This window comes from Apostichopus japonicus, chromosome 2, assembly GCF_037975245.1.
Source record: "Apostichopus japonicus isolate 1M-3 chromosome 2, ASM3797524v1, whole genome shotgun sequence".
NCBI lineage: Eukaryota > Metazoa > Echinodermata > Holothuroidea > Aspidochirotida > Stichopodidae > Apostichopus > Apostichopus japonicus.
In genome coordinates this window covers 20,837,888-20,968,058 of record NC_092562.1, presented here as the reverse complement: position 1 = coordinate 20,968,058, position 130,171 = coordinate 20,837,888, and the positions used below count along the sequence as shown (strand labels likewise).

The following is a 130,171-nucleotide window of genomic DNA, read 5'->3' as shown; positions in this document are numbered from 1 at the left end:
ATCATTCATCCATCCTCTCCATCCGCAAGCCGGCATCCGAGTTAAAGGTTATCCGAGTTAGGCTATTATAAAAAAAATATAAAAACAGTCAAATGGTGACTGATGTGGTCTGTTTAGTGCGCATCCAATGCCATTTGAAGAGTTTGTAAACACCCCAGAGCTTCCGAGGGCTCGCGCCCCCTGGCCCCACCAGATGCGGCGTTGCCCTGGCCCCATCGTCCAGGGCCCTAAGGTGTGGCCCTGGATCACACGCCCTATGGGAGTGCTTGGCACTCCCGTGGCGCCCCACATATGAAGTCCCCCATGGATATGCTTGGGCCCCCAGAAATGAAAGTCTATAGCAATACATCCCTGGCAAGTGGGGAGTTCGGCGACGGTCGTGTACATAAGCGTACGGGACCATTTCAGTTTGGGGGGGCAGAACTTTTTGTGCCCGAAAGTTCCCATGACACTATCTAAGCGGAGCGCCACCATCGGTTGGCGCGTAGCGTACAAGAAAATTTTTGGCAAACAATGCCTCTCAGATTGCCGGAAACGGCACTTCTGAGGCCTTGCAAGTTGCATCTAAACATTCTTTATTTTATAATCTCATGTTTTAGAAATTTACACTTCCCCAAAAATTTGGTAAATTAGAAGAAGAAAAAATGGTAACATCACTTTGAAGGGGAAAAATGGGACAGTATATTTTTTAAGCTCCTATTTAGTTACCTTATTTATTATTTTAACACAGTACTCAGCTACCTCCAGAAAAACATATATTGTTCAACGACACGTAGGCGGGATAATGTCGCTGTGTCGGGTGAGACTGCAATTTGTCTCACAAAAAATTATAAAATATAACAAAGAATATGATAAACCTGTACTTCTAGGCTTGTAGGCACCCCCCCCCCCCACCATCCACGAAAAAGAAAATATTTCTAATATACACTCATGTTGGGGATGTCCAGGTCAAGGGCGGCGGAAGCACTTTAATTTGGGGGGGGGGCACCGACATCAAAGGGCACTTTGCAGAAATTCGATTGGACTGATGCAGCCTTATATTTAGTACCCTTTATAACTCTTATTGTATTATCTTATTTGTGTATACACATCACTCCATCAACCCCCCCCCCCCCCAAGGAAAATATGCATAAGCACTGCAATATCCAATGCGCAAATTGGGAAACAAGGAACAAGTTTTCTATTGAGACAAAATGAGGTGAAACCATGCTAGTTGCTAATGTAGGAATCTTCCGAATTAGAGTCTTTTTCTTGTTAATATCTTAACAAAAAATTTTCCATTTGAAATAGCTTTGAGTTTGACCCACAGAAATTCATTCAAAGTCACGGGCTTAGTCAGGGTTTGCAAAGTTGTATGCACGACTATCTGAGCGAAGCGCCACTATCGGTTGGCGCGGAGCGTACTATAAAATTTTTGGTTTTACAAACCCCTCTGATGGCCGGAAAAGGGCCTTCCCGAGTGTTCATTCTGGTTCCCTGGCCTCTTGCTAACTTCAGGCACCTCAATTTTTATGTAGAAAAAAGGCATATTTTTAACCTAAGGAAAAGTGGGGGCACGTTCCCCCTGTGCCCCCCAGGTTCCGCCGCCCTGGGTCCAGGTATACAATTGACTAGTTAGAAAAAAATTGATCATGCAAAAAGCGTGGTAGCCCAGATGAACTTCACTTACGGTGGTGTTACACGGAAATATTCGGGCATCATGATGCTAAATAAAGAAAATCATGGAATTGTCGGGCAAAAATTTGAAAAAGATTCGGGCAAGCTACTGCATATTTTATATATATATAAAATATATATAAATATATATATATATATATATATATATATATATATATATATATATATATTTATATATATATATATATATATTTATATATAAATATATAAATATATATATATATATATACATATATATATTTTTTTTCTCCTCTTAGGCTGCCCGAATTTTTCAGGACTTTTGCCCGAATTTCTTGTCCTCTGGAAATTTGGGGGGGCAGTCTGCCCCCCTGCCCCCCCCCCCCGCCTCGTACGCCTATGGTCGTGTACAACCCCTTTCTACCAGAAACACACATTAACAGTAGTTTATTAGCACAGCCTTGCTGTTTCCCAGCTGGGGATGACTCACAGACCGCTGTCCTACATGCATGGGGAGTAATATTACTTCGGTGGCTTCAACAGTTCCAGGACCACACCCCTTCTTACATCATGGATCCCGATCCTTTGCTATTACATTCTTGAAGAAAATATGCCTACTCATGTTCCTCACCTCACCTAGGAAACACGAACAGTGCTATAGGCCTACTCTTTATCTATACATCAAATGTAGGTTAACAATAATTTAAAAACCTGGCATATTCAAAGGAATCACTTTGACAAATATTAGTAAGTCTGGGGGTTACGTAACTAAAGGAGTGGCTTTGACGTCTGAAGCAAACCATAACCAATAGTTATAAATGCGAACACGCCCCTTTGCTCACCCCACTCCGCAAGAAGTCAATCCCCTTCTGAGAAAAAGTGGAGACTATACTAGCACTACGGTCAATTCAATTTTGGTAAAATTTTCCTTAAGTTTTCTTCAAATTTTCTTTTCTTTTTCTTCTGAATACTATACATAATTTTCAGTAATTCTTTTTCTGATATAGTTATTATCGCGGACTTCAACATAAATCTACTAGGTGGTGGTAACAAAAGACGGACGCAGGACATGGAGATGTACAACTTGAAGCAAATAATAAAGGTACCAACTAGAGTAACTAATTTATCGTGCACATTAATTGATCATATTTATACGACTAAAGAAAGTCAAATTGTCAATACTGAAGTTCCAACAATTAAGTTGAGTGACCATTACCCGATATATTTCACTTGGAAACACGCTGTCTCATGCCAACCATCATCAAAAAAGAGTTCAAGCAAGACCTAAGGTATTGTTCTTAGCAATCTGTGTTGCAGGTAGCAGATACAAATCGTTCGTTAGAAAATTGGGAAAATATTTTTATTAATATTGTTAATAAGCATGCTCCCCAAAAAGAATAAAGGGTCAAAATAAAAAAAATCAGCCCAAGTGGTTCAATGGTGAGATAAGTTATGCCATTAAAATGAGGAATTCGTCAAAATTAAAAGATCCAGAGACATATCGATTCTGGAGAAACAAAGTTGTAAGTTTAATTCGATCGGCTAAACAAAGTTATTTTCAGAGATTCTATTGTTAAGGGCAAAGGCGATTCCAAAGCTATTTGGCAAATCCTTAGAAATATTCAGTCCAATGATACTAATATGAAAAGTCAGCAGAAAATAAGCACGATAAGCAACAATGGTAACCTAGAAACAGATCCAATCGATATCGCTAAGTCATTTCACGAATTCTTTACGTCTGTATCGTCTAAGTATCTTATTGGTATTAACAACAATGTGGATAATGATTATTTAGCAAGTGTTAAAGAGTTTGTTTCTTCCAAATTACGCAATGGTGTTGCCATTCCAAATTCCACAGGTGACTGATGAATTTGTCTACAAAGCGCTTATTTCAATGGATGCTACTAAAGCCACCGGTCTGGACGGGATTAGCTCCTATCTTCTTAAGTTATCATGCTATTGAAATAACAAACAGTATCACCGCACCAGAAACTCAGTCTTTCCTACGAAGTGGAAGAAAGCCAAAGTTGTTCCCATTTACAAGAGTGATTCAAATCTAGAAGTATCCAATTATCGACCCATTTCAATCTTGCCAGTATTATCTAAGATATTAGAAAAACACGTTCATGGTGCTTTATCCAAGTTTTTAAATGCATTTGGTCTAATACGATCGTCCCAGTCAGGTTTCAGAAAAGGGCACTCTTGTGAAACTGCATTACTAAAGACAATCGACGACTGGAATAAATCTATTGATAGTGGATATCTTATAGGATCTGTATTTCTAGAACTGAGAAAAGCATTTGACCTAGTAAACCATTCTATCCTAATAAATAAGTTATCTATATAATGGTCTTTCCGAAAGCTCTGTTGCATGGTTTAAGTCGGATTTATGTAATAGACAACAATCTACATGAGTAAATGATGTTTTTCCCCCTTACTGCCAGTAACATGTGGGGTGCCACAGGGGTCAATTCTGGGCCCGTTGCTCTTTGTTTTGTTTATTAATGACATGGGTCAAAGTATTAATTATTGCAATGCGGACATGTATGCAGACGATACAACATTTCGTATGAAGGGCAAAGTCTATGGATGATTTAAATACCAAACTTAATGAGGATATAGCTAATGTTTGCAAATAGTGCAAGAAAGATGAAATTGTTATAAATAGTAATAAAACTAAAAGCATGTTGATTGGTTCAAGACAAAGCTTGAAATCTATTCAAAATAAAAAATTAAATATCGCCGTCGAAGATTCTATAATTGAAAGTGTATGCTGTGAAAAGATTTTGGGAGTAAAAATCGACAATGTATTATCTTGGAATGAACAAGTCGATTCTGTTTGCAAGCTCGTTTCCAGTAGATTGGCTCTTCTTAGACGCATAAAACCATTCATTGATACCAATACTTGTATTCTATTTTATAATGGATATATTTTACCGATGGTTGAGTACTGTAGTTTAGTATGGGGAAATAGTAATGCCAGAAATGTTCTCAGACTTAGTCGTTTACAAAAAGCTGCAGCAAGAATTATTCTCAATGCAACATTTGATGATAGATCTGAAGACCTTTTTAAAACTTTAAACTGGTCCTCACTCGAAAAACGTTTCAAATGTAAAAGATTGATAATGGTGTATAGGTCTTTAAATGGTCTGGCTCCACAGTATGTTGTGGAAATGTTCCGCCACACAAATGTACATAACCACTCTCTAAGGTCCACCACACGAAATAATTTATTTTTAGAGTGTGGTAATACCCAGTATCACCAGAAAACATTTTCAAATGTTGCTGCTAAGGAATGGAACGAATTATCAAAGGAGTGTAAGAATGCCAAGTCTTTAAATACTTTTCAACGTTTTATGCAGGACTTTAACTAATTTATTATGCTCTTAATTTCTTTCATTGATTGTTCCATGTTGTATTTTATGCCATAGTCAAATTTCATTATTATTTTCATTTTCGTCTTATTTTTTTCTTTATTTTATTAGTATTATTATATTAAATGATTGTATTTTTTCTTTTAACTATTAGTTATTTTTTAGGGCCTCGGGGGAGATTAGCTTTACGCTAACCGAGTATACCCTTTAATGTTAAATAAATAAATAAAAAATACATAATCGAGGAGTTGGAATGTCACAGGAACAGCTCGAGCGGGTTTGGTTTCGGGAAAAGACACCGTAGCATTACCGTCGAAGCTTTCAAGGTCATATGCTCCCTGTCCCCCGTCCCCTGCCCTTCCAAATAGCCTGCTAAAACATTCTAAAAAGTCTTAGAGGGTGACAGTAATGCTTATCGAAATTTTCGTGCCATTGACCATTATTTGACTTTCTAGCATATTTTGGTGCATAAAACCCTCCGCCCTCCACTTCCCTCGCCATAAACTCCGGCTGCTGGAATAGTAAGCCACAGCTAAGTGAATATAATCTACCTGTAACCATGTTTTTGGCCGAGCGTGTACTCATTGCCACGCCAAGTCATTAACGGCATCGATTAATAAACAAAATGGATTGATCATTATAACAGAAGGCTGTGTGACTTCCATCAAAGTTTGAAGATAGTGATCTGACCTCAGCTCACATTCAAGTGGTAGTAATTGTAGCCTACTCACGCATATATATTTAAAGGTTTAGCGTATAGGCACAGATTCATTTTAATAGTTAATTAAAACCATTAACAGCTGCTACTATCAGTCCAAGTTGCCGATTACTAAAAACTCATTAATTTAAGTTTTAATGTTTTGATATCTTTCATGAGAAAGGAGAAATATGGAGGCACAAACCCAACCCATCATCTTAAGCTTATCATTTTTACAGAGACAGAGCTCTTTATGAAGATAAACTCCCCCAAACAGCTAATTAGAGGTATTTTGTTCCGTTTGGGAGCCTTTTGTTTATCAGTCCTAGTTTAAAAGTCATATATGTGGGAACTCTCGGTTTGGAAATCTGTGATGTCGTAATGTCACGAGCATCTGAAACCTTTTACTTCAGTCTCCTTGTTTTTTTCCCACTCCATATTTTCAAGGTAAAGTGTTATCAGCGATGACACTAAAACCAATGCCAGGGTAAGAACTTCAATATTTTAGATTCAAGATTTGCAAAACCTACATCCATTACTAAAAAAGACATTGTAATAAATAAAGAAAACACTAAAAATGTAACATCTGTGACTAAATGATGTCAGTTTTTCAATTTCAATTTCAAATTATTTATCATATGTTTGTACAAGATTAATACAAAACTAGATTTACAGTATGAAGGACACTAAAAAACAGCGAGGCTGTTATCTCAGCTACTGACCTAGTCAAAATAATTTTTGGCTTGATCAAGTCTCCAGGTTTGTGTCTGAAGCAATTATTTATTAAATACGTGATATCTTCCAAATGGAATAAGGTTGTTGTTATAGCTTTTGGGGGAAGTTAAGTTTAAGACAGTTATCTCTATCACAGACCAGCAACGGTCATTGGATCTACACCCCCCCCCCCCTCCTTTAAATATACAGAGTCTCATCAACTTATATTAGGTGGCTGGACTATACCTAGCCTAATGCGAGGAGACCATTTTGTCAGTCCAGATATAACAGAAAATTCAATACTAAAGCATGAGACTTTCACGATGACCTAAAAGTGATAAGGGGCTATACTTGACGAATTTGTCAATGGCAAATTGTGTTGAGTATCAAGCCTATACTTTGGTTATGGAAAGAGGTACCTCTTATGTATGCAATCAAATCGGAATATTGTATTTTTTAAATATTAAACATTGTTTTGAAATCGCGTAACGGTCTATAAACAATTTCTCTCACAGTATCCCGGCAGAACTTGGGTTTTGTTATGCCATAGTTCACCATATTAGATAAATGTGATTGTAGATAATTAGGCCCCTATTAATAATTCATTTTTCAATATATTGACTTTAATTTGTTTTAGATATATGGAATGCTCCTTGAGCAACGATCGATGATTGTATTAGTTAATTAGACCGGGCATAACTTAATCCTTCTGTGTTTTCTTCTTTTTATAAATTCTAATGAAGTCGAAATATTGATTTCATTTCGTATGCAAATGATGTGACAATCAAGGATGAATATAAACACATTGTGAAATTTAAATGCATCCTTAACTTGTTAATGAATTACTTCAGACCCGTGTATAGTCAGGAATTCTGAGTTGGAGGGCCCACCCACAATCCATGGAGTAGCACCAACAGTATAAAGAGGGGCACCATACTCGTGTCCGGTAACTTGTGAAACGTTTGTTCAACGTGATGATTGCACAAATCGAACGGTGGTGGAGGTGGGCCAGCAGTAGTCTTCAAGGAGTTACTTGAGGTCATAGACGTACGTTCTACTAAATTTCCTTTTTTGGGGGTTCTGTTTTCAGTTTGCCCACCGGTGTGCCCGGGCATGGATAAGGGCCTGACTATAATGCTATAGGATATAGCTTGACTATATAGTCAAGTAACATTTCAAATTAATGAAGTAAAAGTCAAAAATTTCCAGTCGTCTGTTACGGTCCACCATAATATGAAACATAAAGAAATTTTTAAACAGTTATGTCATGAAAAGTATCCCAAAAAGCTCACCCCCCCCCCCAAACACCACAAAAAAAAATCATCAAAAATATAATAAACAGCAAGTATCCCAGTCACTTTCATCGTCGAATTTAACATGTTTTAAGTTCACAAGGGTACCGTAATTTCTCCAAAGATAGCACCTTAAATTTTCCGTATCATGACCATATGTTATTTCTTAGTTATGAGGACCCAAAGCTTTTATCATTTGTAAACAAATCTCTCTACTTCGTAATTGTACTTTCATTTGTGTACTCTAACAACCTCCCCCCCCCCCCCAAAAAAAAATAGAGAGAAAAAAACCCAGACCATATGCGCTCAAATCTTGTATCAGAAAAGCGCAATATTGGGAAATGAAAGAGCGCCACTACAATTGGGTCTTTGTCATTTTGTCATTTTTAATGAGAAAATTGTCTACAATGATAGAAGCGACAATGACTGCTGTCCATTTCTGACAAAAGTTCTGTATAGTCATCAACTACAAATATAGTTTGTTTCATTAAGACGTTATTCATCATTATTATACGGAATGCATTTCAACAGTTTGGGGGCCTATAATACATTGGGTCTCTCAAAGTTTTGATAGTCCTACTGCTTGATACTAATATTGTAAAGTTCATTGGCCTAAACTTATTAATTAAATTTCACTAAATATCTTAAGTGAAAGGTCGAAAACGCTGCCACAATTTCAAATGTGCTTCTTGCATGTCCACATTATGCATACGTACATGTTCACCGCCATTGCGCCAAAATGTTCGGAATCCAGTGGTTTTGCCCCATTCTATTCCACTTCATTTTCATGTCATCCATATCCAGCTCGACCCCCCCCCCCCCCCGGTGATCTTGACGGTCCGGTTACAATATCTCCCATCCTATATCGACTATAATTGTTCCTTTACTTTCACAGAGTCAGTTTGTATATCTTGTATCCTTTTCATCTTCCGATTACCTTTCCTTCATAGTGATGTCAATTGTCCATCTTTCATGATATAGTTTCTATCCTCTCTTAGTTCATTGACAGAGACGAATCAAGGAGGAGATCCTAGGGTCCGTCCCGCCTCCTCTTGCATCTTCTGAAGTTTTGGATACCGACATTTAACCCTGCAAGTATAACTTTTAATAAAAAACAAGTTAAAGAAGAGTGGTAAGCATTCTTTCCTTTCACAGAATATTTATATGCACCGCTCTTTTGGTAGTATTTTCAGTATGCATGGCAGGGTGATATTTAACCCCCATTCCCATCCTCCACCCTCTTTAGAAATCCTGGACCTGTTGCTAAGTGTTTATTTTGTAAACTTTCTAGTTGAAACGTCTGTTCCATCTGTCTGATAAAGTTGTGTACGTTTCAGTCTTCATTTGAAGATAGATCCTACATGTGGGATCAAACTATCAGGCCCTTTTACCTAAAACAAAGTAACACAAAAACAACAAGTAAAACGCCAGTAAATGACTAAATAAACAAATAAATAAATAAGGACCCCCCCCCCAAAAAAACGACGTGTATTAGCTTGATCAATTCTGATCGTATTTTGAGCATTGCTCGGGTAATTCATGCAAATTACCAGAAACTGACGACAAACGTAAGGTCCGGTCATTTTAAGGGAGATTCGCTTCATTACTGGAACAAGGGGACCTGTATAAGGGATAATGGTACCGCATCGGTTCTGTTTGAAATCGTCTGGTGAGAGAATTCTCCACGTTTAAAGGTTCACACACGGTGCGTCGCCAAAGCATGTATGTCAGGGCGGATCAGGCCTTTTAAAAAGATGGGTGTGGCCCTGCGGTCGGTGAACCCCGGGCCGATTCCCTTGTAGGGTCTGGGGTCCTCCCACAGAGAAGAACAAATAGCAGTGAAATGGTACATTCTGAGGCACATGTATAAGTTATAAGTTAGGTCTATAATTGGGTCTATAAGCTTGCAAGGATGTGTTAATAATATACTTTTGAAATGTTGGCTTTGGGGCTCAAAAAAAGGGGTATATCCCATCAGGCCCGGATCCCCGTCTGTTTGTTTTATTTGTCGTTAGCTGCAGTTTTGCTATGTCATGCGTAATTTCATTACTTAACCGTATTAAAACATGCGATCTTCAGATACTAGAGACGAGTACAACCATTTCCTCGTGCTTCTTTATCACATAGGCCTGTAAAAATCTTTTATAAAACACTTCAAACGACTGCAATCAATGACTACAAAACTTAAACATTTTCGATAAACTGTGATAAAAATATACAGTAAATTCAACGCCGCCAAGCGAAATCGCTGAGCTTAACACGAACAACGTACATCAACTCACCATGGAAACAAAAGCATTTGTCGAACATTTGCCTGCATGATGACATCACAGACGAAAAACTTCAACATTTCTACCCGGATAGAATTGCCGCGTTTCATTATTTGGCAATTTTAGTTCATCTTTTACTGTTATAGGCCTAATCACCCAAATATGGGAGTTTCGTCTTACCACATCATAAATCCCTGCAGGCTTTGCACATTGTTACATCAAATTCATAAACAGTAACAACTTTGTAATCTGATTTGGTGCAATGAAGTGAAAGCGAGTTTTACGAGTCTCATTCACTTTGTCTCTCCTCTTTGTAGTTTCAAAATCATATTTGCAAAATCATTAAACATTTTTGACGAAAACCTCTGTCAAAACTAGGTCACAATGACGTTATTAAACCCTCTGAAAATCGTGCAATTTGTGCAGGCGCGTAGCGAGGAATTTGCCAAGGGAGTGGCGAAGCTTGTAGGCAAACTATCTAAGCGCAGCGCCACCGTGAGTTGGTGCGAAGCGTACAAGAAAATGTTGGCCGAAAATGTCTCCCAGATTGCTGGAATGGCACTTCCCAGGACCATGGGTTGGCGCGAAAGTTTTAGCCGAAAATGTCTCCCAGACAAGGGCGGCGGAACCGGGGGGGCACAGGGGGCACGTGCCCCCCCCCACTTTTCCTCAGGTTAAAAATGTGCCCTTTTTCTACATAAAAATTGAGGTGTCTCAAGTTAGCAAGAGGCCAGGGAACCAGAATGAACACTCGGGAAGGGCCGTTTCCAGCCATCTGAGGGGTCTGTAAAACCCAAAATTTTCTTGTACGCTCCGCGCCAACCGATGGTGGCGCTCCGCTCAGATAGTCGTGCATACAACTTTGCAAATCCTGTTTTCGCCCCTGACTTTTAATGAATTTCTGTGGGTCAAACTCAATGCTATTTCGAATGGAAAAAAATTGTTAAGATATTGACAAGAAATAAACTTTAATTCGGAAGATTCCTACATTAGCAACTAGCATGATTTCACCTCATTTTGTCTCAAAAGAAAACTTTTTCCTTGTTTCCCAATTTGCACATTGGATATTGCAGTGCTAGTATTTTCCTGTAAGGGGGGGGGGGGGTGAGGGCGTTGATGGAGTGATGTGTATACGCAAATAAGATAATACAATAAGAGTTATAAAGGCTACTAAATATAAGGCTGCATCAGTCCAAGCGAATTTCTGCAAAGTGCCCTTTGATGTCGGTGCCCCCCCCAGATTAAAAGTGCTTCCGCCGCCCTTGCTCCCAGATCGCTGGTAATTACACTTCCCAGGCCTTGTTGTAGGTTGCATCTAAGCATTTTCGATTTTGAAAGTACTAGCGATATTATTTAAAAAAATATGCTCAACGGGGGGGGGGGGGGGGGGGAGGCGGTTGCCCCCTTGGCTACTCGCCTGGATTTATGTCAGGTACAACAGTGGCGCAGTATTTAAATTTTTAATCACTGTGCTTTTATACCGTCGCAAAGCAAACAAACAAATACAACAGAAGAAGAAAAAGATGAATAAGAAAAAAAAAGCTTTCCCACGTACTTGTCTACGAAGATGTTATGAAAGTCAGATCCCTGGAATTATGTGTAAATTGTTCTGTAAATATGTCAGTTACAGTATATATGAAGGTTATTGAACACATATTTTTGCCAATACTTATTGGCTGAACGGATTGGTTAAATTGATAGTGAGAAGTTATCGTTTGTAGCTCTAATGGTGCACAAAATGTTAGCATGATTCGAAATGGTTACAGAAACACAGTACAAGGAAAACGAAGATGTATAGTCTACTATGATATAGTTTTATGATCGGGGAAGCCATTCATTTTCTTGTAATTATGCACTAAAAACCAAAGGTAATATTTGTACGCTGTTTCACCTTTTAGTTACCTGATAACGACAAACAGGCCTATACACTCTTGAAATCTCTTGATGAAGCCACACAAGGAAAGCACATACTGTTACTATGCAGTAAGTTGATTGACATATCCTTGGATGTCCTACCTAGTATGGAATCGATATTTTGATTGGTTTACGTTTTGAATGCTGGCTAAACATAGTACTTCAGAAATGTCAGATTTTACAAAGCTCCGTTGGGGGTATGTACGGGCGAACGTTATACATACAGTTAAAAAAGGTCTTTGATGCTGAAGCTCTTGGATTAGTGATTCTTCTGATAATATACTAAACTAAAATCTGTGTTTCTTTTCAGAGCTATTCACGTTATGCCGTCTTATTTGTCTTCATATCAGCTATGCTCAAGTTTGTTATTAGCACGCCCTCTTAAATATAGCCTACCGCCCTCTTTCAATATAGCCTACCGATCGTTATCAGCTTTCTTCTTGATACGATGGTGGAGGTGATGTATTTTATTTAACGGTTCGCGACAACGGAAGTGTCAAGTTTATGGATAGTGTAGTAAACCCGTAATAAATGTTTAAATTGCTGATCAGTTCACACACTAGTCCTTCGAGATTCTACAAAGATACATGCTATATGATATTCATTTATGGCTTTCTCAAGGGTTGAGAAAGATTCAAGTTGAAAAGTAAAATGCAAAAAGAAAGAAAAAAGAAGTCCTTAGAGTCCGGCTTCCTTCTGCTTTACACCTTGTTTAATTATAGAGATACCCTAAAAGGATCGAATCACTTCCGTTAGACCAGGGAGTTGTTCCATAACAACTCCCTGGTTAGACAAAACCAGTCATACCGCTGAGGAAGTACAGCTCGGGTTATATTGTGTTAAGGCACCGTCTCCAATGAAATCAAGAAATTTCAATATTTTGAATCACAGCAACAAGGGAAAACTGTAGGATGTTGACTCAATTAAATTCCTATCCATTGTCCCATGGTTCAGACCGATCCCTCTTCTCCCCCTCCCCCCCCCCCCCTCATCATCGCCTCCTCTTGTTGGTATAAAACAACTTGAAAAAGACAAAAGATCGAAGACAAACATTCTAATATCTTCCATTCTCTTTATATTTTTAGAATAAGATAAAATTTCATATTATGATAAACTGTACATATTCAGATCATAGCTACAAGTAATAGATACTATTGTTTTCAGTCCTGCAAAGATAGATATGTTTTGGCAGCGTCACAACATGGTTAATATACTCTGCACACACACACGCACACATGACTTAGAGACCAGACGGTTCCCAATCATGGACTCTTTTTTTTATGCTATCAAAAGTTACTTTAAAACGCCATCGAAAGTCACTTAATAAATGATTCAGGTTATTAAATAATCATTCTGTGACAATTGTACAAAAAAGTTCATTTTCAATAATAAAGTTTTCTAGTATTCAGAGAATTTATCCGTGGCCTAATTCTCAGTAAAACTCCATATTCGAGCATTTGACTTTAAGTCATAATAAAAGGTCCTTTGTATTCTTATCAAGTCATTTAACGAAACGCTAAATATTTAAAATCTTATAATAAAGTCACTTGAATTCACATTTGAATATAAATAAAGTCATTAAAAAAATATGCACTAAATTTGTTAACTCTTATGAATGTCATTTGAATTAATGTTTGCATTGATATCAAGTCATTTAAAGAAACACTGAATTCGTGAACTCTTTTGATGTCATTTGAATTAACATTTGAATTGATATCAAGTCACATATCAGGTCTGATATCAAGTCACATATCAGGTCATTTTGACTTAATATTCAGTCACTTCCAAAAAAACACTTAAACAATTAAGATCTTATGAAGCCACTTTAAGTAACATACAAATTGATATTAATTCACCATCAAGTGAATAATAGGAACAAATTAGAAGAGGGTTTTAATCAGGTAACTCCATTTCAATGTTGTTTGAATTCATTTCAGTGAGGGTCACATTTGAATATGATATCAGGCAATGTCATTAATATTTTGTGTATTTCTGTTACAAAAAGAAAAAAAAGAAGAAAGAAGCCATAAGCAATAGCTCAAGTGATCTGTTTTACTTACATGCAACACTTTTCAATATTTCAGGCTGGAAGAAATGCTATGCATTGGAAACAGATTATAACAGGACAAAAACACCCTCGGCATTATTTAAAAAAAAAAAAAAAAAGTGTTTTTTTGTGACGATGTTTGTAAAAGAAAGAAAGGACACACTTCCCACAAACCAGCAGGCAAAGAAACTTAACAAGTCCTACTAGAGAATATTAATACAATAAGGCTGCATTAAGAACAAACAATTTGTTAAATAATTGCCCCACTCCCCCCCCCCCTCTCACGGTAACTACCTTAACTGATGATCATGTACATTGTTACATATTGTGCAGCCGTGCCATGGACCACAAATCACTTTCGGGAGATCTTATCATAAGAAACAAAGCTGTATATTTCAAAAACAGAGAACCTATCTACAAGTCTGTATTCATCCTGAGCTATAAACCGTTCATCAAACGGAGCGCCCTAAGTTGTCAAGAGGGTCCACGAAGGGGTTTCGCCGATGGTGCACTGTGTTTCATTGATATTGATACTGAGGTACTATGTTAAAAAACTCAAGGCTTACGATGTAACAAGGTGTAAAACAAACGACCGAATAGTATACTTTTGTATCGATCCACTTTGCACCGAAATAAACATACAATCTGCCTCAGATATAACGGATATAAATATACTGTACCTCCTTTCCTTACATCTGTATGTCACATTTTATGCTTAAAAACATCAATTATAAGTTACCTGTGAGACAACAAAAAAAAGAAGAAAAAAGCGGGAGGGAATTCTGCATTCATATTAGATTAAACGCAAGGTGTGTCTATTTTTTCCTTTTTTTTCCGTGCAAAGTGAAAATAGTTCAACCACAGGTAATGTCCCTGAAGCCACACAGCATTAAACCCGAAGCTTAACCCCCCCCCCCCCCCCAAAAAAAAAATAATAATCAAAGGAAAGAAAGAGAGAAACAGAAAAAGAGAAGGAAACACAAGATAGCTAGTCTGGAGGCTGCTCAGATGCACAGGGATCTGTGCATTGCATACATTTGCTATATCCAACCACTGTGCAACATACAACAAAGTTATCCTTACCTCAAAATGGTTAAAATGTACAACACATGGGTAGAACTAAAATCTCAATATTACGGCTGAACCCACAAAGTTTTTTGCTGGGGTAGAGAATCCTTGCGGCTTTCAAAAATGATGGGTATTTTCTTACTGGAGTCCATTCACAGACTACTCACTCCAGTGTATTTGTTGAGACTGGTACATAGAAAGCACCATTAGTACCATGATAAGTACATATATATGGTACATAATCCATATACTAATTATATTGTTTATACCAGATCACCTTATAGGTCATTTATATTCATATCTTGATGATTTCTTAATATTACATAATTCCATCTGAAATAGCACAGTAACTGATACATGCATGCTGTATGCAGCAATTTTTTTGTCATAGTTTAATAGATTTGGTTTCAGTCAGTTTTCTTCAACAAAATTCAAACCCTGTTTTATATTTAAATTTTCAATGTTTCCTAGGTCATCTTTCTATTGATGCTTTGCTAGAACATATACATTTAAATGGTCATATATATTGCAATCATTGCCATCTCCCCCCTTCCCCATCCTCAGCTATAAGATTGTGCAAATATAATGCAACATACCACATAGAAGGGATTCTCCTGTGTAGCTGATAAACAAAGGGCAAATATGCAATTCCTCACTTTCTGTAGGCTTTTTACACATTTGATGAATATGTGATGAATATATCAAATGTCTATTACAGGGGACAAATGCCATTCCAAAGGCTATCTTCTGTGGCAAGATTTTCAAGGGAGATATGAACAGAAAGCTAAACAGGTTATCTATGAAGGATTTCTAATCTTAAAAGAAGACTAGATGGTTTTTAATCATCAAAGGTCAATGATGCATTTATTAAGTCAAAGCAGCGGTGAAAGCTACTAACCGTACGCAAGGAGCACCTGCTATGTTAGGGTACTTTTAACAAGTCAAAACCCAACTTTTAACAAAGGCAATCCAAGTTTACCAGTTTTATACAGTTACTTGTATTTTTGTTCCCAAACTGAACTTTATGCATAACCTTATTCAAATTTTCTATCAGATCCACTCAGGTGTGTTTAATGTGATGTCATGTACATATGCTATGATTTTCTGTGGCTTGCAAAGCTGTATATACTTGCCTAGGTGTAGACTAGCCAATATCAACTAAATACATTTTAGAGATAAATAAATATTCTACACCCAATGCCCTAATTCTTTGAAGCAAGTTTAAGGTTAGGCCTGTAGTAACAAAAACCTGTATGGCATGATAGCATGCCTAGGGTGAAGGATCCAGTGTTGCCGATCTTAGTCTTAGGCATAAAAAGGTGGCAGAATTCACAAGGTTTTTTGCAGTTAACGTCCAAAACTGATAGCATGACCCATTGTTACATGTTAGTCCAACCAAAGGCTTCTAACATTTTTCTAAAACTTTTCCAGAATATTGAAACCAGCTTGCAGGTCATTTAGACACAGTCACATGGATTAATAAAGGCTTGAAAGATACCACAACTTCAGAACTCTCCACTAAGAACAGGATACCAGTTTTAAACCTCCCCTCCCCTCCCACCTCACCCCACCCCTCCAAAAGAACTGAAAAGAAGACAGTTCATTGTTTCACTGTAAATATTTTGATATGAATTTAATACGTTTACTTAGATCTTAAGGCAAGTGAAGACCAATACACTGCTTTGTTATTTTCCAAGGGAGATGTCTTCATCACTTTTGGTAGACAAAAGATTTTTCCGGTTGAATATCAAATGGATTTCAACGGTATGGTCTGAGTGTAACAGTGCTGCTACATATAACTGGTATCAAATGCTGATAATATAGTAATTTTTTTTGTATCCATCCATATAAGCTGGCTTTTAATAGATCTATATCTGTTGTGAAATTAAAAAAAAAAAATCCATTTGAATTTATCAAGATCAAACCAAGGTTATACAGCGATATGTTTAACCATGCAACAATTGCTACCAGTATCGACCCTAATTGGATGAACGATTGCACCATTTTTAACCATTTTTTTTTGGCCGTAAATATATATATATATCAGACCTCACGAAAAGAAGAGACTACGATTCGCAATACAGATTCTTTGAATGTGGAACAACTTTTTGAAATAAATATTATAAAACTCAAGGTTTAGTGATACAATTATTTTAAAGAAATTAAAGTAGAAAACCAGAAATGATATGAAAAAACCCCCCCAAAAAACAGGTTTTAAACCTTGGATTAAAAGTTCAAAAATCTTGAAAGTAACCATTTATTGCACAAAACAAAATATGCTTCCTCCAATTAATAAACAATGTAACATTTCAAAATCACCTTCAATCAAAGACCGACCTGTGCTTAACAATCGATGACAAAATCAACTGAAATACAAAAGCTTTTGTTTTACCAAAGGAAATTTCAGCTGGCTTCATTTACTACTTGATGCAAAAATATATCTTTTTTCCCCTCAGAAATGCAATATGCAAGTGTTACATACAAGTATATGTATTTTCAGGAAAAACTAAAAGCTTCAACATTAACATTACTCCATTTATAGGATGATCAGGATAGGGGTGGATGGGATGGGAAGGGAGGGTAGTGGGGCATTTTAAATTTGTTACCTGATACAAACCCATTTATGTCTTTCCCTGCCCATAAAATTATTCAAATAGCATGATATTGTTTTTTCCTTTACATAAAGCATTTCTTACTCTTTATAAAACAGCAGTTTCTTTTTCTTTTTGCAATGAACTTGATGGGGTCATCTTAGGGGTTATTTTAGGGTAAGGGGGTAAGGCAGATGCTGGTAATAATTCTCAATACCAAGGTCATGCAGGGTAGCTTCAATTTTTCTTTATATATATTGACATGAGGGATTTATACGATATAAAGTAACTTCAAAATAACTCAAAGTAAAATGAAAAACCACGATGATGCAGATTCAAACATAATTCATATCAATGTTTTGCAGACATTTCTTTTCTTTTCTTTTATTGCTCGGAGAGAAATGATGTATTCTGGATTTTGTCATAGTCTCAACAAAAAGAGTACAGTGCTGAAAGGTTACCAGGTGGGTCTAGATACAGGTGAGGGAGGGTGCATTTTTTGTGAGGAGACAGGTAAGTAGACCATGAGTGTCTTTCACTGATTTCAAAAGTAATTATTAGCACAAGTTTAATTTGTGTCTGGGGGGAGTATTGCTCCTAGACCCTCCTCTATGAAGTGTTGGCTTATCAACCTGATGGCTGCACCCCTCCTTTATAAAATCCTGAAGCTCCCCCACCAAGAAGACAAAGACTAGCATATTCAGTACATCAGTGTAACCTTGACAACTGTTTCCAAATCTTTCTCATCTTACAGGTTATTGTTGCTTGTTGTTTTATGTTCATCTAATGCATAGGCGTAGGAGGCGGGGGGGCTGGGGGGGCTGCAGCCCCCCCAACCAAAATTTTTGGTGAAAATTCGGGCAATATGGTGATATTTTTTTCGGGCACCTACTGAAAGAAGAAAAATTTGGAGTTGTGTATTTCAATTTTTTTTAGTGAAAATTCGGGCAATATGGTGATAAATTTTCGGGCACCTACTGAAAGAAGAATAATTTGCAATGGTTAATTTGCAATGGTTTTTCAATGGTTAAACTGATATTATTATTATTATCGTTATGATCGTAACGACTTCCCCAATAATTATAACCAATATGAAAGGGTGATAACATGGAAAATATAACCAAAATTTTCGCGCGCTTCGCGCGCATTCAACATCTTAGTGTGCATATCATATAAGCATTCATTGGGTAAAGGCATGTGATGTAATAACCGATGAATGCCTATATGATATGCACATTGAAATGTTGAACGCGCGCGGAGCGCGCGAAAAATTTTGGCTATATTTTACGGGCAAGTCGTTACAGCCCCCCCAAATCAAATTAGGCTCCTACGCCTATGATCTAATGCCAATTATTTTGCCATCTGCATTCACAGCAGTTCTGGTTTTATTGCTAAGCATTATGATCTGCTGTTTTATTAGCAACAGATTCCCACAAACAAAGTACCCTCCCTCCACACCCCTACCTCCCAGGAAGATAATCCAAATGGTTTCACATGATATAGTGATATTATTCTTGCTGTTTTCCTTATATATACAGATATTTAGATGTTTATTTAGGTACGAGACAAGGTCGTCTGTACAAGAGCTACTCATCTCCTGCTGGCTGTCGAAAAGTGATAAAAATTATGTTTCTTGCAAGAGAGAATCCCTAAATGACAATTGTCCGATCGGGTAGTAACTACTTCATGGAATTATCCATAGAAATATACATCTGTTTGAATACCGCTATCAGTGCAACACACTTCATCACATGAGGTCAATGAGGCACACATAATAAGCTTGCATACAGTTAAATGAGGATTATACCTCATCAAGACAACAAATAGGCAAATTGCAATTTTTTATTTTTACGTTAAACATAAAAGTAAAAACATGAGAAAGTCTTGTGTAAAATAAATATATTGCAAGATGTGATGTTGCCTCGCCATATTACTCAAAGAAACAATTTTTGAGAAAGAACTTAGGTTACACACCATGTAAGGACTAATAAAAGCTCAACAGAAAGAAAAATGCTGTCCATTCCAAAACGACAGAGACAGCGAAGGATTTCATTACGGTATCAACTTCCAATTTTGCATATTTCTCAGCAAATCTAACGTGAAGGACAAAAATCTCTGCTTTTAGTCGAAAGTTTAATCATCTTGGCAAAAGAGGGTATCTTTGTTTTAAGATGTCAGCAACGTTCTTTCAATCAGTTTTCCCTGAAGATGAATGTAATTGAAAGGTTAAATCTGACCTCTAACGGACAATCATCACCCGGTCATCAAAGTTAAAAGGAAGTCTTAATCATAGCATTTAGAGAGGAATCTTTAAGACGCCAAGAAACGGACTCCCGGAATTAACAACGGCTGCATCCTCTTCTCTCGGAAATAAGAAAGAATGATCGACGTTATTTCTAAAATTACTACCAACGGCCGATGGCCTTCCCATCCTTCTGACAGCAAAGTCAATGCCTTCTCTATCCAGTTCCCCCATGTCTCTAACCATACAACAATTTCACAATAAAAAATCAGTTTAATCTGGTATGTTAACACCAAAGACTTGGGTTTAAAATGAGATAAATTGAACTAAAGAGGAAGCACAATTGATAGTCAGTCAGTTTAACACGAAACTGTCCCCAATGAAACCAGACTTTTTATTGTTGCTCCCAATCAGGCAAATGTACATTAAAAAAAAACAAAAAAACAAGAGACGACACTGTGGGTTCTCTCTATATGTTATCGACTAAAGACTAATATTGCCTCGTGAAACAGCATCGCTCCGGGCGGCGAATCTATTTCATCTCGCGATGAAGCCTGTGACAGACACCTGACAAGTCTTTGGGGGTAAAAATCGGCTACATTTAGAAATTGATTGGAAACCAGAAGATGAAAGAACATATCTATACATCGCTTCTAAAACAGCGAGAAAATCAGGAGCAAAAGCAGGCATTGGTAGCCTTGATCTTTGCAAATTTCTCTTTCGGGTTTTTTTTCCATTCTTTTTTTATTTTTGTTTCTTTTGAAGACCGAGGGGCTGCTACAAGTTTCTTTCGCACGGCTGGCTCTTAGGGTAATGAATCCTTTACGGATAAGCTGCACACACACACACCAGCGAAACAAGACAGTGTGACACTTCCCTGAGAGAAAAATGAAGCATACAGTGTGGATGTTATTGAAACTGACACTGCCTTCTAGAAAATGAAAGAAAGAGAAAGTGAGAAAAAGATTGATCTCCGGGAGAGGTGGGGGTGGGGGGTGGGGGGGGGTGTGGGCATCTTCTCAATGAGCAATATTGTCGAGAGATGCGTTACTAACAAAAATTCAAATGTGTGCACTTTGCTGTGCATTGACTACTTCTGGGAAAGCAATGGCATGTTGAAAATTATGAGATATACAATAAAGTGTTTCGTGTTTTAAAAGGAAAGTTTAAATTTTGTTATCACAAAATTTTGATTGTCTTTAATAAAAATTTTCACATGGAATGAAATTCTGTGCACCCATTAGACAGATGTATCCGTCTTCTTTTTCTCTCTGACATTTATTTTGAAAAAAATAAATGATATCAATGGCTAGGTATGATGAACATTGACATTGGAATATCTGCATTCATGCCAGCCTTACATTCCCTATCCTTTCAACACTGCATGATAATTAGATCGAACCATACATAATCTAATTCTCAAATCTAGCTATATTGCACGCTATTTCGAATCTTGTAGAATGAAAGAAAGCCAGTCTTGACCGAAGTTTCAACCTATCAAATTTAAATTGCTGTTGAAAAGCATGTCATCAAGGTTTTGCAAAATTTGTGGCCATCTTGGATATTTAAATTTTTACTTGACCACTGCATACAGTATACAAAACGCCAGGTAAACGTATAAATGTCTTTATTTATCCCTTACGAAGCTGACAAGAAAGATTGGACAACTGGACAATTTGATAAAAAAAATTGATCACGTTTTCACAAGTGACAAGGATTGTTACAGTGAATAATACTTGTCATATTGTTACACACTAATACAAATGCATATTGACTGGAAATAATTTTGTTCCCTAAAATTTAATTTGCTTCGATGGGTAGGTGCAGTGAAAGGTCGGTGCGGGTAATTTGTCTAATGGGCATCGCTGGAAAGGTCTCATAAATATACATATGGTGTTATTTCACAGTAGGGTCTAAAGTAGCTACTTGTTACATACATACCTTCAGACATAATAAAAGACACTCATTTATATTCCCATGCAGCTCATTACCTCACAGTTAGTATTTAACTAGTCTGGATACAAGCTTCATTGAAGGTGGAAATTTTGGGCACATTTTCTAACAATTAAACAAAAATAAATCAGGACACCAGCATTCCAGTGATAAATTAAAAGATAGCTTGAAAAGCTAATAGATGTGGAGTTGCAGGTCGGTAACACAGTTTACTTTGTTTATTTTTGAAAATTTTTGTCCAGTACAGGATTATTCCATTACAAAAATAGGGGAGTAGATCTACCACTGCTCACTCAAGAGGGGATTTATTTCAAGTCTGTAATAGCAACAAAGATTCATCCAAAATTGTTATTTTACATAAGTTAAACAAACCATGGAAAACTGATTGGGAAATTTAAGACAATAGCAAAGAGCAAAAAATTTTTTGTATTTTTTATTTCTTTGTAACCCAGAGGGTCAACTGGTTCGAAATACAGTCCTAGCCATTAATTTCTTTGTAACCCAGAGGGTCACTGGTTCGAAATACACTCCTAGCCATTAATTTCTTTGTAACCCAGAGGGTCACTGGTTCAAAATACAGTCCTAGCCATTAATTTCTTTACTCTTTTCCAAGCTTTAATATTGTCTCCAATCTATCGACGCTGGTGTTCTGCTCCGTTCATTCACTTTAAACATCCCCGGAAGGAAGTAGCACACCCATAAATGCAGAGTGACCTCTAGCTACCCTTGTACCATGTACGGAAGAAAATATGAATCCTGACTTAAACCTTCTGAAAACCTCAAGAAATAACCTAGTTTTACTACATAGATGGTCTCATAACATGCCATAAATCAGCCAACTGAAATGATCTGCTGATCTCGTGGCACTTTGTTATTTGTAGTTTGTTGTTCGGACTCTGCTACAGATAAACCCAACTGTGGATATTACTAGACTAAACGATGGTTTGGTTTATCAACACTGTAACGAACATGAACATATACATGAACATCTGAACATGAACAATGTTTTAGTGAAGCAGACGTGAAGCAGACGTTTACATGGAACAACAGCTCTGTCCATTGCACTGCTATAGGAAGTCCACATATATTCCAGCCTCCGGCAATAGAGTTGCCGACATTCTTGCCAGTTTGGTAAAATCTAACATGAATTCTTTCTCTCAAAAGGATGAATGGAACGGAGTGGCAGACTTTTACCGACATACGACGAACAGATTATGAACGACTTCGCCCTTCTACTCCTCCGCATTGTCTATATCCTCTGAAGAAGTCTTATGACGTCATCATTCTATAAATAGATGATGACCCTAAATACATCTTAATATTGCTCTCGCTAACTAGTTTATTACATTTATAGAAGGGTGCATAGCTTAGATGGTTTGTTCGAGTCCGAGACACTCTTTGATTTGCTCTTTTTCCCCTTTTTCTTGGTGGGTGTGGCCTGGCTTGCCGTCTGCTGGGCCTCTATGGCGGCTCGTATCGAGTCCTCGATCTCCTTCTTCTGACACCGGTGTAATATGATCCGGTACGTGCCGGTGATACTGTCCCTTGAATCTTTGTCCTTCGTCGCTGCGAGCTGTTCCTCCTGGATGCCCAGCTTGGTTAGCTGGTCCAGGACGGTCAGCTCCTCCTCGGTCGCGCTGTCCCTGCTGAAAGACGGCGTCAGGTGGTACGACCTGTGGGCCGGCGGGAACTCCTGCCCCGTCAGCCACGTCGCCTGCGTGAGCTGTTCGGCGAGCAATCTATCTGTGGGACTCAGCTGCAACATACCTGTAACCAGTTCCTGACAGGGACCCGACACGTGGTTCGGTATGGTGAACTGTCCGTCAATAATGCACTTTTTTAACTTGGCGACTGTATCTGCCCGGAAGGGCATTACACCCGTCACCATAAAATATAACATGATGCCCATGGCCCAAATATCCACGGGCATGCCCAGATAGTGCTCGTCCTTGAAGAGTTCCGGGGCGGCGTAAGGCGGCGAACCGCAAAAGGTGTTTAGATGTTCGTCGGTTTTACAGTAGGTGCTAAAACCAAAGTCACCCACTTTGACCAGTCCAGATGCGGTGTAAAATATGTTCTCAGCCTTGAGGTCGCGATGAATAATGTGGTTGGAATGCTGGCAAGAGAACAGGAAGGAGAAGGGAAAAAGAAAAGAAAAAAGTAGATAGTGATGGATACGAAAACTGATGAAAAAAGCGCAAAACTCTCCTTGTTAGATAATCGGTAGGAGAATTGCAGCCGTGCTAGGCTGATAAAAGTAAGGCAAAGGTTTCGGGATATATACCAAAACAAATATTTGCAGTTAATTGCGTAATAGATGAAATATTTTGATATTGATTTGACATGTCAAGAGGTTGTGTCTTAGTGGCAGTCCAAAACTGTTGCAGGCCACACACACTGCAGATTTCAAAGCTATTTACAGGGGTATCCATATTACAAGTGGCGTTTTAATTATTTTTTAAAACTGCTTTGACAGCCTTTCCAACTCTTTACCCTTTCAATAAATTTCACATATCTCCTTGTATCATACACTGTCTTTGTACTTGTTGTGTTTATCTCAGTGTGGACCAGCATACAGCAGTCTTCTTGAATTAATACATACATTAAAAGAATAGTCCAGGTCAAAATTTCTTTTTGATATGTTAAAGAGGAACATAATCTAAGCATTCTGGTGAAATTTGCATTCAATTCCTATGTACCATTTTTGAGATATTGACAGTTGAAGTTGCCACCTTTCGTACCAAAAGTGAACTTGGAGCAAACATAAACATATTAACGGCTACATTCTTGGTACAAATCAACATAGAAGTACCCTACTGTAAGCTCTGCATTCGTTCCTCTACTGTCCACAATGGCAGGGAATCCTATACCGACCATTAATTCGCAGTACTGTACTTAGTCCTTTATTCTTAAAACCACATCTGTCACTCTCATGATTCTTTGTATTAAATTCAACTTGGAAGTAGCAATAGTTATAATGTATGTTTGTGAATGGAAAACAGATGTCTCCCCCCTAATCTGTTTTCCCTTGTGTACTTAAAAAGAGTTTTTTTCTTCGAAATCTGGCATCGATCCAAATCAAATATTCTTTCACGAGTGAAGAATCGCGCATAAATTTGTTACAGTGAAAGTGAAATTTATGGAGAAATGTGATCGCAGATGTGGATGTATTAAATCATTACAATTTGATTGGACATTTAATTCCGCCGTACGTCATTTAGGCGATTCATGATTACGACTCCACATTGGCAAATTAAAATTAAGGGCGAGTTCATTTGAGAATTGATGACGAGACTTGCCACAGAACTTCTGTCGTTCATAAAATGCGCAAGAACTTTCTTTTTAAGTAGCTACACATCCTTTTTTGATATATGAGGGTAAAGCAAATTTCCAGAACCAAAGTAAAAGACTTCTCAGCACATCCTTTAGATTGTTCTTGGCACTTTGTGTATATATATATGTGATAAGTATGCGTGTGTGCTTGGACCGTCCCCCCATCTGACCCAGACCATACTCAGTTTGAAATTTAGAATTTTTAGGGCGAGAGGTAAGAAGTTAATAGTCACAATAACCATGAAAACCATATTTTAAAAGAACTGCTTAGAGTTATTTGGGGTTTTTTCTCTCTTTTTTTGGCTTGGGGGTGGGGGGGGGGGAATAGGGTGTACAATGTCCTGACAATACAATGCAACAGTACAGACACATTAAGTTTATCTGCGTTTCGATAGAATGATTAAATTCTGGAACAAATACTCCAACTACCGACTGAGATTTAATCTAGATGTAAGAATAACAATTTTAGTCAAATGTTATATTCTTAAAATTCTTAATTGCTAAGACCAGAATTTCATTGAGATGGAAAATACAGGAAACAATTTGATTTTTCCACAAATGAGAAAATGTGACAATCTGGAACGGAAAAGGTTAAGACTTGAATAAATTGAGCAAGCCCGGATGATTTCGCGCCGGAAAGTTTTGCCATCGCCATGGTGACCAAAATCCATGCACGTGTACAAGTTGGTGTTTTTGTGTTTGCCATTGATTGGTCTCTCTGGTGGATAGTTTAAAACTTGTTAAGGCCAGAACAATTGAACTGATATAATCGTGAGTGTTTACAGAGCCGGTTGCCCCCAGAGATTCTAAGATCCCCCACAAATTTACGAAGCAGAAAAGTCAACCATTCTAACCATCTTTTCGAGCCGTATTCACCACCGAGAACCGACGGAAACAATGCCCTTTGACGTCATGCGAGTGACGTCATCGGCTTTAATGTGGAAGCGACGCAGCAAACTTCTACACGAAAATGAAATCAATTGTGTTCGCGGCGATCGTCAGACCGTAAATTTTTTGCTTCTTATTTTTCTCGTTCGCCCGCACAATTGGTTTATAACCAGGTCTTCTTCGAAAGGCAGAGCAATGTAACCAGCTGGGTTTATTGAATAACGGGCAGCTGCCGTGTAGGGAAAAGTCCCTAAGAAGATATAGATGTAATTTAGCTTTCCACTTCGCGTGATCTACACAACTAGGTCAACAAGATCTGGTAAATAAAAATGTTTCTCCAATTTAAAAGATTTATACTGTACAATGCCGTTTGCTCTTAATATCTTGGCAGAGCATTAATGGTATTCCAATCCTCGGCAAATATAATGAACGGCAAACAAGTTGCGTTACGTACGGCTACATATATAGGTCATGATCTCCTTTTCTCTCTTTCATTCTCTTTTGTTTTTTAACTAGTGATAGTTAATTATACCCAAGGGGTTTATACATGTGGGATATGTACCCCGGGGGCACAAGATGGCGACAGAATACAAACACATGTCCGAAACAAATCCCTCATTAGAAACATATTTGAATACATTTATAGATAAGGCCGTCAGGGAATATAAATTTATCAAGACTTATCCCCTTCCCAAAGTGCTTTGCTAACCTAGCAGCAGTGTTCTATTAGCTGCATAGCTGAATTCAGACAGTTACATATATATATATATATATATATGGATCCTTACCATGTGGTTCACTGCTGAAACTATCTGGGTAAAGATCATCTTGCTCTCTGGTTCGGGTATCTTGCCCTCGTTGGTTATTTTGGTGAACAGTTCGCCACCGCCTGCGTATTCCATCACGAGGTGTAACTTGGCCAGGGTCTCAATGACCTCGTATAGTCTTATAATGTTAGGATGATGGAGCCTCTCCATACAGCTGATCTCCCGGGACAAAAGGCGTTGGGTTTTCTGATCTAGTTTCGTCTTATCCAGCATTTTAATTGCAACTTTTTCTACGGAGTAAAAAAAAATAAAAAAATAAAGGAACAATGTTCTACGGAATAAAAAAAATAAGGGAACATAAAGACCAATGAAATTATGTTTAAAGGGATGAAGCCAAAATATTTACTAAATTTTAATTTGTAATCAAACTTTTGAAAGAATAACAAACACATGGAGCGATGATATTGAACTTCTTGTTTTTGTTTGTATAAACTGGATTTAGCTTCCAACCCTTGAAACTTGTTGTGACATTAGTGATACCCAATGTCCTGCTAAATATCCTGCTAAAAGTTACCTCTCACTTGATATATCCTCCCTCAACCCCCTCCCCTTCCACTACCATTCCACTTCTTGATGTGAATTGCTTGGAATGTTCAAAGTAACATATGATACACATCAAGGAACTTTATTTTTAATTTTTTTTTTACAATAAGATCAGAATAGTGCTAGCCATTTTAATTAAATAATAAATTAAATAATCAGCCAGCTAAAAATATGTCTCCGCTCATATTTTGCCAAAAAACTACAGAGGAAAAATTTTGACTTCTGTAAGGCAAATTTTAGCGAAAATTAGTAATATTTTGTTACCTAAATTATTTGAGATAGCGAGGCAATGTATCGATATTTCGAGGAGAAATGGTTGGCAATTGGTGATAAAAAATTGAAATTTCGAATTATCAATGACTTAACTTCAGTTTATATTTCCACTGCCATTTCTTGACAACCATAGAATCTTAAACTTATAAAAGTCCATTATTAACAGATCTATTATGTAACAAAATCTTAAAATGCCACAAAGTTACTATATTTTGTTGGATTTACAACAAGACAAATTCTGATTTTTTTTGTTTTCGGTCAGCACGATTACCAGACCTACAGAGTATTAATTAATCAAATAAAGATTAACCTTTTCGAAACTATAAGACATCCTTCAAGATTTTTTTTTACAAAAGGAAGGCAGTAATGAGTTGATTAATGAATTTGCTTCCATCCATTCTCAACATTTCATCACCCCAGAGGCTTATTTTATAATATATTTATGCTCTCATCTAAAATTTAAAAATAACTCTGACTATTTCCTCACTTTTTCCCTGAAAAACAGTAAATTTGGCTATATATATAGTCTAAATTAGCTATCAGCTATGTAATGTGGGAATTTTATAAAAGCAACCACATTCTCAACGTAATCTATGATTAGACCTCTACGCGTCAACGCCTTCATATTTTTCCTCCATTTCTTAACCTAATTCACACATAATCAGTGAAAACAAACCCACCCAAGGTACCTTTTAACAGGATTAGTGAAAAATTTAAAACTAGGTTTGTAATAATCCCCTTTTAGGCTTAATAATATTACATCACCCAAAAAAAAAGCACAAAAAAATGAAGGCAAAAAATAAACCAAGGCCATTTGTACTTGTCAGACATCAAACAATAGAATTTACCCTTTCAAAATTTACGTAACCAAGGAAAACAAACTATCTGACATTTCATAGAGTCCTTGACGACCATCAGAGATTATTGATGTATCAATCATATGCTAACTAATGGCAATGACAACCTCTTGTAGTACTCTCCATCGTGTTCTTAGTAACAGTGTGACGTCATTCATTAAACTGATTATATCTCACAGGAACGTGACGACGAAGACTTTCATGATGATGCCTAACTGTCGGTCTTGTCACGGTGGTCGCTTATGAAACCCCGACCAGACATTTGCCAGTGAACCGAGGACCTGATTAAATCATGCGTCGCGTAGTCTTGCCTTTATATACATATATACTCGATGCATGATTTTCAGATATAAACAATGACCACAAATACCAGCTGGGGGCTGTATTACAATCACAGACAATTTTGGCTAACAAAGTAAGATGGAAAAATGAACTCTGGGTTCTGACATTATTACATAGTGTCATACTTTAATCTTTAAGTTTTTTTGATTGAATATCAACAAATTCTACAAAGTAAAATGGGTGGCACGGCACTGGAGGTGGGAGGAGGGACTTTTTAATTATTTTCCTCCACTACAAAGACTCCCTGAGATGATCGATATTTAGTACGATGCAAAAAAAAACTTTTTCGCTCATCGTTGAAATGTGGTCCTGCTTTAAAACAATCTAAGAGATGACCTGATGAAACGTGAGACAGCAAGGACAAATTGAAAGTCAGAATTTGATTCCATCAAATTACCCAACCTTCTCTCTCTGAATGTAGCTGGTCAAATGGAAAATTACATCAGAGGTAATCTTTAGGTTACAAAACCTTATATTTTATAAAGGTTTGATGATTGCAACAGTGTAGACACCACTATATATTATATATATATGGATATATATGTAACAGCATTATATAAAGGCTACATATATATATGTAACGACTATATATATAGGCTCTATAAATAAATTTATATATATATATATATATATATACATATATATGTTGTGTTATGTTCAAACGTTTATATACAAAACCGACAAATTTAAACACACAGGACATTTTTTCCACTAAATGTCAACTTTCAAATTCTCATAGACTAAAAGTTATATCAGTAGTAGCGAACATGAATTTGGTCGATAGCGCAAAAACCTCACGATCCTCACGATATTCTCTTAAAATAGTCGGCTCATTATCAGAGAGAGTGAAAATATTTATAGTAAGCCGTCAGGAGTTGTTTTTTTCTTTTTTTTTGGGTCAGGAATATGCTTTATAGCAGTGTGTGTGAGTCTGAGAGACGATCTTGTTACAAATAAATGAGATGAAACTCCAATCAAATACACATAACATATCAAATCTCCCATATCACATTATAATACAAAAAGAAAAAAGAAAAAGGAAAAAAGGGAAAAAACACAAAGGAAAAGATAAACTAATGTATTTTTTTTGGCCGAGCGACAAAAGTAAACAGATCTATTTATCACATTTCGGATACATACATGGATAGCATATATATTTAAAACTGTCAGCACTCAGGCCCGAGGGTGATTTTAACATGATGATAGATGTTCCTGCAAACTTAGGCATAGCTTCCTATATCTGCAATAGACGCACCACATTAATCAAATCAAGAAGAGCCATCAACAGGGGGTGGAAAAGAAAGGTGCAAATTAGGAGGCTGCATCAAATATTTTCATCTCCACACCTATATACATATCTATGTACAATGCATTTAATTATTAATGACAAGTATTATCAAGTGGGGGAGAGAGGGAGGGGGGAATCAATAGTTTTGTCAGAAAAGAAACTATAGGTAATTCAACCTGACTATAGAATGCGAGTGTTTCATTTACTAATACCTCTGTATTTTTATATTTCAATTTTTGAGTTTGTTTGTTGTATCTTTTGCATATCTTTTGCATATCTGAGAAAGAAATCTATCGTGGGCATGGCTTTACAGAATGATGGGAAAATACAATACACTCCCCTGTTGTACATGAGACTTGTACCAAACAATGCAGCCCTTGTTTGTACATGAGTTAAAATATTGTATGTTAAATATAACCCACTCAGGATCCTAATAGCCATAGGGACATAATTTACGAATTAAGGTTTCGGTTGTAGTAAACTGTTGTTGTTGGCAATGGTCAAACTTATACGTGAACACCAATTGTCAAGTGCCCAACTGTTGGACTGCCCAGGATGGTACTGTAGGTCAAAGGTCATGTGATGTCAGTAGCATTCAAACAGTGAATACCATGGGAGAGTGAGGTATAAAACTCTCAAAGAGAACATACTCTCAGGTACGGTAACAGTTATCCCCATTGTAATTCGTGGTATAGGTCAAACATTGCTTAAAATTTTAATGACTACTTTGGTCAAATTCGATTATTTTTCATCATCTGCAAGGGAACTTTAACACATCTGTCGACATTTGACATAAGGGTGTCCCACCATAGGTACAAGAACAGAAACCCTTGTACAGAGATAATTACTCCTGAAGGAATTCAGTGCATGATATTTTTTGGTTTAACAGATTTCAGAGTATAAACAGTAGCAGGCGAGTAAAGTTTATCAAGCATGAATATTCAATTATGCAAATCAACTCTGGAACAAGATAATAATCCCAAAAACTTACCTGGTTTTAGGGTCTACGAGCGACGATACCTATCTCATACTTACACAGCGCCCCCCCTTATCTAGCCTACTAGTCCCATTCTGGCAAATTCTACCATACCTCATCTGGCCACCCACCCTGCTCTTCCTCTTATTCTCCAGAATTCACATCGTAAGGTCTTGGCAATCCGCCTCGACCGGTGCCCTGGAGTGGGGAAGGAGGGAGGGAAACCAGTATGAGATAGGTATCGTCGCTCGTAGACCCTAAAACCAGGTAAGTTTTTGGGAGTCTACTTCACTCCTCTACCTATCTCATACTTACACAGCGCCCCAGAGTGACACAGCCGTCATTGGTGGTGGGCCCAGGTGCCGCGTCTCGGCGGATTGACAATTGCCCTGGCGAGGTCTCCATCAGGTGACCTGGTGTTCCGCAGGTAGCAGGGAGACGAAGGTCGTGTTAGATTTCCATGCCGCCGCCTTCATGATGGCCTCGAGTGGGACGCCGCCGAACCATGCTCGTGAGGCCGCGACTCCCCAGACATCGTGGGCTCGCACTGGTAATGGGTTCCTTATATGGCTCGAGATCTTGGTTCGGAGCCAACGAGCCAAGGTGTCCTTCAAGCTGGCGAATGTGGTGCCCGTGGTAGTATGAACAGACGGTCGAACGTACGGATTTGTTTGGTTCTGTCCAGATATATTCGTAATGCCCGTAGTAGGCACCAACGTTGGTCCTCTTTGATGGTTGAGATCGATCCGATCGATGGCAGGAAAATTTCCTCCGGTGAAAGGTCATAGATTAGTTCTTTGCGAGGAAGGCTGGGTCAGGAAGCAGCCTCACCCCGTCGTTGTCGAATCTCATGTAGTCCCTTTTTATGGTTAGGGCGTGAATGCCGCTCTGACGCCGGGCCGATGCTGCCGCCAGTAGGAACAGGGTTTTCCTAGTCAGGTCCTCTAGTGAGGACTCCCTGATCGGCTCGTATGATGGTTAGCTAAAGCTGACAGAACCTTGTCGAGTGACCACGTCGGGGGTAGTGTCCTCGTCGAGCCACTGGTGTGAAAGAATCCTCTGATGATTTTTGTGAGGTCCAGTTTGTCGCCTACTGTTGAACCGTCTGGGAGGCCCTTGTGTATGGCACCGATGGCTGAGCGGTAATTGCGGATGGTTGAGGCCGCTTTGCCCTCTTCAAAGGGTAGAGTGAAGAAGGCGGCTATCTCCCCGAGAGAGGCCTCCACGGGGTTGCAAGCATTGTCTGTTGCCCATTGGTTGAACCTGGCGAGTCTGGAATCGTAAGTCCTGACTGTGGACTCGCGCCAGGCTCTCGTTGCATACTCCGCACCTTCTGACGTAGGTCCCTGCGGAGAGTTTCCACGCACAGAGCTGGATGTTTGGGATCCCTCTGTCGGCCTCTGTCTGGCCTCACAGGACGATTGCCCTGGGTGGAAGTCTGAGAGGGTAGTCGACGAGCAGCTCCGTTATCAGAGGAAACCCCGTTTGGTTCGGCCAATACTGTGTGAGTAGGAGCATGGTTGCGTCTGAGTCTCTGAGTGTTGCCAGCACCTTGCGAAGTAGGGTGAACGGTGGAAACGCGTACAGGTACAGGTCCGCCCACGGGAATGAGAATGTATCCACTTTCCACGCTTTCGCGTGAAATGTCCTCCTGCAGAATTTCGGGATCTTTGAAATTCGTTGCTGATGCGAAGAGGTCGATGCTCGGGATATTGAAGATCTGGAACGTCCAGTTCGCCCAGTGTTGGGTTATCTCCCACTCGTTCGGGCTCGTGGTTCGCAAGAGGATATCCGCTGGCTGATTGTCTACTCCCACTAGGTGTGACGCCGTGAGGGAGATGTTTAGGCTGTCGCATAGATGGAGCAGCTCCCAAATTATCTCGTTGAGTGCTCGTGAGCGGGTCCCGCCTTCCTTGTTGACATAGGCCACTGTCGTTGAGTTGTCTGTCCTCACGTAGACTGCGTGACCCCTCAACTCCTTTTGCCATGCTCTCACAGCGTTGAGGATGGCCTTGGCCTCCAGTGCCTTGAAGTGATCACGTCGGCCAGTGGAGTGGGACCGTGAAGATGGTGAGAGGGTGGGTTTGTAGATAATCCACCTCACTAATCCCTGGCTGCTTAACGGAGTCCAAGGAGTTACTCAGCAAACACCAAAGCGTTATTAAACGTTTCAAATTCTGTCATGATCATGATATTGTGGCGTAAGAAATATGTCACCGAAACGTTTTCAGGCTATTATTCCCAACAATTTTCGTTAGGATATTAATATAACCTTGATATAACATTAATATCTCATAGACACATTATGTCGACGTTCTTACACAACACATTTAACGTAATAACACGTATTAAATGTTAAGATAACGTACCCGTTACTTCAAATCTCTTCATGTAGAGATGTGTCCATTTCGTAGTTCAGTAAAGGTTTCCAACTTCCTATCGAAACCACCTAGCGCATAGTCACGACTAGGCCATCAGGTGCTACGAAATGCAATTCTGCTTAAAATGTCGGAACATCAAACATTATTCATGAAGCGCCTACTATATGTTTGGGGCGTGTTATTGTTTGTAACTTTGCTGGGGTTCTATCCTACCCCTTTTCCAACTTACTAACGTGTTTGTCTTGGTAATTCACCAAAGAAATAGAGAGGCTACTACATGGGATCGCTCACGTATTCGACAGCTCGTTGCAGCAAACGTTGAGCTCACACGTGGCAAGACAGGTGCCTGCTTGGCGCCTTCTCTCTTAACAAATGTGCAGCGTGTACACTTTCCTGGCAGTTTGCCAAGGTTCTTAAGTTTTCGTTTTTCCCTAGCACTTTGCCAGGTTTGCTAGGTGGCTTAACAAATGTACAGTGTTGAACATTGCGAGGAATTATAATTGGAGAGGAGTATAATTAGCGAGGAGAATATGTCCCATGAATGCCCAGGAAATCTATGTCATGTCCTGGTTTCCGCTGGTACCAGTTAAACGCACATTTGGGATGTGTGGCGATTAATGGTATAGTGATTGCGGTGTTTCTCCGCAATTGATTTGAACCTGTCGTCGCAGCTCAAGCTGCTAGTTCCGGGGCAACACTCCCCGATGTAGGAGGGCTTTCGCTCCTCTGTAACCCCGAAATCTAGGGGTCGACCTCGTCGTCTAGGCCGGACAGGCTGAACGGCATTCTGCAAACCAGAACGTCCTCACCGGGGAACAAATCAGGTTCCATTCTTTGGTCTGGGATTGATCGTGGTGTCGCGGCCGGGCTGGCCGTGGGTTGCGATCGCTCCTCAGCCCCGATGTCTGTGTTCAGTGCCCGTCTTTGTCCTTCCCCCTCTGGGGCTGGGGATGAGTATATCTCCCTTCGCCATGGGGACCTGGCTCGGGGCTGGCCCAGCAGATGTTACTCTCATCCGCACCAAGCACCAAGCACCAAGCACCAAGCGCGGCTCCGGTTAGGAGATCTGCGGGCCGGGCTTCTGCCCCTGCTACCCCGTTCTGGGGGCCCAGCAGTTGTTATTCTCATCGGCTCCCGGCTCCGGGACCGGCTCTGGGTTCGGAGTGGGACTTCGGTTCCGGGCTCCCTCTGGAGTCTCGTCGGACCCGGGCCCTCCGGAACCCATCTCTGGGGCCCCAGCAGTCGATTGTATCTCCGGTTCCCGGCTTCGGGGCCGGTCTCGGATCCGACGTGGAACCTCGCTTCCGCACTCCCTCTGGGATCTCGCCGGACCAGTGGTCTCGCCGGACCCGGGGTCTCGCCGGACCCGGGGTCTCACTGCACCTGGGCTCCCGGAGCCCATCTCTGTGTGTGTACCACACCGGGTACCACTCTCCTCCACCCGGACATTTTGTCTGTTCCGGTCGGACCAGACATCGCTGGTTCGGTCTTCCCGGTCTTCCGTGGGATCGTCCCCGGATAGAGCCGCATCCTGCCCAGGTCATCCTGGCTCCCGGGTCTCTGGGAGTCTCTCCATGCTCTGGTTCTGGCTCCGGGGGGCCAGACCTTCTGGCCTACCCAGGTCCTGGATTGGGCCAGCCTCCTGGCTGGCTCCTCGAGTTGGGCTTGAAGGCCTACTCTGTGCAAGCACGGCTACATCGGCCACCCACTCGTGATCCAGGGACGGCTCAGCCTCCTGGCTGGCCTCCCGAGTCAGGCTTAAAGGCTTACTCCGTGCATGCACGGCTACTTCAGCCACCCGCTCTGGATCATGTTGCGACCCTCCTGGGTTCCGGCAGGCTTCCTGCCTACCCAGCTCCTGGGTCGAGCCAGCCTCCTGGCTGGCTCCTCGAGTTGGGCTTGAAGGCCTACTCCGTGCAAGCACGGCTACATCGGCCACCCACTCGTGATCCAGGGACGGCTCAGCCTCCTGGCTGGCCTCCCGAGTCAGGCTTAAAGGCTTACTCCGTGCATGCACGGCTACTTCAGCCACCTGCTCTGGATCATGTTGCGACCCTCCTGGGTTCTGGCAGGTTTCCTGGCTCCTGGCTTCCTGCCTACCCAGGTCCTGGGTCGAGCCAGCCTCCTGGCTGGCTCCTCGAGTTGGGCTTGAAGGCCTACTCCGTGCAAGCACGGCTACTTCGGCCACCCACTCGTGATCCTGGGCCGGCTCAGCCTCCTGGCTGGCCTCCCGAGTCGGGCTTAAAGGCCTACTCCGTGCAAGCACGGCTACTTCGGCCACCCGCTCTGGATCAGGTTGCGACCCTCCTGGGTTCCGGCAGGCTTCCTGGCTTCCTGCCTACCCAGGTCCTGGGTCGAGCCAGCCTCCTGGCTGGCTCCTCGAGTTGGGCTTGAAGGCCTACTCCGTGCAAGCACGGCTACTTCGGCCACCCACTCGTGATCCAGGGACGGCTCAGCCTCCTGGCTGGCCTCCCGAGTCAGGCTTAAAGGCTTACTCCGTGCATGCACGGCTACTTCAGCCACCTGCTCTGGATCATGTTGCGACCCTCCTGGGTTCTGGCAGGCTTCCTGGCTCCTGGCTTCCTGCCTACCCAGGTCCTGGGTCGAGCCAGCCTCCTGGCTGGCTCCTCGAGTTGGGCTTGAAGGCCTACTCCGTGCAAGCACGGCTACTTCGGCCACCCACTCGTGATCCAGGGACGGCTCAGCCTCCTGGCTGGCCTCCCGAGTCAGGCTTAAAGGCTTACTCCGTGCATGCACGGCTACTTCAGCCACCCGCTCTGGATCATATTGGGACCCTCCTGGGTCCCGACTGGAGGCGGATACTCTGGGCCTCTTAGGCTCCTTCGCCGGTGCCTTCCCTGGCTTTCCTGGCTCCCTGGAGCCGAGTTGTCCCGGTCTTTCTTCCGGGCTTTGTCGGCCAACCAGTCCTCCACTTCCTTTCTTCCATATCTGGGAACGTGGTTCCTGGGAACATGTGGTAAAGGAAAACATGCACACATGTAGGTAGACAGACTGCCTATCAGAGCCGGGAACACCGGACAACTGTAAGTCCTAATTGTTCCACAACTTTCCCGCCAAAACGATGGAAGGTGGCGGGAATGAGCGAGCACCTCTGTGTACCGGAACTAAGCTTAGGGCCGGGGATACCGGACTACCTAAGTGCTAACTCAATTCCCAGTTGCAAAGTCCGCAATTTTCCGCTGAGGGAGAAATGGCGAGAAACATACATGTATACATATAATACGCATATAGTCAATGAACCCCTGACACTAGGGCCGGGAATACCGGACAACCTGTGGACAATTGGACATCGAATCTAAAGCGACAACCGCAACCAAAGTTGTAGCAAGTAGCAAGGCCCCGCGGCCTAAATGCTACTAAGCTAGGCTATCCTAATGAACAAGAAGTAGCTAAGGCCTCAACAGCCCACCCGCTACAGTGTGTTAGGCTCTGCCGCCTAAGCTGACAAAACTGACAAAATTTTCAGTGCAAAATTTTACTTATGAAAAACGAAGGATACCCGACAGAATCAGCTTGATTCTGTTGCTGGCCGCTTGTTGATGCTGTTTCTTCAATTTCAGTTGATATGGTAGATGTTATCGTTAGAAAATACGAATTAGAAAATTCATGAGCCAAAATAAGACCAAACTCTTTGAATTCTGGCAAATAAGAGGAAGAGCAGGGTGGGTGGCCAGATGAGGTATGGTAGAATTTGCCAGAATGGGACTAGTAGGCTAGATAAGGGGGGGCGCTGTGTAAGTATGAGATAGGTAGAGGAGTGAAGTAGACTCAAAGTATATATATTTTCATGTAATAGTTACATGTAACATGATACATACACTCAATTATGTGGTTATAGCACAACCATCTAATACTAACGAGTCTAGTATTATTCTTAATGTGAATCACCAGACTCCAGCCACACCTTAAATCAATAGAGGGCGCTGTCATATCATTCCTATCTAGTTCCACAAAACTTGAAAAGCTTCGTAGAGTACTTGACTGCAGATCGCAATGATACCGTGGGTTGATCACTAATGGCACAGTATATATCTACAAATTATGACATTCATGTTTATTTAAAGAAACGTTAGTTTGAAAGAGTTTTTTCCACTTTGCAAGTCAAACTAATTAAATTTAATAAGCACCTTAAAAGGTGTTTTCTAAAATCACCTTTTTGTTCAGCCGAGTGGAACTAGTCGCCCCCCCTCCATCCCCCAGCGTGTCTGTATACAAGTTCATCAGGAGTGTTTGCATGCTTGTGAGCCCTTTCATGCGATCATGTTACTTTGATTCAGAGATATTTCGGCAGTCGTAGATCATGCGCATTAGAAGAGATGTGACAAAGGTGCCCTCTGTAGAAAACCCAGAAGAGCCCCATAATTAACATTTGTCTCAATAATCCAATGTTCGAACATTTTGCGTCCAGAAAGAGCTAATGCATATTTTTTTATTCAATGTGTACTTGCGCTAACCTGGTTCACAAATATCTCAAGTTTTGGTATTTGTTTTGTAGTTTCAAATAATATTATTCATATATGCATGGTGTACTAAAAGTAATAGAGATTGTTTTGAGCAGAGGGTAAATTTCACATTCTTTTACTATAGCCTTTAAATACCGACGTCAACACCGAATACGGCCTAACTGTTTAGCAAGATAAGCCCTGCAACTGTATTGAACAGATGTGATTTGATCTAATCCACATACACTTGATGCAAAAAACAATTAATACAGTGTGTGGGAATGCCGAGATGCAGAGATTAAAACCATGCATCCCTATAGGTAGGTAAGTACTGTAGGTAGATGTCATATGTTATGTACAGTGTAACTGCATAGCATGCTCTGGTTACACTGCCGGCATGGCATATCTGAAACGTTATGGTGTTTGCCTCCAACTGAATATTTGATTGAATATGAGAGATATGAATGGCAGATGTGCACTGTACTAGATACTGACTTTGTAACAGGATAGCTTAATGGAATGCATATGGCTGGCTTATAATGATGGAGTCCACCTTAAAATGGTTGATGCTGCGGTAATTATCACATGGAAATCAGTTTTACTGCATGGACATTCTAAATGAAGCTGTTTTATTTAGGTAACTGGGTAGAATCTTTAAACTACATGATCTTCATAATTTCTTTACATAAGATGTCAAAATTTATTTGCTCTGACAATCATGTCATGTACCTCCCCACCCCTCTCCCTACCCCTCATCCTCCCCTAAAAGAAAACGAGCAATCGTGAAATCTAATTCCACTGGAATTGACACAAAGTTACGTACCGTCACAAAATACAGCTTTGTAGTCTTTGCTGAGACATGTATAAGACATGTATATCTTCACAAGATGAATCTACCTAACATAAAACAACACTGTAATATGATTACAACATAGAATTAAGTATGTATGCATGCTACTCATTATTGCACCGAATCTGAAAGCAAACTATAAACTTTTCAAATGAGAATAGTTGAGCTATACTTGAAAACTTGTCCAGCAGGACTCGATTCTAACATTGAACAATGTTGTGACATTACCATACAAATGCTACGTACACAGTATATGGATATATATATATATATATGTGTGTGTGTGTATGTATGGCAGTAAAAGAAAGGTCCTCTGAAGTGAACATTTCTAAACTTGCCAGTATATATCTGAAGGTAGAAAGAAGAAGCATAACAAAGTACAATGTTCAGGATATATGAAGAATGAAACAACCTATCCTTTAGGTCTCCCATAGGGTGTATATATCTTGCTATCATATCCCGCGGCGATTCCATAAAAAGTGGCACATTGCTCTCTCAGGCAATGTAATGCAAGTATACTGTACGTTTAAGTATTCATAAAATTGAGATCAGACACCATAAACACTTCCAGCTATATACAGTTACTTTATCACAGTTCAGCAGGCAAAAAGATCGCTGGAAACACATGTAAATTGAATTATCATATGTATTAGCTAGATAAATATTGTGCATACTTTACTGTATATATACATCTGCCAGCAACATATATAGAGAGTTTGATACCATGTATGTAATGTGTGATGTAATCCCTTGTTTGTAAAGAGTGTGTGTTTTGGTACAAGTTTGTAATATAATGTAATATTCTAAGCAGCATAAACTTTATCTATGGGTGAGCATGCAGCATACACAGTGTCTATGGGTAAAGCATGCAGCATATAATATATCTATGGGTAAGCATACAGCATATACTGTATCTATGGGTAAGCATGCAGCATATACTGTATCTATGGGTAAGCATGCAGCATATACTCTATCTATGGGTAAGCATGCAGCATATACTGTATCTATGGGTATAAGCATACAGCATATACTGTATCTATGGGTATAAGCATACAGCATATACTGTATCCATGGGTAAGCATGCAGCATATACTGTATCTATGGGTATAAGCATACAGCATATACTGTATCTATGGGTATAAGCATACAGCATATACTGTATCCATGGGTAAGCATGCAGCATATACTGTATCTATGGGTATAAGCATACAGCATATACTGTATCTATGGGTAAGCATGCAACATAAACTGTATCTATGGGTAAGCATGCAGCATATACTGTATCTATGGGTAAGCATGCAACATAAACTGTATCTATGGGTAAGCATGCAGCATATACTGTATCTATGGGTAAGCTATATAAGCTATAAGACTATTACAAGCCATTCAAGGAGGCATTTGATAGTCGGTTATTTACAGCAAGCGACTGGGATGCTGAATCTAAGGCATTGACAATTTCCATTGACATTGTGCAATACAATTCAGTGATTGTCGTTGCCACCACAAAACTATACAGTGCCGTAAGTGTGCGTAAGTCAACCAACATCAAACAAGCTAAATGCCTGGATATATGCAGAATCGAATTAGATTAACAAGTCAACCAGTACCCTAACAATGTTTTTGACCTGTGTCATTTTGTAAAGCTGAAATTTGAGTTTCTCTGTTCTTAGAGCTGCCATGTTAGATATTTATATATAAACAGAAACCACACACAGCCATAATTAAAACAAAACAAATGTGTGAAAATAAAGTCAAACAAATGTAAGTTCACCAGAGGAGCCTTGAAATGCAACCAGCGAGGATAAATGTTATGGCTGGGCTTGTTTGTTTGTGACATACCCCCTGGTCAGTTAATTTATGGATATCACCTATCAGATGCCCATGAATAATTATTAGAGTGAACTGATTCCATGTGATAGAGTAAATGTCTCTGCCTCTCTTACATTTATCCTTGATCGACCAAATCTGCTTCACACTGAATATAAAAAAATAAAAATCCAAGCTGAATCTAAAACTATGTCTGTTATCTCACTGATCGCAACTTGTTTCGCAAACAACTTTACACTTCGGTTGAAAGGAAAATAAGATTTAAAACTGTTTAAACTTGCAAATACTCGGAAGGTTCTTATATAATTGGAAATGGAATGCAATTCATGTGAGAGCAAATTGATGAACCATTCTCTCCCCCCCCCCCTTTAAAACTAGTTCAAGCGGGTGCATCATCTAAGAATGGCCGGTCTGTCGTATAATGAAATCACAAGGCACAAATTGCTGACCAAGTCACCTGCGATGGAATAATTTCATTTTGTATCTCAAACAAAATGATAGGGTAACAGTGATATTAACTGCGATATGCTCAACTTACTAGGTCAAGGAGCCATTTTTCGTGACAAAATCAATAAAAGGCAAATGAAAGCTTAGTCAACCGTAAACTCTGTTGGGGATAGAGAAGAGGAAAAGAGAGAGAGAGGTGGAGATGGAGATTGCTAGAGTATAACTACATAATCTTCCACACTGATAGAATTGATACCATACTGACATCTGAGAAGGTCAGAAGGAAAGGAAATAGAAAACAGAGGATTGCAGGCTACGATATGTAAAAATGCTAAGTTAATTTGATCTTGATTTGGTTATATGATGCCAGGGGTTTGCTTTGTACTCAGGTGTATAGCTTAGAAAGAGTGTGATGTCAGGAGGGGAGGGAGGGAGGGGGGGGGGGTTGAGCTAAATTTGAGGATAAAAACCATAAAAGATACAGGATAGCTCTGCTCACAATATGTACATAGGTATGCAAAGGATCAGTTATGATGATGGGTGGATCATTGCTAAAGATATTTTTGACAATTGATGGCAGATTTAATGATAAAAGGTACTTGTTGTTCCATCTCAGGAAGACCCATCACTTGGTGGATCCTTTGCAGCTGATCCATTGTAAATGATGGTGGATCAATGCAGAGATCATACAGAAACATGATTAGAAAGCACTCTTTCCCAGATGATCCAATATGATGGATCACCTCACATATATACAGTAATAATTAATGGATCAAGGATTAGAGGCAATCTTTTTCAAGATGATCCATTATAAGTGAAGGTGGATCACCTCACATATATACAGTAATAATTAATGGATCAAAGATAGGAGGCAATCTTTTCAAGATGATCCATTATAAGTGAAGGTGGATCACCTCACATATATACAGTAATAATTAATGGATCAAAGATAGGAGGCAATCTTTTCAAGATGATCCATTATAAGTGAAGGTGGATCACCTCACATATATACAGTAATAATTAATGGATCAAAGATAGGAGGCAATCTTTTCAAGATGATCCATTATAAGTGAAGGTGGATCACCTCACATATATACAGTAATAATTAATGGATCAAGGATTAGAGGCAATCTTTTTCAAGATGATCCCTTATAAGTGAAGGTGGATCACCTCACATATATACAGTAATAATTAATGGATCAAAGATAGGAGGCAATCTTTTCAAGATGATCCATTATAAGTGAAGGTGGATCACCTCACATATATACAGTAATAATTAATGGATCAAAGATAGGAGGCAATCTTTTCAAGATGATCCATTATAAGTGAAGGTGGATCACCTCACATATATACAGTAATAATTAATGGATCAAAGATAGGAGGCAATCTTTTCAAGATGATCCATTATAAGTGAAGGTGGATCACCTCACATATATACAGTAATAATTAATGGATCAAAGATAGGAGGCAATCTTTTCAAGATGATCCATTATAAGTGAAGGTGGATCACCTCACATATATACAGTAATAATTAATGGATCAAAGATAGGAGGCAATCTTTTCAAGATGATCCATTATAAGTGAAGGTGGATCACCTCACATATATACAGTAATAATTAATGGATCAAAGATAGGAGGCAATCTTTTCAAGATGATCCATTATAAGTGAAGGTGGATCACCTCACATATATACAGTAATAATTAATGGATCAAGGATTAGAGGCAATCTTTTTCAAGATGATCCATTATAAGTGAAGGTGGATCACCTCACACATATACAGTAATAATTAATGGATCAAGGATAGGAGGCAATCTTCTCAAGATGATCGATTATAAGTGAAGGTGGATCACCTCACATATATACAGTAATAATTAATGGATCAAGGATAGGAGGCAATCTTCTCAAGATGATCCATTATAAGTGAAGGTGGATCACCTCTCATATATACAGTAATAATTAATGGATCAAAGATAGGAGGCAATCTTTTCAAGATGATCCATTATAAGTGAAGGTGGATCACCTCACATATATACAGTAATAATTAATGGATCAAAGATAGGAGGCAATCTTTTCAAGATGATCCATTATAAGTGAAGGTGGATCACCTCACATATAATTAATGGATCAAGGATAGGAGGCACTCCTTTCCAGATGATCCATTGTAAATGACGGTGTATCAACTACATACATATCCAGAAACAATAAACGGATCAAGGAGAGGAGGGATTCTTGTAGAAGATCCACCATGCTGAACGTGATGGTGAATACTTAATCCAGACTTCATCAAGAAAAATCTTGTCCTTGGAACATATGCGGGCCAAAGTTTGAAGGATTTTTCTTAAGTTGTCCTTAAGACAACCAGGCCTTACATTTCGGTTGTCCAAACAGCAAATTTGTATGCAGCAAAATATTTAAACAATGACCAGTATGGTATGTGCATGTGAATACAACACAAGCTTTGGGAGGTGATACCAATTTATTATTTTACCTATTTGGTGATGATTCAATTTCATATTTGATGTAAACAACCTGCCTCCGCTGGATCACCTTCACAGCTTTTTTGTTGTTTTCGAACAGAAATTTGGTCGCCTCAGGCCACCGGGCAGCAGCTACCATTAAATATTTGCCCGGATATGTCCTAAATTTAGACAGTTCTAACAGGAAGAGTGGACAACGACCAAAACAAAATTTGATGATCAGACTAGAAAGATATGGGAGTATTAAACACAATACACCTCTGTGAGAAAACAAATGTATTTCTAAGACTACCAATCTCGACAGAAGAAGAGATCTTTTGGATCCTACGAGTAAAACAGAGTTACGATCTATTTCTAGAAATTAATGTGCAGTACTTAGCTATTAATGAGAAACAAGAGCTGAGCTCAATTAATCAAATACCCCGGAAAACATTTCACCATAAAAGTCACAGAAAATATTATAAAATTTGGCTTAGAACCAGTCCTTTAAACATATTTGTACCAGAAAAATTAGAAATTAATATTTATTTCAAATGTAAATGAAAGTTTAGAAAATTCTTTTCTGAAAATTTCTGATATTTTTGATAAGTTTGTTCAGTAAAAAAAGCTAACTATAATCGTCCATTCATACGCTGCTTTCACGTTGGAATCCAAAATTGCATAAAGTAATATCGAACCAAGAAACATAAAAACAAAAAAAATTGCAATTTTTCAATATACTGCAATTCACTTCCTTTCATTTGTTAAATGCTTCGATGGTTCCAAATTGCCATGGCAACATGAATCTGTATATATCCATAATTATAGTGCAACCTACTGAAGCCTTGTTAACCTATAACACTTTTATTGATTAATGGTTGCCAAACATGATTTATTACTTAGCAGTCCAGCAGCCGAGCATGGGGAATTCAAAATTAAAGATGCTTGCGGTTTACAAGTGTTGCAATAAGTCTCCTGCATAATTTTCATTTTGTCTTTCTACGATGTGCACAAAACTAAGCAATTTTTTTTTTTTTCAAGCCCTTATTTTTTTCTCTTTATTAAATCTACAGTCTCTTAACTTCCTGAAGATTCGGTTGGTAAATTCTGATTACAAAGCCCAAAATTTTGAAGAAAAAAAAAACAGCAGGAAGATCTAAGGACAAATTTTAACTGAAGAACTTACATCGATTTTGTAATTATCTATAGAAACCAAGATTGTAACCTCTTTTCATCTATGTATTAAAAAAATTTCGCCCTTGTATCACAATATATGCAGACTCTGTTTATCACTCTGAGACTATATACAGTGGATAGGCAGAACACAAGGTCTGCTCCGAGACCTGTGTAACGTTAGGCAACGTTGTACACATTACTGTGTGGTAGAGCTGGTGTTTGGAAATACATAGATGGATCCTGTGATACTATAACACCTGATGATGAAGGAAAAGCAACAGGGTATTGGAGTTAAGATTGTGCATGGGCAGAGATACCGTAGAAACTGGTGTGTGGGGGGGGGGGGGAGACAGGGGCGGAGTAGGGATTGGGGGATTGGGGCAGCTGACCTCTATATAGAATTGGCCATATTTTCCTACAATACAGATATTAATAAGAGTTAGTATTTAATAACTATTTCTCTTTATCTGCTACTCTTTCCACCTGACTTGTTTGATTTCAAAATTGAAATCTGTAACTAAATTTGCATAATAATAGTTTTTCAATTTTAGCTACTGAGTTACCATTATATTTCTATAGCATGTCAAAATGCATAACCTGAAATGTAGGGGTCCTCCGTAGGGTCTAGCACATGTGTTGAATTAAGTTGGAAATTGCATGAGTGGTAAGGGGGAGGGGTAATGTGTAATGGGAAGGGGGGCAGACTATAAAAGTCTTAATTAAATGAGCATGATTGACTCACTCCAGTCTCCCACTAAACTCCTATCAATACTATGTACACACAAAGGCCTTCATACATAACCAAAAGCACTGTTCTAAGGGGGTGTGTGCTATCTGGTTGTGGACATGTACTGTATGCAAATCAGCGCATTTCTTGACTTATTATTGTCTCAACAAGCAAACTCTGTAACAAACAAACAAATTCAAATGAACTTTACAACAAACAAAAACTCTCAATTTTTCTCTACAGTACGATACAAACTCTCAACTCTGGAACCAACTCTCAAATTTGAATCTACAAAAGTATATCACAAAACTATATTATATAATAGATATAAAATAATTCAAATGACACCAACTTTTCAAATTTTCAAAATGCCTCTCTATTCAATATGATATTTTGTATGAATTAACGGTGCCATACCAGCTCTAACACTGTCCCTGCTATTGATCCGTGCTTTCTACCAGAGATAGAGTAAAAAAAACTTTAAAAAAACTATTTATCGGTTGATGGCTCAAATCGAGTGACAAAATTTATGTATTACCAGATATAGAAGAAACTTCAAAAAAAAAATAATTACATGATGTACGATCTCAGCTGAAAGATGTTGTTGGCTAAGACTCAACATTCATGCTTCTGTTTTTGTTTTTTAGAAGTTGGGGCAGGATTTATTTGACGGGATGCTGTTACGAGTGATTAGACATATCAAACACAGGAATAAATTAAGAGCTATACTTTCAGTATAGTGAATGCATTTGCCAAGGGGAGAGAGATGTGTTATCGTTTGGACCATTTATCAAAGTTTTTAATGGTACTATTAAACATTGTCACAGAATGGTACTCATGGAGATATGATGATGATGAAGTAATGTTAGGCAATTTAATAATATGAGATGGAGTGTGGACTGGATTGGATATGATAAGATGTATAGAGCTGAATTTAAACAGCTGGAACTTGCATTTGGAGTCTATAAAGATCCATTGTAAACTTCACAGATGTTAACTTAGAAACTTTGATTCGAGTTGTGATGACAAAACCTTGAGAAGACATCGCATCGGGAGCTTCATTATGGTAAGAATAGGGAGGAAGAGTACATTGACCCGGAGAGGTCATCGGGGGTGCATGCAGGGCAAAATTGTGACCGCTTGTTCTAAGGTAGGTACTGTAGGTAGGAGGTGGTATTTACAGGAGCCCGGAGTGAAGTTAATAAACTCACTGTACACATCAAACTCCACTGCTATGTTGAATCATGGAGCTATAAACCTGGGTTTATAGCTCCTTGGTTGAATTCATGTCAGGATAGGTCAGTGAGCCCTCAAATCTTAACCCCTCAGACACAGTCCAACTAACTTTAAATATATATACATCCAGGGTATAATTTATCCTGTATGGCAACGCAAAATGCTATCGTGCGAAATGGTCAAATTGCTATAAAAGTGCAAACACGTATAGCAGCTTTTGTACAAAGGAGACATACTATTTTATCAAAGACAAAAGTTGAGAGCCTATCAACATTGATGACAATTTCATAGCAGATGTCCCTAGTCTACCTTGAAACAACTTTAACTTAAGGCTAAGTGTACTAACCAACAGTTACAATACACCTTCTTTGAAGACAGATTAAAATCCCATCCATATAAAACATTGAGTTTTTGCTACCATTCGATCTACTAGTAAACTGTGGTGAAACCACTAGTTAGTGAACTTATCATGACTGGTAACTACAAAGTGCCCCAGGACATCTAGCTATAAATATACAGAAGGTGTAACATAAACTGACTGTCTCTTGAACAAATAGCAAGGGTTGTTTTATTAGACTGATAAATATTTAATCAACCATCGAGGAGGAGGAGGAGGAGGAAGAGGAGAAGGAGGAGGAGAAGGAGGAGGAGGAGGAGAAGGTGGAGGAAGAGGATGAGGCAGATCAAAGGTCTAATTGGACCTGAGAGGTAGAATATTTGTCCATCACATATCAAGACAGACTGTCCTCTTCAAATGGTACAACTGCTGTTGGTGCTCCATTATACTGCTACTATGGTGGTTTATTTGCTATACCAGTCCATTTTGTCTTTTTCTTCTCTCACGATATAAGGTATTTTCAATGGTTGTTTGTCAGTAAATCAGTACTTAGATGTTACTGCAGCTAAAAAAAATAGTACTTACAGAACAATTTATTTTGCACTATGCTGTAACTGTACAGCTTCTCTGCAGTATATATATATATAAACTCAATCCTTGTTAATGTTCATCTTCATCGGATGTAAACACATCGATCTTCATGTGTCCGCCATGCATCGATGCTTGGGGCATACAGACGTATGTTTACAGAATTGAATGTGACATATATGCGATTGTACCCATGTATGACAATTAAAGGTTTACAGCATAGATAATTGTATAAGGAATAAGTATACATACATACAGTAGGCCTGTATACATGAAAGCTAGCACATTTGAATTGGCCTCAAAGTTGATTAAATTTGATGAAAGTGTACAATAGCACTATCTACCTACTGTATCTTGATCGACCTTCCAATACTGCCAAATCAAATGTCTCTGTGAGTAAACTAGCCATTAGGTGACAGTAAAAAAAAGTGAGAGACAAAAATTGTAAAAATTCAATTGGTTTTGGGAGGTTCTTTGGGCATTCATAGCTGCACAAAAACAACTCTTATTCAATTTTTGTATTCTTTTCTTGGTGACTGGAAAGGTATCTGATTATGTTGCTAGTTCACTAACACTTTGATGAAATAGAAATTAATTAAAATTTATTTTACACAAAGTAAGATCGATTGCAAAAATCTTGAGAACATTGCAAAACTGAGACAAAATATGTTTTTAGATTTTTCTTCATGCAAGGAACAACTCGGGGAATTTTATGTGAAAACAGATGAAATAACTTTGACAGTAAATCTCTGTTAACTATACTGAGTTCATTCAAGCTGGCTATATACTGCTAACATATAATTTATTTTCTTGTTGACTATTCATTTCAATGGACACTTCTTCTTCCAGATTTTGTAGAATACATGATGATACTTGTGCGGCCGTCCAGCGACAGTCCATGATCTGTTTTCGTATCAAACATCTGCTCATGTGACGCATTTTCGAGAAATTAGATCTCGACTGGAAAGCAATTGTCCTCAGAAAGGCTTGCACAGTTGAAAGGCATGCTGATGGATTATATTGTCATCACAACTATGCACACATATGAAGTTACTATATTACAAGTGATGTTGTATAGCTATGTGCACATATGCAGTTACTAAAATACAAGTGATGTTGTACAAGCTATAACACAAAGTTCCTATATAACACAAGTGATGTTGTATAGCTATGCCCACATATGAATCTAGTATAATACAAGTGATGTTACATAGCTTTGCACACATATGAAGTAACTACAGTATATTACAAGTGATGTTGTATAGCTATGTACACATATGAAGTAACTATATTACAAGTGATGATGTACTAGCTATGCACACATATAAAGTTACTATAAAACAAGTGATGTTGTACTAGCTATGCACACACATGAAGTTAGTATAATACAAGTGATGTTACATAACTTTGCACACATATGAAGTAATTATATTACAAGTGATGTTGTACTAGCTATACACACATATGAACTTGGTGACTATATTACAAGTGCTGTTGAACAGCTATGTACACATATGAAGTTACTATATTACAAGTGCTGTTGTATAGCTTCTGTCAAAGGGTGGAGTTAAACGCTGTTTCAAGATAAACTCTGTGTTTGAGCATCATAGCTCTCATCACCTGCACTATTAGACGTTTCATTTTCACTTTTGGTAACAGCCCGTTACATAACAAAATTGAAATTTTAGCCCAAATTGCATTTCCTTTTTTCTTTTACTTTTCACTTTCTTCCAATTTCATTGCAGTTTTCTATGGAAAGCTACAGTGAAACTGATCTTATTTTTATGATATTTCTACCTCTTTGTTTGAAAGGATGACGTTTCACACGAAAGCCGATCCAAAGCTCAATTTCCTTTACCTTGCTGTTTCATATGAAATGAAAAACTTGTCTTCAGTTACATCGGGTGAAGATAAAAACCTTTCATCTGTTATTTCAGGTTTGGATGTTATTTCCTCTTTCAGTTTGTTTGAGCAATTTTAAAACAGATGGACGGAGAAAAAAGGCATTGAAACAAACCTTTCGTTAGCACATGTAGACCCATTTTGACCTGAGAGAAGTTTCCAGTGCCAAGTTCATTTCGTATTCTGTAAAATCCTATCCGTTTTCCTAGAGTGATTTCCTTCAAAGCTGTCCTATCATTGTTCAGTTCTGCGGTCACACGTTCGTACGGTGTCAAGCGCTTTGGCGGATCCAAATTAAAACCGTCTTGGGCGGGATCCTGGGAGCCGATGCTAGCGTGGTTAGAGGACACGGATGGGCGCCCTCGCTGTTCGCTATGTCGGCTCTCAGCAACTGACATGTTGTCGTTGGTTCCCATGGGGACAAACCTCGTTTAGTCAGCTCGTTTCGACGACATCTGCAGTCTTTTCGCTGAGTGAAGGAAGAGAAAGAGAAATAATACAAAATACGCCGATGGACTCGATAAAGTTTTATGACGGATCTCGAGAGTAGCACATGTTATTATGTAACATTACTGTATGAAAGTGCAAATGTCACACATGTAGTTGCCACATACTTCGCATTACCTAGACTGTTTGATACTTGTTGGGAATGCAGCTTAGAATTGTAAATTTCTTAATTTAAGATAGATCATTCAAAATTAAAAAATGACTTTGAAACATTCCTTTCAGACTGACATGAAAACAAATAAGTAGCCGCAAAATTCATGTTATTAAGAAAAAAATGATATAATACCAACGATATTAACTTTTGTCTCCAAATTATTAAACATACTGTATTCAAGTTGATAGCGCACTATGAATAATGATGACACATTTCCAGTTTATGAAGGACTCACTGAAGGACCGACAATCAAACTGGAAATATATCGCTACATTGCTATTAAACTTAATCCCATTAATACCAATTACCATTCATCACTAAATAATTACTTGCATATATTATTATATTGCATAGAGAGCTATTTCTCCAGTCCTTGTTAATGTTACCATGCACATCAAAGTAGAAAACTTTTCCACTTTTGGGCCAAAAAAAAGTAAAGAATAACATGACTTTTAACATTATGTACGACCTACTTTTATTACACCGAAGCATCAACATTTTTAAGCCCCAAATGTTCTTAAATGGATAATAAAATTTCAAATAAAGCACCGCGACAGTTCATTCACCCGGTCTGCTCGAACCACCACAGACATTCAAAGACCTACATTTTCCATCATTAAGTTAATCATAGACTGGAAAATTGTGCTCTTTTGGTAACGATAAAAAAAAAAAGTTATGGCAGATTGAGAGTATTGTATGACATGCGGTCTTACATTTAACATGGTAAAGCTATACTGTTGAAAGGCGGATACATGTATAAACCAACCATATGTATGGTAAAAACATCTGGCACCGGTGTGATATATGCATTAATATAGCCTTGTAGACACAATGTCAAGAAGGAAAGCTGCAACAGCTCGGCAAAGTACTGCTCAGCTAGGATGAACCCTTACATTTTTTTTTTTAATTTTTAAAAATTTAAAAAAAAGAAGAAAAAAAAAAGATTTATCTGCTTGCAGCTGATCAGCAGTACATGCCTATATTGTGTGACGCTGTGCAGCGCAATGATTATATGTACTACTATACACGGCAGCCTAGCTGTATGGGAAGCTGCAGCCCCCTTAGTATCCCATAGTTTTGACATAATTACTGAAAGGTGATGGGTTGTAACTGCTCTGCTAGCTCTGTGAGACGTCACATCTTTTGTATGATTTGATACGTACTGCCTTGCATAGTAGTATTACTAGGAGTGTGTTAAATGTTGTGATGCCCCATATGAAAGAAGCATGGCAAAATGCCTCGTAATTCCATTAAATAAGATGGCTCTATTTCGATATCAAACTCTACGCCTCTGTCTACCTCTCTGTCACATTACGGACTGCGTCCAATATGCCGTACTTTAGGTAATATTTTAGTGATTAATATGCCATGGAAACAGTTTCTTTTATCGAGGGACAGCTTTGCCGATCACCTTAAAAAGCCCCGTAATTACTTTCCGTCCGAACTGCAAACGTGTGATATATATGCGAGTTTTAAGGTTTGATAAAATTAAGATACCGGCCATAATGGGTTTTTCAAAACACTTCATAAATACAGCACCTGTTCAACGTTGGATACTTCACACAGGACTAGCATATGACAGGAACTCTCTCAGAGAGGCTGCAACATCCCAAATAAATTAACCTACCTTCATAATTAGAGCAGTGACTTTTAACTCCCTAATTTAATACTTCACAGCATATCTCTCTGCTGCATTGACAACATGGGGAGGATACAACTATTATATGTTTCAAGGTAGTTCCTTGCAATGTGATCTAAACAGTTTCAGAGTCAAATGACTTTTTTCAAATGTAACTTTACAGGTCATTATAAACTTGGCTCACGATCAGACTCTGGCTTGCAATATATGCTGGCAAACTGTTACAGTAAAAGCATAACTGTGGTTATTTCTCTCAATTTTTACGGCATTATAAAGAAAAATCACTGGCAACAAATATAGTCAGGCCTCTCTCACGTGGGAACCATAACTGACAGTACTGCTTGATCGATATGCCACACATTCTACAAATGAACGGTACACAGTTCTTAAAGTAAATAAGCAGACCAAATAAAGAAGGGGGGGGGGGGGGGTGGAAGGCCTGCAATAGTAATACTTTTGATTTTGGACCATAAAAGTTTATTAGCAATAATATCATGAAGCCTTTCTTTATCAGGAGGATAATTTAACTTGCTTTCAACTAAGTTAACATACAACACATATGTATCTTCTCAAGTTTAAAGGAGAACTGCGATTAAAAAGAAAGTCTGTCAGTCTGTCAGATACAACTATTGGGGGGAGAGGGGGGGACTCAAGGGGTGCAAAGGTATATAGACATCATGAACAACAAATGTCCTGCAAGAGTAAAGTCTCAATGACAGTCGATACCATGCAGGGGTACAGAAATATCTTCATTTGCTTCACTATTAAGGGGTGAGTTAAGCTAAGTCGAGACACACTTGTATATAATGTATTTACCTACTGTATTTGTTTAAATGCCTTTAAATGTTGTATTCAATTCACACAGTAACTTCTGCAATACTGGAAGGGAAATGCATCATGGGTAACAGATTTTCAGTTCAAATTGATACATCTACTTGATTGACACACTGTACATGGATAAGTATAATGTATGCATTATAGATGTAGACTAATCATGTACAGAGCTGGCTTGGAAAAAAAAAAAAAAATCAAATTTAGGTTTATCAACTACCAATATTTGCTAATCATTTAATTTGACTAATATGATAATTTGATGAGTGAGTGAATTGAACGCTGTGCTTATTGCTAGATCATACTTTATCTAATATACTACAGATTCAAAAGTATTGAATATTGTTAGTGTGCTAATAACATCCATATATTACAGTGTAGATATAAACAGTGCCTGGCAGTTCATTATTAAAGTTCAATTCAATCTGTCTAGCTTGCCTGCTGTGTTAGGCTTTTACCGATACGTTAAGCATCAGCAGGAGACCAGATGAACGGCGATGATATTAGTCGGCTGCCAGTTTTTGAGTGCGATGTCTTTTAATACGAAATGAATTTTTATCGGAAACAAAAAAACATGTACATATTCGACATTTGATCATAACAAAGGAAACAAAACAAATGCAATTAACGACAGACGCCTAGTAATTATTTGATCCTACAGTCAGCGAAGCAGACTTCGTGCGAACTCATGGTGAGATGAGAGAATGAGCTTAACTTGCATCAAAGCGGTTTAGGATGAACTGGCTATCATGTTTGTATGTGGGAGGAGACACATTAAAGGCTCTTTATATGTACCGTATGGTTTAATTAATATAAATTCAATCGATAAAGAAAAGAGATAAAAAAGAAGGGAAAACTTAGACAACAAACAGTAATGGGCAAAAAAATTGAAAAGAGAAAAACCCAGGAATATATTCAGATAGTTTTGTATAATGTAATAACGAGATAAACATTGCATGAATATATACATATATATATATATATCTATATCTATATAGGCAATGTATTTATGCATGCACGCTCTGTTATGCAAGATGTACTTGTAAAACACTCAAGAAAAGATGCATTCATCTATTTAATTCCCACAATCCGATAAGTAATGCACCACAGGTGGTGAAAGATTTTGTCAAACTGAATAATTATGTTAATGTCTTAGCTAACGATGATAGAGATGGCTGGAATATATACATATAAGAGGACAATTGTCAATTGAAAAGATTGTACCGTGTGATGTCGCATTTGGATCAGACACAAAATGTACATATGCTGTTATATATGAACCTTGTACACATCCTGTGCAGCTGCGCCTATCGCTGAAGCACCTGTAGACAGGCCAGAGATAGAGAACATGTCTTTTAATGTGTGTAGTACGGATAAACTCCAACACACCTACAGTAATTTATGATCAGAAATATACTGTACCTCTTCCAGAAAATATTAGTAGCACTATACACTCAACTTCCTTGTAAAAAAAAACTATGTTCGGACCTAAATCTTTGTGGACACAAATCTTAATAACTGACACTGTACTAATATGGTATACCCTTGCACACTTACCCTGACCCTCACCCATCTGGCTCTTGGAACAGTAATGTAACCATGCAGGCTCCATATATTTGTACACTTTGTATATATATATATCCCATACTCCCCCAAACATACTAGTTTGGGGATTAATGAGTGACCATATTTACCTGTCTCCAATCTACATTCTATCGACCTAATCGGAACATGATGGGAACATTTTACCACTGTGTCCCCCCACCCCCCACCCACACTTCTACCTGCACTACCCACTTTCTCTTTCTTCCGACAGGTTAGAGAGGGGCCAAGTCAAATTTCCTGACAGGCTATAGAATTTCCCGGGCATCCAAACTGGCCCAGCACCTCAGGGCTGTATGGGCCACTGAACCTCTCCCGTCAGTCCTGCCCGCATCTTTCCGTGGCTAAGTCATCCTAACCCTATTTTCGTAGCTCTTGATAGCGTTTCATCACTTCCCTCTTATCATACCATCCCCCTAATCATCTTCTCTATTGTATATCTTTTCCATCATCTCCATTTGTAATCTGATTCCGCGACACGATTTTTCTTTCCCAACCCTTCCCAGAGCCTCACTGAAATATTCTTACCAACATCTGTATTCTCAATGTTCAGAACGGTATCGGCATGAAAAAGCGATTCTGTAAACTTTTGCACATTCCCGTGTACGTATATATATAGTAGAAGTTCCATATCAAAGAAAGATATATTTTCCGTTGAAATATTATTGACAGATCTAAATCATTTATGCACTAGTTTACAGTCACATCAATAACATGAATTAAAATCAACCAGCTTTTTAGTAGGACACGTTAAACTTGGTTGCCATCTCGTCTCAATCTCATTTTTTTCTTGTCTTTTATTCGATCTTTGAAAGCATTTGAGACATAGCAAGCATTTCAATTTCATTGATTCATTCTTTTTTAAGAAGACATTCCACGATACCGAACATTAATACTGTACCTGTTCGTGATATATATGCTGCGATCGGTAAATCAAATTTACCAGAATCTTGCATCACGCCGTGTTTGCGATAGTAAGTAAATTATTCCCCTCAAAGTAATAAAAGTCAAACATAAATGACTTTGTGAAATGTTTGAGATGAAAATATTTGACATTGCATCTAAATCACTAAAAGGATGATGGAATGCTCGTTTTTATGACTGTGGTCCCAAAGCAACTTTTGAGAGTTACCTAGAGCTGTAATAATATATAATATATGAAAAGAAACATCTATCATCTTGATGTAAAAAAAAAATGCATTATTATGTCATTTGATTTTGTCTGAAAATTAAGAAAGGCATGCAGTCAGCATTTTACACCTACCCTACAGCTGGTCTCAAAATCTACATGAAATGTAAACAAAATTCATACCATTGCTGCCATGGTCGTTACTTAAATTTCATTTTCAATTCAGTAATAATCTAAGTTGGTCAAAAAGGGGTGCTGTGTGCTACAAACCTACTATACCACTATACCAATTTATAGTAAGCTAGGTACATCAGAGTGCATATGTAATGATGAGACAGGTAGTGAAGTAAATTCAGGGAACTTTAAGAATGATAAAGTTTCCCATGACTATTCACACTGTAAATCATATTGTATTCTCACAACCAACGTTAAAGGAGAAGCATTTCCACCTGACCATCTCTAAATACCTTAATAATTATTGCATGCATGATACAGGTGCAATGACCAGCTCGATACAACATCTAGGATAAAAACAATTAACATAATGTTATACTGTACATCAAAGACCAGTATGTGTAACATATCGGTCCTGGCATGAACTGTTTTACTATCACAACTTTAGAAAAAGGCATGGCTGTAGGCAATAAAAAAGAAAAAGGAAAATAAAATAAATAGGGGAGAGAATTAGGGGAAAGGAGAGTGGGTGTGCAAGGGGGGGGGGGGATGAGTGTGCAAGCAAACTTTGGTTATTCAATTACTGGTGAACCATTCAAAGACGTAACTGCTTATTCCCCTTGATTAAAACTTGTTGAAAGTTAGTTAGAGTTTCCAGGTGGGAAAGACAAGTCCGCCCCCACCCCCCACTTCGATGTCCATGGAAACAGAATAACGCATAACAAAGAAACTTGCTCTGTCTAGATGGCTCTACAAATGTACGATTGCATGTAGATCCACACAGAACCCATATTACATTCCAGTACTTAATGATATTCAGAAATTACAGTTCTCTCATTCATATAATGCGTAGACATAATTATTTATTGAGAAAAAAATAAATGAAAAAACCCATCTTGTACAGAAGAAAATTGCTATGTCTAGATAGCTCTACAAAAGTAAGATATTTGCAGATCCACACGGAACCCATGTAATATTCCAGTACTTAATGATATAAAGAAATTACATATCATGGGTAGCCTTAATTATATTCATTGAAAAAAAAACAACTAAAAATCCAATCTTGTACAGAAAGTTGTATCAGAGCTGCACTTAGTATATAGTAACATACTAACAGTATACACTGAATATTACATACACTAACAGTTAAGTGCATGTCAAAATCCCTCTATAAAGTGTTCTTCTTGATATCCCGATGTTGTTTGCGCATTCGTTAGACAGGCACTTTATTCTGAGCACGTCTCAGATACAAGCAAGTTCCCAAACAAGTTCTTTTGCATTCCTCAGAGTTTTTGCTAAAAGCAGCTCCAAGTCTTTAAGTTCAAAACAACGAATTTCAATTTGAGTGCACTTGACTACTGTAACGTCCATCTGCATAATAATCTGCTGGGCTTTAATATAGAAATTCAATTATTTGGCAACTTTTACTGCGTACAATTGAAATTACTGAAAAGGAATTTTCTTTTTCTTCTGGTATATGGTAAGGTCATTTGCTAGGATTATAGAGAAGCAAGTTCGAACTGGTGGCTAACAAAAATTTGATCCTTTTTTATTAAGTATTTGAGCATTATATGCATTGAGTGAATCAATCAAAAGATACACTATATGGTGGAAGGCTATCTTTTTCTTGGTAAAACTCGGTAGAATTTTTTGCATACAAGGACACATTTCTGATACATGTATCATCTTGTTATGGATATCTTAGATTAAAGGTCAACACTTGACAACAGACAAGTAATCTTAAAAGGAGCAATTGGGGTGGGGGATGGGAGGGGGGAGATCTCATTTATCAGTTTGAAGGATGGGTACAGTACACTAGTTCTTCTGTCACACAAAATTGCAATAAAGACTGTTCCTCCTCAGATACAATTAAATTCAATATGCTTGATCTTGTGTAATATGGTTTGAACATAATACTGTAAGTACAAGATTAAAAAAAAAAGAGAAGATATTCAACAAATGCATGTGTGCCTTCCCCAGGACTTAAAGTTCTGGATCAGTCGAACAGATAAAAACACCATCATGTGCCATTTTCGGCCAGTGTGTACGTAGCAAGAAAACATGAAGATTTGCATGTTCTTAAAGGAGAAACAAAGGAGAGCCAATCAACTCCTTTTGTTTGTACAGATATATGTTTTGTGACAATTAATGACGTATTCCCCAAAGTGCTTATTCCGTTTGGGAGATTTCGCGCTTTTCAAAGTCTTTCCATTCATTCAGCCCACTACTGATTCACCAAGACCAGTGTATTCTCAGGGTGAGCTTTAACGCTCATCCCCAAAACTACGGTCTGTGCAATACGTCTATAGGCCAATCGATAAGTCAAACACACTAGCAGATCGATAATACGACTGCGATGATTTCTCTCATTTTCCGGTATCCACTTGAATATCTTCACCGAATAAATCCCAATCAACCCATATAAGGAGACAAACATCATCACAGAATCCAGATATCCCCCAAGGTACCCCACACGAAGACATAAAGACTAAAGATTTTAAACTCATTAAAATTTAAAGCTGATTTATGCCAAAAATGAAAACAGACATTTTCTTTATAGTTAAAATGACTGTCCCTAAGGTTCTGTTTCTATGCTAACTTATACTTTGTTTTAATCTTTTTTCAAGCTGGAATAGAAATGGAAAAGATTGTCAAACAAAAAGAGAAATAGAGAGAGAGAAAGAGATAGAAAAAAAATCCCTCGTACTGACTTTAAACTTTGATTCCATAATCTTCCCTACATACCCAAAAGGAAGACTACTTCTTCTAAATCCGCATCTCGGGTTTCCAGAGACTCCTGGAGGTTTCATGAATCCTACCCATTCCTGAATATTTTTGCATAAGGAAGCAAGGAAAGACAGATAATCCTAAACTAGGTGCCTCTGTCTACATTCGATGACAAGAATCAAGAGGGGAAGCAACAGTTTATTTTGAAACTTTGCAAGGACGATCTTATCTTCATTTAAATGAGGCTTTTACCCGATCGCAATCAAACAGCAGGAACATAAAGCAGAGCTCTGCTGTAACTACAGCTTAGTACAGGCACTGATATAAATATTCAAAACTACTGGCAATCTCTATATCTTTAAGACTGTTACAGAGAGCTAACAAGACATGATATACCAGAAGATAAGACTCACAAAAGCCTGGAAATATTTTCCAAGACAGACTCAAATATGCAAATTTCTGATACTAATACGGTCTGTTGAATGAGAAGGAACAGATGAAATTTTTGTTGGGAAAATTGGCGGGGAAAAAAACGAAGAAGAAGAAAAAGAAGTTAAGAGACAAATTGTCTAAAAGCCTTCGATAGGGTATATTCCCACATGAACATCCTTTAATACAGATACATGAAGAAAATATCCGAGGGGGGAAACGGTCGTCATAGTTACAAATATTTTAACGATTAATATATATGACACAAGCAGACGGATACTTTGGCTAATGATCGTGAAGTTCTCCATCTTGTGCAACAATGTAGGCAACCAAAGCTGTGTATGGTAATATTCTAACACTAAAAATTAAACAAAAAACCCCAAAAATGGAGAGGACTGAGATATACTGACTATATGGAGAACTGTACATACTCAATATCCTCTGTTTATTAGCTTTTAAACTGCATTACATACACCTGAACATTGCAATTGCACATCACCTCATTTTGCCATTAATTCCACGTAAATCTTAACTTCACTTTGCCATTGAAACACATGAGAATTGGTCTTACGTGAGCAGTGGAGGCTCCTGGCTATAATCAAATCGTAAAAAACTTGTACATCGTCATTATCTCCCCTTGTTTAATGAAAAAAATATATATCTTCCCACTTACAACTGTTATCTGACTGTAATCAACAAAGAGCCTTGTAACATGACAAATGGAAGGAAAATGCAAAGATGACAGGAAATCCTTTGGAATACCCTAAAGAAATTAAGATTACTCTCTCTGTCAGTGAAACTCAAAAAGAAAGAAAGAACGAAAAAATTTGAAACAATTCAAACAGGCTTCTAACGAAGGTAGAGCTATATACTGCTTCCAGCATTGTAGGTAACCATAAACACACTGAGATATCTATCTACATACGATATGTCACAAAAACTAACGTAAGAAAATATTACACTCCCACTCAATTCAAATGTGTAGTGTAGTGTACAATGACCACCTGTAACTTGAATTGCAAGCGTGCATATAAACTCTACATGCTAGTACATTTAATTGAAGCACGAAAACTCTGTCAGTAGCTCCATTTGGTTTCGAGATCAAACTCAGTATAAACATCAACACTCACTGGTCACTGTGCATGATAAACATTGTTTTTGGTCAATTTTGACCAGTAATAAGTAATGCTATAAACCTGTCACCTCTCTATCATTTTGTACAAATTGTACTGTTAAGTTTTGTTTTTGTTGTCTGCCTACAGTCTCATTAGCAAATTGAAATGGACTGCACCAGCCTTTGACCTTATACTTCCAGGTCACACTGCTTTTTCCCCCCAATCCTTTACGAAGTAAACGTACTGTACCGATACCAATCGGGTTTATCGTTGAGGGTCGTAAGGATTATAAATCTTCCAGGGGTGTTTTCTACAGTTTAATCAACTAATTAACATGTTGTCTACAAAACAAGAACTAAGAGCAAGAGATCCAGCAGCAGTATAGTCCTATATAGTGTGACAAGTAGACTGAGAGTATCAACACTATATAGTTTATTGTGGGCTAAAGAAGACTCAATAAAGTACAGTAGTACGCAATATGGCTGAAAAGCCATAGCTGGGTAACTGGGTAGGTCTCCCCTTATTACGGTTTATACTGTTATGTCCAAATTTGTAGCAATATGAAAGTAAATTGTTATGCTGCTTAGAGTCAAACAAATTATTAAGGCATGCTCATATACCTCACAGTAAATCCCTGTATATATGTGAATAAGGCAAATATGCCTCCAAAATCAGAATTAGTACTGTTCGATACAGGTGACAAACGCCCTCAGTGGAATTACGACCTTCCTTACCGGTTTCGAACCTCTGGACATACAATCAGCGTCCATAGCCTAGTGGTTAGGGTGTCCGCATATAAAGCGGGAGGCCCAGGTTCGAATCCCGGTGGAGGCTGAAAGTTTTTACATTGTTCTTGAATTTCCAACTCACTAAAATTTCAATTATATGCACACAAAACCTTTTCGTGTTAATCTTTGAATCGACCTGGCGACCATAATTTTGATCGACACACCTTACTGTTAACCAGAAAACGAAAATGTTTAGGTGTTACGATGCCTAAACATATTCACAGTGTGGTAGTAAGCACTACATGTTAATATACATGAACTTGCACACATCAACATGAAGAGGATTATCTATTGACTAATGCAGCAACATATAAAGAAAGGTACCATGCAGGAATCAGTTATCATGTTGACAAAGCATCAACCGTTTAATTCACTGGTAAGGAATTAACAGTATAACATTTTGATTCCCCAATGTGGGAACCACAAACAATAGGACACATCTACATATCAGGGGTTTCTTGAGATACCATGTTAATAGGCTGGCCATCACATACACACACACACAGGCATACACACACGCATAAACACACACGCCAGCACTATTGCAAATGTTACTGAGACTTACGCATTGTAACCAAACATGAAATCTATTCTTTATTCTGTACTTCATTTGTGCATGTGACGTCAAAAAGCAAAACTACAATACATGTCCCAATTTGTTCCTAGAATCCATAGTTGTACTGTATTATTAAGGTACTTGTTTCCTAAAAGTTCTACATCAGTACTTACATATATCAGTAATTAAAAGAAAACCATCCTTGAAGTAACATCCATCGAATTGGCATGATTGCAAGAAGAAGAAGAAAGGGATATCGATCGACCGCAGGAATATTCTCCAACCTTGGATGGAACTTGGAAATTAGAGGGTAAATGGATACGAATGCCGTGGACAACCATGACTTCTGTTTCTGCTTAACGATATCCATGGACATTATCATTATGACTGCCAAATCTTCATTACAGTAACTGGAGGCCAATCAAGATAGCCGATGAAAAGCAGCTTTGATTGCAAAGTTTCAAATTCCACGCATCGCTACATCCATCATATATTGCTGCCCGCTAATTCCGGGTGTACTTTACAACCGACGACATCACCCAAAGCATCTAAGGTCTCCTAAGGCAAAACATTCCGTTGACCTCTTTTTAAGTTCAGGACAATATATATACCACTACCAAGGACTCTATTAATCTGAACAATGTGTGTGACCTGATCACTTGAATAAGAAACTTCCCACTTTTCTTAATATTATTACTGAAATTGAAACACAAAACAAAAAAAATGTAACCAATTTGAAAATTTAAAACAAATAGAGGGAAACCTTATAATTATGTAAAAGTAACAGGGTTTCCTAACTATCAATGGTTTGCCTTTAATATAGACTTGCTAGTCTCTTTCAGAGTTAAAGACATTATTAATCAGTGGGCTACAAAAAGCTAAACTTTATCATGTGAAGAATGTGTCATTTGAAATAACATTTTTTATCTATACCAACTCTAATATAGTCAATTTAACCAAGTGACAAACAAAAAAAAATGGAAAGAAGAAAATATAATCTCAGAACAGTGTATAATTCTACTTCAATGACCGTATGCTTTAGACTTGCTCAAGTCTCCACCTTGTTATTCATCAACAAATGTATAGGATTTCAAATGTGGGACGCTTGTTCAACGTCCTGTGTACATCAACAGTATACTGTGTACAGTATGTTTCTCACATTGTTGTGAATACCACACATATTGTGACTGTCCTATACTTATAACTATTCTATTCATTATTCTATGTGTTTCTTTACTGAAATTGCCTCATCTCTTGCAGCCTTTTTATATAATAATAATCATAATCATAATAATAATCAATTTTTCCTTGGGACAAAATATCAATATTTCATACTGGAGAGAGGCCCTACATTATTTCATATAGTTGTATAATACATAGAGCTGTGTGTACAAGTTATATTTCAGGGAAATAATTTCAGTGTTTTAGCTTGCTTTAGTTTGTGTAGCAATATTTCTGAATATATCTGAATCTTGTCTCTTATAATTTTCACTGTTTCGTAAATGCAAAAACTGCTTCATTCATTCCCCCCCCTCCCAATTTTTCATATATTTATTTTTTATAGCACTTTGACCATTTCGCAGAGCATTATATGCTGACATAGTAGCTCAATTATTCCCTGTTCAAGTTTATGATATGTTGTGTTGTTTTGTTGCATGTTGACAGTCTGTTCACCTCGCATCATCATTCGACAATCTCCAGATCTGCTCAGGCTCCTCTCTGGACGTTTGTCACCCTACGGTCCTAGCCTCATTAATTCATGTCATGCACCATTCCAGAGATTACCCAAGTAAAACCAGATACCCCCTCCAGACAGTAACTTTGATGGAATTTGCAATAGGCGACTGGAATGTCTTCCCCAAACCAATTATTATTCATGGGTTTTACTTTTTCGCATGTTAATAAAACCAACATACTGTATGGTCTAGAACCCTAAGTACTGTAGATATATATACAGGTGCATGCAGATTTGACTTGGTGGATTTAGCTCTCATTAATTTACATTTATATACAAAAATGATTTATAACATGGTTGCATGTGCAAATCAAAGTTGAGATCTGTCTATAAATGCCGACCATGTTTTCAGTTTTTTCTCGAGTTAATATCATTTTTAATTTGTCAAATCATGACAAAAGAGACAAACACGTAAATTAAATTAAAAGTACAAGCTATTAGGTACTTGAGTTTTATCAGGTGAATTTGTCAACACAGTACAGAACAAGAAATCCAAGGTTTATCTAGCTCACATACAAATAAGCAAAACCAGAAGGCAGTAAAAAAAAAAATTAAAAAAATTAACATGCCCTTTTTGCCGGATAAATTAAAGAGAATTTGGGGAAAGATATACTGAAAAATAACTAATATAACCATTTCACAGGGTTATTGTATGCATGAAGCATATGGTCCCAATATATCCCACTGCAAAGTGTGTATGTCTGAGACCAAAAGACAAAGTTCAGCTAATTGGTAACATCACTTACTGTGTTTTGAAACTATGGAAACTATACTGTACAAAACCTATCCTACGATTATTGGGACTACTGGAGTAATTTAGTAAGGGAGGTTGCTAGGGTCTTGTGATTATTTTAAGAGATTTATGTCGCATAGATACAATTTTCCAAAACATGTCGTTGTTTTTGACCACTGATTTTTCCAACTAATGAAGATTCAAGCAAATTATTAGGGTAGGGGAAGGGGTGGGGGAGGATGAGACACTCCCACACCCCTCTATAGCTATGTCCCTGAATGTCTTACATATGTTTTGTTCATAACTCAACTTGAAACCTGACTATACATTAAATGCTAGTGATATTGCATTTGCTGTATAAACTAATATATAATTTTTCCTAACACAATCCAAAATACTGCTCTCAGTACAATATGTGTATTATATGATGCACGTGCACCCTTCAGAACTACTGTATCCCCGAAGTGAAATTGCAATTTCCGATGGCTATTTGATAATTTTACGAGCTGTTATCAAGTGCTGTCAAAGAACACACACACTTGTAGAGATATATGCTTTCTATATTGTATCGAGACGCATTGTGTGATGTCAGTTATAGCTATCACAGCACTGGCACCCTCCACACTTTATCCATTTATGGAACAAACACTCAAACCATTTACCAGAAAACTTTTTATTGAAAGTGACCAAATTTGCTATATTTCACTAATATAATGGCATTGCTTTTTGACAAATGAATATCTACTGTATAGGTTAGGTAATGAAATTTTACCTAATTTCCTTTATTGGGAAATATCTGATATCATTGCTATTATGGCAACAAGACTTATCATCCAGGATTCTTTGTATCTGTCTCATAATAATTTATTTTATTTATCACTTTTCTACCCATTTTATTAGTTTTCATTTCATTTGATATATATCACCAGTGCCGGGGGGGGGGGGGGTGGGGGAAACCAAATGACTATATGAAACAGAAGGTGCTAATGCAATCATCAAACCTAACCATATTGTTTTGACAAAGATCTTATTAATTGGGTGATAAAAGCATAAAAGCAAGATTCTTCTCTTAAATTCTGAAGTGCATTAGATGTTACTTGATACTCAATACATGTACATGTTATAAAAAATTATTTATAAAGGCAATAAAATATCAACAAATTTATAAAAGCAGTATTTCTTTTATGAGCGAATGTAAGGTCGTATCAAAAAAAGAGATATATGCTGTATACAGGCAGCTTCACTACACCTCTTTCAAGTGTGTAGAGAAAAATTGTGTGTAATTGTGGTAATATTATATCAATAGGAACCATATTTTTATTATTATTTTTAAACAAAAAGTAGAAAGTAATGAAAATTTAGACATTTTCTAGTGCCTAATTTAACATTCCTCAATGTCAAGGAGTTATCTGGATGGTAAAAAAAAAAAAAAAAAAAAAAAAAAGTTTGAAAACTTCTAGCAATTTTCAAGCACTGTTTTAACTTTAGTGCAGATACTCTGCTGAGTCTCCCGATATGAACTTAACTTCCTAAAATTCACCGAGAGCCATTTTTCAGAAAGGTAATCCCAGACAATGACATTTATCCTTGGATGGATATCCCTCAAGAACTTAACGTAAGATACATGTTTCTTTTTCCTTAAGAGTCTATGTCTCATTTAAAAGTTCACATATATACATGTTTAAGGTGTTTAAGGCATATCTTGGGGCACTGATTTAACCATTAATATTTAAAAGAACATACCAACTTCATGACAATCTGCAATTTTTGGGTCCTGATTAATCTTCTCAATTTCTTTAAATTACAACTCCCTTCTTGCAAAACTTGTATGCTTCAATAAACTTCTAAAAGTATATCCAACAAATTTTTGGTCCATTGATGACAATTCCATTAATGATTTGGAAGATTCTATGTCAGTAAATAAATCCCATCTCCATCTTAGTAAATTGCTCTCTCTCTCTCGCAATCTCTCGTTGTTAATGTTGTGGTACAATGGGGATTTACATACATATACTCATAGGAAGGGTTGATTTGATTGATCTGTTACGCACTAATTGTGCCTCCAAGCATTGAAATGTGTTGTATAAAGTTGTTGTCTTTGTTTCATGCATGGCATATTACTATTATTTTTCAAAACAAATTCAGATATCAAACAATCCAGCTAGGCAATACTAAATCTTATCATCATAAGTCATGTATGTTTTGTAATATGTTAAGTGCATACGTAATTTCCTACAGCTACAAGACGTGTACACATTTCTCTTTGCTTTTTTAATATTTTTTATCTCGTTTAGCTTCACGAGGAAGGGGTTGGGGAGGTAGGATGGGTTGGGGAGAAGGGAGGGATGGGGGTGGGGCTGGCGGAATTGGAAAGTGGCGACACACTTCTCACATAGGCAAAAGTATGTTTCATTGTGTAAACAAAAGACACAGTTGATACAGTAGGTATACATTATGCAAATTAACTAGAAATATATGGTTACAAAATCACACCCCCAGTCTATGTATAGTGTTTTAGTGACAAATGATGCGTGTGTCCATATTGAGCAAATAATATAGCAGAGATCTATTTCACGTATCATTTTGGTCTCTATCAATATTTGATAGGTTTGCTGAACCTGTCCCACATTGTGAATGTCTTGTAGTGGTTCGAAAATGGTTGAGTTAGTATTGTTTTAACTTTTGATTAGGAGGAAAAGTATAGACAAAGAGTGCGCCATAGTGACCACCAATATTAAGTGCAGTTTTTGATGTCTGTAGGTGCATATACATTTTAATAACATGCTCAGCGTTACAAGTTCATTACTAAAATTCACTCCTCTTTTCCGTTTTTATGAATGTTTTCAGCGATTTCATGCATGATCACTGCCAACTCTAATTTGAATCAATCACATAAAATTAGAAAGCATAACCTAACTTGATAGTACAGTGAATGCAAGCTCATTAGAGTCATTCAGCAGTTTGAGCAGGCAACATTTTGGAATTAATTTCCTCGTTAAAAAACTTAAAATGATATGATTAATTTACCGTCTTAACTTATCTCGTGACTGACATTTTAATCTTCCAAGAAGGGTTTTACAAACATTAATTACAAACTCTGCGATCAATTTCATGCAATTAGTTTGACGAAGCACAGGTCCAACTGTAGCAGTATACAAATATAGTTACTTTATACTGCGTGCAGATCCCTGTATGTATAGCTTCACTTGTAGACTTGTACACTACAGGCTCTGTGTAGTACATCAAGGTATGGACAATTATTACCTTATTAAAACCCACAACATACTGCTGTGTGTACAGTATGTAGTAAATACAATCAATTGATGATGCTTGCAGTACCTAGCTGCCTCATCACTGTAGGCCTTTCAATGGAAGATTAGGAAAAACCAAGATCATTGACCAGGAAGAGGGTAAATTAATGGAAGCCCAGTGCTGATATGTTTCTAGCTATTGTAAGCTTGGTAGATCAGAGTGCATATGTGCAGATGAGACAGGTAAAGGAAGCGTGCAGTAAACCTTGTACATAGATTTGAAATTTTGAACCCTGCGATATGCATGGGTCTGATTTGTAGTGCAAATACAGATCAGACCATATCAGAGAGATTAGATTTGAATCTGGTGATATGTTAGGATTGAGGGAGGATCGGAGCAAGCACTCTGTCTTGAATTTGAGCTTGCTTGAAATAAAACTGGACACATGAGTAGTACTGTGGACATTATAAATAGCAGGCATAAATAATAGCAGACATTTGATGGTGGTGTACGTGCTACAGATCACATAGCTTTATGGTCTCCTATTTAATCTTGTAAACAAATCTCAGCACAGAGTCCAATGTAAGACACATTGTAGGCTCCAATAACAGTCAAACTTGTTAATGTTGAAGCTAGCTAGTGAACACAGAACCTGTGAAGTGATACGTAATGTCAATTTACATAGCCAAAGTCAGATCGATGGGTCTCCGGTTATGTGCAAAACATTACCTTCCTTTGGACCAGAATGATGTGCACAGTTAATTTAATACAATGTATCCAGTGCAAACTTTACTGCCTAAATTTAAAGGTTTTTTTTACATATAATTCAAGCAAGGCTCAAAATTGTGATGCATTTCCCAAACACAGATGAATGCATTTATCACTCACTTTTATTTCGATGCATACACCCCGTTAACAATAATTACCTTCTTCAATGAAGAGTAATATAGACTGACATTATGATCTGCTAATACTATTCTAACTATATCCCAAACTAGTTGACAGCTACAGTAGCAGTAGGTATAATAGAGTGAAACGTAGATGTGGAAAGGATACCGACCAATCGCTTCAACCCAATCTGTAGATTTAGATTTGCATATTGAGATGAAAACAGCCAGTTTTTAAAGTGAAATTCGGTATATAAAGTTTTCATTTTAAGAGAGGCGGCGTAGGTGTTTAGATGTTTGCTCATCAGCTGCAATTTCATAGAAACACATATGGCGTCGTCGAGGTACTGGCTATGAAATATTAATTGCATCTCCGATTGGATTGATTTCAATGTCACATATTCTCGATGGAACTGTCAGGGTACGATATAGATGGCCATGAATATAAAACGGACTTTTATGGTATCGATGAGGAAACAGTATACATTCATACCGAAACTTATTAAGCATTTTAGACTTCAATGCCTAGTTCTGGAAACAATCCAAATGAAAGTGGTAACAATTGTCTGTTCAGGCTGGCTTTTTGATGCTTGCAATATGATACAAGTTTTAAAATGTCATTGTGCCATCTTAGATTGGTACAGTATGCATGTGTACTGTTATAAGTGAGGAAGTGAGGATAGATGAGAGGGGGAGGGTAGGAGGGAGGGAGGGAGAGGATAGGGGTCCATCAATAGTTGAACATTGGTCCGATATGACCCTATCCCTCAGCTGTGTGGGGAGGGGTTCCCTAAATTGTTGCAATAATGATCATTTTTCTGTATTAAGCTTGTAAATTATACTTCAGCTGCAAGCAGGCAGCTCAATCAAGCTACAAGACAGTAATCATATATGTAAGATGGCAAAGTTTGGCCTGCAAGCAAGTTTACCCAAAATGGATAAACACACTGCTTTAATGCTGCAAGTAGTCTGTAAGATATTCTCTTCTATTAGGATGTACATGATAGGTGTAATTAAACAAGGGGACATTCACGTACTGCTTCATATGTTATGAATCCTAGGTTTACCGTTATGGACGAAATTTGAAGGAAAAGATCGACTCGCAAAACATGTGATCCAGGCACTTTGGAAGGTAGAATGAGGAGGGGCATTGACCAGAGGGGCCGGTCATAGTGTTAAAAAGGTTACCAGGACATGATTCTAGGCATGGTAGAACCAGGATGCTAAGGTTGTGGGGAGATAGGTAAGCAAGGAGCAAAGTAAAAGGTGTAACCAAACAAGGACATGCACGTACTGCATCGTTCGTTACACCAGGGAGTTGTTATGGTACAACTCCCTGGTTACACACATAGATTAATAAGTCTTTTTCTTCTGTCAGGATGTAACAATATGTCCATAACAACTCCCTAGTGTAACCAAACATAACATAGACTACTTTAATGCTACAATTGCATTAAGCAATTTCTTCCCTTAATTCTGTTAGGATGTAGAATTAGGTGTTACAACCAGGACAACTCCCTGTTACAACCAAACACAATATACTGTACAGTATAAATACTAACCAGTTGCTTAAATGGTACAGTAGGAGGAGAAGACCTTTATGATAAGGAAACCATGAAATCCAACTGAGTAGATAACACCAACGCTATATTCAAGGATATTATCATTACATAAAAGTACTACTACTGTATAATGTAGGAGGATATATTGGTCGTCAATGGAGGATATTAGTCAATAACTAGCAAAATTGTCCATGCATGGATCAGGGAACAAATCACACAGACTTTGGGCATGCTACACTTGCATACACACAAATACAACAAATTATACTGCTGTAAGTACATACATGTATCAAAGCAAAAGCTGATCACTACATTGAAAATATCTGTAAACAGGCAGGATAATAATAATAATAAACATAATAATAAAAACACAATCTATAAAGCGCAAAATACAATAAAGTTCCTAAGCTCTGTACAAAGAAAATATGAACAAATAAACACAAAATACAAATAGGACAGAGAAGACCGAAAAATAAATTAAATAAATAAGTTTTGAGTTAAGGATGAGTGGTTTGTCCCTATACTGTACGTTGATAACAATGTATAGTGGCCTTTAATGGTAAAATATTGTAAAATATTTAAGTGCGGAACAATTTTCTCTACACTACATGTTCACTTTTCAATCTTTGGTAACTATTGCTATGACCCAATTTTCATTGCTAGCTCAAGTCGTCCAGTCTCATGACAAAAATTGGAGGAAAAGTTTTACAAAACTGAAAATTACCAAGTTAACTACTGTAGCTATTCTTGCATACGATTATACCGTATGTTAAAATGAAAAACGTGTAAGCTGGCCGAGTGACCACATTTTTGAAAAATTGTACAGAATCATTATGAACTCACCAATAAATAATTATTTGGTGACAAAATTGAGACGGGAGATATGTCTTTAATAATTTTATTATCAATTCCAATATTGTTTTGTAGAATGAATACTCAGGTTTGTTAAAATTACATATAAATTGACGAAACCCATACATGCCAAAAGCTGCTTGAAAATAGAACGTTTTGAATAAATTTAAGGCTCGAGCAAATTTATGTTAATGGCTGTCACCTCTTCAGTGCAGGCCTTAGAAATTGTTAAATCCTTTCAAAATTATAATCATCTCCCATAGATCTGTCCAAAGCCTCCTATCTCCTTCATCTTTAAAGCTTGAAACAGACGATAGGGCATTGAACAAAGAGATGATACTCCATTTTTGTTACATTACTTGTTATTCGATACCGTATAAGTTTTATCCTTCTCTGTAGATTCTTATTTTACCTCAATATGAGATGATTAGGATCAATGTGCTTTCAGAAACTAGATTGCCCAGACACATTGATTGATTGACCAGTTTCCAATCTTTAGTACCCTTGGGTAATTTCGGCAAACTATGTTCACCCAACGACAGTACAATATGCAGCTGATCATGTTTCAGGACCAAGACTACTTCTAATAACAATCTATTTCTTGTCTCTCCCAAACCTGTTGAGTCTGAACTCTCAAGGCATTGACCTTGAAGACCGATTGAGCGAAAAAAATACTACATACTCCAGGAAGTGTTCTCACTGGAGATATATGGCAGATCCTCGATCCGCTCAGGATCAACTCCCAAATTGCACGCGAACGCACTCGCACTAAGAATATTGACTCGGAGATCTTGATCCCTCTTATGGGGAGATCAGATCCATGGATCAAGATCATGAAATTCAGCCTGAAATTAAGAGTGAGATGCAAACTATATCATGTGACATCCTTCTCAGTTTATATTACTATTAAATTCAAATAAACCAATTACTGGCACAGAGTGCCTGGTAAAATCTTCAGATTCGATCCAAGCTATATATTCATTTTCTGCCCGTATTTGACGGTCTTTCTCTATAATTTTACCGTTTCATTCTGCGTTGTTAGATTTCTCGGAGATTCTCCAATATATAACTATTCCAGTACTAGATTTAAATGAAGTTTGAACTTATACTTTATAAACTGCATCAATTTTGATTTATAATAAAATTATAGAGAAGAGACTGTTTCGTGATGGATATTAATAAATGAATTCAATTACTTTAATGGGACTACATTATACCACATAGGTAGTATTATACAAACATGACCATGCTATGAGTCTGTACAGTACCGTCACTACCCCCACACAGAATATTTTACGGTTGATTCCATAAAAATGCATAGCAACAGTGGCGGAGCGTCCATACAGTCAGAGGGGGAGGATGCCCCCCCCCCCCTGACGGACTCAAATGGACTGCTGGCGCCCTTTTCAGCTTTTTACCACTTTTTACTTATTCGTGATTATTGACTTTTTTATTGCGCTCTCAAATACCTACTGACATTTGTCACATTTTGTTGGTGTAATCTTCTGACTAAATGGCGATGACACCTATTCTTTGTTTATCTGCAAATTAGCAAGGCCCGGAAAGGGTCATTTCCGGTGATCTAGGGAGTATCTTTACTCAAAAAATTTCTGTACGCTCCGCGCAAACCTGTGGTGGCGCTCTGCTTAGATAGTGTCGAAAGCGCTGAACTACAGACCATTCTTGCCCCCCTGACCAATAAATACCCCTAGCTCCGCCACTGCATAGCATATATGGTTAGAATTTCCTCCTCTCTAGTGACTCTTTGTCATAAATAAGAAGCAGGCACAATGCAAATATATACACAGTAAGTAATGTTTCTTAATTTTTAAATTTGAATTGAAGCTGCTACTGTTTAAAAAAATCATTCTTTATTTTGGTTAACTGTTGATAGATACATGCAAGCAATACCACTGTATGAAAACCTCATAATCATGAGAATAGGAAATTTTAAACTCTTTTGTAAACAAGTCCAAATTTCAAGTGACTTGAAGTTTGTGTTCTCTCCAATTTTCTCCTCATCTCAAATTCTTCTGTCCATGCAGTTTACTATACAGTATATATGTCTCTTTATACAGATGTTGCCAAAATTTTGCAACATTTATTTTGAGTTCAACAAACTTCATTCTGGAAAATAAAGCTACTCAATCAAAATGACACTGATGGTAACTTGAAGGCTATAATACACCAGCTGTTTTAATACTTGTGGCTGCATGCTGTACTGTCACCAGCATACGTAGTACATCTTTGTGACTTTTTAACACTTGATCAAGACTGTCCTACCTAATTTACATGCAGTAACCGTAGCAAGGGTATATACACATTACCGTAATAGCATGTAGCAAATATTGTAATTGGTGGAGAAAGATTCACCTTGTGTATAGGAACTACAACACCAAACAGGATATCACAGATTGCAACATTAGAGTATAATAAGGCAATAACTGTAAGGTAATGTGAATTTTATGGGGTTTATATGCATTATTAAATTGACATAATGTACAGTAACAAGAAATTTGTTCTTATTCACAGAACTTTTTAAGAGGGGTGAATGCAATTTGGATATGACTTAAAAATTTGAATTAGAGGGGTTTATATCAAATGTAATTTGAATAATTTCCCCTAATTTGCCAGTTTTGAGACAAAGATGTGTTGCATGGGTCCAACATGGCATGCTTGATGTACAGTAGATACAGTGTTAATGAAGGTGGATTTCATATAAGTCTTCACTGCTGCAATGTCCTGACAGTAATAATATTAATAACAATAGTAGACACATACTGTATATATATAGACATGTACATGTACTGTATATTACATGTACATGTACATATTACATGTACATGTATATAATGTGTCCTATCAAGCTTCAAGCTATAAAGCATCAACATTGCCCGCCACTGATGGTATTCAAGACATTGTTAACGGTATACTTTGATGGCCCCAAAATATGCTAGATATTCAAATATGGTCGCCTTTGGCCAAAATTCTCAAACTGTTTTAATTTTTAATTACAACCTTCGATGAAATTTTCCTCACTGGGACATTCAGTGCATCTACTCATCTTGTATGTTGCCTAAAAATTCTCTGAGAACAATTTGGAGAGTAAAGACCTCCAGGAAAGTAGCACTTTTGAAAACTTATCTATAAACAATTATATATAGCGTGCTATGATTTGGGACCTATACTGACTACCTTAGAGTGCAGCAAGACATATATGCCAGTGAATAATTTAGTGCTCAAAGTCTGAGAAGTGCAGTTAGTTAGGCTCTGAGTTGTTTTGCTTATATAATAACTATGGTTTCTGTGTACAAAACCTGCTATCTATTCATCGTTGCACTTGTACAGTATATAGCACAGCAACATTACTGTTGTGTAAAGCATTTTGTGTAGCTAGCTATACCAGATAAGTTATCCTCCTTATGATACAAAGTCTTTGCCCAAACTGTCACCAGGGAAATGCCCCTGGAGTACTACCCCCCCCCCCCTTTGACTGTTACAGTTCACATGTAGGTAGTATATGTTCCTTGTCCATTTCAAGGTGCAAGATCTCTTCTGACCAGGCCTAGAGCTACTAAATAAAGTGACAATTCCCATATTGTTTAAGATTACAATCCCTCTGCATTGTGTCCCAAATGCTCACAATACAAAGGTCAAATACAACATCTTGAAGAATACTATAAATACCCCCCATCACAAAAGCAGAATTATTCTCAGTCAAACAAGATTACCTCCCTAATCATAGGCTGCCTTAAGTTTGCTATTGTTTGTGACAATCTTTAGACCATAACAAAAGGATTCTTGTGTACACCCTAGAACTTATAATCCACAAGTCAGGTCATATCTATGTGGTTTAGTGTATAGGGATCTTACTTCTTTCTCAGGCTCTTGGCATATTAGGAGCAATAGCTGTTATTGTCTGTTACTTCTTTTGCCCTCAATGAAAGACCAGGAGATCTCGAAAGTTTGTGTTTTTATTGTACAATTTACTCTGTTGGAATCTGAGGCACACTTAGGTTTACCAAACTCAATTTTCTATCGTTATGTATAGTCGTTATGTATAGCATGATATTACTGAATATTATTAAATAATAATAAAAGATTAATTGCTTATCAGTAATCAACACAGTGATCAGCCAGTGAACCTAGGGGAAAGTCACACAAAGTCATATTCACTTAACCTACCTGCTGAATATAATGTAATATTTGCATGGGATATTAGTAGCAACCCTTGACACTCCTACTCTACAAGCCACCTCAGTATTTTATCCCAGAGTTGTGCAAAACCTTCAAACTTTTTATGAACCAGTAATATAACCTTTGTAAACATGTTAACCTGAAAATGATGAAGATGAGGAACAACATCATGTCATGCAACAGGTTGGACACCTCTGGAAGCTTACAGTAAATTGCTGTTCCTGAAAATTCCCAAACCACACCGCCACAAGGTATTTTAGGACTCCACATAAACGTTGGTTGTAGTGCATAACATAACGATGTATTACATATTTGATATTGTTAATTCCCAACTTTTAACTCTCTAATAAGCAGTATTTTGAGTAATTACTTTAATTTGATAAACTTTTTTTCATTTGCTGTTCCATCCAAAGGTCCCACAGGTCATCAGTTTGAGTTCAAAAATAATCAAGTAAAACATTTTGAAATTTGCATTTTAATAATGCAATGAAAAAAGCCTGGACAACAAATTGTTGAGTATGGAACTGCATCCATTAGTTACTTGCAGCACATAAAACCATCAATCAGTGGAAATATTTAGGAAGGTTTAATTTGTGTGATAAACTACAATCTTATTAGAGCAATCCTCCATAGATTTGGAAAACTGACTGCCACATATATTAGTTGAATGGTCTCAGCATGCAATTACAGTATACGTCTCATTAAATTGGTGAAAAGCTCCCAAATTCATAACTTTTATTATGATAAGCTAACTCCCACTGGGTCTGTTTTAAAACATGGCGAACTTCATCAATTTGATTATTTCATCATTGTAGATGCTACTATTAACTTTTCTTTTTCTATTCTTAAGTTTTTTTCTCTTTTTTCTTTTTGGGGAGTCTCCTACTTTGTTAAGCCTTGCAGGCTTTATAGGAGACTTCCCGTCACACTGTAAATTGTGATGAAACAAATAAATATACAAATACAAATATACAAATCATAACTCAATATAGTACGGTCATTTTACGTGGAAGATATCCAGACGTAAAATATCTCTAATTGGAAATTTTGAGTTGAACACCATTTAGGATCTTGTTGCACAGTTGGGTTATTATATTATGCATTACCAGATTTACTTAAGTAAGTTTACAACTGCAAATGTTTCATTCTCTGCATGCTGTTAGATATTTTCCTTTTGTCTGCAAATGGTTCATACCTGAGAAATACCTTTTACTCAAAAAACAAAAATAAATTGACAAAAAAATGAAAAAAAAATAAAAAAATCATACTTACGAGTCGTAACCAATTTGTGGTTGAGCTAATGACTCTTTTAATGAAGTATTTGCTACAACACTGAGGACAAACCAAAGTTTTAATTGAGCAGTTACAGTTCTTTGGCTCAACATAGGAAATGTTTCATTACAAAGTGAGCAGTGGTGAAGAAGTGAAGTCAGTTGCTTGGTAAAAGAATTTGAGTCCATTTAGTTTCATAAAACATGCAAAAAACAAAGCTTTCAGTAGTACTTAACAGTCACAAGAAATAATTATTGGGTAGGAATATTCTTCTAAAACCCTAGCAAAGGTTGAGAAAATAACCCAATTTGAATGCATGGATGAAGAATCACGGCTGTAATAGTGTCATTAGATTCAGGATGATAGGATGGAAAAAAAATTCAGGGGGGGGGAGTTTAAAAAGATGTTGTAAGCTAGGCAGAATTAATCTACATGTGATAGGTAAGAGGGAATGAGGTAAACAGAGCTATATTTAGTTGCATAAAGAGCTTTTACAAGAAATGGGAAGGACACTATTATCTCTGACACCTAAAAAGCCAAAACGTGTAGACTGCAAACAACAAGAGGACAATATGTGCAATGGAAGGACATCTGGAGCCTTACAAGCATATTTAAAGTATAAACTCTGAAGCTAATCTAACCAGTACACTGACAATAAGTACTGTACAGCTCCATATAGAGTTAACTAGTAGGTGAATGTATGTCCTTCAAATCCCTTCAGATGGTATAAATTATCTCTATTAATTGTGTGTCCATGAGACTTCCCTCACTGCCTTGCTGTTATGCTTTTACAAACAGATAGGTAGATATATATACAAACACACCAACAGGCAGACATATATACGTATAAATATATTTCTATATAAAAATATATAAATATAAATATATACATTTACATATATATATGTATATAGATATATATATCTATATCAATGTCAATGATTATATATAGATATAGATATGTATAGATATATATAGGTTGAGACTAGTGGAACACTTCCACACGTTGAGCGATCAGACAATTTAATATACATATATACATATACATATATATATATATATATATATTGATAGATATATATTGATATATAGATATAGACATGTATAAATACAGTACACACTAAGACTACTGCAAGTTTGATCTCAACAGCAACTTACAGAAATAACACGTTTAATATTTTATACTTCAAGAGACCTAATTAGACGACACCAACACAAACACAACACAAACCACACAATTGAAATTATTACAACAACTTTTTCTTTATTTTTCCACTTACCTCACAAAGAAACTAAGGTACATTGCTGGGCTATGTATTCCTTCATAATAATGATCACTATCCAGTAAAAAGAGTTTTCTGAGAGAATGGTTTCCACTGTGAGTTATCCGTGATCAACTAACGTATGTGAAGCTGCTGTGCTCTCTCTCACGTTGCCTACGACGGAGGGTGAGGAGCTTGTTTCACTCACAGATACTGGCTGCTGCTACTATCTGTTTCTAATTGCTGGTAACCAGGGCAAACGCAGACTGCACACACACACACACAGAGGAAAAAAATAGAAAGCAATCAATAACGATCAGACGTAATCCTCATTGACCTCCTCGGTACAGCATTGTTTAGTTGCTGGGCAGCCTGACTAGGCTCGGCTCTTTCTCTCTCTCTTGCTTGACCTCAAAGTCAATCTTTCCCTTCTTGCTCTATTTACTCTGTTATGACAAGCTTCTGCGACCAGTCCAACGTCTGCCTGCACTCGGTTTTCTGACGGGGTAAAGTCTACACGATTGTCAAAAGAGATGGAGAAGAAGAAGAGTGAGTGAGAGGTGGAGAGAGAGAGGAGAGTGAGAGGAGAGACAAATATTTTGCCATGGTCAATCAGTATGAAATTTTCTTTATAGAGTGTGTGAGTGAGACCTGTTTGTGCTTCTGTACACACATATATATATATTTATATATATATATATTATATATATATATATATATATACATGTATATATATATATATATATATATATATTGATCACTGAAGTTACCTGTGTTTGCTACAGGACTTGAAGAATAATTTGAATAAAACAAAGTTTAGTTTACTTGGAAGATTATTGAATCAATTATAACAAATTTAGAAAGTTAGGACAGAGGATTTTCAAAGATATATGTGCTGGTTGTTCTTGGACAAGTTAAATTGAACTCTATTTTTTGGAAGGGTTTTTCCCTAAGATCAAAGCTGAATGTCCAACATGATTTATGCATTAAATGGAAACGACTACAGGTATGTGGTTTTAAGAAAGAAGTGCAGGAATTAGTTGCTCTTTGGACAATTAGCTTCGATTGCCTGAGAGACAGGTTTTATCATGAATATTGGACAAATCTCCATCCGACAACCTTTCAAAACAAGTCCCGCTGGTTGAAATTATCTACAGAGATCACAAGCCCCTTACTTAATTCCTATAAATTATTGATACAGTAGCTCTACCATATATCAAAAATTTTGCCTTGAATATGTCTACAAACATTTGCAAAGCAAAAAAAAAATATATATATAAATCTGAAGTCCATTTGGGATGCTTCATAAACCATGAGATAAATCGCATAGTACTGTAGGCGCATTAAATATAGTTAATACCTGTGATTTTAAGTGCCCCAGAAGAAAATTATTTAGTAGTTTCATCCATTTCAAATCAGAAGAAAAGAAGGCAAGACCTTCATATTCCTTAGAGGGTTGTACTCACACCAAAGGAATATCTTATGCTGCTGTACTCGTACTACAAGCCTGGTAGATACTTAATTAATACAAACATAAGGACAAAAAACGATCTGGAACGAGAAACTTGTTAAGATTAGAAGCTGCAATTTTGAGTTTGACTTAACCAAAATTTAGTGATTTCATATACTGAGCCATTAGAGGAAATCAGTTCCGATAGAATCTAGTAGAAAATAAATCCACACTTAACGCAAACGATGTAGACACTTTGGGCGGTAGCATGAGACGGGCATTGACCGGAGGGGTCCGTCCATAGATGGCGCACAGTGTTAAAAGGTTACCAGTTCATTCTAGACACGGTAGAACCAGAGTGACATGGTTGTGGGGAGACAGGTAAGCGAGGAGCAAAGTAAATATAGTATACATCGAATTAAAACTTTCATCTGCAACATAAAGGTTTTGTATTGGGTTGTCACTCTGTGCCACACTGATCGAGCCATGTTAATTAGGACGTAACCTTTCTGCCTAACAGATATAGATGTGATTAAAGAACACTTTGACCACGCTCATAATTCTGTTTAACATTTTAATACAGGGAACCTGTGTCCAACTAACGCACTGGCGTCTCTTTCTTTCTTTTCTGGTTGCTACGGCGACCTTTGAAATGTCGGCCTATCATTCATTTGCAAAAGTAATGTCATTTGGACTAACTAAAGTAATAACCTTTCCAGGTATATTGTATACATCGATCTTCCGGTTATTTCCACTCTGTACGTGATCATATAATATATATCACCAGACTGTGGCCTAAATGCATTTACAGTAAGTGTACACCAAGTGGCACCAGGAATAACAGTATGATGTTAACCTTGAAGAGATGTGCAAATAGCGGAAAGAATGAGATAAAAAATTACATTTACTACTATACTGAAGAACAACAAATTGCTACAGGAAACTATAATTTTGTTTGTAAAATTTGTAAATTATAGGAACAGTGAATAGCTAATATACCCTTGAAAATAGATCAGTTAAGAGTACATTAACATTAACAGTACATTAACATACGCCAACAGACAATACAATGATATGGTATCATAACTGTATCACTAGTAACATGAAAGTAATGAAATAATAATAATAACAGTAGTCACACCCAATTACCTGCTGTATATGCACAGCTGTGGAAACGATCATGAAGAGCCCTAGAACTCTCTCATAGTTTAGGATGAATAAACATATACTGGGCAAAGACGGGGGGGGGGGGGGGAAGGGTTAAAACCACAGAGAATACAGCTAACTAAGGCTAGAAGATATTCCTCTTACAATGAAAACTATAGACAAAGTAATGGTTAAATGAAAAGCACCTGTATCTCACTTGTACACGTACGTTTAAGTTTCCAGTCCATTGATATAGACATTGCATGCTGTTCTCTTGATACATGAGCATGCAGTAACATCCGTTCATACCCAGCTCATTCATCTTCTATTTTATTTAGATGCATAGTTATAACTTCAACTTCAGTTGATTTTAGATTTTCAGCCTCGACAAAAAGAGGTACTTGGACCCCGACACGTGGTGAAACATATGGTAGTGTGCAAATTAAACACTATATATGCTTCAGAGAGATGTTTAGAATATATTACAGGGTGAACAAAGAGATAAGAATTAAATACTACCGTACTTCATTACCATAGGTTGCCAATCTGCAGGCTGGATTCACGAAAGACACAGCTATGCACAAATATACAATACAAACAGGGTGTTTGGCCCCTGATCGTGGGTTGCGATTTTTGGCACCAAACATAGGGCATATAGTATACGTGTAGTTAAACGTGGATATTTAGTTCAACATTTCTGTATAGGGAGCATATTGCATCTTTGGATAGATGGTATGAGTACTCAATAACCATGGCTGAAATTATGATTCTGTGGATAATTCAAGAAACAGACAAAAGTTCAAAGGATAACTTAACTACAGAGGCACACTTGTTTATCGATGACAGCAGAACACATTCCAAACATCCTGATGAAATCTGCATCCAATTCTTAATGAATGGCATTCTCCAAATATGGATAATTGACATTGTCGGTTAGTATCATACGTAAACTCAGGCGCGTAGCCAAGGGGGGGGCGAAGGGGGCAGCCGCCCCCCCTTGAGCATATTTTTTACTCTTTTTTTATAATATCGCTAGTATTTTCAAAAGAGAAAATGCTAAGATGCAACTTACAAGGCCTGGGAAGTGCCATTTCCAGTGATCTGGGAGGCATTTACAGCCAAAATTTTCTTGAACGCTTTGCGCCAACCATGGTGGCGCTCCGCTTAGATAGTTTGCAATGCCGAATTTACAGTTTCGCCCCTCCCTTGGCAAATTCCTGGCTACGCGCCTGAGTAAACTTGAAGTAAGTGGGAGTGATATCATAGTTTCATACTGACAGCAACATGTTTTGCTTTATGCTACTATTTTGACCTTGGATTAGATAGGGGTTCCAAATTAGCCTATTAGGGGATGTGTAATTAACAATTAAGCAACAATGATACTGTACTGTATTTTACGCAAAGTAGGAAACTGAAATCCAATCATGGAGAAACACACAAAAAACAAAAAAAAGTTAAGTAAATTATAAGTGTGCTTCTATGACAGCCCTCTTGTTTGCTTCAAGTTCACTTCTGCTGCAAAATGTGTCTACTTCAAAATGTTGTCAAATAGTAAACTGTACATCTATAGTAATTGAATACAAGTTCTACTGTATCAGAATGTGCTCCTCTTTAACTGTCCATGAAAAGTTTCCTCTAGGCTTATCCTAGTAAATCATCATGGGGAAACACCATTAAATATTGCACGCTATATAATATATATCAACTTTCATAGCCGGTACCGGCAAAATTATTACCCAATATCCTTTATTATCTATTATGTTCTGCCATGCATGGAATAAAAAATTAATTATCTATAAAGTATAAGCCATCTCTTTATTTTTAATATCAAACCTTTATTCACGACATGAAATCACATACGCATGTTGTTTATTTTGGTGGTCTTTAATATGGAACATAATTTATTGGTGACAATATTCATGGAATTGCCTTAATCTTAGGCTCATCTACTACTTGCTTGGTTCCTACCTATTCCCCCCCCCCCATCCCCAATGGTGCACTCTCTCCATCTCGGCGTATGAAATAATTGATGCACAAAATAGTAAATTTGAAGAGATTTGGCATTTCTGTTAATTGTCCATGCATGGAGGAGGACAAATAGACTAAATATGAACCATATTTTTGTTTTTGTGAATCATTCTTAATGAAATTTCCAAACCGTCTAAAAAGTATACCCTCACAATCTTCCTACGGTCGGTACCGTAACACCCGGATATCTCACCTTGTCAATGTTGCCCTAAATGTGTGGTCATGCAAGAAAACACACAAGGATGGTCGACCATATGTACAGTCTGCACGCAAGCAAAAACAACCATTGATCATCAATCGATTCCAATTTACTACCACATGTACATTGCTGCATGTGTAAGTTTACGAGTTGCCTGACTGATAACGTCAATGCGTTTGTAGCTCTATGGCAACATGTACTTTCATGAAACTTAAGTTACAGTGACTATATTTTTGTCCTTTGGGTACATGATATTGATGGTGATTGCACTTCCCATTGCCTGATATTTACCAGTCCTTAGTTAATATATATGTATATTGTCTGATCTGTTCCTTTATTAACACAGTTGATCCATCTCCACTCTTGAAACTAATGACAATTACCATTAATGTGTTTGTGGATGTCCAATGTGTTTATAATTATTGTTACTCTGCAAACCTACAGTATAGCATGTACACGGTATTTGTGAAGTAGTGAACAGCTCTGATAATTTACAAAACAACACAGAATTGGGAATATATGTATGTATCTGTCTTTATCCATAATTTGATATATATGTGTTACTCTTCAACATGGCAACTATATATGGAATAATTTAATGTGCAATGCAAATTTTGAAGGTAAGAATTTTATTTTGTTTAGTATACTATATATGTGGATCCTGTGTAAAAAAAAAGAAAAAGAAACCATCGAACCGACATGTTTGGACTTGTGAAGCAATTTGACCATTTTGCAGAGCATTTGACGACGTGATACTGGATAAATTATTCACTGAAGTAACTGAACCATGCCAACCAGCGGCATAGTGACAAGTACTGTATTATATTTCTAACGTTGGGGTCTCCGAGTCATTTGCTATTGCGAAAGTGCAATTTCTACTGGAAAAGTTCTTTTATATCTACTAGATAACTATGCAGCCCTAAACACATATCAACCAGAAAGCAGCAGCAGTGTTAAGCTGAAGGGGTGATTAAAATTCCTGTGATGCTTTTGGAAAGTGATAATCTTGAAAATCAAATTTCAATCCATTTGCTGGTATAGCGTCGGCATGACAGATCGTGGCATCGGTGGCTTGGTCTTGACATTCTCTTGAGGTATCTCTCTAAATATCCATATGCAGTGTAAATGCCAATAATGGTCTGACAATATTTGACACTATCTGAATAATTTAGAAACGTGTGTACAATTTTGCATCTATGCAGAGTTTGAGATAGGCATATTGTAGTTCTAAGGCTCTGGTGCATGTCTGCTGACTCAGCATTTATGAGGCAATCATTGCAGGAACATTATTATAATAATAATAATAATTAATAATTAACAGTTCTTATATAGCGCAACTTACAATTAAGTTTCGCTGCGCTGTACTTAACCCTGGTCATTGGTAACTTGTCACACCTACACACCAAAGTGTGCACAATTCAAACAATCTCTCCTGGGGCACCACAGTGTACCACAGCCACGTGTCCTCTGGGGGACTTCCCAGCCACAAACGCAACTATATTAACAAGTCACCTTGCAAGTCCCCATTTATACACCTGGGTGAAGAGAGGCAATGGAGATAAAGTGCCTTGCCCAAGGACACAACGCAATGATCTGGCCAAGGACTGAACCTGTAATCCTTAGATCACAAGTCCACTGCCTTAACCACTTGACCACAACGCCCATTATTGCATATATGGTGCGCCTTCTCCTTTTCATGTCTTGAATTTTTGTTGACAACAGATGGAATTGTCATTTTAGCCTTTGGTATCAATCTTGTTTTTTAATCTTTATACTGTAAAGCTGAATCAAATCATATTTTGTAGTGGTAGATACAATCAATTATTACTGCAATGGTTTCATAGATGGTATTACCATCAATTTTAACATTTGATACAGTATTCCGGACGTTTCATTTGTATTTAACGTTCACAGTAACCAAAGTAAATACCATAAGCATGACCATGATTCAAAATCATTATACTGTTTTTCAACAGTCTACAGTACCTGGTTATATATCTTCACTGTAGTAAAATTATACAACAAAACAACAGCCCACTAATTTTTTATAATTTTGAACCAGACATCTTCTGAAGGACATAGCTCTGCAGTAACTCCAACATGAATGGAGCAATCAGTCGATAAAATGCTAATGCTTCTGTGGAAAACACTTGAAGTCGGTAACAATATCAGCTCAGAGATTTTGTAACCAAAGTATAGGCTACGTCTCATTATACTGCACAGTAGTATAAGTGCTGTAAATAGTGTTGAACACTCTAATGTACAGTAGGCTATCTGGAGGATGTTTAAAGCAGCAGGTTAGGAATTCTATATGTTTCTTTAATTGAAACAAAGTAACTACTGTACATGGTTTAGCAGTATGGTCTGTACAACGTATACGTAATGTTATACTTAATATCGAGAAATAGCTATACAGTGTACATACAGTATATACAAGTAAATATAAGTATATACAGTATGTATAGTATATTAATAATGTATTACATGTAAACAGTATATATATAATGTATGTATATAGTATATATATAGTATATATATATTTAGTATATATAATGTATAATATATATATAGTATATATAGTATATAAATAATGTATTACATGTAAACAGTATATAGTATATATATAATGTATGTATATAGTATATATATATTTAGTATATATAACATATAATGTATAATATATACAGTATATATAGTATATAAAGAATGTATTACATGTAAACAGTATATAGTATATATATAATGTATGTATATAGTATATATATAATGTATATATATAGTATATATATATTTAGTATATATAACATATAATGTATCATATATATAGTATATATAGTATATTATTGTGTGTATATATACAGTATAGTACATACAGTAAATATACAGAATGTATTTTAGTATTTTTTACTAGAACTTTTAAAGGATCTTCTTCGAGACAGATAGAGAGACAATTAACTAAATTTGACAGACAGCTAAAATGGGACAAAAGTAAGAGCAAAATTAGCGAGATCAAAGTGAGAGACGAAGAAAGGAAATGCCCAATAGATGCTCTATGCTGCCAACAAGAAAAAAGGTTTTATGTTATCCGTTGTTTTAGACTTTCTAAAAACTCAACCATGACAAGTTCTTCTTTTAAGTTTTTTTTTTTTTTTTTAATGACAAATATCCACCATCGGGGTGACATATTCAACACCCATTTGCAAGTCTACGACAAATTGGTAACGCGTCCTAGACACGTTAGAGAGGAGGCATCAAGTCTTATAATTTCCTATTGATACTTGACACTAATCGTCTGTATAGTCCAGCCCACACCCATTCATCTATAAACTTCAGATATTCAAAGGGTGATTTCTCCAAGACATTAACAGCGCTTTAAACCTACAAACTGCACTGATACCAGTTATCTTGATGGTCTACAACATGTATAAAAAATCCATGTTCAATGTCATTTAATTGTGACATAAATTCAACAGTGTTAAAAAAAAAAATACATTTTACGGCTCATGTCTTACGATATGGGTTTATTGCAGACACCCCCCCTCGTGATCGCGACTATGTCGACGCTTCCAATTTATCTCACGTACTTGGTTACTGACAAATGGCTCTGGAGTAAATCTTCCTCAATTATTGCCAAGGTGATGGACAGTTAGATTGTGACACTCTCCTGTTTCACTTTAATTGTAACGAGCAAGATTAATATACATCTTCCTCATCCCTTGAGAGTCTTCGAAGATCTCTACGGCGCTTTCTCTCTTTCTCTCTCTTTCTCTTAAACACGAGTAAATGTCAACATGTGTTCTATATTCTACATTTTCTGGCTATCAAAAAGTAATGTTTTCATGACTCTGGTTTTTTTTTTCTCTCGCTAGTTTCATTCAGGAAAAAGGAGAATTACTTTTCTTCAAGGCTGTCAAAGTAGGGCAATCATAAAACACCTTGTAACGTTATGTCCATCAGATAAATAGATTTCTCCTTTTTTTTCTGTTTTAGAATTTAAATTTTGGCATCACGGAAACTTGAGAGCTTGTGTTTCTGTTTTTTTTAATTTAATTTTGTATTTTCCCTGATTGTTTTCTAATGTACATATAGAGTGGACTGCAAGATCCTGTTTCTGTATTCTAGTGTGAAACTGTTTTTTATTTTATTTCTGTTACCCAAAATTAAGATCTGTGCAATGTAACAGTGAGAGAGTCTGTAAGTAATATACAGACCATAATCCTGTTCAGTGTTTGGAACAAAGTTTCATTTCAGTTATTCGTGTGACTAATGTACAGTGTGGAGGACAGCTTGGATCAGAGGATAAGTTTCAATTATCAACACATGCAACATGCATGTGTGAATTGTCACATATACTGTAATGATATATACATTACTGACTAGGATAGTGTATTCGCTATTGTGATGGTCTATGTATGGTTGTTGCTTTTATACGCTATTATGATATGTACGCTAAATACAACTATGGGTGTATCATGCTTGTGTGGTGTGAACATGTGTGCAATTACTGCTTTCACCAGGCATCGTTTTCTGCTCGTGGAAACAGGTGCATAATTTCCCAGCCCATGTATTATTGTTAAACATGATCACTGATGTCAATAGGTCACTGTTACTAGTGAAGTAACGACCGGTCCATTTACAGTATTACGTCATAGGTACGGTAACTATCTGATTGTAGTAAGACGGCTATGAGTCTATTAAAATGAACATCTACCGATCAGTGCAAACAAGGTTTTGATCAAAGCCAATTACATCTCAAAAATGAAACATAAAGTATACAGAATTAACTTTTAACATGATTTTTGCTGTTTGATCATGACCTCAAATGAACTTTGACCTACTTTTTGATGAATAATCACCCCCCACCTGACTCCCCCACCCCTCCTTAATATATGTTACAACTTCACCGCGTCTGGTAAAAATTCAACAAAGGACCTGCGAGAAATAGCCTTTCAACCTTTTCATGACAGACGGATGGACAGACAGAAACATATGGATGGGCAGACAGACATACAGACGGACACACTTTTTGTCAAGACATTAGCTCAACTTGTTGAGTACTGCTGAGCACTGCTCTTTTGGCTATAATTTATGAACATGTCAATACCACAGAATAACTGAAAGTGTCATACCCAAGAAATGACTGAATGAATTACAATTGAATGCATGATTAGAGCATATATTGATAAAATGTCAAAGGTCACAAATGAGGTCAAGGCTAATGTACTTCAAACTTCAAGGTGAGTGTATGATGATCAATGTGTCTTCCTGCATGATGAGTGATGTCATCAATGGTGGTAATATAAATCCAAATTTTGGGATGAGATCAGCTGGAACTCCATGGCTCTGCCTACTTGTTTTTGTATCTAAATATAGCCAATTCCCACTAATAGTATTTGGCTATGGAATATTCAGTCACTGACAATTGATGTCAAATATGAATTTACCGATAGAAAATCTTTCAAACTCAAGGCTGAACGTGGCCAAAAATTGTATTAATCTAATAATCATCCTTACCTGACAAAAAACAGAAGGGGAAGAAAACAAATGACAGGCTGAAAAAAATAATAACCAGCACATGATTTCTGTTGACATGTGTTTTGCATGTTTCTTCAAGTTAAACAAGTACAGAATCAAAGATGGTGTTGCTTTAAGATATTATTACTAGTGCATAACACCACATCTTATAAAATTAGTCATGTAGAAGCAAAAACAGCAGAGGAGGAAATTGTCAAGGAAATGAAGAAAGCAAGATCTCATGTAGTCAGCACGCACTGCAGCCGCACACACTGACCCACAGAATCTGTGTACAGGTTTACAAACGGCTCTTGAAACAAAATTCAGGAAAACATGTTATTCATTGCCAATGAAACTGACAAACAAGTATAGCGCAGCAAAATTTTCACACATGCAAGAACTCTAGCTGTGCAGATATATTGAAATAGCAGCTGTCATTGCTTGGTAATGTTGGTTTAATTTCCAGATATGTTACTTGACCTTCGTAGGTATTATTATTATAATTACTTATTGAATGTTGATCCAAACGTGATCTGACTATTTCACCTCGCATAGAGTGTTCAGTTATTGAAAGTTCATCCAAACATGATGGACTGCATCACCTCGCATAGAGTGCTCAGTTATTGAATGTTCATTAGAACATGATCTGACTACATCACTTCGCATAGAGTGCTCAGTTATTGAATGTTCATTACAACATGATGGACTGCATCACCTCGCATAGAGCGCGCACTTATTGAAATTATTCATCCATACATGATCTGACTACATCACTTCGCATAGAGCATGCACTCATTGAATGTTGATCCAAACATGATGGACTGCATCACCTCGCATAGAGTGTAGGCTTATTGAGGGTTCATTCAAACATGATCATCAAACTAAATCACCTTGCATAGAGCGCACACTTATTGAATGTTGATCTAAACATGACTGTAACTGATCAGACTATATCACCTCACATGTAGAATGTGCACCTTTTGATCTACCATTGATGATTCAAACATGATCAGACCACAATACCTCACATGCATATACTGTGCTGTGTGTATCACCTATGAAATGTTCATCCAACAAAGATGATCAGAATATATAAAACTCACATACAAACATGTAGACTGTGCACATATTGCAGGGCACATTTTTTTACCAATAGTCCAGTCGTCTGAGAACACAAGAATATGTTACGACAACCAAAATCAGCCTGGGAGGTTGACTGGAGGATAGCTATAGTTGTTTGACATCAAGTTCAGAATGCATTGTAACTAACGACCTCCAAATAGGTACAATGATAAACTGGTATTACCCCCCTAAACCTGGACATTCTGTAGACCAACCTACACATACCTGGTAAGGCCTGGTTGTCTGAGGTACATTTACTTCATTATTTAACAATTCCATCACATTCTAAACATTTCTTCACCCAGAGACTTTATAACATATTAGTACTAATCATGTGCACATAAAATATAAAATGGGAAATTGTCTAAACTGGATTGGATATCTTTCTTCATAATTTGATATGAATAATATGAAAACTGCACACTTGATATAATAATCGTATGAAATATAGTTACAGCTGATCGATCAAAACCAAAGCAGAAAGGTGTTTTACCCTTACAACACCACCCAGGAACACCAGACAGCTGCATACAGAGATAAAAGCAAACACAGGAAGAATTAATTGCTGAAGCTCATCAACAAAACACTCAGGATGTGGCGGGCACGTATTGCGCTATGAATAATTCATGATGCAAGATGCTTCTAAAACAAAGAAATACCAGGATTAAATTACTATGAACTAAGTGGGAGTGTACAGTAAATGTCACCTAAAGAAATTGTAATATATGTTTTTCAAGAGGCATTTTGATAGGCAACCCTGTTCCCTGTACTAGTTCTGCAATATATACTAATCTAAGAGTAATTTATACAATGGAAATTTTTACTAGCTTACTATATTTATAAACATAATCATCTATGGCTGCTTTAGAAACAGGCCCTTAAAAATTGTCTATGATGTATGTATATATATATATATATATTGTAGAAGTTATGCAATGAATGCAAACATCTCTATATTTCTCTCTTCCACTCTCTCGACCCTCTTCACGACCTGGTAGAAACGGTAAAGGACTATTGACCTCACCAATTAAGTGCCCTTACTGCATGGATTGCTTTAATCAATATCTTTAGCATCATAAATATATACTACAGCCCAACCGAAGGTCTTTGTTTAATTTTCAACAAAAAGTTTGGAAATCATATACAAACAGTTGATACAACTGAATTGAACTTGAATTGAAAATTTGAAAATTAGAAAACACACTTCTAAGGCCGTCGTCGTCGAATGGCAGATTCCGAAGGAAGAGGGTGACCTTGGATAGGGTCATTGGGGGTGCCATGCAAGAACGTTACCAATTAAAAGACTAGGGTGGATGGGTGTGCATAGGTTACAGAGACAGGTACGAGAGGGGTGAAGTACATAAAGGAGTACAGGTAGGTTAAATGGCACTGTAAAAGGAAAGTCAAATTGATACAACTTGCTTTGAACTTTATGGCATCCACAACTTTTGGCTTAATGGTATGATCATGAACCTTTTAACAGTAAGAGTGTGTATACTGTACGTACGGTATGGAATGACTGTAACCTATTTATAGTTCTACTTTTGTGTGAATTCCATCTAAATTAAGAACTCAAGATGGCTCTTGAAACTTCAGGACCCCAGACCAAATGTCCGCAAAGTACTTCACGTCTTCATCACCGGTACACATGTGACGACGAGTCGACAATTCAAACAAACAAGGGTCAAAAAATAAAATTAGACAAAATATGGATTCACGACCTAAAGAAATGGAAAGGGGTCCATATGAAAGCCAAGGATGATTGTCAAAGGATACTGGAAAATGCCGTTCGATTTTATTTTATTTGATAACCAAACTTAAGTTAGTTACTATGACATCAAACGTGGGATGCATATATATACACTGCCAATTTCCTTTCTTGCGTGAAATTATCAGTGTTGTAATCATTACACTATATCCCTCATCACAATTGAGGAATACGACGTCACTTAAATTTACTTATAATTCCATTTTTTTGTTGCATGTATAATATAAGGTACAAAGTCTGTTGTACACATTCCGAAGGAATTGGCTTTTTTTTAAAAACAAGGGGTTTGAAACTAAATCTGTTTAAAATTCATCCCATAAAAACATCAACATTTTATACCATACTTCTCTGTTTTAAATTGTTAGACATTTACCTCTGGTTTTCTTCCTTTTTTTTTTCCTGCGTCAAGAAATTCATAGAAATAATAATTAAGTTTTCTTCAATGAATTAAACAGACATTAAACAGAAATATGCGAGCACTTGCTAGACAGTTAACTTACAAAGAAATAAATAAATAATGAATGAACGAATGAATGAATAAATTATGAATGAAGGAAGTCAAACAAACAAAAGATTGCAAGACATGGAGATAAAAGGAATTCCAAGATATCTCCATTAATCCAGATAGGCTTTTCGATAAGTGGTAATGATAGTTGGTTATTATTTAAAGCAATATAGAATTTTGAAAAGTAGCATGGAGAAAGAAAAAAAACACATTCCTTTACATCACGCAAGAGTTTTCTGAATAGTATAAATTCAAGGTTTAAATTTTGCAATCTAATTTCTACTGAACGTAAATGACACAAATCGTAGCAAGGATTCACAAAACCACAATATGGAAATTAAAATGAGACCAGACCTTAATTACAGTATGCGATTTTGGTCTCAATGAGGAAACAACACTTATGTCAGATCAGCTATTCGTATTTTACTACTTTCACAACTCTCGATATATAGTTAGAGGGCCTGAATTTTTAATCGTTAAGCATGAAAGCAACATGAAACAAAAACAATTTTAAGGACACAAAGTTAATCCGTTTTAGTCTGTTTTCATTCCAGTTGGCCTTTTGAAGAATATCCTGGCTGAGAACTGCATATCAGGTCCTCTGACTTTTTTTTTTTACCAAGACAGTTGAAAACTCAGTTTGTTAAAAGCTTTTTTGTTTTCTCTATTTGAACAACTCTAGAAATTATAAAAACAGGTTTGTTGCCTGATTTACTTCTGAACAGCCCCTTGATATGAATGCTAAGTATAATTTCCACCCACATGGTGCAACCAGCTGCTACTTAAGTACACCTTAAGCTCAGAGTATAATTCGAAGGGTACACCTACAGGAAAATCAATTTTCTAAACAGTGTTGTATAAATACAGAAAGTTTTCAATTAAGTTTTGAATTTCAAGTAAGATATCACTTGAAGTATTTTATCAAAACTTTATTCAAAATCACTCAACCTGATATCCACAATTTCATGTAACTTTCATTCTGTAATGTTCCAAATGGCAGAAATAATTTGCAAAATTCCTCACTAACTACTTGAGATTCCCTACAAATTAATATTGGAATAAAGTTTGCATAATTACGATAACAAATCTTTCTTAACTTGGTTTTAAACAAAGTCCTTTTTTAGAATTTTGTATTTAAATTATGCATATAGTGAGTTTAATAACCCGCTGCACAGTACAGATGTACAGGGAAGTGAGAGGGATATGTCTCGAGGCTAACGTATTGCTTGGCTCAATGCATTAATGTGCATGTAGTATGTACACATTAATGTTGTTCATACTACATGATATACTATAGTACAGAACGTACATGAGCAGTTCGTTCTCTTATCCCATAATCATTGTACACACGTCATGGCAGACAAACGCATGCAAGGGTACATAGACTAGAACAGTCTGGTGATAATATACGTACGGCAAGTACGCACTAGCTGTACGGTAAACACACTTGAAAATGTATCTTGCAGGACGGAACCAGACACTGGGGAGCTAAATATAACATTGTGCAGTACTTGAAGGGGTACCGAAAGATACTGTTGAACGGCAAGTGGCTCAAACCAACCATCCACATCATCAAATTTGACACAAAACAAGTTAATGAACTTCCAGAACAGATCGAGGCATTTTAAAGCAGTACATATCCTTTTTTTCCCTTTTCCTTATTTTTTTTTTCCGATTGAGATACTAAATTACAGGTTCCTGGTAAAACTTAACTGTCATTAATAAGTCTGACCATGTATTTTTGACGACTAGTATTGGTAAAATATGTATTAAATCCTGTAGCCGAGCCGTTATTCCATATCACATGCAGCAGATCTGGAGTTACTTTTGCAAACGATGGAACGTCAAGATTTAAAGCCATGCTGAGTTGGATGACACCCTCGAGTGCTTTCCGTCCTAAGAGGACACCATGGGCAAATTGGTTCAATGAGTACTTAAGAACAACGATACAGTACCCGTCACGACTTAAGCCGCAGACTGTCGACTTTTCCGTTGTAATCGACCTGAAGAGCTGGCGATGTTTGACACCGCTCCCCTGCTGACCCACTTTCAGGTTATTGCCCACTCTCTCTCTCTTGACTCGACAATTTGGAAAGGTGGTCGTCATTAGGAGGACGAGGAATATTAACTGCTTAAGACTTTTCTGAAGAGGATGGTATAGATCTATTCATGTTTACGACAAACAAAAGATTAGTACATCAGGAGATGTACATACATGGAGGCTTTCTCTTCTCGAGAGAATAGAGTCTCAATTAATCTGAACCATCCCCCGAGGATGGCTTTGTTCAAATTACACCAGAAATGTTTCTAGTACCATGAATAAACAAAACAAAACCTCCATATGCCACAGCGGAATTATTACTTTTGACTAATCAAATAACGAAAAAAATAACTTACCTATCGCATAGTTTTTTATTTTTTGGGTTTTTTTGCACCGTGTCATTTCTGCAGAAGTATCGTTTGGTTTTCACCGAGTACTTTTGCAGTTTAAAGGTGCAGCTTCATGTGAGGGTACATGTACAGAATGTACTTTTGGAGTCCTTTTGTTACTTGCTATTTAAATTGCTATATTTTTGATCATCCGGAACGTTTGTGAAATTTAGCCCGGGCTGTGCATGAATACATTATATTGCAAAGAAATCTATCCCTTTATTTTTATCTGCAAAGTATAACCCACTTGGGCCGTACAGTCTGAGAGCAGCTGGAAACTCTGATATTTGCGTTTTCGTATCAATCTATAGTAAATTCATGCATCCACTTTGGTTTCTAGAGAGAATACAGTACACGCGATTTACCGTAAATTTATACAAAGATTATGTTTGCACGTGTACACACGTGTTTGTCGACCTTTCCGTTAAAATATTCACTGTCAATAAATCCCGCTTTACCAGACACACTTAACTCGAATCATCTCAATTAGGGATAATCCTACGAGACCCTTTGCATATATCCTAGAGAGGAACAGTCCATCTGCCGAGAGCCACAGGGAATTTTGACCCATCAAATTAACAGAAATTCCCTTGCTTTAGACCTTGGGTATCTAATTAAGATGTCTTTATCATCATATACATATATATATAATGAAGTACAGGTGCCTTTTTGGATTATGGTGATGTTTACCGAATTCCTTTTGAATTTTTCTAATTTCTAATTTTCTTCCTATGGCCTTTCAATATACTGCAGTGTATACTCCAAGGATCTCATGTATACAGCTTGGTATGTCACTTAAGACAATTTTAATCATAGCAACAGAAGGTAATTAACCCAAGTAGAGTTACATGCACTGGCTTGATCTCACATTGTGTTTTCCACAAAAGCAAAGTCCAATGTTGAAGAAACCTTGCAGCACAGCACTATCCACATAACTTTTAAAGGCATCCAGTATATTATTATCATCTAAAGGTTTTGAAAATTCCAACACTTACTGTACTGGTTTGGATATTTACGAGTGATGAGCTAACCTGTCTCCCCACCACCTTCGCTCTCGTTCTACCTTGCCCTATATGCCCCGGACCTCTCCGGTCAATGCCCTTCCTTCTCATTCTACCACCCAAAGTGCCTCCGTAGATTATCCGTATTGCATAGATGGCGAACAGTTCATTCAAGGCACAGTATAAAGAGTGCTAAAGTTGTGGGGAGACAGGTACAAGCAAGGAGCGAAGTTAATTCCCACACATTAGAAGGAAAACACATACACCTGTGTGTTTATCATGATTTTCAATAAAAAAAATATGGAAAATCGTACCAGATGGCAGCTCCGACAAAAGAGAGCAGAAAAAATCAAGCTGTCTGTTTGATACTTGAGTTTGAAAACTTGCACTTTAATACCAGACTTGGTGTAACTCCCATAAATCAAATGCTGCACCTGTAAGATATGACAGAACAACGACTATAATTTGCAATTTCCCCAAGTAAATTCATTTTTTTCTTTGTTTGGCAACGCTTTAATTTTAGCAGATTTGCCATAAGGTATTGATAAACTGTAGTATGTGTATAGTAGTGAATACATATATGAAGTAGTTCTGTATTCAACGTGTATGCTACAATCAACAAAACCAAGGTCAAAAACAGCTTCCTCTTCGTTTCCAAATCGATACCATTCTGAAGTCGTCCACGCTACAACTCCAATGTTATTTTCACATGCTGAGATCTTTTGTTTCTCTCATGTTTGTAGTATCATGTAATATGTACTGTACATAACTTAACTGCAAACTTGCTTACAGTAGATCTTCATTTAAGTGATCGTTTTTAAACTCAATCTCTTCCAAATTAACTGCTCAAGAAGGGTTAGAACAACTTGCAGGTCCCTTCATACGTGACGATACTACCAAAAACCAAAAATGGTAACAACAGGTAATAAAGGATATGTCAGATCAAAATCCTCCTTGGGAATTTCACATTTACAGTAATACTGTATGCTTAGGTATAGTAGGGAATATAGGCCAGACAATCACATGTATGTATGCAGTTTAAGAAAGTTCTGCCAGTATCTTGAAAATGGCCTGAAGAAAAAAATTTTACAATTCTTGTCTTAACGTGGTCCTATGTTTTCATATTTTACACCCTGACAATACTAGCCATTAATTAGTGGAAGGCACCATGTTAAAATTACGATGCTGAGGGGGGAGTGGAAGGGGAGGGGGGGGCTGCAGTGTCCTGGTGCATAGCACTATATATATTATACTCCACAGCTTAACTTACATAATAGACACTGCTGCAGTGTCCTGGTGCATAGCACTATATATATATTATACTCCACAGCTTAACTTACATAATAGACACTGCAGATCTGCAGAGATAATCCCTAAATAGTTTTAATGATGCTGAGCAGGATCATATATCTGCTGCCACTTTTTCTGATTTGTCACAGGGCCTAAGCTGGACCTAGCTGTAAAGAGCAATGTGTGGATTTTTTTTTAAAAAATCAAAAATTTTCACCATATTGTACAAACATTAATATCTAAAATGATCGACACTTGAAGAGTCACGCTAATTATCTACACAGGTTAAGTATGCACTTTTGGTATCTACCTGCATCAGAAAAACTTCAATAAAGTCGAAACTCATAAAGAGCTGTTTTCAATGTTTCCACGGAAATACTGTAAACATGTCATCATTCCTGTAAACAATGTTGCATAATTTACAGGACAATTAGAATCATTGTGACACTTACAGTTTAAAGTTTGATTGATCTCTGTAAGACAGCCTACTTGTGCATCAAATACTAAAAATATCCCATTAATGTTCACACGTTTTTGAAGAAGCTTAAATATAAACACTTTAATACAGCAGCTAACAGGAAGGGTTAAAGGGAAGCTTGAATGATCTTAAACATCGACTGTTGGCCATAAACACAATATTCATAGAACATGAAATTAAATTTGTAGATTTTGTGTGTACAAAGAATTGTTTATACCCAAACAACTTTTTTCTCAAAGGGGGAGGGAAAATCCTCAACTTCGACCCCTCCAAGGGACTGACATCATTTGTGACCCCATTCCCGGACTCTGGCTATGGACCTGCTGTGGTGTAAATTTAGGGTAAGGTGTATCGGAGCTTCATATAAGCATATAGTCAGACTGTATCCTTCTTGCTTGTATTCCAAAGACTGCCTTTTTAGTACAGTAATAGTTTACTATATTTCACCAAACAAATTTCTACTCTTTTTACTTTCAAGATCCATAGTCTAAACCTTATAAAGCTGAAGTTACATTTATCACTTTTTCCATATTAGCCCGTATTTTAGAAAACAAATCTCACCGAGAAAGACTGCCTCCATGACTAATCATTTCTATAATTTCCAACTGTCCCCACCCCATCTTCTCCCTCCCCCACCTCCTTTTCCCCAGAGACTTATAAAGGTTCACCTTACATCATCAACAATCCTACCATAGACAAGCAAGCCTCACAAGATTTTCATACAAATCTGTTTTCTCATCACGACGCGTTTCCATAAATTTGTTCACAGAAAGGAACAGGTCCTCGACAACATAAAACAAGTAGAATACTCCGTCGCTGCAAGTTTAATATCTCCCACGATGGGTTAATATTCGCACCAACTGTGATCTAGCTCTGTAACATAGACCATGCATCTTCAAGAACCTTCTACAACGTCCTGCATATGAAGTCATCGTTTTTGCCTGTGCGACCTTTTTCTTCCTCTTAATTCACCTTGCATCTTTAACGTTTGACTGATGTAGCTACAGGGCATCTACAGCTGCATTTGGTCTTGTAATTTTATTTATCTACAGAAGCATCTTGACTGTCGTTAAGTGGCCAGTAAAAGGGCGTAACAGCTTAACAGCATAGTTCTCCGAGGGTGAGCGTCATGTAATTACCTACAGTAGGTATACTCCAAGAATGTTTTCATTTTTGAGGTGCAGTAAAGTCAAGGACCAAACAGTAATATAGTAACTCAACTACACAGCACGGATTTGACTGACTGAAAAACCTTCGCTATATAAAGATACATGTGAGAAAAAAAAAGTCAAAATTGATGTTTGTTGAACCAAAATGTTTAAAATGAAAATTGTTATTCAATTGATTTTGAAAGCAAGTCACCATGACCTAAACTGTGAACTGAAACTAACAGAGATGATAAAAAGGTAGTTGCATCGCTGTTCCGGAACAATATTAAGCATCTGTCCAGAGTAGACACTATTTCCAACCGCAACCCACCCTTCCCCCCTTCACCCTTCAGATGCACTTGGAAAGCAATTGCTTTTCAGTATAACACTGTAAAATTTATGTAATTTGACAAGGTTATAAACTGTAGTGTAAGTTTCCTGGAAATACTACCGTTCTTTTTTCGAGAAAACCAACAAATTGTGAGGGTAAACTAAACACACAATTCCATGAAACATGCTCTTGCAAAATAAATGGAGGAGGGGGGGGGGGGGGGAGAGAGGGTACAATTGAGTCCAGTTAAAAAATAATGTTGTTTCTAATGGTATCCCTGCCAATCAGTTAACCCGTTCAAAGACTGACCTAACATTGCAATAATCAACAAGTCAAATAATAGTAATAAACGCAAAAATGCCTTGAAATATTTCTCTTGTGAATTATCATAAAGTATGTATCAGAAGTATTCATCAAACATAACTGTCTTTCTATGCAAACTACAAGCTTGAATTAGTGAATTTGCAATGGTATGCTCTATGTTCTCAGACAATTAAAGTTAAGTGTTCCATGTTCCCCCCCCCCCCCCCCATCCAGAGTACTCAACAATGAACACTTTGCATGTATTGCATTATACTGAATGCAATACTGTACACACACACACACATCCATCATACAAAACCAATTCTAATGTTAGAATTTGTTGTTTTCATTATCAAGGATGCCAATCTCAGAATAAACTTTTAAAATGAAAGAACAATTTCCATTATTTCAAATGCTAATTAATACACACTGTACAGTAGCGACGAATCGTTCCGATTTAAACGAACCTATAAACCATATTTTTCCTTTGTTCTTCCTTTTGCTTCTTCTTCCATTTTGTTCTTTTTTTCTGATAATTTCTCTGTGAAATGGAATGACTTGAAGTATTTTAGAAAGTCAAGAATTCTCTCCATTGATTGCCAGAAGGTGACATACTGCTCCTATTTCAGAGCTTACTGTACAACTCGATGGTATTGATTACCATAGATTTTTAATAAACTCTCCCCAAGAAAGATGCAACTTGCGGAGAACTACAGTCACATTATAAAATTGTTTGTTTGCTATAATTACGATGGTAACATATTACATAGCAAATTTAGACTTACTTGATTTTTTATTTTTTACTTTCTTGTTGCAGGGAAAGGTCTGATACAAAACAACCTTTTATATTAACAGTCAATTTTGATTTAAAACAAGAAACCCAACATAATTATCAAAAGATCTAAAGCTTGTATGATGTGTAACTTAGACTATTTCACTGATGACTTTTTACACATGTACATGTTATTATAAACATTTTACTTTGGGTGTGGTAGATGGCGAGGAAAAGTTGTCTTTGAACCAGCATATATGTTCAAGGTGCACTATTATTGTTGCTCTAATTGGAAGCATATGTCGAAATAAGATCATTTGTATTGATTTATGGCGGTGAAAAACCTTGGGCACTTGAGAAACAACTTAATCTTGTCGCTTGATCATGAGATATTGCCACATGTGACAAGCACTTTAGATACCAGACTAAAATAGAGAAGGAAACTTCACATTTGTGGAATGTGATTTCACCACAGGATTCGGTATATGTTGGGGGAAAAACCCACGGTATTAACCTATTACAAATAAGCTAAATTATACTGAGTTCACCATGACCTATAGCAGGGGAAGATGTAGGATTTTATTAAGGAGGGGGCAATATAGCCCTGGGATCCACGCCCATGCAGGGGGTCTAGAGGAATCGCCTCAGAAATAAAATAACAATTTATAACTATAAATTAGGTCCATAATTAGGAATAAACACAAGAATTGATATATAACTAATGACCACCCGGACCCACGCCTGTACAGTTCCCCTTGATAGGGAATACAAATTCATTGTTCAAATTTGGTGTAGCTTTTTCGAGACTGGCTCTTTGCTTTACATTTTTAACACTAAGTATATGGCAACTTGACTGCATATAGCATTTTGCAATGCGATATTGGATCAATTAGTCCCTACTTGTGAATCCCTGTGCAGTGTTAAAGGTGTTAAAGTGTCATCTACTGTAGTTCACAGAAACAAGATCATTATGATTTACAGAGCAATTCCATTACCTGCAAGTCTTCAGCTACGTACATATTTAAATGTATAGATATAATATGAATATTATTCCCCAGAGCTGCAAGTTCAGTAGACTGTGTCCATGTAACCAGAGAGAAATGATTAACATGTCTATGATACAATAGACTAATACAGACATGTACATGATACAAGTATATCAACAATGTGATATAATGCAATCCATGCATCATTTCTGTATAAATAGGGTGCTGAATTAATATCAGCTTCTCTTCAACTCATGCTAAAGAAGCACATACATTGATAAAGAGTATCAACCGATAAAAGATACTACTGCTATATTCTTGTGACTGAAATCTCTTGCAGGATTAGTTTAAAAGTTAAAAACAAACTAAGAAATTCGGTCAACATTTTTACATTACCGCTGTATGCATGTTAAGTTACAAATAATTCACACAAAAATAAGAAAACATTTCAAAAGGTGGATTTTTGCTTAGTTTTCTTCTGTTCACAGATACACAGACCTCCCAAGAATAACAAGATATAATAAATGTTAAGCGAGACTTGTTTTGAAATTGTATGCGTATTCTGGCATCTATAAACTCCCACACTTGCCCTCTTGGTTTTGTAAGTTTACTCTTGCAGCTGGGACATTTTGGAAATCTAGTAAATATGTAGATAATGTGTAAGATTAATTACTCGCATTATTCATGTGCAATAGAACATGGCACTCATATTCATAATGAGAGGAAATCTGCTTAAGTTTCTCATAGTCATGCATGCTGTCATCCCCATACGTGAAAGTCCGTTGTATGTGTACAATAAGACCAACATTAAGGGAATCAACACATAAATCTGCCATGTACTGTACATCGAAAATGAAGACCTTGAAAGAAGTACGGCGTTTGACCCAACGTCTGGGACCATACTCTTTTATGAAATGACATATTAAAGATCATAAATATAGCCATTTTATACCATTATTATTACTATTATCAAATTTATACATGTAAGAACGACTTCAAATTGAAAGCTTACATATGAGGATGCCATTTTTGTTCATCTTATTAATTAGGCTGTGAGAGTGAATAATTCTGTCTTCGGATTAAGAAACATGAGATGTAGATGATGCTGAGCTATATGTCAGCTTTCAATAAGAAAGTCAAAACTGGGTATTTACTTACTGTAGTTGTGTCATCTACTACTACTGTTTATGAAAAGAAACGGCGCACTAAAAATACATTAGGACAAAAACACTAAATTGTGGCTGATGACAGCCATCTCTTGCAGACCTGACAGGAAGTAAATTCGGGGAGATGTGTCTCATCATCAAAGTAATCATGACATAGATGTAAAGCTCTGTAAAAGCACATTATCATGAGATAGCACTCTAAAATACAAAATTTGATTTGAATCTGTTTATTTATGTATCATTACAGGATGGTGTTCTCTTTTAAAGCACAACATTAGGTTTACATTACTACAACTACATTAGGTTTATTTAGTGATATGATCAAAATCATCAGAACAGACTACTGTCTTTTGTCAGATGTCCAAGTTTGCATTTCCTTAGCTTTTTTTTTGGGGGGGGGGGGGGAGTGGAATAAATATTCCCACAGCAAATTTTTAAGATGTTTGCTATTTGTCCCTCGGCCAATCAGGCCTTACTTTTTGGTTGTCTGAACAGCAAATTTGGTTGTCCAATGAAAGGAAGCAAAGTCACAACGACGAGTACGTACACTGTAGGAGAGATGTGTAAGTTTGGTGGATAGAACACCAATATGTACACTTCCGGAGAGATGTGTAGGTTTGGTGGATAGAACACCAATATGTACACTGTAGGAGAGATGTGTAGGTTTGGTGGATAGAACACTGATATGAACAGTACACTGTAGGAGAGATGTGTAGGTTTGGTGGATAGAACACTGATATGAACACTGTAGGAGAGATGTGTAGGTTTGGTGGATAGAACACCAATATGTACACTGTAGGAGAGATGTGTAGGTTTGATGGATACAACACCAATATGTACACTGTAGGAGAGATGTACTGTATAGGTTTGGTGGATAGAACACTGATATGTACACTGTAGGAGAGATGTGTAGGTTTGGTGGATAGAACACTGATATGTACTGTACACTGTAGGAGAGGTGTGTAGGTTTGATGGATACAACACCAATATGTACACTGTAGGAGAGATGTACTGTATAGGTTTGGTGGATAGAACACTAATATGTACACTGTAGGAGAGATGTGTAAGTTTGGTGGATAGAAACACAGGCTATGAAGATGATACCAATTTATCACTGTGCAGGTCTATCTGAGGATATTTACTTACAATGCAAGCTGAATTTGATGCGAGCACAGTACCGTACATACTGAACTGTACTGTTCTTTGAATCCAAAGCTGATTTTGGTCGTCTCAGGCGACCGCTAAAAATTTGCCCGGAAAATATACATTTTCAAGATTGAAGTCAATGATAGCCATTTCATCCTAAAAATTAACATAATTCTCACAATAATAAAGTCCAAATAAATACCGTTCATGTAGAGCTCTGATGCTTGCACCATGCATCATCAGAGTTCCCAAAGTCATTAACAAGGACAACTTTGTGTAATAAACTAATATGCCAGCTGTGTAGAGATGAGAACACGGAGAGAAACTTGATCTTTAGATTTGTTTATGTGATAAAAGTTGACTGACATGAGTAACTGACTGCAAACAAAACAAGATTAAATTTAATGCTGAAAAGGCCGAGGGAAAACATGTCATATCAACCAACACTATATTTAAAGTTGTTAGAACATGTTGTATGCTGACTGCATTGATGGACAAAGTCAGGCATATCTGGGCGATGGTGGTTTCAAGTTTTTCCATCTGAAATGGAACCAAATGGCAAAAAAAAAAAAAAAATGAGCTGAAAACTATCAAATGGATAGCCGTCTGAAGTGAGGTGTATAGTTTATAAGCCCTTCGGCTCCTCCCAAAATTTACATGTGGCTGCAGGTTTAGCCTCGTAAAATAGTTCCCTTCCAGGCGGATTTTTAATATCAAGGCTATATATTTTATCCCGGCTAAATAAAGCAAGAAACTTCTAACCATTATTCATGTAATTGTCATGCAATAAATTTCCATGCAACACATTTCAGAAGTTTTACAATGTTCAGTACTTATACGGTCTTCATTTTGCATTGTACAGTAACACATTGCATATCCTGATCTACTACATACATAGTTATTGATCCATGATCTTTGCCTCGATGATACTAATTACGCCTTTTGATGAACAAATGACTCGACTCGATCAGCCTGCGACTTTACTGTGAAACCAGTGGACAAGAAAAACAAAGCAACAAGAAAAAAAGAAAAAAAAAAAACTTTCATTGCTCTTGCAACTGTTGTTCTGATAAACAATGGCTGTGGTTACTAAGCCATCAAATTATTACCCCAAATGACAGTTTGCTAAAAGCTCCCAGAATACAGAGTCGTCAAATTTTTAGTGCGTGCATTATTTATATCAGTATTATCTTCCGTTCGTTATACATGCTTGAACCTCCCGAGCATTTTGAGCACCGATTGTTACGAGGACAAGTTATCGGATAGACCACTTTCGGTTATTTATTTGCCCGGTTAACATTTTGAATGTTCCAGATCGAGCGCCACACGTGAGAATTGAAAAAGAAAAAAAGAGATGATTTGAGGTCACGCTTCTGTATATCATCCTGTCAACTCGATAAAAAAAAAAAGAAGCTGCTCGATTTCTCGACTACCCCGTACGTAGTTAGCTCTAGTAGGTAGAACGCACGGCGTGCGATCAATAAGGCTCCGCCAATAACGTTGTTACAAGACATTTCGACGATTCCTCTGCCAGTATTTCACAGCCGATAACGATTGCCAGTCATATTCCACGACTTTAATGACCCAGGTTACAGTTTGTCATTTCAGATTAACTGCCCGTGCGGAGCAACTGCTGCATCTTAAAGGAGCACGTCTCGAAAGTTTATAATCAGAACTATAAGTACTCATTCTACATCTTTAAAGGTGATGCCATTTCAAGTACAGTCAGGGGCACCTAATGACAATCAATTGTTTCATTTCATCTTTCTTTTGTTTTCTTGTGTTTGTGTGTGATTTGCTCTTTATACATGGCAAAGGAGTAGGGATGACATGGATATTCATCACAATTTAAATATGAACTGTGTGAAATTAATTTCGCTTCAACCTTTACCAGAGCTATCGCTGTAAATTTTAGTTTATTGCTTCCATGAATTGCTAGCACTACTCCAAATTTTTTGGGTGAAAATTCGGGCAATATGATGAGAATTTTTCGGGGCACCTACTGAAAGAAGAATAATTTGCAGTGTGTTTGTCACTGTTTTCGGTGAAAATTCAGGCAATATGCTGAGAATTTTTCGGGCACCTACTGAAAGAAGAATAACTTGCAGTGTGTTTGTTACTTTTTTTGGTGAAAATTCGGGCAATATGCTGAGATTTTTCGGGCACCTACTGAAAGAAGAATAACTTGCAATGTGTTTTTCAATGTTTAAACTTATATTATTAATATCATTGTTGTACGACTTCCTCAATAATTATAACCAATATGGAAGGGAACCAACACGAACAATGATTTTATGTTATCGGCATGTGATGTAATAACCAATGAATGCATGTATGATATACACATTAACATGTTGAATGCTCGCCGAGCGCGAGAAAAATTTTGCTTATATTTTTCGGGCAAGTCGTTACAGCCTCCCCAAATCAAATTAGGCTCCTACGCCTATGACTCGATAAGAGTGCAAAGCCAGACAGCAACACATGTATACAGTACAAGACACAAATCAACTGGATGTTTTTTTATAGTTCATAGTAGTGGAAATGTGAGGGCCAATCCACTTTTACCTTGGAGTTGGAAGGCAAAGGAAGGTGGGAGGCACCTTTGGCTTAAATCCAATGATGTAATGACTATAGCTGTCCTCTTTTAGAGTGTCGTATGATCTTTTGAAGCATCTTTAACTGAAAATTAACTAAAAATCAAAATAAAACAAAACTGTTAGCAAACTGTAAAAGGTAAGTGGACCTGACGTTTCGATCCTAGAAGGATCTCCTTCAGAGGGTGAATGGAAAATTAAATGAAAATGACAATGACAATTAACTGAACAAAGGAAAAACATTCTCTACTGTACAGTAGATATCACAGTTCTTTTTCACTATAACAAAATTTGTTATCGAAGTTCATATATTTATGGTGACGCCCCTGTATTTTTCAATATTTTTCAAGATCGCTTTTGTTTCTACTGTGAATGGAAGTTAAACATAATCCTATTCAAAAAAGACTGTGCCAAATATAAGGAAAAAATCTTATAGAAAGTATTTACTCAACAGATTATGCAAAAGCTAGGTCAAAGCCTGTCAAAGCAAGAAAGACTGATGGATTCGATTATTAGTGAGCATGAATAATGGAATAAATATAACCATCTCGGACCACGCCTAATTTGGATGTACTGAACTTCTTTCATTCTGTAAATTCTATAATACCATTTACTACTCAAAATAATAAATCACTTTAGCAAAGAAAAATATATCAAATTGAATCAAGTCATTATGGTGATCACTATGTGCATACATGCAGTAAGTAAATAATTAGTTTTTGTCTGCAAATGTCCCAACACACACATTTCATGTTTAATTTAAATTTAATTTAATTTAATTTTAAAAAAGAAGGCCAATTCTGTTGTTTCTTCCAACCACATTAATACGCAATAGAAAGAACTAAATCTGTACAGTAAGACTCTATTCAAGTTTATCAAAGCTTATACTGTAGGTAAAAGTAAATCTGGTTCCGTATTACTTGTAGACCACCTGTATGAAAGAGGGGAGAATGTAAACTCTACACCAAATTGTGAACGACTAGTTTAGCATTTCTAATCATAGCCACCTATGATATATGAAATACTATCACAATTTAGGGACTTTTTCTCAAAATCCCTAATTTTGTGGGAATATTATGGGAAAGATGTCAGATTGCAAATTTCTTTTATTGCCAGTCCAACTGGTACAGAGATGCCTCTCACATGGATGGAACTTTTAACCCATAAAAAGTTTTCAAAATTTCATGCATCTCATGGCCAAACAGTTTCTGATTTTTAGAATAATTCCACCTATTACAATAGCTAGCTATCTGTCTGAACACATGACATACATTCCTATGTAACTCTATTCGTTACAGCATCAATTGGTAATATGTAAGCACCATGTTCAGCCAATGCTTGGGTCAACCCTACAAATCTTCTTCATTCTGAATCAACATTACAGTATTGAGGAATTCTTATTTTAACTCCTCTCAAATCTCCCCCCCCCCCCCTCTTTTTGCAAATCAGTGATGATTTCCTTGTTAATACTGCAGGAGTCTCCTTTATCATGTGAAATACTGAAGTACTATCTGACTTCAATGCTGTGTATCTCTGGTACAAAACTTTCCCTATAAGGTTCTTGTCCCAATTATACCAAGCATTTAACAGCTGTGAATTTTGATACTCATTATTAGCAAGATAGCCTAGAGTGGTTCTCTAATTAGAGCAAAAGTATCTCTAGACTCTAGAGAAACTTCCAAGTTAATCTTCTTAAAAGCTACTGTACCAGTCTGTTTTGATCCTAGGACTGGTGCTTGAGCTCTTGGTTTCACGAGGACCCTGAAACCACCTGTGTACCTTTATTCTTGGCACTTTTGGCATTTGGGCATACCATGGAGTGAGAGGCCATCTTGTTTCTTTTAGTGAAGAATGTGCATGAGGACTCGTGCGTGTGGAGGACCAAATTATCACCACCTGTACCTGTGTCTGTACAGGATAGGCCTGCTTCTTAGATCTCTCTGCATTTGCCAAAAGTCGGGAAATTAATAGATCCATGTAGGTCTGATGTGATCTAGTATTTAAGATTTACTCACTAAAGCATTAGATTCCCTGTGTGAGGCAGTATACAGTAATAGGATGGTTAATCGAAAAATTTAAACAAGCCCAAAAAATTGAGATCCAGATGATAACAACCAACCAACAATAAATTCATGAAAACAACTTCGTCACTGGAACATTGACTTCTAAACAACTTCTAGAGCGTATTAATGTATGCACAGTTGGCATATATTTTTTCTTAGATCTCTCTGCATTTGTCAGAGGGGTCCGGGAATTAATCAGTCCATGTGGGTATGATGTGATTAAGTATTTACGATTTAGTCAGTATGAAGGAAAGTAATAAGGATATTATCCATGGATCTAAAATTATAAGATTCCCCCCTCTGATTTGAGGCAGTATAATAAGATGGTTAAATTAAGAACTCACAGGGATCCAAACTTGAGATTTGAGTGATAACAACCAATAAATGAAAAACAACTTCACCACTCCAAATATCGACTTCTTTAACAACTCTGAGAGCCTACCATACAAAGTGTACATTGTTATTGGCTAACAGTATTTACTTTTGTACAGATTTCTGAGTCTTGAGCGACTTGCTAGACAAAAATCACGACAATTATAGCGACACAAAAAGGTTGTGATAAATGAAGTCTACGTCTCAAGTGCCAATAAGGTTAAGTAGTCACTAAATTGTCCACACGATGTAATTAACGGTTTCGCTCTTCAATTGACTTAACACTACCCGAGCGATTTATAGCACCACGGCGTGATAAAAGAGGCCAAGAAATTCCCTCTGGCTGCCAAAATATTTTATGGGAGACACTTTAACTTAGAGATGCGCGTTCACGTACGATGAAAAGTCTTTCGGCTGGCATAAGGTCATGGCATGATTTAAAACTGTCGAGAAAAGGCTGGATGTTTGAGAGGATGAAAGAGGATCGATCAAGTTTGACATCGAAATCATTCAACATGTCCACTACTTTACGGCCTCATGACACATACGATACTAGTCCAAATAACCAACCAGGAATGTTCGGAAGACTTTATTTGGCCATATGTCTGCAGTTTTACCTTCAACTGAATGTTCTTTTTGAGTGGACTAGCATGATCATAATCTCAGAAACTTACTGGTCTGTGGATTTACGAGCGATGATACTTACCTGTCTCCAGTCTGCTTATATGCACTCTCCTCATTTACCTAATCTGCTAAGTAGTTCACTGGTAGTGCTGCACCCTCAACCCATCTGAGACTCCGCCCACTGGATCGTCCTTCCCGAATATATACCCCGTCAGTGCAAATATGCTACCACTACCAGTTAGCAGGTTAGATAAATAAGGAAAGTTCATTTAAGTAGACTGGGGGACCAGTCAGATGGGAGCTAAGTAAATCATATGTTACAAGGTTGTACACTGCATATGCACTGGAATTCCATCAGACCCCATTCCGAGATCTTGATTTGTGGACAGTGGTATATTACATACATTATACATATATACACCCATACATACATGTATACGGTACACTTTACTGCAGGCACATCTGTAATGTTTAGTATTAATTAACAGTAAATGAACGACAGAACATTAAGTTGATGAAGCCCAGATGTTGGCAGTCTCTACAGGCATGGCATATTTGTAAACAGAAGCGGTTAATTGTTTACAAGAAGTTTGTATCCTGAAGTTACCCTAATTGAATTAAAGTATTGATTATGTTTAGACTACTTTATGGCATGCATTGCATTACAGTGTATTGAACCTACGTGCTGTGCACTGTTGATGAGTTGCTCATTATCAAGTGTACGTCAAATAATGCAACATAAGGCACAAACATAGTTTGGTTGGAAAATATTGAACAAGAAGGCAGTATTACAGAAAAGGTGGTAGGATTATAAGAAGCGACACATAATCCTTACTTCATGGTGCGGGGGTAACTTAAGAGTGATGATACCGATAAAATTATCCAGACTTATAGAAACAAAGTGGATACCGTAAATTCTAGCATGAAACATTACGGGAACATGCAGGTTTAATTCTGAGTGGCAGATCCAGAATGGGTAGAAAGTGGGTGGAATCGTGGTTGAAGGATTGAGTGCTATAAGGTTATCAAGTCAGAATGTTAAAGTAAATGGGGGAAGTGCAGAAGTACTGAGTAGCCTGGAGACAAGGTAAAAGAGGAGCAGTAATGTGCTTGATTCACACAGCCTGATGAAAACGCAAACGTTGATTGTCACAGCATCTTTAATAAAACATTGCATTTGGGATTTTATTGACACCAATACTGTAGCTGTGCATGTGTATACTGGATGTAGAATTCATAGTACATTACATATTCCCATACATGTACTATTCATATAGGTGTAGCTATATACCAAGTGTTACCATACAGAAAGTTCTTTCTGTCACATAATGTACTGCACAGTACTGCAGAGAATGTACTGTACTGACTGTACTGTACTAAACTGACTGTACTGCACAGAATGTACTGTACTGTACCCTACCGTACCATACAGAGTGTACTGTACTCTACTGTACTGTACCGTACCATACCGAGTCTGGGAGATCACTGCTTATACTATACTCTAACTCTCTTTGATGACCCTCAAATGAAACTCAGCTGAGCCAACCTTTGATCTTACATGCCAGGTCACTAACCAAACTACCTGTTACTTCCATAGTACATGTATTTCAAAGTTCAAGATACATAATGAGTACTGTATTCCTAGTAGGAAATGAATTCCTTTAGGTCTATATATAGATATTTGGATAAATTATTGAGCTATGAAGTATGCACCAAGTGTTACAATGCGCAACTTGAACCCTCTGCGCGATAGAACCACTCTACACTTAAACTCGGGAAACTGCTGGTAAGGGTCCTTCTTGACCTCCAGAGGCATACTAGCAGGTCACTACAAAACCAAATATAGTACAGAACCTGTTCCTTCCATACCTACTTTTCAAGTCCATGGTTGGTTTGTGGGGGTCGAGTAAGGCAGTGTTGTTGTGCAAGAAGTGGGCGGTTTCCCAACTCTTGTCGTCAGTCAGGGAAGATACGTTCAATTGGGGTTTTCTTTACATTCAGTCGAGAAAGATCTAGACCATACTGTACATTCCTTACCTTCAGACTCTAATTTATGGTGTAAATATGCCACACAATGCACCATTTAATGTTTCAATCCCTAAATTTGTTCAGTTGGTGGGAAAAGGGGGGGGGAGGGAGGGTACCCCACACAATCCTACATGGGTGTTTACCCCAATGACCATAGGGCCGGCGACTGCCTACTATATCAAGTCCTGGATCTGCCTATAGCTGTCCCTTCCATAAAGGTTCCTACCATCGCCTGAATCAGTCAGGGATTGAAGCATGTCCCACCCCACCCCCTTCCCCAAACACACACACCTTTGAAATCCTGTGCATCTCACTGAAACTGAGGTACAGTACCAGTACAAATGACATGCTAGTAGTTACACATAATCTAAGTTGAAGAGATTTGAATTTGGCAAACAGTACATTAGTTGCATACTGTATGATCAAGAGCAAGTCTGCACTGTTCTCTGAAGAAATTGCTACTTTTACACCTACAGTACATGCACTGTAATGTCAACGAATTTGACCTTGACAATGCAGACGGATCTATTATTAAATTACCTGTTAAACTGTACAAATGACTGAAATTATTAATGTCTGCCTTAATGGACATTCACCGTATACAGTATATACGTATATACTATACCAACTGTGCAAATTTTACATTTTTAGCAATTTACGAACAAAATGAATTCTTTTTCACATCAAAACTCAATTAACTGACAAACACTGGAGATGTGAGAGTTCCACAAATCAATATAAATTGCATTTACAATCTAAAAATACTCTTTGCTTCAAACACTTCAAGGAAAAAGGCACAATTAAGACTAAAAGCAAGTAATAATCCATTATTGAAAAATATGCAAGTCGCCTTTTCGCAGGCAACACAAAAGCGGCGACTAAATTGACTGGAAATTTTGCCACAAGCATTAATCCCCCAAAATTCTAGGTCATCTCAGTCTCTTAACCACTGCCATACATACCAGTTATTAACTTTTTGTAGTTAAAAACTCTTTAACAATCCTAGTCGTTGAGATTTCTTATCGAAAAAATAAAATGCCAGTTAAAAATTTTTAGCTTTACAGTAATTTCTATAGTATAAGGACATGTACGGTTTAAGGCAAAGACATATCAATTTTATCTCACTTCCCATGAAATGTACGTCGCAAACACTACAAAACTTTTCCTCCTTCGAGAAGGCACATTTGACTGACCAGTACGTAGCCTCAGAGGCACTGAGAACCAGGTCAGGCTCTGGGGACAATTATGTCCCAGGGCCCTATATAATCAATCCAGCCCCTCCATACTATCTCAGGGCCCTCAAATTGATCCTGACCGAGTATGTCCACTTCTTACACAACACCACAGTTCTTCCAGGGATCAATACTTGAGTTTTTAATACTAATTCAAGAAACTAATAACATACAGTATTTGGTACACACATGCAAGTTTGCTGAGTGCTGAAGGTGTACAAGACATAACCTTGCACACCTTCTTTCTTCCCACCCCCCCCGCTCTCCCCCTCCACGCCTCAAAATGGGAAGAAAAAATATATATAAGAAAGACTTACTAAACCGTCAACAATTTGTTTTACCAGACCAGAGCGCCCTAAGACATTTTTACCAGCTGCCCCGACTTGATCATCATCTTCTATTTTTTTACCGAAATCAAAATGTTTAGCGAAGAAATAATCGTGCTCTCGAAGTTAACTTTAATGGCAAACAGTAAATTATATCTAAAGGCTAAAACTGATCATGACATTGATTCTCTCCAGCTGATGGCCTTGAGTTTTACCCGTAGAAAGCTAGATAGATCCAATAAGCAATAGTGTACAGTAGATTGGCCAAACTGTTAAGAATGCCTCAGGTTTGCTAACTTTAACAATAAACAGAAATTTGAAGTCTGTTGATTAACACTCCCAAACTGGCACTTTACTTAATCAATTTTACAGCAGTACCACGAAAGCCACGCAATGGTCATTTGTTATCCGTTGGCTCTGAAAATCAAGAAGGGTTCAGGATGGAACTTGGTCATGTGTGGCACTGTTTACGCAGAGCTGCCATAGGTAATAGCTTTCTTCAATGCAACTGATTGAACATCAATCCCCACAATTTTTCATTCCCAGCTTGTTTGTTTTTACTCTTTCTTCTTTTTTTTAATCCGAGTGTTGAAGAATATATCTAATTATCACCGACTTGCTATGTACAGTAGAGTAAGTATCATTAACTAATAGTTTGAATTGATGTTTATAATATTGAATGAGGTTACGTTGCTTCTGTGTGAATGTCAAAGGTCATTTAAAAATAAAATTCTGATCAGGTAATTCCTAACATAAATAAAGACTGTCAGGTTTGATAAATCGTAAGAATTAAAATTATGAAATGAGAGAATAAATTTGCTTGATATGAATACATTAAAAGTACCACACCGCCGTTCCTGTTCAGTTTCCCATAACAGTACATGGTTTTCCACAACAGTACATGGTTTCCACAACAGTACATGGTTTAAGTAAAAACATGTTTATAATTTACAGGACCTGTATAGAACTTGCAATGAACATTAGTTGTAAAAGACTGGATTCTAAGAATATATAAAAGTCTACTGTATGAATAAAGAGGCAAACAGCTAGGTCTTAAAAGCAGCTATTTCGGAATTAACGTTGACACATCTTCGAAGCTTATTGCCACCAAAATGCCATCGTAAAGTAGGCCATTTATATACCTTGACTAGTCCATTTTCTTCTAAATAACAACGTAACAGTTAGAAACACAACTGTAAGTTTTCGGTTCCCTTTACATGTATTTACTGATCCTGCACTGAAAAAGTGTCCATACAACAAACCGTTGTGGTTGAAATCAAGTTCATTAATGATGAACCGTTGTTAGCCTTCTTTTATAAAAAAAATTGCAGGAGGACATCTTGGTTTGATCATTGGGGCTCTCCAGTGCTTTAGCCGGGGGCACTGTCATATATTTCAGGTCCTAATGTCCATGTAATGATCTTTACTGTTTACAAATCTCTGAATCAAATTGATCACGATCACGTAAAAGGGCACAATATTAACACAAGCTTGTGAGCATGCAGTGTTATTTGATTGCCGAAATGCTGGATGATGGACTCAAAAAGCTTAATTTACAGGATGCAGTTTTGCCGAATGAAAAATATGTTTTAGAAAACATACTGTAATTTCTTGTGCTTCAACCGGTTTGTTTGACTTTGAAATTGCGATAAATTTTTCAAACGATTCCTTCCAATTATATTTGATCTCAAAGGAAACAGATTGTAATCAATTGAAAATTTCAAAGGATACTGTACTGATATGTAGTCCTTCATATAGGTGATGTTAGATGAAATTCATAGAGCTATTTTTCAATTTTCAGACTAATGCTAAGCCAACGAGAAATTTATGAGAAAGCCTTCAGATTGGTAGATTCATATAAAGAAATGGGACGTCACCCAGAGGTGGGTCAACAGAAGGGGGGGGGGGTGCAGTGCGAAAAATGTCACCAATTTTTGTAGGCTAGGAAGGTAGACCAGAGTGCTTATGTATGAGACATAGCAAATAGTTATATATCTCAATCACAAACACAGCAATAGTAAAAGTAATGAAATAGTTGCAAAGATAATGTGACAACCAAAGGCAATGTTAAAGTTTGCACTCTATTCCTCTATTCGCATTGATTTGTTGTTTCAAGGTCACGTATGCACATCACATAATGACAAGCACACAGGTACAGTAGATCTACAGATCAATTGAAACAGATCAAGTGAAATAATTTTTCAGCTGCTTCCCATTTACAAAACACAATCAAAGCACAGATCTGTCACATTTTAATACATTTCATTGAGCACATTCTTAGATTACATGAAACAGAAGGCCTACCTTTACATGCCAGTCTTTACATCATTGTATTAATGGCAAATAACTAATAAAGACTAGTAGACTACTACTTGTGGTTTAGGGAATACTGGCTAAAATTACAAGTGCAAGATTATGTTTCAACTGCAAGGTTAAGGTTTCCACTAAAATTTCTAATGTTCTCTCTCTTACTGTACACATGTACATAATATCTATCACCACAATCTGATATAACAGGCCTTGTGGAAGAAACTGCTGGTAGCTTGAATGACTTATGTATGTATGACTATTGTACCTGCCTATATCCTTTGTGTAATCACAATTATTGTGTAGCTTATTACCTCTGTACTGATATAGTACTATCATACATACTATTGGTTTTAGCTTGCTGATGTCACAGCTCTAAATAACAGCTAGCATGTAACCGCAGGATAGTTATTAGAATTACGTTTGTAAACAACTACAATTTGCTGGGGAATCCAGAAATGTAATACTCCTGAAGACCACTTAACAAATTTATCATGCCATTATTATCAAATTATGTTTCGGCAGATTTGGAGCTTTCATGTGATTTATGTTTCAATTTCTTTATTTTTCAATTTCATTATTCCAGTATAAATTATAAAAATTATATATAGGACAAGCTATAGAAACTTCTCTATCTTAAGCTTTAGAAACTTCTCTATCTTAAGTTATTTAATTTAATTAAAAACATTATTTATCCTCTTACCACAACCCCTGCCCCACCCCCCTCTCCCATCCCGGGACTCACTCTCAACAATTGGTCACAATGCTTTATTTCAGCATCTCTTTAATTATTATTATTGGTTAAATATAGATGGCACTATTGATTTTTCTGCGTTTGCTCTTAGTGACCGCATCTTTTTTGTCCATTAGCTACTTATACTGCAGGTTTCAGGATGTATGATCATAGCATTTACTAATGATAGTCACATTACACGAATGTCGAATGCAGATTATGGGAGTTGAGCTATCAAAAAATATAGGTATAAATGGAATCAGAGTAAATAAACAAATGATAAACAAAAGTAAATATGGGTATAGACAAATGGAACAGTAGCCATATAGGTATCAGAGTACAAGTTTGGAACAAGTTTTTTGAAGATGCTGTAAGCAGTTTTACATGGCACTTCTAAGAATGAATCGAAATATTTCATAGTCAATTGATTGCTGTAATGTCTTGAGTGTTCAACTGTTCTAATTGTATCAGATTGGGTCCTTCCAAGCAGAAAACACTTTTTTTTTTACCCAAAATGTGGAATACCTTTGGGTAGTGGATCCAACACAGTTTGGCCAAAAATGCAAGAAAATTGCCACACTGAGCCATGATGAGCTTTTAGCCATGGTAGAGTAAACTGCACAAAAGTTGAGTTATAGGCAACTTTTTTATTCAATTTTCTTTTTTTAAATTCAACTTTATTTCAACAAACAATGTTCAAATAATTTACAGTGATGTGTTCATACTGTAGACATTAATGTATGATAAACGGTTGCTCAGGGATTATCATGACAGGTTGAAGTGAAAGTAACCTACAGCATTAAATCACACTGAGACTGATATTTTGGGAGTACAGATAATGTGTTGTCATTTATAATTTTCTAATTTGCTCATCAGCCAGATGAATCACTATAGTGCGATATACAGGCTGACATAGCCTTTAGCCTACAGACCTCAAAATTCAGGGTATTTACTGGCTGCCAGTGCCTTTCACTGGCAAAAAAAAAACAAAAAGCAACTTTCTACCCACAGATACATGTTGCTTTATTTTGCTAACTCAAGCAAAATGCCAATGGAAAATGGACTTCAGCAAGTACATTTTGTTTGATATAATTTACCATTGGCTTAGAATGAGACCTACAGTAGCTGGATGTATGGCACAAAAGATCAGTAACACAAACCTGAAATTAATTTCTGGTTAAACTTTTAGAAAAATAGAATAAATTAGAAATACACACATGTGTATATATTCTTTCGGGCTAACTGCAGCAATCAACTAAATATTTCTCAGTCTTTTACTAACAACAACATCAAACTTTCAGAACAAAATGAGCAATCATGATTAATTTCTGGCCAACCACTGACATTTATTTCCTGCTCGCATCAAGTATTTTTGGTAAGGTTTACTTTTGTTTTGCTATACCAATCCCAAAACTGTACTAGGTCTAGTTGGGTGTAAATGTTACTGTTAGTGTTACTGTTACTAGGCCTAACATAAGTTTTAGTCAGTTTTCCTCTTGCCATTTCTAAATTCTAGGCATTTTGATCAAGCATCACAAAGAGAATTTCTTTTGTTGCCTCTAGCCTATACTCTTCCCAACTCGCTGACAATTTGACAGAAATGCCAATCGACATTATGCATCATTACTAACCAAGGGAGCCCATCCACCTACTAATACTATGTCTAGTCAATGACTACCTCCTTCTGTGTAATTTTGACCAAGAAACAATTACGTCGTCGCGGAAGTAGTACCCGTTTGAACACAGGTAGTAGGCTAGGCATAACATACTGTAAATATAAATTACTTAGGCCTACTCGCTCTGATTGAATGAGATTTACATTCGTACAAGTCTGGTCTTATGAAATGATCTTTAAAACGGTAGTTTACTACTTACGTATTTGCAAATAGTCCACCGCACCGGTAACCCCGTGTAGAAACTTAGTGTTATTTTGGTAAAATATGGTGTTAAGCCTTCACGTCCTTCCTAATCCTAGTTCTGGACTAGAGGTACAACTCCAGTTTGGTAAAACGTTCCATGGCTACTGTACATAGAAACAGAGAGCTGCATATACACAGTATTATTAACGGATTAGCTGTACTGCATATGACGAACGTGTTACGCGTTATTTATATGATATGTATACAGTGGATTCGTCAGATGTACCGCACCATTATTATATACAGAGCGTTTCATGCCTGCGTGCGCGCGTCAGATGTAAACTCGTCAATATGTACTTAGCATATTGCCATGGAATCAACATTTCTGCACTTTTATGATATTGTATGCAGGGAGTTGTTATGGAACAACTCCCTAATGTATGTATGTATTTTAGATCCTCCTGCAACTTGCAGGAACTCGCGAAGAAGCCATCATTGGCTTATCAAAGCTGCAAGCTGACCGAAGTCAGTCTCTTAGATTCAAATATTGTACATATGCTTTGCTCAAAGTCTCTTGCTGGAGTCCATTCTGTCTCTAATTCGTGAGTATGGCCAGCAAAATAGATGTTTCGATTAGGCTTGGGAGAATTTGGAACATATACATGTCATATGACATATGCCAAATTTTACATAGACTGTAGCCCTTCTGTTGAAAGGAGAAATTTTGACAGTACTCTTGGGAAATGACATTTATATCATTTGCGTGCGTGCGTGCTTCATATCGCAAAGAGGCAATCCACGGAGTTACTTATCTCATCACAAAGGCTGAATAATTGATTACGGACTATATTAGCATATTTCAGTTAAATTCACACCCTTCGATCTTACATCATGAACTCCACCCTGACCTAAGCAGAATTTGGTAGAAAGTAGCAAACGGGGTGCCAGACAATCAAAACAGCCAACTTGAAAGTTTCGTTCCATACAGGCTACCTCAAGTATCCTGAAGAATACACAACAGAACATGGATAACATTCACATGAAATACATGGGCTTACTACAAACGTTCAAGACTTGAGCGATGGACCTCAGTACAAATACAATATGACCCCAATACCTTAGCTTTCCTTCCCAGCCACTTTTTTGGAAGTTTTCAACAATACTGCCTCTCAACCGCCGCAGATGTACGCAGCTCATGATGCCTGAATACGACATCAATGATCCCCTCCACCCTCCCGCCCACTATACATACACACACGCACAAACACACACTTACACATCGCGAGGTTCTTCTCTGGACTACCGGTACTATTTGAAGATTTGCTGCTAGTTATTAAAATGAAGTTCAGAAGAAAATTTTTTCCTTTTACTTGATGAAAGGGGAACAAATTCTAAGCATATTCATTGTGAAATTCCTACATAGCGTTATCGAGATATTGGTACTTGAAATTTTCTCAGATTGTACCGCAATTGAACTTAAATGTTTTTGTTAGTGGCAGTCTATTGGGTGCTGTGGCCGAGTGAATAAACTATATAAAGGCGGTGGCATTTGAAGCAATGGGGCTTAGCATTCGGGAGGTTCCGGGTTCGATACCCGGCCGGGTCATAGTTAGGTGGTTTTTCATACAAGAGCAATCTACTGTTGTCCATCTGAAATGATTTTTTAAAGTTGAAAAGATTCCAAATTTTAGTTAAAATGTTGATTTAGAAGCCATCAGACGTGTTAGTTGTAATCCATGAGCCCTTGTGGGCTTCTCCCACATTCGTGGTCGCTTAAGCGTCGTAAAAATACCTGCTGATTATGATATGGAAAAAAAACTCCATAATTTTTTCATCGCCATAGTCCTAGTTTGGGGATTCGGGGAAGTGAATGTTTGAACCGCGCGAGGCTAAATTAATCTGAAATATTGTAAAACTTTCCTCTGTGAGAAGCGCCGGCCAGCCGATTCAGGGTTCTTGGCCTAAATTGTTGTATTGTAATTGCCCAGAGAATGAAGATGTACACAAAATAAATCCAGAGAGGTGATGGTATTTTTAACAGCGATATATTGAAAAGAAAACTTCTTACAGTAAGGTTAAGTGTGTTGTACTGGATGTGTTGTACAAACTTGAGGCTACGTGGCCCTGAAGCCTACCATCAAAAATGTTTCTTCAAACAGCAACCAGAGTAGACTGGTCTGTCCCTCCCAGGTAATGCATTTTATATAAATCCCTTAACAATATACGTGGAAATATCACATGTATACAAATGATGAACTTTACCCTAGACTTAGCTTTAGACATAATACACAAATACTACAGTGCATTCCTACCATCCCCAAACAATTGTACTGCTTTACAGAGATGAATGTGATCATATGAGTATCTCTAGAAAATATCACATGTGTTACATCACAATCCCAGGATAAGCCTGAAACCTATGCCGAGCCACAGCCCCAAAAGCCATAATCTGTCAACAATTACAACTGGTTTACTTAATGCCAGGAGAGATAACCCCTATATAATTAATAATAAAATCCAAGGGGATTTAAACTACCACAATGGTTTCACACCGTCCACACAGAATTCCCATTGCTCCACAACTTTACAGTAACAGCGTTACATTATTTTGAACAGAGGAGAACGATGAGCTACTGTGACGTCATCGCGGCACTTCGTTTCGGGGGAGCTGCAGGGACACTATCATCAGAACCGTGTATTTATATACGGCATTGGCTATCATTAGCAAGCTACACTATAGCGAGGAAAGTTAAAATTTCTGAAAGTAAAATAGAGATTTAGATGGAAATTTCCCGATGAAGTTGCAAGTTAGCAATCATTTGAAATTTTGGAGAGTTAAAACGTTCCAGAATTCCCTAACTAGTTCTTCTTCAAAATAAGCCTATGTTGTTCAGATACTTGTTATTTGAGAGATTTGTGTAATCTCTGCCGTACGCGAATTCCGTACACAATCCTGTGTATTGTATCAAGGCCAAGCTTAGAGTGAGATCTGATCGAGTCTGACCAATGTGCCGCTCTGACGTCACGTCTAGACATAAGTCAGTGTAAGATTCGAATTTTCTGGCAGGACGGGCCAACATTTCAAGCACTCTATCACAGAACCAAAGTTCATCGCAGGGCAAGGCTCAGGGCGATACAAAGACAAAAAAAAAGAATATCACCGGAAGGACTGGTTCTCATTTTCCCTAAAAAAAAATCTTTAAAGCAAAACAGTTGCACACTGGCAGCAAAATGGTTTTTCTCCTTTATTTTCCACTGTATTGAGTTGACCTTGGATCATGAGCTTGAGTTCCACCTTTCCCAAGGTGATATCATTTAAGTTAACAATATTTCATTTGCATGAGGTGTGTTCATGTTGATATATATATTCAAATTGTGAATAGGAAATTGGATATTTTTTAAATTTTTTTAAAGAAAACCTGAAAGGAAATGTGTCAATGTGCTGCTATTACATAACACCGGTTTGCTTCAAGTTCCGCTTCGAGTACAAAACGTATCGGCTATGCAAACCTCACCGCTATGCTTCTTTACAGTGGCGTAGGAAGGTACTTTTGAGTGTGGGGGGGGGGGGGGCTGAAGACCGATGGCCGGCCTGGGGGAGGGGTCTAAGGGGAGGGGGTGTCCCCCTCCCCCTTTGGATTTTTTTGCATTTCCAGGTGGCCTCAGATGCAATTTGGTGCAATATAGCACACTTCAACACCCACTCCATTTTGTAAACTTAATTTTGTATTTTCACCTGGCCTTAGATGCAATTTGGTGCTCCAAATGAGTTTTTTTTCTCATTTGGAAATGAAAAAGGGGTTTTCTGACTTGCGAAGCGGAGGGGGGGGGGGGGGGCGGAATGATACTTCCGCCCCTCCACATTTTCACTGGGGGTGGCGCCCCCCAGCCCCCCCCCCCCCCCGGTTCCTACGCCCTTGCTTCTTTATATCGGCCGGTACGGTACCTATACTTGCATGTTTCCAGTTAGTATTCATTGTTCCATTTGATATACTGCAGTTTAGTATGGCGGCCAGTGCGGGATTGTACTTCCTACAAAGAAATGAAAGGTCGCGTATAAGCTCATCATTCCTCCTACGCAGTGACTGATATGTAGCAAATGTATTTCCTATAACACATTTTCAATTACACTTTACACACAAAATTATTTACACAGGTCATTCATTCAGTTCTATTGCAATTTAAAAATCACGACATGTGCATACGTTTTTCATGTTAAAAAAAAAAAAAACATTTGGAAAACCACACGTGGTAAATCAAGCGTATATGTTCGCAAGTTTCCTAATAGGAAACCCTTGACAAGTCACATGACCACTTAAAGTGTGTAAATATAACAGTTCTTAGAGTTTTACACTCTATAATATATATATTCTAAGAGTATTACACCTCAATACAATCATATGATGAATGATTTTTATAGTTATTTTGTTTAAACTGAAATCTACCCCAGCTGAAAAGACAGTCAATGGACCGGGGGAATTGTCGTGAATGGATATAAATATCTAAATTATCAGAAATCCTTATGATAAAGAAAAAACACGAAAAAAAACGCACAAAATTAGTACAGTACGTACGAGCGTTACGACTCGGCAATCTAGCTAGCGCTGTATATGTGAACAGTGTACTCGGCTACATACAGTACTGTAGATCAGTGTGTATATATATATTGTACATACTGCGTGTATACTACTGTATCATGTAGATCAGTATCTGTCTACATTGTTTACACTAGCTACTGGGAGTCGAGTTTCAGTGTGTTGCCATAGGGATGATTTGCACACGGCATTTCGCTCCCATCAAGCGATGATTCTCTCGGATTCATTGTATAGACCCTTTAACTGATAATATATACACTTTTAAGTATTAAATTGCATAATATGTATGTATGTATATGTGATCTTCCCGCAAGCAGGAACTCGCGAAAGAAGCCATGGAGGCTTGTAGACTCGCAAGCTGACCGAAGCCAATCTCTCGGCACACATCCATTTAACGTCCATGTCGGGAAGTTGTTATTGAACAACACCCTTGCCAGACGACACACATTGCTGTCGGCGGGGATTCGAACCGGGGATCTCATGACTGGGAGACGCCGGCGTTAACCACTAGGCTGTGCACTCCGCACTCCGTACTCCGCACTCCGCACTCCGTACACACCGCATAATGTACTTCATTTCCGAAGAACGAAATTTATTTTAACCTTGGGAGAGTTATTCCATTTTAAAAGAGCTTGGTCTATTTCTAAACTGAGATGTAGGCCTAAATATCTTTCTCCTTTGTGAAAGCTGCCATTTCAGCATTGAAAAGCATAGTGTAATGAACTCCTTCCCCAAACTTTGTTCTTAGTATTCATAAATTGCAAATTCTCAAGATAACCTTAGGATACCTTCCCAGAAATCCAGAACAGCACGAATGTGAATACAACGATGTTACAAAATTTTGAACAGTAACATAATAGAATAAGAAAGCAACAAGTAACTGTCAACAAGTTCAACAACTCTACTTGAGACAACAAATATATTGTTGTTTGGCTTTTCATACGTTATGTGAACGTGACTGCAGATATATATATAGCATTTTCTGTTACGAAGATCTGGCTACTTCTGTATCATTGCGTAATCGATGTACGTGCCTAATATGTAATCAAAGAAACGTACACACCGATTTCACAGAAACCGGCAGCCGATACAAACCTATCCTACCTATGGTTAATACTGTACGTGCTTCCTAGGCTAGTAGTAGTACAGTAGTAGTAGTAAGCACGAAGTTATTGCGATACTACCAATTTCAAGACACCGCGTTCGCCGTTGAACGATTCTGACACTCCAACAAAGACTTATGTAAAGAAATTCATGTGATTCCTCAACATGGGGAATTGGCGATTGGAAGTTTTCAAGGTGATACTGTAATGTGTAACACTAACAGCAAGCAGGCCTAGGCCTAAGTTAGTATAAACTTAGCCAGCCTAACGTTTGGTGTAGGATGCACTTATTTACAGCTCGAGTGTACTTAACAGGTTACAGCCTAACCTATCTTACAAGAAATACTACGTTAGCCAACACTTCCGTATAGTAGATGAATACAGTGGTCTGGACTTCATGCCATTCTAGCTGTTGTGGTGTGGAAATTCAACCTACTCTCCGACTTTCATATTTGGTGCGACCTATTCAACCAATCTCTGTTCCAAAATGATGGTGCTCTTGCTTATTAACCCGACCGTGGGTTCAATAAGCATTGTGCTGGTGCTTAACTACATGATTTTCAGTTCAATAAGGATGGCACGCTTACTTATTTACTTGATCATACGTTAAATATGGATGATGTAACGCTTACCTTGTAAACTGTTGGGATATAACATGCAAGGTATTAGGGCTGGATCTGGAGGGTCGGGTGTACACCTTTCCAACCAGCCCCCCCCCCTCCCCAAACAAACCCTCACATGAAAGCCAAGCTATACATGTAAACCTAGAACTGTATAAGAATAATTTGTAGCCTAAATATCCTGCAGAATGTACCATTTCACTTCTAAATTCACATTTTTTCTCTATGGAGGACCCCGTAACCCCTACACCTAAGTCAGCTTCAATGACCCTACCATACCCCCTCCAAGTGCTTACAAGTATATTTGACAAAACATATTTAAATATCTCTTTATACAATACACTATACTAAATTAAGATAGTATGATGCATCTGAACACAGTGTGTGATTTGACTGTTTAGATGGGTTGCATCTTATAGACACAAATTCATTCCACTATGGCTTGATGATTCTCTCAGCTCACAGAGTGTGATCGGGTCAATAAGCAAGCGTGCAGTGCGTATTCACCCAAAGATCGGGTAAAGAGCCACAGCTTTTATATTTCGAAGTGATTATTCCCAGGGCAGCCCGGCGAATAACGTACACAGACACCTTATTAGCAGGGCTGTGACGATTTTGAAAATAGGTTTATTATTAGGTTTGGCTATTGATACCAGTCAGTTTAGGGGCCTTGAAAAAGCCAACCTTTAAGGCCCAAATAGTCTTAGCTACTTCATAAGCTAATTTTTGGAACCCCAGCAGTTCAATATTAAAAGCTTATTTTAAGGGAGCTTATCTTGGGATTCCCCAAAAGCCGATATTGCCTGAAAGCCAATATGGTCAAGGGTGTGACACCCCCCCCCCCTCCCAAACCTTTACATGCAAATGAGCAGTCACTCTGCAAAAACAAAGGTGAAAATGAGGGATGACATTTTTTATGTTGGCGGTACTAATGCTAGACTGGTTCAATCTTAAGGCCCTAGGCTCCCAAAACCAATCCTAACAGCATTAAGATAGGAATCCCAAAGGCCAATAAATTCCTCAAAATATAGAGGCTCCCAATTGAGACTCTCAAAAAGATAGCTGGTGCCCAAAAGCAAACTCGAATAGCCCCAAAAGTTACTGAGCCTGTTAACCCAGTCTAAGGCTGCCCTGTGAATAAGGTGTATGTGTCTGGCTATTCGCAGGGCAGCCCTGCAAATAAGATGCTTGTGTCTGGCTATTCACAGGGCTGCCCTGCGAATAAGGTGTAGGTGTCTGGCTATTCGCAGGGCTGCCCTGTGAATAAGATACTTGTGTCCGGCTATTCGCAGGGCTGCCCTGTGAATAAGGTGTATGTGTCTGGCTATTCGCAGGGCTGCCCTGCGAATAAGCCCCACCTTTATATTTAGCCTAGCTTTTATCTTGGTGTTTTAAGAATCATAGAGAAAATGGGGAAGCTACAAGGCTTTGTTTTGATTGGGTGTAGAGTAGTTAGCCAAATAGGTGATAGAAACAAAAATGAACAAGCTAAATCATGTACTTCCAGCTAAGATAAATTTATTCATTTAATTTGATCACAAGGAGCTCTGACGATTCTTGGTTTACCCATGACATTGAAAAGTGTGAAATGTTTTAAGAATTTAAACATGTATGCGTTAGCAGCTGATACAGTTTGCATCCTTCAAAAACTAGAAGAATGTGATTTCAATGTAACTTGACCTTTCTACCAAGAAAGTTAAGTGCAAAATTTCTTTCATGCTTAATTTATTACATGGCACCACCACCTGTTCACTGTTCCTATTTTTGTTTTTGACCATGACTACCAATCTATTGTCAAATGATACCAAATGTCATGTAATAGCAGATTGCTGTAGGTCAACTGCAATTAGTTGCTTACAAAATGCTTGATTTCACCTTAACTAATCAGTTTACTCCTAAAAGGTCCTATATTAACAAAGTCAAACTTTTTATTCCTTTTGTCATTGTTGCTTGGTCTAAACAGAATGCTTAGTTGAAATGCCTTTTTTTTTGGGGGGGGGGGGGAAGTGTAAGGGGAAAGAACAGTGTAGCATCCACAGTACACTTTTCAGAGACCTTTCATTCAGTAACTTGTAAATATCTGTTTTCTTTTCTTTAACTTTCATTTTTAGATGTCACTGTATGTGATGTTCCCTGTAGCCACATTTTACTTCTTCAACAAACCAGAACTGTTTGAAGAATATGTGACAGGCAGAGTGGTAAGTGTCTTAGCCAACAGGTATCAATCGGATAGATCTGTGTGTGTGATGCCTTGGCTTGTAAACACAAGAATGCACCTTGCATAGCTTGCGTGAACTTTGTACAGTATTTGGTGTAAAGCAGTTCGTTGCTGAATTCTTGAAGTTGGTCAGGGTCAAAGGCTTTTTGAGGTCACGGGTGGCAAACACGTGAAATCTATATTATAAACAAACTTAGTAAACAACTGCAACTTTGATAAATCTCACAATTGGGTGACAGGTGCCCTGTAGGTATAATAGATTCCAGCACTGGACAAAATCTGAAAACCTTCTAAACAGGATTATTCAATATGTCCAGCTCAGGTACAAGTCTCATATTAAGTATGTTAACTAGGTGCCTGTTAATATTGGTTCTTGATGCTTAAATGTTTTTGGTGGAGATCAGAAGGTAATTTGAGGTTTGAAATTGTAGAAATCTGAAAACCTTATGAATAGGCTAACGGTTCAGCTTTGCTGAATCTCATACATAATATGTGGGTAGCTTTTAATAGGTTTTTGGTGGAAGGTAACTTGTCATTTAAAGTTGTATTTGGTCAAACTCTGAAAACAATTCAGTTTTGGTGAATCTTGTTCTTGGTATGTATATGCCCCCACCTCCCCCTCCCCTCCCCCTCCCCTCCCCCTCCCCTCCCCCCTCCCCCTCCCCCTCCCCTCCCCCTCCCCTCCCCTCCCCTCCCCTCCCAATTGAGTTCATGGATGCTGCTATATTTGGTGGACAGAATTTCAATCAGCTTTAGGTTGTAAAGGGGCATACATAATTTACAGTACTACAAGATAGGTCTGAGGTAACTTTGATCACCACAATCAGTAGTCTAGACAAGATGAAATCTGTTTAATATTGCAATACACTACTGCTAGTTTGTAGTTTCTGAGAATTGATCCTCTAGTGTTGGCAGAGTTCCCAAATTGTTCCAACTTTCAGGCATAGTTGAAATAAATGGGTCCCAAAATAATCATATAAGGAATACTTGTCTCTTAAAATAATAAATGGTGTTCCTTTTTTTGACAGTTTGAAGTCTTTTCATTTTTCTGTTTGATTTCATGTTCTGTTTCTAGTAGTAGTTGCAAGTAAAACTTAATTTGAGCCACCGACTATGACTTTATGCCAGTCTGGCTCATTCTCGAATCTGAAGGCCTTGCAGACTGCTTTGTTCTGCACTGGTTCCTAACACATAAACCAGCCATCTGTCTATCAAGTAGAGTGATATAGATAAAACTAGGCCAAGCAGAGCCATTTGATATGTTTTGCTTCAAGCTTAGCCTACTTTCTACTTCATCCATTGTTGTTTTGTCTAGTTTAATGACATCCAGTTTTAATGTTAACTTTTGGATGCTGTGAAGTAAACACTACTTCCTTGTACTGTCCCCAGCGAAGTTCAATTTCAAAGCAATTTGCCTTCATTAAATACTTTAATTAATTTTGTTCCTGTAGTAAGAAATTATTCACATAGCAAGTATTGTTGGTTGAAGTCAGCTCTCGTAAGTTTCTCTACAGATTATGTGTTCATGGAATGCTGCTACTGTTTTAACCTGTTTTACTGCTTCTCTTTCTGTCGGTGGTGATGGGGGATGGTTGAGGCAGTGGCAAGGGTAGTACGGGGGTCTGGTAGAGGAGTGTGAATAGGGTTAACATGTGCACATCTGTACCATGGTTAACCCTACAGTAATTGAATGCATTGTCATATGATTGTACAGGTACATTTTTACATACTAAATATTTATTATTGATATCATGAGGTAGTGGATCTCCCTCCCGCATCTCTCCCACCCAATTCTTTCCCACTCTCCATCCCCCTAATCTGTGAACTTTACTGGTAGTTTAAGAGCTTATGATGTGTCTGTAGCCTAATAGCCATTCAGAGCCATTGTAAAGAGTTTTTTTTTACGCCAAGCGAAACTTTGGGTTTTTTGTGATAATTTAACCAGCGATGATAGTCAATATGATGGCATTGGGCACATAACAACTAGTTTGTAATGTATGGCTGTACATTCTCTGTAACTGTTCAATTAAAATATTTCAAACTTTTGTATCTTCTTCTTCTTCCCTTCTTGCAGAGGCAGCTGTATCCTCCTGAAGATAAAATGCAGGTATTGAATGTTATCTAACAGTAGATGTTAGAGTACTGAAGAAATCTTTCAGTTTATTTATATAACCTGAATACAATGGCATTTTGTTCACTCTGATGTTTCTTGCAGCTGAGTGAATAGTTAATTACAGTAGTATGCAAGATCTCTTAATGTAACAATGTGGAAGCTTGTTTACTTGTATGACACCACGCTGTGGTTGTCAAGCAAAGTATGAGAATGTCATCACATTTTCGTTAATTTTCCAAACATGTTTTTAGCCTTCATTGTGTCAGATTGAGCACATAATGTGAAGATCACAACATCTAATTTACTAAAACATGAGTTAAGAAAACAACAAACACATGTAGCAATATTTGGTGCTTTTTGTGTACTCTAGAATGACACTTTGCAGACTATGGGGGCAGGACCCAGATTAAAGTGGGTTGGAAGCAATTTTGGGTGGGTGGCAGAAGTTTTGATGTCAGAAAATTGATGTGCAGTTAGTTGATTTCCAGAGTCTGCTGCTAGCTTTCATTCATTCTGAGCATTGATTCTCTGGTGGTGGTGGTGGGAGGGGGGGGGGTTTCTGGTGGATCATGATTCAGACCCCATGGAAGCCCTCATGGAAGTTTGCAGACTGCTGCTGTAAAGAGACATTTGCTACAACATTGCCTGTAGTTAACTAGACATAGTGTGATTGACAAGTTATTAACGAGTACTTATCATTTCGCGGTTCTAATTTGTTAATGATATGTACAAGCCATGAAAGTTTTGAATTGTGGTTCGAAGTTGTGAAGTACAGAAATTAAGTGTAACATGCTATACTACTAACCAATCTGTACATAGTAGGAACAGAGCTAGAGTTAAAATAGGCAGTGTAGCCAGGAAGGGATGGGGTCTGTAGTTTGCCCCGTCGTCAAATGTCGTTGGGAACTTTGGATAACCTTAAAGTTTAGTAGGGAACTTTGGATTGCCTCAAAGTTGCATTCTTGGATGTTATCAGAAAAATTGGTGTTTCTAAAATATGTCTTAATCATAATATGTGGACCACCATGCTCTCTGCCAATCTTACTTCATACCCATTCCTCCAAAAATCTTGAAATATGAACATATCACATATTTTGAAATGCAGAGCAATGAATGTGAAATCTTCCTTTGTTGGGGTGTACATTTTGTATTCACGACATCGTTATCTCTCTAGTACAACTTTCAGAATAAAAGTATGTGTTCTTAAAATTTTAAATCAATTTTTTAATGTCAGTGAAGAAAAAAGATATTAACTTTTGAATAACTCCTTATATTTCCCTGTTCTTATAGAAGGAAGAATTGCAGAAGCTCAAAGAGAAGATGCAGGTGAAATACGAAGCCAAAGTTGTCAAGGAGAACGAAGCTCAGAGGCAGCTGTTTGAAGCTAAGAGGAAACTAGCCCAGTCATGATGGAGGATGAAGGTCATGTGACCAGCTGATTGGAGATACCTTATCGACATATCAGAGGAAGTAATTCGATAAGCAGCCAGACAGCTTGAATAATGTGTGGAATCTCGCAAGGATTAAAAATATTTTTCATGTGTGCATCCTTGTGGTTAGAGTATAGTGAGAGAGAGAGCTGTGATTAGGGGTCAAAGGTCAGTGGATGATGGAAGCTTGCAGAGAGTTTCAAGTCAGAGCTCTGAAAGACAATTTGATGATCCTGTCTCAAAGGCTTAGAGTTGTTATTTTACACCAGGGTAGCCGACCCGTTCTTGATATCCCTTGTTTTTCTGTGCGGGAATTTTTTTGCCATCATTTCCTTTTCATAAGTTTGTTGAAGTTTCTTCCCTTCAGTGACCCTGTTTTCTATCATGTCCTACATTTTAGCAGGCGTGTAGCCAAGGGGGGGCAAAGGGGGCAGCCGCCCCCCCCTTGAGCATATTTTTGTTTATGTTTTTATGATATTTGCTAGTAATTTCAAAAGAGAAAATGCTAAGATGCAACTTACAAGGCCTGGGAAGTGCCATTTCCAGTGATCTGGGAGGAATTTTCAGCCAAAATTTTGTTTTATGCATTGCGCCAATCATGGTGGCGCTACGCATAGATAGTTTGCAATGCCGTATCTACGGCTCTGATAGTTTGCCTACAGTTTCACCCCTCCCTTGGCAAATTCCTCGCTACGCGCCTGCATTTTAGTTTTCAGATCACTGATCTAGTCAGAGGTAAACATTCATGTTCTGATCGTATTCATCTTCATCATGAGAATAACTTTGGTTGTGTCACTTAACTGTTTATGTTCTTTACTGACACATGAAATTGCAAACTGTGTTCCTTTGGATTCAATAATATTGAGGATGTGCGTGTTTTACTTCATAAGAACTGTTTTCTCTACTGTCTTACATGATAGTATTCACTAGATCCCTATCCTCACCTGCTAAGAGAGGTGCACATCCATTTTCTTGTTATTCGCAGTCATACATGAAGAAGTTTAACTGTGTCAGTTTAACTGTATACTTCACTTATGCAATTAACCTTAAAAGTCATGAATGTTCCTTGGATCAAAATCATAATGATTATAATGAGGCAGTTATTTTTAAGACGCTCTAAGCAACCACAAATGTGGGAGAAGCCTGCAAGGGCTTATGAATTACAAGTTACAAGTCAGGTGTTTTCCAGTTCAACATTTTAACTCAAATTTGGAATCTTTTTGATTTAGAAAGTCATTTCAGACTTTTTATTGTTCATTAATTAGGCCCATATCAACTGTCTCACCTGAATAACAATTAGTCCTCTTAATGCAGGGAACCTGTCAACCAGGAACAAATTCATGTTTCAATAGTCCGTAGGTGTGGAGTGTTCATCTCTTCAAATGTCTGTAATACATGCATACATCATACTGATGTAGTAATTCAGCTGTGATTAATTACCTGATTGTAGACTAATTGTTTGATATTGTTACGTATATGTAGAAATGTAATTAAAGGCATTTCAAGCACTAATTGGGGTCACTGGAAGATTTTTGAAATTGGATTATTGAAATTGAAATTATTGCTTAATCAATCAAAAACTGGGAGTAGATTAACAAATCAAACCACATCACCAGGGCGGGAGAGGGAGTCAGAGGGTGATATCGCCTGATCCCTTTATTTATGGAAAAGTATTGACAATTGGACACAGGAAGGCTCAAGCAAGGGATGCTACAAGTAACATTATAAGAAGGGCTTTGGTAAATGTAAAAGCAGCAATGTCAGTGAAGGTTTTTATTTTACAAATGGATTTAATAAAGAAATGAAACATGATCAACACACGTCTGTGTCATAGATTCTATCTCATAATATTTATGATAGTGGAAGGCTGGGACACATCATTAAAAGTTTATAGTTGATGAATTAGTATTAGTGACAGATTAAATAAATTCAATTGGTAATTGAAGCAAAAAGTTTGCTCAATGTTACAAAACTTCTTTGAAAGAATGCCTGTCAACACTTGAAGACTTGATAGGGGTAAAGTCTCAAATCTGTCAAACTTTTTGTACCCAAAATATTTGTAAAGCTGGATCTATCAGCTGTTTTGCATTCAGCACTGCTAGGTTTCACATCCTAACCTGGTTACAGTGCTCCTGGGAATTGGTTTAACGGTCGGAGTACTCAAGCAATTCTGGTCAGTAGGCTCCCTCCCCACCCCGACATATTCCCTCACCCCAAAACACTTCCTTCCTCACCCCAAAAACAACTTCCCCA

At 37.5% G+C, this 130,171-nt stretch overlaps 2 protein-coding genes across 6 annotated transcripts; one reads left to right on the top strand and one right to left on the bottom strand.

The window, feature by feature from the left end:
* Positions 1-12,958: 12,958 nt before the first annotated feature.
* Positions 12,959-116,153, bottom strand: LOC139981757 (serine/threonine-protein kinase NIM1-like). Of its 4 annotated transcripts, none has more exons than XM_071994310.1 (6): positions 115,856-116,153; positions 76,937-77,431; positions 58,297-58,376; positions 49,631-49,984; positions 26,807-27,075; positions 12,959-23,913 (listed from the first exon to the last, which is right to left on the bottom strand). In XM_071994310.1, the coding sequence occupies exons 4-6, from the start codon at positions 49,929-49,931 to the stop codon at positions 23,146-23,148; spliced, it is 1,338 nt and encodes a 445-aa protein (XP_071850411.1). In that variant the 5' UTR covers positions 49,932-49,984; positions 58,297-58,376; positions 76,937-77,431; positions 115,856-116,153; the 3' UTR covers positions 12,959-23,145. The 4 variants fall into 4 exon arrangements, with proteins under 4 accessions (XP_071850411.1, XP_071850412.1, XP_071850410.1 ...); XM_071994311.1 differs by lacking the exon at positions 58,297-58,376 and adding an exon at positions 94,396-94,515 and having other exon boundaries at positions 115,856-116,151; XM_071994309.1 differs by lacking the exon at positions 58,297-58,376 and having other exon boundaries at positions 115,856-116,151.
* A 160-nt stretch (positions 116,154-116,313) lies between these two features.
* On the top strand, positions 116,314-129,736 carry LOC139981804 (protein PET100 homolog, mitochondrial-like). 2 transcript variants are annotated; one of them, XM_071994314.1, is made up of 4 exons: positions 116,314-116,441; positions 124,269-124,355; positions 126,450-126,482; positions 127,779-129,736. In XM_071994314.1, exons 2-4 carry the CDS (start codon positions 124,269-124,271, stop codon positions 127,896-127,898), a joined length of 240 nt encoding a protein of 79 aa, XP_071850415.1. In that variant the 5' UTR covers positions 116,314-116,441; the 3' UTR covers positions 127,899-129,736. The 2 variants fall into 2 exon arrangements, with proteins under 2 accessions (XP_071850415.1, XP_071850414.1); XM_071994313.1 differs by lacking the exon at positions 116,314-116,441 and adding an exon at positions 121,508-121,733.
* The last annotated feature ends 435 nt before the right edge of the window (positions 129,737-130,171 follow it).

Bases quoted from the DNA above. Each gene is read 5' to 3' on its own strand.
- LOC139981757 (XM_071994310.1), bottom strand. From the start codon at position 49,931: ATGGGAACCAACGACAACATGTCAGTTGCTGAGAGCCGACATAGCGAA. The intron at 27,076-49,630 runs GTTTGTTTCAAT...TTTACTCCGTAG, and splicing joins TCTACATGTGCTAACGAAAG to AAAAAGTTGCAATTAAAATG. The intron at 23,914-26,806 runs GTAAGGATCCAT...TTCTCTTGCCAG, and splicing joins TTTCAGCAGTGAACCACATG to CATTCCAACCACATTATTCA.
- LOC139981804 (XM_071994313.1), top strand. From the start codon at position 121,704: ATGGGGAATTGGCGATTGGAAGTTTTCAAG. The intron at 121,734-124,268 runs GTGATACTGTAA...TTTCATTTTTAG, and splicing joins GGCGATTGGAAGTTTTCAAG to ATGTCACTGTATGTGATGTT. The intron at 124,356-126,449 runs GTAAGTGTCTTA...CCCTTCTTGCAG, and splicing joins AATATGTGACAGGCAGAGTG to AGGCAGCTGTATCCTCCTGA.